The 144179-nt window shown below is 44.9% G+C and overlaps 1 protein-coding gene and 1 pseudogene across 1 annotated transcript; both read right to left on the bottom strand.

Moving 5' to 3' along the window:
- Window positions 1-65267: 65267 nt before the first annotated feature.
- On the bottom strand, window positions 65268-132235 carry ARHGAP19 (Rho GTPase activating protein 19). The gene is made up of 12 exons (XM_077455661.1): window positions 132172-132235; window positions 125212-125474; window positions 115702-115782; window positions 109478-109687; window positions 108180-108406; window positions 94620-94706; window positions 83672-83737; window positions 77937-78134; window positions 75357-75440; window positions 73524-73625; window positions 72894-72980; window positions 65268-70686 (listed from the first exon to the last, which is right to left on the bottom strand). The coding sequence occupies exons 1-12, from the start codon at window positions 132192-132194 to the stop codon at window positions 70630-70632; spliced, it is 1485 nt and encodes a 494-aa protein (XP_077311787.1). The 5' UTR covers window positions 132195-132235; the 3' UTR covers window positions 65268-70629.
- LOC143932466 (U2 spliceosomal RNA) lies at window positions 115326-115476 on the bottom strand (annotated as a pseudogene).
- Window positions 132236-144179: the final 11944 nt, after the last annotated feature.

The raw sequence follows: 144179 nt of genomic DNA, 5'->3' as shown, positions 1-144179 counted from the left end.
AGCAGCCCTGAGCACACAGTATGTAGATAAAGGACATGTCCCTGATAAGGTATCGGTTACACAGACCACAAACATCTAATATTAAGAAAATGATTGGCTGAACCACACAATTGTTGTTTTGATCTCTATTTTAGCTTTATATTGGTTTTTCAAAAATAACCAATCCCATTACGTAGAATTCGGATGAAAAATGCAGTGACATGTTTGGTAGTAAAATAGTACATTTTGTATAGGAATGAACACATCAGACCAAAAAGAGGGACCACTGTGGCTACACCAGGGACCAAGGGATTTGGTCTCAAAAGAGGGACAGTCCCTCCAAATGAGGTACAGTTGGGAGCTATGCAAGTTGGCAAGAGCTACCATCATTTTTTATATGAAGATAGCAATTTTGGTGTTCTGTTGCTTCTGTTCACCCAAAACTTCTCAAGTTATATGGATCTCTTCCAGTCGGATCACCCCCCCCCCCCCCCACTTTGTGTTCTCCAAGCAGCTATGGTCAAGTTGGCAAGAGCTATCATCAATTTTTACGTGAAGATAGACGATTTTGGTGCTCTTTTTCTTCTGTTCAACCAAACTTCTCAAGTCAAGTCTTCATCCAGTTGGATCATCCCCTCACTTTGTGTTTTTCGAACGGCTGAGGTCAAGTTGGCAAGAGCTGCCATCACTATGAAGATAGCCAATTCTGGTTCTCTATTTCTTCTGCTGCCCCAGAACAACAAGTTGAAAAGATCCTATCCAGTGGGCTCATCCCCTATGTGTTCTTCGAGCAGCCCAGGTCAAGTTTGCCTCCCAAATTTCTGAAATGATAAAGGGGGACACATTTTAGCACACTATCACGTACCTGGTGCTGGAGGCCAATGGAGATAAGTTCTCTTCCAGTGGAATAACCCCCCTCCCCTCCTTACTTTCTCCTAGCAGCCTAGGTCAAGCTGGCAAGAGCCACCATCAATTTTTATATGAAGCCGATATTGGTACTTTTTTCTTCTGTTCACCCAAACTTCTCAAATTAGGAGGTTCCCATCCAGTGAGATCATCCCCTCACTTTGTGTTCTTCGAATGGCTGAGGTTAAGTTGGCAAGAGCTACCATTAATATGAAGATAGCCAATTCTGGTTCTCGATTTCTTCTGCCGACCTAGAACATCTCAAGTTGAAAAGATCCCATCCAGTGGGTTCATCCCCTATATGTTCTTCGAGCAGCATGGGTCAAGTTTGCCTCCCAAATCTCTGAAATGATAAAGGGGGACATCTTTTTACACACTATCATGTACCTAGTGCTGGAGGCCAAAGGAGAGAGGTTCTCTTCCAGTGGAATCGCCCCCCATTTTCTCCTAGCAGCCGGAGTCAAGTTGGCAAAGGCTACCATCAAATTGTAGATGAAGTTTTTTGATCATCGAAAACATCTCAAGTTGAAAGGATCCCATCCAGTGGGGTCATCCACCACTTTGTGCTCTTCGAGCAGCCCAGGTCAAGTTTGAATTCCAACTTTGTGAAATGATATAGGGGTTCACCTTTTGTACACTACCATGTACCCGGTGCTGGAGGCCAATGAAAAGAGGTTCTCTTCCAGTGGAATAATCCCTCCCCCCCTACTTTCTCCTAGCAGCCGAGGCCAAGCTGGCAAGAACCACCATCAATTTTTTTTATACGAAGATAGCCAATTTTGGTGCACTTTTTACTTCTGTTCACCCAAACTTCTCAAGTTAGGAGGATCCCATCCAGTGGGATCATCCCCTCACTTTGTGTTTTTCGAACAGCTGAGGTCTATTTGGCAAGAGCTACTATCACTATGAAGATAGCCAATTCTGGTTCTCTATTTCTTCTGCTCACCCAGAACATCTCAAGTTGGAAGGATCCCATCATATGTTCTTCGAGCAGCCCAGGTCAAGTTTGCCTCCCAACTTTCTGAAATGATAAACGGGGACACCTTTTAGCACACTATCATGTACCTGGTGTTGGAGGCCAAAGGAGAGACATTCTCTTCCAGTGGAATCATCCCCCCCATTTTCTCCTAGCAGCCGAGGTCAAGCTGGCAAAAGCTACCATCAAATTGTAGATGAAGTTTTTTGTTCACCCAAAACATCCCAAATTTAAAGGATCCCATCCAGTGGGTTCATCCCCTATGTGTTCTTCGAGCAGCCCAGGTCAAGTTTGCCTCCCAACTTTCTGAAATGATAAACGGGGACACCTTTTAGCACACTATCATTTACCTGGTGCTGGAGGCCAAAGGAGAGACATTCGCTTCCAGTGGCATCATCCCCCTCATTTTCTCCTAGCAGCCAATGTCAAGCTGGCAAAAGCTACCATCAAATTGTAGATGAAATTTTTTGTTCACCCAAAACATCTCAAATTGAAAGGATCCCATCCAGTGGGGTCATCCACCACTTTGTGCTCTTCGAGCAGTCCAGGTCAAGTTTGAATTCCAACTTTGTGAAATGATATAGGGGTTCACCTTTTGTACACTACCATGTACCCGGTGCTGGAGGCCAATGAAAAGAGGTTCTCTTCCAGTGGAATAATCCCTCCCCCCCTACTTTCTCCTAGCAGCCGAGGCCAAGCTGGCAAGAACCACCATCAATTTTTTTTATACGAAGATAGCCAAATTTGGTGCTCTTTTTACTTCTGTTCACCCAAACTTCTTAAGTTAGGAGGATCCCATCCAGTGGGATCATCCCCTCACTTTGTGTTCTTGGAACAGCTGAGGTCTATTTGGCAAGAGCTACTATCACTATGAAGATAGCCAATTCTGGTTCTCTATTTCTTCTGCTCACCCAGAACATCTCAAGTTGGAAGGATCCCATCATATGTTCTTCGAGCAGCCCAGGTCAAGTTTGCCTCCCAACTTTCTGAAATGATAAACGGGGACACCTTTTAGCACACTATCATGTACCTGGTGCTGGAGGCCAAAGGAGAGACATTCTCTTCCAGTGGAATCATCCCCCCCATTTTCTCCTAGCAGCCGAGGTCAAGCTGGCAAAAGCTACCATCAAATTGTAGATGAAGTTTTTTGTTCACCCAAAACATCCCAAATTTAAAGGATCCCATCCAGTGGGTTCATCCCCTATGTGTTCTTCGAGCAGCCCAGGTCAAGTTTGCCTCCCAACTTTCTGAAATGATAAACGGGGACACCTTTTAGCACACTATCATTTACCTGGTGCTGGAGGCCAAAGGAGAGACATTCGCTTCCAGTGGCATCACCCCCCTCATTTTCTCCTAGCAGCCAATGTCAAGCTGGCAAAAGCTACCATCAAATTGTAGATGAAATTTTTTGTTCACCCAAAACATATCAAATTGAAAGGATCCCATCCAGTGGGGTCATCCACCACTTTGTGCTCTTCGAGCAGCCCAGGTCAAGTTTGAATTCCAACTTTGTGAAATGATATAGGGGTTCACCTTTTGTACACTACCATGTACCCGGTGCTGGAGGCCAATGAAAAGAGGTTCTCTTCCAGTGGAATAATCCCTCCCCCCCTACTTTCTCCTAGCAGCCGAGGCCAAGCTGGCAAGAACCACCATCAATTTTTTTTATATGAAGATAGCCAATTTTGGTGCTCTTTTTACTTCTGTTCACCCAAACTTCTTAAGTTAGGAGGATCCCATCCAGTGGGATCATCCCCTCACTTTGTGTTCTTGGAACAGCTGAGGTCAAGTTGGCAAGAGCTACTATCAATATAAAGATAGCCATTTCTGGTTCTCTATTTCTTCTGCTCACCCAGAACATCTCAAGTTGGAAGGATCCCATCATATGTTCTTCAAGCAGTCCAGGTCAAGTTTGCCTCCCAACTTTCTGAAATGATAAAGGGGGACACATTTTAGCACACTATCATGTACCTGGTGCTGGAGGCCAATGGAAAGAAGTTCTCTCCCAGTGGAATCATCACCCCCCCCCCCCCACTACCATCATCTCCACACTTTCTCCTAGCAGCCAAGGCCAAGTTGGCAAGAGCTACCATCAAATGTTATATGAAGACCGACAATTTTGAGTTTTGTCTTATTTCTGAAATAGTGACCTGACTCCGGAATTCTGTATTCATTGGTTCCTCCATGCTAACTGTACCAAATGAGTTCACTGCTCCAGTTAAAAGAAAAGATTTCCTTTTTATCTGTGCTGTAAAACCCAGACAAATATTTTATTCATCCCTCCAGGAGCACTAACGCATTTTGGCAAATATTAAACCGGTGGTGCCGCTGCCGTTTACATAGCGGTAAATAATGCATCTCTAAGAGCTCTCTTCTTTCTACTTTTCCCAAACCCTTAAACAGATGATAATGAATACAAATGAGGAGAAACAGCAGCTAGGTATTTGCATGAAAGGTTAAAACCTTCGCAGCCTCCAATTCCCTTTTCAATCATGATTGTCATTCTTCAAACTGTGTAGTCAGTGTTTCCTGTGTCACATCTGGAGACCGCATTTGAAAGCAAAGAGCTAATATTTAGGTATTCTTGGGGAAAGAAAATGCCGTCATTATGACAACGTGGTGAATGGTGTGTGCTTAAAAAAAATGGGGGGATTTTTTATTTTTTTTGTTTAATAAATAATCTTAAAAAAAGCTACTCAAATACAAGCTGTTCACTGTTGGATTGCCTCCTGCGGTCTCAGCTGCCATGGAAATGATTTCCGAGGATAGAAAGGAGACCTAGAAGGACATCTAGTGGAGATTTTGTTAAAGTAATTTCTTTCCTAAACAAAAGAATCATGAATTAAAGAAAAGTTTTGTTTAATTCAGCCGTTCTCAACCCTTTTTTACTCTGGAGGAACCCTTGAAACAATTTCATGATTGGTGAGAAGAATGTTTTTTACATTGGTGATCAGTGGGAAGAATGTTCCTTACATTGGTGATCAGTGAGAAGAATGTTCCTTACATTGGTGATCAGTGGGAAGAATGTTCCTTACATTGGTGATCAGTGAGAAGAATGTTCCTTACATTGGTGATCAGTGAGAAGAATGTTCCTTACATTAGTGATCAGTGAGAAGAATGTTCCTTACATTGGTGATCAGTGAGAAGAATGTTCCTTACATTGGTGATCAGTGAGAAGAATGTTCCTTACATTGGTGATCAGTGAGAAGAATGTTCCTTACATTGGTGATCAGTGAGAAGAATGTTCCTTACATTGGTGATCAGTGAGAAGAATGTTCCTTACATTGGTCATCAGTGGGAAGAATGTTCCTTACATTGGTGATCAGTGAGAAGAATGTTCCTTACATTGGTGATCAGTGAGAAGAATGTTCCTTACATTGGTGATCAGTGGGAAGAATGTTCCTTACATTGGTGATCAGTGAGAAGAATGTTCCTTACATTGGTGATCAGTGAGAAGAATGTTCCTTACATTGGTGATCAGTGAGAAGAATGTCCCTTACATTGGTGATCAGTGGGAAGAATGTTCCTTACATTGGTGATCAGTGGGAAGAATGCTCCTTACATTGCTGATCAGTGAGAAGAATGTTCCTTACATTGGTGATCAGTGGGAAGAATGTTCCTTACATTGGTGATCAGTGGGAAGAATGTTCCTTACATTGGTGATCAGTGAGAAGAATGTTCCTTACATTGGTGATCAGTGAGAAGAATGTTCCTTACATTGGTGGTCAGTGAGAAGAATGTTCCTTACATTGGTGGTCAGTGAGAAGAATGTCCCTTACATTGGTGATCAGTGAGAAGAATGTCCCTTACATTGGTGATCAGTGAGAAGAATGTTCCTTACATTGGTGGTCAGTGAGAAGAATGTCCCTTACATTGGTGATCAGTGAGAAGAATGTTCCTTACATTGCTGATCAGTGAGAAGAATGTTCCTTACATTGGTGATCAGTGGGAAGAATGTTCCTTACATTGCTGATCAGTGAGAAGAATGTTCCTTACATTGGTGATCAGTGAGAAGAATGTTCCTTACATTGGTGGTCAGTGAGAAGAATGTTCCTTACATTGCTGATCAGTGAGAAGAATGTTCCTTACATTGGTGATCAGTGGGAAGAATGTTCCTTACATTGCTGGTCAGTGAGACGAATGTTCCTTACATTGGTGATCAGTGAGAAGAATGTTCCTTACATTGGTGATCAGTGAGAAGAATGCTCCTTACATTGCTGATCAGTGAGAAGAATGTTCCTTACATTGGTGATCAGTGGGAAGAATGTTCCTTACATTGCTGATCAGTGAGAAGAATGTTCCTTACATTGGTGATCAGTGAGAAGAATGTTCCTTACATTGGTGGTCAGTGAGAAGAATGTTCCTTACATTGCTGATCAGTGAGAAGTATGTTCCTTACATTGGTGATCAGTGGGAAGAATGTTCCTTACATTGCTGATCAGTGAGAAGAATGTTCCTTACATTGGTGATCAGTGGGAAGAATGTTCCTTACATTGGTGATCAGTGAGAAGAATGTTCCTTACATTGGTGATCAGTGAGAAGAATGTTCCTTACATTGGTGATCAGTGAGAAGAATGTTCCTTACATTGGTGATCAGTGAGAAGAATGTTCCTTACATTGGTGATCAGTGAGAAGAATGTTCCTTACATTGGTGATCAGTGAGAAGAATGTTCCTTACATTGGTGATCAGTGAGAAGAATGTTCCTTACATTGGTGATCAGTGAGAAGAATGTTCCTTACATTGGTGATCAGTGGGAAGAATGTTCCTTACATTGCTGATCAGTGAGAAGAATGTTCCTTACATTGGTGATCAGTGGGAAGAATGTTCCTTACATTGGTGATCAGTGAGAAGAATGTTCCTTACATTGGTGATCAGTGAGAAGAATGTTCCTTACATTGGTGATCAGTGAGAAGAATGTCCCTTACATTGGTGATCAGTGGGAAGAATGTTCCTTACATTGGTGATCAGTGGGAAGAATGCTCCTTACATTGCTGATCAGTGAGAAGAATGTTCCTTACATTGGTGATCAGTGGGAAGAATGTTCCTTACATTGCTGATCAGTGAGAAGAATGTTCCTTACATTGGTGATCAGTGAGAAGAATGTTCCTTACATTGGTGGTCAGTGAGAAGAATGTTCCTTACATTGCTGATCAGTGAGAAGAATGTTCCTTACATTGGTGATCAGTGGGAAGAATGTTCCTTACATTGCTGATCAGTGAGAAGAATGTTCCTTACATTGGTGATCAGTGAGAAGAATGTTCCTTACATTGGTGGTCAGTGAGAAGAATGTTCCTTACATTGCTGATCAGTGAGAAGAATGTTCCTTACATTGGTGATCAATGAGAAGAATGCTCCTTACATTGCTGATCAGTGAGAAGAATGTTCCTTACATTGGTGATCAGTGGGAAGAATGTTCCTTACATTGCTGATCAGTGAGAAGAATGTTCCTTACATTGGTGATCAGTGAGAAGAATGTTCCTTACATTGGTGGTCAGTGAGAAGAATGTTCCTTACATTGCTGATCAGTGAGAAGAATGTTCCTTACATTGGTGATCAGTGGGAAGAATGTTCCTTACATTGCTGATCAGTGAGAAGAATGTTCCTTACATTGGTGATCAGTGGGAAGAATGTTCCTTACATTGGTGATCAGTGAGAAGAATGTTCCTTACATTGCTGATCAGTGAGAAGAATGTTCCTTACATTGGTGGTCAGTGGGAAGAATGTCCCTTACATTGGTGATCAGTGAGAAGAATGTTCCTTACATTGGTGATCAGTGGGAAGAATGTTCCTTACATTGCTGATCAGTGAGAAGAATGTTCCTTACATTGGTGATCAGTGGGAAGAATGTTCCTTACATTGGTGATCAGTGAGAAGAATGTTCCTCACATTGGTGATCAGTGAGAAGAATGTTCCTTACATTGGTGATCAGTGAGAAGAATGTTCCTTACATTGGTGATCAGTGGGAAGAATGTTCCTTACATTGCTGATCAGTGAGAAGAATGTTCCTTACATTGGTGATCAGTGGGAAGAATGTTCCTTACATTGGTGATCAGTGAGAAGAATGTTCCTTACATTGCTGATCAGTGAGAAGAATGTTCCTTACATTGGTGATCAGTGGGAAGAATGTTCCTTACATTGGTGATCAGTGAGAAGAATGTTCCTTACATTGGTGATCAGTGAGAAGAATGTTCCTTACATTGGTGATCAGTGGGAAGAATGTTCCTTACATTGGTGATCAGTGAGAAGAATGTTCCTTACATTGGTGATCAGTGAGAAGAATGTTCCTTACATTGGTGATCAGTGGGAAGAATGTTCCTTACATTGGTGATCAGTGGGAAGAATGTTCCTTACATTGGTGATCAGTGGGAAGAATGTTCCTTACATTGGTGATCAGTGAGAAGAATGTTCCTTACATTGGTGATCAGTGAGAAGAATGTTCCTTACATTGGTGATCAGTGAGAAGAATGTTCCTTACATTGGTGGTCAGTGAGAAGAATGTTCCTTACATTGCTGATCAGTGAGAAGAATGTTCCTTACATTGGTGATCAGTGGGAAGAATGTTCCTTACATTGCTGATCAGTGAGAAGAATGTTCCTTACATTGGTGATCAGTGGGAAGAATGTTCCTTACATTGGTGATCAGTGAGAAGAATGTTCCTTACATTGCTGATCAGTGAGAAGAATGTTCCTTACATTGGTGGTCAGTGGGAAGAATGTCCCTTACATTGGTGATCAGTGAGAAGAATGTTCCTTACATTGGTGATCAGTGAGAAGAATGTTCCTTACATTGGTGATCAGTGGGAAGAATGTTCCTTACATTGGTGATCAGTGAGAAGAATGTTCCTTACATTGGTGATCAGTGAGAAGAATGTTCCTTACATTGGTGATCAGTGAGAAGAATGTTCCTTACATTGGTGATCAGTGAGAAGAATGTTCCTTACATTGGTGATCAGTGGGAAGAATGTTCCTTACATTGGTGATCAGTGAGAAGAATGTTCCTTACATTGGTGATCAGTGAGAAGAATGTTCCTTACATTGGTGATCAGTGGGAAGAATGTTCCTTACATTGGTGATCAGTGAGAAGAATGTTCCTTACATTGGTGATCAGTGAGAAGAATGTTCCTTACATTGGTGATCAGTGAGAAGAATGTCCCTTACATTGGTGATCAGTGGGAAGAATGTTCCTTACATTGGTGATCAGTGGGAAGAATGCTCCTTACATTGCTGATCAGTGAGAAGAATGTTCCTTACATTGGTGATCAGTGGGAAGAATGTTCCTTACATTGGTGATCAGTGAGAAGAATGTTCCTTACATTGCTGATCAGTGAGAAGAATGTTCCTTACATTGCTGATCAGTGAGAAGAATGTTCCTTACATTGGTGGTCAGTGAGAAGAATGTTCCTTACATTGCTGATCAGTGAGAAGAATGTTCCTTACATTGGTGATCAGTGGGAAGAATGTTCCTTACATTGCTGGTCAGTGAGAAGAATGTTCCTTACATTGGTGATCAGTGAGAAGAATGTTCCTTACATTGGTGGTCAGTGAGAAGAATGTTCCTTACATTGCTGATCAGTGAGAAGAATGTTCCTTACATTGGTGATCAGTGAGAAGAATGCTCCTTACATTGCTGATCAGTGAGAAGAATGTTCCTTACATTGGTGATCAGTGGGAAGAATGTTCCTTACATTGCTGATCAGTGAGAAGAATGTTCCTTACATTGGTGATCAGTGAGAAGAATGTTCCTTACATTGGTGGTCAGTGAGAAGAATGTTCCTTACATTGCTGATCAGTGAGAAGAATGTTCCTTACATTGGTGATCAGTGGGAAGAATGTTCCTTACATTGCTGATCAGTGAGAAGAATGTTCCTTACATTGGTGATCAGTGGGAAGAATGTTCCTTACATTGGTGATCAGTGAGAAGAATGTTCCTTACATTGGTGATCAGTGAGAAGAATGTTCCTTACATTGGTGATCAGTGAGAAGAATGTTCCTTACATTGGTGATCAGTGAGAAGAATGTTCCTTACATTGGTGATCAGTGAGAAGAATGTTCCTTACATTGGTGATCAGTGAGAAGAATGTTCCTTACATTGGTGATCAGTGAGAAGAATGTTCCTTACATTGGTGATCAGTGAGAAGAATGTTCCTTACATTGGTGATCAGTGAGAAGAATGTTCCTTACATTGGTGATCAGTGGGAAGAATGTTCCTTACATTGCTGATCAGTGAGAAGAATGTTCCTTACATTGGTGATCAGTGGGAAGAATGTTCCTTACATTGGTGATCAGTGAGAAGAATGTTCCTTACATTGGTGATCAGTGAGAAGAATGTTCCTTACATTGGTGATCAGTGAGAAGAATGTCCCTTACATTGGTGATCAGTGGGAAGAATGTTCCTTACATTGGTGATCAGTGGGAAGAATGCTCCTTACATTGCTGATCAGTGAGAAGAATGTTCCTTACATTGGTGATCAGTGGGAAGAATGTTCCTTACATTGCTGATCAGTGAGAAGAATGTTCCTTACATTGGTGATCAGTGAGAAGAATGTTCCTTACATTGGTGGTCAGTGAGAAGAATGTTCCTTACATTGCTGATCAGTGAGAAGAATGTTCCTTACATTGGTGATCAGTGGGAAGAATGTTCCTTACATTGCTGATCAGTGAGAAGAATGTTCCTTACATTGGTGATCAGTGAGAAGAATGTTCCTTACATTGGTGGTCAGTGAGAAGAATGTTCCTTACATTGCTGATCAGTGAGAAGAATGTTCCTTACATTGGTGATCAATGAGAAGAATGCTCCTTACATTGCTGATCAGTGAGAAGAATGTTCCTTACATTGGTGATCAGTGGGAAGAATGTTCCTAACATTGCTGATCAGTGAGAAGAATGTTCCTTACATTGGTGATCAGTGAGAAGAATGTTCCTTACATTGGTGGTCAGTGAGAAGAATGTTCCTTACATTGCTGATCAGTGAGAAGAATGTTCCTTACATTGGTGATCAGTGGGAAGAATGTTCCTTACATTGCTGATCAGTGAGAAGAATGTTCCTTACATTGGTGGTCAGTGGGAAGAATGTTCCTTACATTGGTGATCAGTGGGAAGAATATTCCTTACATTGGTGATCAGTGAGAAGAATGTTCCTTACATTGGTGATCAGTGAGAAGAATGTTCCTTACATTGGTGATCAGTGGGAAGAATGTTCCTTACATTGGTGATCAGTGAGAAGAATGTTCCTTACATTGGTGATCAGTGAGAAGAATGTTCCTTACATTGGTGATCAGTGAGAAGAATGTTCCTTACATTGGTGGTCTGTGAGAAGAATGTTCCTTACATTGCTGATCAGTGAGAAGAATGTTCCTTACATTGGTGATCAGTGGGAAGAATGTTCCTTACATTGCTGATCAGTGAGAAGAATGTTCCTTACATTGGTGATCAGTGGGAAGAATGTTCCTTACATTGGTGATCAGTGAGAAGAATGTTCCTTACATTGCTGATCAGTGAGAAGAATGTTCCTTACATTGGTGGTCAGTGGGAAGAATGTCCCTTACATTGGTGATCAGTGAGAAGAATGTTCCTTACATTGGTGATCAGTGAGAAGAATGTTCCTTACATTGGTGATCAGTGGGAAGAATGTTCCTTACATTGGTGATCAGTGAGAAGAATGTTCCTTACATTGGTGATCAGTGAGAAGAATGTTCCTTACGTTGGTGATCAGTGAGAAGAATTTTCCTTACATTGGTGATCAGTGAGAAGAATGTCCCTTACGTTGGTGATCAGTGAGAAGAATGTCCCTTACGTTGGTGATCGGTGAGAAGAATGTTCCTTACATTGGTGATCAGTGAGAAGAATGTTCCTTACATTGGTGATCAGTGAGAAGAATGTCCCTTACATTGGTGATCAGTGAGAAGAATGTCCCTTACATTGGTGATCAGTGGGAAGAATGTTCCTTACATTGGTGATCAGTGGGAAGAATGTTCCTTACATTGGTGATCAGTGAGAAGAATGTCCCTTACATTGGTGATCGGTGAGAAGAATGTTCCTTACATTGGTGGTCAGTGGGAAGAATGTTCCTCACATTGGTGATCAGTGAGAAGAATGTTCCTTACATTGGTGGTCAGTGAGAAGAATGTTCCTTACATTGGTGGTCAGTGGGAAGAATGTTCCTTACATTGGTGGTCAGTGGGAAGAATGTTCCTTACATTGGTGATCGGTGAGAAGAATGTTCCTTACATTGGTGATCAGTGAGAAGAATGTTCCTTACATTGGTGGTCAGTGGGAAGAATGTTCCTTACATTGGTGATCAGTGAGAAGAATGTTCCTTACATTGGTGATCAGTGGGAAGAATGTTCCTTACATTGGTGATCAGTGGGAAGAATGTCCCTTACATTGGTGATCAGTGGGAAGAATGTTCTCCCTCCAGTGTCCCCCCATATGTGCGTTCTCCCTCCAGTGTCCCCCTGTGTGTGTGTGTGTGTGCTCTCCCTCCAGTATCCCCCTGTGTGTGTGCTCTCCCTTCAGTGTCCCCGTGTGTGTGCTCTCCCTTCAGTGTCCCCGTGTGTGTGTGCTCTCCCTCCAGTGTCCCCCTGTGTGTGCTCTCCCTCCAGTGTCCCCCTGTGTGTGTGCTCTTCCTCCAGTGTCCCCCTGTGTGTGCATTTTCCCTCCAGTGTCCCCCGTGTGTGTGCTCTCCCTCCACTGTCCCCTGTGTGTGCTCTCCCTCCAGTGTCCCCCTGTGTGTGTGTGCGTTCTCCCTCCAGTGTCCCCCTGTGTATGTGTGTGCTCTCCCTCCAGTGTCCCTGTGTGTGTGTGTGCTCTCCCTCCAGTGTCCTCCTGTGTGTGCATTTTCCCTCCAGTGTCCCCCTGTGTGTGTGCGTTCTCCCTCCAGTGTCCCCTTGTGTGTGTGTGCGTTCTCCCTCCAGTGTCCCCCTCTGTGTGTGCCTCCAGTGTCCCCCCTGTGTGTGTGCGTTCTCCCTCCAGTGTCCCCTGTGTGTGTGCGTTCTCCCTACAGTGTCCCTCTGTGTGTGTGTGCGTTCTCCCTCCAGTGTCCCCCTGTGTGTGTGCGTTCTCCCTCCAGTGTCCCCATGTGTGTGTGTGTTCTCCCTCCAGTGTCCCCCTGTGTGTGTGTGTGTGTGCGTTCTCCCTCCAGTGTCCCCCTGTGTGTGCGTTCTCCCTCCAGTGCCCCCCTGTGTGTGTGTGTGTATGTGCGTTCTCCCTCCAGTGTCCCCCTGTGTGTTAGCATCCTCCCTCCAGTGTCCCCCCCTGTGTGTGTGTGTGCATTCTCCCTCTAGTGTCCCCCTGTGTGTGCGTTCTCCCTCCAGTGTCCCCCTGTGTGTGTGCGTTCTCCCTCCAGTGTCCCCATGTGTGTGTGTGTGTTCTCCCTCCAGTGTCCCCCTGTGTGTGTGTGTGTGTGCATTCTCCCTCCAGTGTCCCCCCCCTGTGTGTGTGCGTGCATTCTCCCTCCAGTGCCTCCCCCTGTGTGTGTTCTCCCTCCAGTGTCCCCCCTGTGTGTGTGTGTGTGTGTGTGTGTGTGTGTGTGTGTGTGTGTGTGTGCGTTCTCCCTCCAGTGTCCCCCCCCTGTGTGTGTGTGTGCGCGTTCTCCCTCCAGTGTCCCCCTGTGTGTGTGCGCGCGTTCTCCCTCTAGTGACCCCCCTGTGTGTGTGTGTGCGCGTTCTCCCTCCAGTGTCCCCGTGTGTGTGTGCGTTCTCCCTCCAGTGTCCCCCTGTGTGTGTGCGCGCGTTCTCCCTCTAGTGACCCCCCTGTGTGTGTGTGTGTGCGTTCTCCCTCCAGTGTCCCTGTGTGTGTGTGTGTGTGTGTGCGTTCTCCCTCTAGTGTCCCCCTGTGTGTATGTTCTCTCTCCAGTGTCTCCCTGTGCAGGTTTGGCTTGAGTGTGGAGACCAAGGGGGCCCCATGATCTTCTATTGCCCGGGGGCCCCATGAGTTGTCAGTCCGCCCCTGTCCCTTACATTGGCGATCGATGAGAATGTCCCTTACATTGGTGATCAGTGGGAAGAATGTTCCTTACATTGGTGATCAGTGAGAAGAATGTTCCTTACATTGGTGATCAGTGGGAAGAATGTTCCTTACATTGGTGATCAGTGAGAAGAATGTTCCTTACATTGGTGATCAGTGAGAAGAACGTTCCTTACATTGGTGATCAGTGGGAAGAATGTTCCTTACATTGGTGATCGGTGAGAAGAATGTTCCTTACATTGGTGATCAGTGAGAAGAATGTCCCTTACATTGGTGATCAGTGAGAAGAATGTTCCTTACATTGGTGATCAGTGAGAAGAATGTTCCTTACATTGGTAATCAGTGGGAAGAATGTTCCTTACATTGGTGATCAGTGGGAAGAATGTTCCTTACATTGGTGATCGATGAGAAGAATGTTCCTTACATTGGTGATCAGTGAGAAGAATGTTCCTTACATTGGTGATCAGTGAGAAGAATGTTCCTTACATTGGTGATCAGTGAGAAGAATGTTCCTTACATTGGTGATCAGTGGGAAGAATGTTCCTTACATTGGTGATCAGTGGGAAGAATGTTCCTTACATTGGTGATCAGTGAGAAGAATGTTCCTTACATTGGTGATCAGTGAGAAGAATGTTCCTTACATTGGTGATCAGTGGGAAGAATGTTCCTTACATTGGTGATCAGTGAGAAGAATGTTCCTTACATTGGTGATCAGTGGGAAGAATGTTCCTTACATTGGTGATCAGTGGGAAGAATGTTCCTTACATTGGTGATCAGTGAGAAGAATGTTCCTTACATTGGTGATCAGTGAGAAGAATGTTCCTTACATTGGTGATCAGTGAGAAGAATGTTCCTTACATTGGTGATCAGTGAGAAGAATGTTCCTTACATTGGTGATCAGTGGGAAGAATGTTCCTTACATTGGTGATCAGTGAGAAGAATGTTCCTTACATTGGTGATCAGTGAGAAGAATGTTCCTTACATTGGTGATCAGTGAGAAGAATGTCCCTTACATTGGTGATCAGTGGGAAGAATGTTCCTTACATTGGTGATCAGTGGGAAGAATGCTCCTTACATTGCTGATCAGTGAGAAGAATGTTCCTTACATTGGTGATCAGTGGGAAGAATGTTCCTTACATTGCTGATCAGTGAGAAGAATGTTCCTTACATTGGTGATCAGTGAGAAGAATGTTCCTTACATTGGTGGTCAGTGAGAAGAATGTTCCTTACATTGCTGATCAGTGAGAAGAATGTTCCTTACATTGGTGATCAGTGGGAAGAATGTTCCTTACATTGCTGATCAGTGAGAAGAATGTTCCTTACATTGGTGATCAGTGAGAAGAATGTTCCTTACATTGGTGGTCAGTGAGAAGAATGTTCCTTACATTGCTGATCAGTGAGAAGAATGTTCCTTACATTGGTGATCAATGAGAAGAATGCTCCTTACATTGCTGATCAGTGAGAAGAATGTTCCTTACATTGGTGATCAGTGGGAAGAATGTTCCTAACATTGCTGATCAGTGAGAAGAATGTTCCTTACATTGGTGATCAGTGAGAAGAATGTTCCTTACATTGGTGGTCAGTGAGAAGAATGTTCCTTACATTGCTGATCAGTGAGAAGAATGTTCCTTACATTGGTGATCAGTGGGAAGAATGTTCCTTACATTGCTGATCAGTGAGAAGAATGTTCCTTACATTGGTGATCAGTGGGAAGAATGTTCCTTACATTGGTGATCAGTGAGAAGAATGTTCCTTACATTGCTGATCAGTGAGAAGAATGTTCCTTACATTGGTGGTCAGTGGGAAGAATGTTCCTTACATTGGTGATCAGTGGGAAGAATATTCCTTACATTGGTGATCAGTGAGAAGAATGTTCCTTACATTGGTGATCAGTGAGAAGAATGTTCCTTACATTGGTGATCAGTGGGAAGAATGTTCCTTACATTGGTGATCAGTGAGAAGAATGTTCCTTACATTGGTGATCAGTGAGAAGAATGTTCCTTACATTGGTGATCAGTGAGAAGAATGTTCCTTACATTGGTGGTCTGTGAGAAGAATGTTCCTTACATTGCTGATCAGTGAGAAGAATGTTCCTTACATTGGTGATCAGTGGGAAGAATGTTCCTTACATTGCTGATCAGTGAGAAGAATGTTCCTTACATTGGTGGTCAGTGGGAAGAATGTTCCTTACATTGGTGATCAGTGGGAAGAATATTCCTTACATTGGTGATCAGTGAGAAGAATGTTCCTTACATTGGTGATCAGTGAGAAGAATGTTCCTTACATTGGTGATCAGTGGGAAGAATGTTCCTTACATTGGTGATCAGTGAGAAGAATGTTCCTTACATTGGTGATCAGTGAGAAGAATGTTCCTTACATTGGTGATCAGTGAGAAGAATGTTCCTTACATTGGTGGTCTGTGAGAAGAATGTTCCTTACATTGCTGATCAGTGAGAAGAATGTTCCTTACATTGGTGATCAGTGGGAAGAATGTTCCTTACATTGCTGATCAGTGAGAAGAATGTTCCTTACATTGGTGATCAGTGGGAAGAATGTTCCTTACATTGGTGATCAGTGAGAAGAATGTTCCTTACATTGCTGATCAGTGAGAAGAATGTTCCTTACATTGGTGGTCAGTGGGAAGAATGTCCCTTACATTGGTGATCAGTGAGAAGAATGTTCCTTACATTGGTGATCAGTGAGAAGAATGTTCCTTACATTGGTGATCAGTGGGAAGAATGTTCCTTACATTGGTGATCAGTGAGAAGAATGTTCCTTACATTGGTGATCAGTGAGAAGAATGTTCCTTACGTTGGTGATCAGTGAGAAGAATTTTCCTTACATTGGTGATCAGTGAGAAGAATGTCCCTTACGTTGGTGATCAGTGAGAAGAATGTCCCTTACGTTGGTGATCGGTGAGAAGAATGTTCCTTACATTGGTGATCAGTGAGAAGAATGTTCCTTACATTGGTGATCAGTGGGAAGAATGTTCCTTACATTGGTGATCAGTGAGAAGAATGTCCCTTACATTGGTGATCGGTGAGAAGAATGTTCCTTACATTGGTGGTCAGTGGGAAGAATGTTCCTCACATTGGTGATCAGTGAGAAGAATGTTCCTTACATTGGTGGTCAGTGAGAAGAATGTTCCTTACATTGGTGGTCAGTGGGAAGAATGTTCCTTACATTGGTGGTCAGTGGGAAGAATGTTCCTTACATTGGTGATCGGTGAGAAGAATGTTCCTTACATTGGTGATCAGTGAGAAGAATGTTCCTTACATTGGTGGTCAGTGGGAAGAATGTTCCTTACATTGGTGATCAGTGAGAAGAATGTTCCTTACATTGGTGATCAGTGGGAAGAATGTTCCTTACATTGGTGATCAGTGGGAAGAATGTCCCTTACATTGGTGATCAGTGGGAAGAATGTTCTCCCTCCAGTGTCCCCCCATATGTGCGTTCTCCCTCCAGTGTCCCCCTGTGTGTGTGTGTGTGTGCTCTCCCTCCAGTATCCCCCTGTGTGTGTGCTCTCCCTTCAGTGTCCCCGTGTGTGTGCTCTCCCTTCAGTGTCCCCGTGTGTGTGTGCTCTCCCTCCAGTGTCCCCCTGTGTGTGCTCTCCCTCCAGTGTCCCCCTGTGTGTGTGCTCTTCCTCCAGTGTCCCCCTGTGTGTGCATTTTCCCTCCAGTGTCCCCCGTGTGTGTGCTCTCCCTCCACTGTCCCCTGTGTGTGCTCTCCCTCCAGTGTCCCCCTGTGTGTGTGTGCGTTCTCCCTCCAGTGTCCCCCTGTGTATGTGTGTGCTCTCCCTCCAGTGTCCCTGTGTGTGTGTGTGCTCTCCCTCCAGTGTCCTCCTGTGTGTGCATTTTCCCTCCAGTGTCCCCCTGTGTGTGTGCGTTCTCCCTCCAGTGTCCCCTTGTGTGTGTGTGCGTTCTCCCTCCAGTGTCCCCCTCTGTGTGTGCCTCCAGTGTCCCCCCTGTGTGTGTGCGTTCTCCCTCCAGTGTCCCCTGTGTGTGTGCGTTCTCCCTACAGTGTCCCTCTGTGTGTGTGTGCGTTCTCCCTCCAGTGTCCCCCTGTGTGTGTGCGTTCTCCCTCCAGTGTCCCCATGTGTGTGTGTGTTCTCCCTCCAGTGTCCCCCTGTGTGTGTGTGTGTGTGCGTTCTCCCTCCAGTGTCCCCCTGTGTGTGCGTTCTCCCTCCAGTGCCCCCCTGTGTGTGTGTGTGTATGTGCGTTCTCCCTCCAGTGTCCCCCTGTGTGTTAGCATCCTCCCTCCAGTGTCCCCCCCTGTGTGTGTGTGTGCATTCTCCCTCTAGTGTCCCCCTGTGTGTGCGTTCTCCCTCCAGTGTCCCCCTGTGTGTGTGCGTTCTCCCTCCAGTGTCCCCATGTGTGTGTGTGTGTTCTCCCTCCAGTGTCCCCCTGTGTGTGTGTGTGTGTGCATTCTCCCTCCAGTGTCCCCCCCCTGTGTGTGTGCGTGCATTCTCCCTCCAGTGCCTCCCCCTGTGTGTGTTCTCCCTCCAGTGTCCCCCCTGTGTGTGTGTGTGTGTGTGTGTGTGTGTGTGTGTGTGTGTGTGTGTGTGTGCGTTCTCCCTCCAGTGTCCCCCCCCTGTGTGTGTGTGTGCGCGTTCTCCCTCCAGTGTCCCCCTGTGTGTGTGCGCGCGTTCTCCCTCTAGTGACCCCCCTGTGTGTGTGTGTGCGCGTTCTCCCTCCAGTGTCCCCGTGTGTGTGTGCGTTCTCCCTCCAGTGTCCCCCTGTGTGTGTGCGCGCGTTCTCCCTCTAGTGACCCCCCTGTGTGTGTGTGTGTGCGTTCTCCCTCCAGTGTCCCTGTGTGTGTGTGTGTGTGTGTGCGTTCTCCCTCTAGTGTCCCCCTGTGTGTATGTTCTCTCTCCAGTGTCTCCCTGTGCAGGTTTGGCTTGAGTGTGGAGACCAAGGGGGCCCCATGATCTTCTATTGCCCGGGGGCCCCATGAGTTGTCAGTCCGCCCCTGTCCCTTACATTGGCGATCGATGAGAATGTCCCTTACATTGGTGATCAGTGGGAAGAATGTTCCTTACATTGGTGATCAGTGAGAAGAATGTTCCTTACATTGGTGATCAGTGGGAAGAATGTTCCTTACATTGGTGATCAGTGAGAAGAATGTTCCTTACATTGGTGATCAGTGAGAAGAACGTTCCTTACATTGGTGATCAGTGGGAAGAATGTTCCTTACATTGGTGATCGGTGAGAAGAATGTTCCTTACATTGGTGATCAGTGAGAAGAATGTCCCTTACATTGGTGATCAGTGAGAAGAATGTTCCTTACATTGGTGATCAGTGAGAAGAATGTTCCTTACATTGGTAATCAGTGGGAAGAATGTTCCTTACATTGGTGATCAGTGGGAAGAATGTTCCTTACATTGGTGATCGATGAGAAGAATGTTCCTTACATTGGTGATCAGTGAGAAGAATGTTCCTTACATTGGTGATCAGTGAGAAGAATGTTCCTTACATTGGTGATCAGTGAGAAGAATGTTCCTTACATTGGTGATCAGTGGGAAGAATGTTCCTTACATTGGTGATCAGTGGGAAGAATGTTCCTTACATTGGTGATCAGTGAGAAGAATGTTCCTTACATTGGTGATCAGTGAGAAGAATGTTCCTTACATTGGTGATCAGTGGGAAGAATGTTCCTTACATTGGTGATCAGTGAGAAGAATGTTCCTTACATTGGTGATCAGTGGGAAGAATGTTCCTTACATTGGTGATCAGTGGGAAGAATGTTCCTTACATTGGTGATCAGTGAGAAGAATGTTCCTTACATTGGTGATCAGTGAGAAGAATGTTCCTTACATTGGTGATCAGTGAGAAGAATGTTCCTTACATTGGTGATCAGTGAGAAGAATGTTCCTTACATTGGTGATCAGTGGGAAGAATGTTCCTTACATTGGTGATCAGTGAGAAGAATGTTCCTTACATGTATTTATGGATATTGTAAACAGTCAACGTAACTGAGAATTTCCTTTGAATTTTGCAGTGACCTCAGTGAGAACTTCATCCAGGCCATTCCAAGGAAAACCTTCAGAGGAGCCACGGAACTCAAAAACCTGTGAGTACGCCTTTCGTTCTGGATGGGAAGGGTAGTATTGGTGCCCTGACGTCTATGTCCTCTATAATCCACTTCATATTTTTACATCTCGATTATGTGACGTAACAAATAATAAGGAAAGAAAAGTAAAAGCGCCACACACCAATCAATCCCAAGTGCTAGACTAATGAAAGCAGCTTCACCCCGACTCCATCCAGGCCAGACTCCCGACGCATTTCTGTAAAGCAGAGTTCAATGGTCTGTAGCTCTTAGCAGAACTCGCCCCTTACCTTAAAAATCCCCAAATCTCCCCTCCTAGCACAACCCTCCCAATCCCCCCCCCCCAGCACCCCCATCCCTCCATTCTAGAACAACAGCCCCCCCACACTCCTAAATCCCCCCTGCCAGCAAAAATCCCCAAATCTCCCCTCCTAGCACAACCCTCCCAATCCCCCCCCCCCAGCACCCCCATCCCTCCCTTCTAGAACAACAGCCCCCCCCACACTCCTAAATCCCCCCTGCCAGCAAAAATCCCCAAATCTCCCCTCCTAGCACAACCCTCCCAATCCCCCCTCAGCACCCCCATCCCTCCCTTCTAGAACAACAGCCCCCCCCCACTCCTAAATCCCCCCTGCCAGCAAAAATCCCCAAATCTCCCCTCCTAGCACAACCCTCCCAATCCCCCCCCCAGCACCCCCATCCCTCCCTTCTAGAACAACAGCCCCCCCCCCCCACTCCTAAATCCCTCCTGCCAGCAAAAATCCCCAAATCTCCCCTCCTAGCACAACCCTCCCAATCCCCCCCCAGCACCCCCATCCCTCCCTTCTAGAACAACAGCCCCCCACACTCCTAAATCCCCCCTGCCAGCAAAAATCCCCAAATCTCCCCTCCTAGCACAACCCTCCCAATACGCCCTCAGCACCCCCATCCCTCCCTTCTAGAACAACAGCCCCCCCCACTCCTAAATCCCCCCTGCCAGCAAAAATCCCCAAATCTCCCCTCCTAGCACAACCCTCCCAATCCCCCCTCAGCACCCCCATCCCTCCCTTCTAGAACAACAGCCCCCCCCACTCCTAAATCCCCCCTGCCAGCAAAAATCCCCAAATCTCCCCTCCTAGCACAACCCTCCCAATCCCCCCCCCAGCACCCCCATCCCTCCCTTCTAGAACAACAGCCCCCCCCCCCCACTCCTAAATCCCTCCTGCCAGCAAAAATCCCCAAATCTCCCCTCCTAGCACAACCCTCCCAATCCCCCCCCAGCACCCCCATCCCTCCCTTCTAGAACAACAGCCCCCCCCCCACTCCTAAATCCCCCCTGCCAGCAAAAATCCCCAAATCTCCCCTCCTAGCACAACCCTCCCAATCCCCCCCCAGCACCCCCATCCCTCCCTTCTAGAACAACAGCCCCCCCCCCACTCCTAAATCCCTCCTGCCAGCAAAAATCCCCAAATCTCCCCTCCTAGCACAACCCTCCCAATCCCCCCCCAGCACCCCCATCCCTCCCTTCTAGAACAACAGCCCCCCACACTCCTAAATCCCCCCTGCCAGCAAAAATCCCCAAATCTCCCCCCCCTAGCACAACCCTCCCAATCCCCCCCCAGCACCCCCATCCCTCCCTTCTAGAACAACAGCCCCCCCACACTCTGGTGATCAGTGAGAAGAATGTTCCTTACATTGGTGATCAGTGGGAAGAATTTTCCTTACATTGGTGATCAGTGGGAAGAATGTTCCTTACATTGGTGATCAGTGGGAAGAATGTTCCTTACATTGGTGATCAGTGAGAAGAATGTTCCTTACATTGGTGATCAGTGAGAAGAATGTTCCTTACATTGGTGATCAGTGAGAAGAATGTTCCTTACATTGGTGATCAGTGGGAAGAATGTTCCTTACATTGGTGATCAGTGAGAAGAATGTTCCTTACATTGGTGATCAGTGAGAAGAATGTTCCTTACATTGGTGATCAGTGAGAAGAATGTTCCTTACATTGGTAATCAGTGAGAAGAATGTCCCTTACATTGGTGATCAGTGGGAAGAATGTTCCTTACATTGGTGATCAGTGAGAAGAATGTTCCTTACATTGGTGATCAGTGAGAAGAATGTTCCTTACATTGGTGATCAGTGGGAAGAATGTTCCTTACATTGGTGATCAGTGAGAAGAATGTTCCTTACATTGGTGATCAGTGAGAAGAATGTTCCTTACATTGGTGATCAGTGAGAAGAATGTTCCTTACATTGGTGGTCAGTGAGAAGAATGTTCCTTACATTGGTGATCAGTGAGAAGAATGTTCCTTACATTGGTGATCAGTGGGAAGAATGTTCCTTACATTGGTGATCAGTGGGAAGAATGTTCCTTACATTGGTGATCAGTGAGAAGAATGTTCCTTACATTGGTGGTCAGTGAGAAGAATGCTCCTTACATTGGTGATCAGTGGGAAGAATGTTCCTTACATTGGTGATCAGTGAGAAGAATGTTCCTTACATTGGTGATCAGTGAGAAGAATGTTCCTTACATTGGTGGTCAGTGAGAAGAATGCTCCTTACATTGGTGATCAGTGGGAAGAATGTTCCTTACATTGGTGATCAGTGGGAAGAATGTTCCTTACATTGGTGATCAGTGGGAAGAATGTTCCTTACATTGGTGATCAGTGAGAAGAATGTTCCTTACATTGGTGATCAGTGGGAAGAATGTTCCTTACATTGGTGATCAGTGAGAAGAATGTTCCTTACATTGGTGATCAGTGAGAAGAATGTTCCTTACATTGGTAATCAGTGAGAAGAATGTCCCTTACATTGGTGATCAGTGGGAAGAATGTTCCTTACATTGGTGATCAGTGAGAAGAATGTTCCTTACATTGGTGGTCAGTGAGAAGAATGCTCCTTACATTGGTGATCAGTGGGAAGAATGTTCCTTACATTGGTGATCAGTGGGAAGAATGTTCCTTACATTGGTGATCAGTGGGAAGAATGTTCCTTACATTGGTGATCAGTGAGAAGAATGCTCCTTACATTGGTGATCAGTGGGAAGAATGTTCCTTACATTGGTGATCAGTGAGAAGAATGTTCCTTACATTGGTGATCAGTGAGAAGAATGTTCCTTACATTGGTGATCAGTGAGAAGAATGTTCCTTACATTGGTGATCAGTGGGAAGAATGTTCCTTACATTGGTGATCAGTGAGAAGAATGTTCCTTACATTGGTGATCAGTGAGAAGAATGTTCCTTACATTGGTGATCAGTGAGAAGAATGTTCCTTACATTGGTAATCAGTGAGAAGAATGTCCCTTACATTGGTGATCAGTGGGAAGAATGTTCCTTACATTGGTGATCAGTGAGAAGAATGTTCCTTACATTGGTGATCAGTGAGAAGAATGTTCCTTACATTGGTGATCAGTGGGAAGAATGTTCCTTACATTGGTGATCAGTGAGAAGAATGTTCCTTACATTGGTGATCAGTGAGAAGAATGTTCCTTACATTGGTGATCAGTGAGAAGAATGTTCCTTACATTGGTGGTCAGTGAGAAGAATGTTCCTTACATTGGTGATCAGTGAGAAGAATGTTCCTTACATTGGTGATCAGTGGGAAGAATGTTCCTTACATTGGTGATCAGTGGGAAGAATGTTCCTTACATTGGTGATCAGTGAGAAGAATGTTCCTTACATTGGTGGTCAGTGAGAAGAATGCTCCTTACATTGGTGATCAGTGGGAAGAATGTTCCTTACATTGGTGATCAGTGAGAAGAATGTTCCTTACATTGGTGATCAGTGAGAAGAATGTTCCTTACATTGGTGGTCAGTGAGAAGAATGCTCCTTACATTGGTGATCAGTGGGAAGAATGTTCCTTACATTGGTGATCAGTGGGAAGAATGTTCCTTACATTGGTGATCAGTGGGAAGAATGTTCCTTACATTGGTGATCAGTGAGAAGAATGTTCCTTACATTGGTGATCAGTGGGAAGAATGTTCCTTACATTGGTGATCAGTGAGAAGAATGTTCCTTACATTGGTGATCAGTGAGAAGAATGTTCCTTACATTGGTAATCAGTGAGAAGAATGTCCCTTACATTGGTGATCAGTGGGAAGAATGTTCCTTACATTGGTGATCAGTGAGAAGAATGTTCCTTACATTGGTGGTCAGTGAGAAGAATGCTCCTTACATTGGTGATCAGTGGGAAGAATGTTCCTTACATTGGTGATCAGTGGGAAGAATGTTCCTAACATTGGTGATCAGTGGGAAGAATGTTCCTTACATTGGTGATCAGTGAGAAGAATGCTCCTTACATTGGTGATCAGTGGGAAGAATGTTCCTTACATTGGTGATCAGTGAGAAGAATGTTCCTTACATTGGTGATCAGTGGGAAGAATGTTCCTTACATTGGTGATCAGTGAGAAGAATGTTCCTTACATGTATTTATGGATATTGTAAACAGTCAACGTAACTGAGAATTTCCTTTGAATTTTGCAGTGACCTCAGTGAGAACTTCATCCAGGCCATTCCAAGGAAAACCTTCAGAGGAGCCACGGAACTCAAAAACCTGTGAGTACGCCTTTCGTTCTGGATGGGAAGGGTAGTATTGGTGCCCTGACGTCTATGTCCTCTATAATCCACTTCATATTTTTACATCTCGATTATGTGACGTAACAAATAATAAGGAAAGAAAAGTAAAAGCGCCACACACCAATCAATCCCAAGTGCTAGACTAATGAAAGCAGCTTCACCCCGACTCCATCCAGGCCAGACTCCCGACGCATTTCTGTAAAGCAGAGTTCAATGGTCTGTAGCTCTTAGCAGAACTCGCCCCTTACCTTAAAAATCCCCAAATCTCCCCTCCTAGCACAACCCTCCCAATCCCCCCCCCCAGCACCCCCATCCCTCCATTCTAGAACAACAGCCCCCCCACACTCCTAAATCCCCCCTGCCAGCAAAAATCCCCAAATCTCCCCTCCTAGCACAACCCTCCCAATCCCCCCCCCCCCAGCACCCCCATCCCTCCCTTCTAGAACAACAGCCCCCCCCACACTCCTAAATCCCCCCTGCCAGCAAAAATCCCCAAATCTCCCCTCCTAGCACAACCCTCCCAATCCCCCCTCAGCACCCCCATCCCTCCCTTCTAGAACAACAGCCCCCCCCCACTCCTAAATCCCCCCGCCAGCAAAAATCCCCAAATCTCCCCTCCTAGCACAACCCTCCCAATCCCCCCCCCAGCACCCCCATCCCTCCCTTCTAGAACAACAGCCCCCCCCCCCCCACTCCTAAATCCCTCCTGCCAGCAAAAATCCCCAAATCTCCCCTCCTAGCACAACCCTCCCAATCCCCCCCCAGCACCCCCATCCCTCCCTTCTAGAACAACAGCCCCCCACACTCCTAAATCCCCCCTGCCAGCAAAAATCCCCAAATCTCCCCTCCTAGCACAACCCTCCCAATACGCCCTCAGCACCCCCATCCCTCCCTTCTAGAACAACAGCCCCCCCCACTCCTAAATCCCCCCTGCCAGCAAAAATCCCCAAATCTCCCCTCCTAGCACAACCCTCCCAATCCCCCCTCAGCACCCCCATCCCTCCCTTCTAGAACAACAGCCCCCCCCACTCCTAAATCCCCCCTGCCAGCAAAAATCCCCAAATCTCCCCTCCTAGCACAACCCTCCCAATCCCCCCCCCAGCACCCCCATCCCTCCCTTCTAGAACAACAGCCCCCCCCCCCCACTCCTAAATCCCTCCTGCCAGCAAAAATCCCCAAATCTCCCCTCCTAGCACAACCCTCCCAATCCCCCCCCAGCACCCCCATCCCTCCCTTCTAGAACAACAGCCCCCCCCCCACTCCTAAATCCCCCCTGCCAGCAAAAATCCCCAAATCTCCCCTCCTAGCACAACCCTCCCAATCCCCCCCAGCACCCCCATCCCTCCCTTCTAGAACAACAGCCCCCCCCCACTCCTAAATCCCTCCTGCCAGCAAAAATCCCCAAATCTCCCCTCCTAGCACAACCCTCCCAATCCCCCCCCAGCACCCCCATCCCTCCCTTCTAGAACAACAGCCCCCCACACTCCTAAATCCCCCCTGCCAGCAAAAATCCCCAAATCTCCCCCCCCTAGCACAACCCTCCCAATCCCCCCCCAGCACCCCCATCCCTCCCTTCTAGAACAACAGCCCCCCACACTCTGGTGATCAGTGAGAAGAATGTTCCTTACATTGGTGATCAGTGGGAAGAATTTTCCTTACATTGGTGATCAGTGGGAAGAATGTTCCTTACATTGGTGATCAGTGGGAAGAATGTTCCTTACATTGGTGATCAGTGAGAAGAATGTTCCTTACATTGGTGATCAGTGAGAAGAATGTTCCTTACATTGGTGATCAGTGAGAAGAATGTTCCTTACATTGGTGATCAGTGGGAAGAATGTTCCTTACATTGGTGATCAGTGAGAAGAATGTTCCTTACATTGGTGATCAGTGAGAAGAATGTTCCTTACATTGGTGATCAGTGAGAAGAATGTTCCTTACATTGGTAATCAGTGAGAAGAATGTCCCTTACATTGGTGATCAGTGGGAAGAATGTTCCTTACATTGGTGATCAGTGAGAAGAATGTTCCTTACATTGGTGATCAGTGAGAAGAATGTTCCTTACATTGGTGATCTGTGGGAAGAATGTTCCTTACATTGGTGATCAGTGAGAAGAATGTTCCTTACATTGGTGATCAGTGAGAAGAATGTTCCTTACATTGGTGATCAGTGAGAAGAATGTTCCTTACATTGGTGATCAGTGAGAAGAATGTTCCTTACATTGGTGGTCAGTGAGAAGAATGTTCCTTACATTGGTGATCAGTGAGAAGAATGTTCCTTACATTGGTGATCAGTGGGAAGAATGTTCCTTACATTGGTGATCAGTGGGAAGAATGTTCCTTACATTTGGTGATCAGTGAGAAGAATGTTCCTTACATTGGTGGTCAGTGAGAAGAATGCTCCTTACATGGTGATCAGTGGGAAGAATGTTCCTTACATTGGTGATCAGTGGAGAAGAATGTTCTTACATTGGTGATCAGTGAGAAGAATGTTCCTTACATTGGTGGTCAGTGAGAAGAATGCTCCTTACATTGGTGATCAGTGGGAAGAATGTTCCTTACATTGGTGATCAGTGGGAAGAATGTTCCTTACATTGGTGATCAGTGAGAAGAATGTTCCTTACATTGGTGGTCAGTGAGAAGAATGCTCCTTACATTGGTGATCAGTGGGAAGAATGTTCCTTACATGGTGGTCAGTGAGAAGAATGTTCCTTACATTGGTGATCAGTGGGAAGAATGTTCCTTACATTGGTGATCAGTGAGAAGAATGTTCCTTACATTGGTGATCAGTGGGAAGAATGTTCCTTACATTGGTGATCAGTGAGAAGAATGTTCCTTACATTGGTGATCAGTGAGAAGAATGTTCCTTACATTGGTGATCAGTGAGAAGAATGTTCCTTACATTGGTGATCAGTGGGAAGAATGTTCCTTACATTGGTGATCAGTGAGAAGAATGTTCCTTACATTGGTGATCAGTGAGAAGAATGTTCCTTATATTGGTGATCAGTGAGAAGAATGTTCCTTACATTGGTGATCAGTGGGAAGAATGTTCCTTACATTGGTGATCAGTGAGAAGAATGTTCCTTACATTGGTGATCAGTGAGAAGAATGTTCCTTACATTGGTGATCAGTGAGAAGAATGTTCCTTACATTGGTGATCAGTGAGAAGAATGTTCCTTACATTGGTGATCAGTGGGAAGAATGTTCCTTACATTGGTGATCAGTGGGAAGAATATTCCTTACATTGGTGATCAGTGGGAAGAATGTTCCTTACATTGGTGATCAGTGAGAAGAATGTTCCTTACATTGGTGATCAGTGGGAAGAATGTTCCTTACATTGGTGATCAGTGGGAAGAATGTTCCTTACATTGGTGATCAGTGAGAAGAATGTTCCTTACATTGGTGATCAGTGAGAAGAATGTTTCTTATATTGAACAGTAGGAAGAATAATCTTTGGTCCTACTTAAGGCATGGGGACTAAGCAACAGTTGGTCTTCACCAGAGCTCCTGATGGCGCAGATGGTGGAGCTCCTGATGATGGAGATATGCCAGAGACCCTAGCGGTCCTTGGATTTTTCATACGATTATCACCGGTGGTTATAGCCGCTAGCAATAATCATAGTTCCTCCAGCAGGGACTTTTACCCCCCTTGCTTACCCCCCCGACATACCACCTCACCGTTCGACTCATTATCCTAGTTGAAACCGGAAAAGTAACAGGGGCAGCAACACTGTCAGGATCAACAGAAATGTTGCACAGGAAAGAAGAAAGATGGCTAGTACTTTACTCAGTAAAGCTGAAGTGCCTTCTACTTTATATACTGACGTTTTTGTTTTTTCCCTATGCATATACTTTAATCACTTTAACTGCACTGGAAGGAAATATAATTTATGCATTTTACAAGAAATACATCTACAAAATTATAATTTTTTTCAGTATTTCCTGTTTGCGATCATAATGACCCTTGACCTCTCAGGTCCTATAGTAATGGTTTGTGATCATGTTGACTAGGTTTGTACCGATACCGGTATCGGTGCCGATACTAAGCATTTGCACAAGTATCAGTATCAGTACTTATGCAAATTCACCAATACCTGAAACCGATACTTTCAGGCTCGGTTCTTTCAGCTGTCAGCGTGATTCCCCCACTGACAGCTGAAATGTAAAGAGAAAAAAAGTCAATTATTGGTTGTAAAGGAGCGGGACCGCCGCATCCTTAACAACCGATTACTTATTCAGCTGTCAGTGGGGTTCTCCAGTTGACACCTGAAGTGTAATCAAACTCCGGCAATTGGAGCTGTCAAAAAAAAAAACGTCGGGCAATGTTTATCAACAACATTGCTCATCTGATGAAACAGAGAGATAAACAGAAACATTGTTTCTGTATGTATCTTTCTGTTTCCTCATCTACAAATCATAAGGATAAACTTCAATGTGCAAATGACGTCAGTTTAAAGCAATCTGTCAAGTAAAAAAGAAAAAAAACATATTTTTTGTGTTTTTTATTAAATGTTCCTCTGTTTAACCCCTTATTAACCCTTGATTTACTCTAATCAGCCTTAATTAACTCTTTATTCTCCTCCATTCGGTTATTATTTTCCTGCTATTTTTTTATTTTATTTCCACTTCTAGTTTATAAACTATTAATAAATAAAATTTTGGTAATATTTTTACACCCGATGGTGGGACCAGAGGGTTCAAGGGTCATCATGATCACAAACCTTTACTATAAGACTAGAAAGGTCAATGGTCATCATGATCACAAACCATTACTGTAGGACCAGAGAGGTCAAGGGTCATCATGATGACCTTAGACCTCTCTGGTCCTATAGCAATGGTCTGTGAGCATGATGACCCTTGACTTGCCACTGACACCAACGATGGGGCATTCTTCGTCCCACTGATAGCAACGATGGGGCACTATTTCTTCTACTGATTTCAATGATGGGGCACTGCTCCTCCTGCTGACACCAATGGGGCACTGTCCCACCAACTGACACCAACAATGGGGCACTATTCCTATCACTGACATCAATGGGACACTATTCCTTACACCGACACCAAAGGTGGGGCACTATCACCCCCCCCCCCCCCCCCCCACCAACACCAGTGATAGGGCACTGATCCTCCCACTGACACCAACAATGTGGCACTATTCCTTCAACTCACAGCAATGATGAGGCCCTGATATCTCCAACTGACACCAATGATGGGACACTATTCCTTCCACTGATACCAATGATGGGGCACTATCCCTCCCACTGAAACCAACAATGGGGCACTATTCCTCCCACTGACATCAATGATGGGGAGCTATTCTTCCCACTGACACCAACAATGGGGCTCTATTCCTCACACTGATACCAACATTGGGGTATTATTCCTCCCACTGATACCAACAATGGGGCATTATTCCTTCCAATGACACCAACAATGGGGCACTATTTGTCTTCCTGACACCAACAATTGGGTACTATTCCTACCACTGATACCAACAATGGGGCATTATTCCGTCCACTGACACCAACAATGGGGCACTATTTGTCTTACTGATGCCAATGATGGGGCACTATTCTTCCCACTTACACCAACACCCATGAGCCCTATGAGAGGCCTGCACAATCTGGCTATTGGTTTTATAAAAATGAAAAGAGAAATACTTTATCATTGCAATGTTTTCTGAATATCATTTGCAGACAACTAATTTTCTTCACTCGTTGCTTGATTCTTCTCTCTAATAAAGCTGTTTTTAATAAAAAAAAAAAAAAAAAAAAAAGTGACACAGCAGTTTGGCCCATTAACTGGCAGATGCAAAAGGAAATTTTGCCGCTCAGCGTGTAACCTCAAGTGAAAGAGCAATCAGGCGGATTCAATCAGGCCAAATTCATGGGACGCCTTATCTGAAATGCCATCACTGGGGAAAATTCTTAGCAAAACAGCGGGCTCCGCGAAAATCCACTTGGTACTTCGCAGACACTGGGCACCTAACAACAGGCTGTGTTGCAGGCCGTCTCAACATCCTTTTGATGTAATGGAACAGTAATCATGGGACAAATTGAGCTCCGGTCAAAGGAAGAGTTGAATGCGGAGAGCCGCGGGTTGCGGTCAAACTTTGACGACTTCATTATGCCGCAAAATAAAAAATAAAAAAGCCCGGAGAAGGGGAACTTCAAGTAACTAGATTAGGCCACTTATAAAGTCACCGAGCAATGGTTCCTACTTACAAAAATTCAGAGAAAGTAAATGGAGGTTGCCTATAGTAACCCGGTGGCAGCTGTAACAGTCATTATGGACTGCTTGACAACTTGAGTTGGTCTTCACTAGAAAAGGCAGATAGGAAATTGTAATTCTTAGCGGACCTTCTCAACATCCCTTCCCATTCTCCTTTCATCCCCTCCTACCATATGCTCCTTGGATTCTTACCTAAGAATGAAAAGTCATTATGGGTAGACATTTCGATTCGAAATTCGGACAAATTTTCATTATTCGGACATTCGGATGCATCCGAATTACCGAATTACAATGCTAACGAATTCAACAGAATTCGGCCGAAATTCGACTCAATACCGGATTCTAAATGATTTCAACATGATTCTAAATTATTTCAACCGCATTCGAAATGATTTGAACATGATTCGAAATTATTTCAACCGCATTCGAAATGATTTCAACATGATTCGAAATTATTTCAACCGCATTCTAAATGATTTCAACATGATTCAAAATTATTTCAACCGCATTCGAAATGATTTCAACATGATTCGAAATTATTTCAACCGCATTCTAAATGATTTCAACATGATTCGAAATTATTTCAACCGCATTCTAAATGATTTCAACATGATTCAAAATTATTTCAACCGCATTCGAAATGATTTCAACATGATTCGAAATTATTTCAACCGCATTCTAAATGATTTCAACATGATTCGAAATTATTTCAACCGCATTCGAAATGATTTGAACATGATTCGAAATTATTTCAACCGCATTCGAAATGATTTCAACATGATTCGAAATTATTTCAACCGCATTCGAAATGATTTCAACATGATTCGAAATTATTTCAACCGCATTCGAAATGATTTGAACATGATTCGAAATTATTTCAACCGCATTCTAAATGATTTCAACATGATTTGAAATTATTTCAACCGCATTCTAAATGATTTGAACATGATTCGAAATTATTTCAACCGCATTCGAAATGATTTGAACATGATTCGACATTATTTCAACCGCATTCAAAAATATTTTGTGACCCGACTTTAGGGCCATGTATCGCGGGGTCACTTGGTACTAGAAACTCCAAATTTGGATATGTTGTAGTGCTAGTATTGTGTTTGCATACCAAATTTGGGGTTTCTAGCTATAAGTGACCCCGAGATACGTGGCCCCAAATTTGGGTCACAAAATGTCAAGCACTTTTCTGCAGCAGAGAATGACATTTTGCGACCCGATTTTGGGGCCACATATCATTTGGTTGAAATATTTTCGAATGTGGCCGATTTTTCAAATTCGGTAGAAAACTAAACGAAATCTGAAAACAAATTTAAGGAAGTTAACGAATATAACTAAACGAAATTAATGAATTAACGAATTAAAACGAAACAAAACAAATGTTTTCCTTTTGTACATGTCTAATTATGGGCTGCTTGACAACTTGCGTTGGTCTTCATTAGGAAGGTCAGGCAAGAAATTGTATATTTCTTAAGTGCTTAAAGCGGACCTTCTCAACACTCTTCCCATTCACCTTTCATCCCCTCCTATCACAGAATTGGAAATTTTTATTTTTGGAGGATACCTTTCAAAATGTCCCCACCCTATGCTCCCTGGATTCTTGCCTAAGAATTAAAAGAGAAGTATGGGGTTACGTTTTTTTTTTTTTTTTAAATCATACTTACCTAGGTGGATGCTGCATCGCTCCCCCGGTAGGGTTGCCACCTCATCCCTTTAAAACCGAACACATATTGATTACACAGGTTCTGTGGCTGGTGGTAATGTATCTCACTTGGTGCCTTATCTGCATTACTGCATTAAATTAGCCTCAGAACCTGTGTAATTCATGTGTGTTTGGGTTCAAAGGGAAGAGGTGGCAACCCTATCCCCCAATGCCTCTAAGACTGAAAACCAAGAGATCTAACAAGGCCTCTCACTCTGTTCTGAGAGCTCCCTCACCTTAGAGCTGGTGTCACGAGAGCCACGTAACTGATGTGAGATCGAAGTAGTGGGGAGGCACCGTGCACCGCGGGTCCTTGAAGCCTCTGGCGATGGAGACAGAGACTTGGTGGACACCGAGCGGCACGGGTGTCAGGAGTGCAGAGCACCGTGCAAGCCTTAGTCCGAGATCCGAGCCGAGGTCAAGTCCAGTTGGGCAACAAAGTATAAAAGGGTTAATCAGAAGAAGAATGGTCAAGATCCAAGCCAGGGTCAGTTCTAATCTGGCAGCAAAAGGGGCAAAGAAGTAGAATGGTTAGGGTACAAATCTGAGGTCATTGGCAAGCAGCAATCAAGAGTAGACAAATAGGTTTCCAGGTCACAACAGGTTTAGACAGATGACACACTAGCACAGGAACAAGGGGGGACTGAAGATAATCCAGCAATTTGGCCGTGTCTGGGCTGGATTTATATAGGAAGTTTGAGGTCACTTCCTGTGCGCCTCCTGGGCATTTTCCCGCCTTTTTCCATCAGGTCGATGTTACTTCCTGTGCGCCTCCTGGGAATTCTCCCGCCTTTCTCCATCTGGTTGAAGTCACTTCCTGTGCGCGTTCTGGGCATTTTCCTGCCTTTTTCCATCAAGTCTTCTGCGCAGGTGTGGGTTAGCGCAATGAGGCGTCTTTGGCGCATGCTCAGTTGGCAAGGATTTCTTCTTGCAGGGACGGACCATTGATGCATGCATAGTAAGCCTTGGACTCTTGCAGCTGTGACTGTCAGTCTCTAGCTCTCTGTTCTGCCCCCCCCCCCCCACCACCTCCAGCTCACTGTATCGCTGGGCTGTGGAGGCAGCGGGAGCACCCTTCTCAGGCAGGTGGGATGGTTGTGCGGGATGGATCAGGCCAGGGGAGACCAATGAAGGGCCTTTTTCGTGGAGGAGGAAGAAGAGGAGGAGGTCAGGGTGGAAAAGCCCCCCACTCCGCCACCGGAGCCTCTGGTGGAGATCTCCTCCTGCCTGCCCGGGACACAGCTACCCTTCCTTGCACCAGATCCTCTCCACTGACACCATCTGGAGGAGCCGCAGCAGGACTGGTGAGATCTGGGGCGATTGGTCATTCCCAAGGTAAGTTTGATCAGAGTGACATTGCCTCCCTCCTGTGACACAGTCCCCCTCCTGTCCCACTGCCCCCCCTCCTGTGCAACTTCCCCCCTCCTGACCCTCTGCCCCCCTCCCGACCCTCTGCCCCCCTCCTGTGCAGCTGCCCTCTCCTGATCCTCTGCCCCCTCCTCCCCTCCTGTCCCTCTGCTCCTTTCCTGTCCCACTGCCCTCCTCCTGTCCTGCTGCTCCCTCCTGTCCCTCTGCCCCCTTCCTGTCCCACTGTTTCTTTCCTGTTCCACTGCCCCCCCCCCCCCCATCTTGTCCTAGCAAAATGCAAATCCTTGCACCGGCCCTGCATACAGTTAACTTGGTGTTGAGTTATTCACTTTATGGTCATCATAGAGGACAAGGGGGGCGCTCATTATGTCTGGAGGAAAAGAGATTTAACTGGTGGCATCTGGTGGTATACCTGCCGCCACAGGCATACAACCCCCTGGTCGTTCGGATGCTCCCCACACTTACCCCATCTAGGTCTCGGGCAGCGCTTCCGCCGGGCGGCGTGTCTCCTGCTCCTGGTGCTTTACGGCGGCGTCCCCTGCATCTCCTCCTTGGCAGCCAATAGGATCACTTCTCCTCTCGGCCAATGGGGTGATGGGCCTCAGGACCCGCTTCCTGATTGGCCGGGAGGAGAATAAGGAAGACATTAGCGAATATTATATCGCTGTTGTCACAAATTTTTTAAGCCCATTAGAGCCTCTGGCTCTAATCGAGTGCTTCAAAAAAAAACATTGGAATCCATAGATGGGGCGGGGGGGCGGCCTTACCCGCGTGCCCCATATGGATAGGCTGCCACTGGATTTAACCTCCACATAAGGAAAGGCTTCTTCACAGTAAGAGCTGTGAAAATGTGGAATAGACTCCCTTAAGAGGTGGTCCTGGCCAACTCAGTAGATTGTTAATATAATTGGATATTAACCACTTAAGGACCGTAAGATTTTCCCTCTTAAGGACCAGGCCATTTTTTGCGATACGGCGCTGTGTCGCTTTAACTGACATTTGCTCGGTTGTGTAACGTTGCACCCAAACAAAATTGATGTCCTTTTTTCCCCACAAATAAAGCTTTCTTTTGGTGGTATTTGATCACCTCTGCGGTTTTTATTTTTTGTGCTTTAAACAAAAAAAAGATCGACAATTAAAAAAAAAAAATATATATATATATATATATATATATATTTTTTTTTTTTTTTTACTTTTTGCTATAATGAATATCCCCAAAAAATAAAAAATAAAAAAAATTCTTCATCAGTTTAGGCCAATATGAGTTCTACATATTTTTTGTAATAAAAATCGCAATAAGCGTATATTGATTGGTTTGCGCAAAAAGTTATAGCATCTACAAAATAGGGAATAGATTTATGGCATTTTTATTATCTTTTTTTTTTACTAGTAGTGGCAGTGCTCAGCGATTTTTAGAGGGACTGCGACATTGCGGCGGACAGATCGGACACTTTTAACACTTTTTTGGGATCACTGACGTTTATACAGCGATCAGTGCTATAAAAATGCACTGATTACTGTGTAAATGTCACTGGCAGGGAGGGGGTTAACACTAATGGTGATCAAGGGGTTAAATGTGTTCCTTGAGAGGTGCTTCTAATTGTGGGGGGAGGGGACTGACAGGGAGTAGAGAGATATTGCTGTTCCTAATCACTAAGAACAGACGATCACTTTCTACTCCCCCTGACAGAACAGGGATCTGTCTGTTTACAATGACAGATTTCTGTTCTGCCCCTTCTCTATGGAGCGATCGCGGGCAGCCGGTGGACATCGCGGCCACGTGCATCCGCTCCCCCGCTGTGCAGTGGGTGCACGAGCACGTCTGCTATAGCTGTTTAAAAGGACCGATGTACAGCTACACCGATTTGTGGGAACGATCCGGCCTGCAGCAGTATAATGACGGCAGTTGGTCGGCAAGTGGTTAACATGTATGGGTAATAACACCAGAGGTAGTTGATCCAGGGGATGTCCAAATACCTCTTGGGGGATCCGGAAGGAATTGTTTCCCCCTGTTGGAGTAAATAGGATCATACCTTATTTGGTTTTTTTTTTTTGCCTTCTTCTGGATTAACTATGGGTAAAGGATTGTGCAGACTGAGGTTTCATTCTACTGGATTGTGTAGATGAAGGTTTACTTCTTCTGGATTGTGTAGATAGAGGTTTCCTTCTTCTGGATTGTGCAGACTGAGGTTTCATTCTTCTGGATTGTGTAGATGAAGGTTTACTTCTTCTGGATTGTGTAGATGGAGGTTTCATTCTTCTGGATTGTGTAGATGGAGGTTTCGTTCTTCTGGATTGTGTAGATAGAGGTTTCCTTCCTCTGGATTGTGTAGATAGAGGTTTCCTTCTTCTGGATTGTGTAGATAGAGGTTTCCTTCCTCTGGATTGTGTAGATAGAGGTTTCCTTCCTCTGGATTGTGTAGATAGAGGTTTCCTTCTTCTGGATTGTGTAGATAGAGGTTTCCTTCCTCTGGATTGTGTAGATAGAGGTTTCCTTCTTCTGGATTGTGTAGATAGAGGTTTCCTTCTTCTGGATTGTGTAGATGGAGGTTTCCTTCCTCTGGATTGTGTAGATAGAGGTTTCCTTCTTCTGGATTGTGTAGATAAAGGTTTCCTTCCTCTGGATTGTGTAGATAGAGGTTTCCTTCTTCTGGATTGTGTAGATAGAGGTTTCCTTCCTCTGGATTGTGTAGATGGAGGTTTCCTTCTTCTGGATTGTGTAGATGGAGGTTTCCTTCTTCTGGATTGTGTAGATGGAGGTTTCCTTCTTCTGGATTGTGTAGATGGAGGTTTCATTCTTCTGATTTGTGTAGATGGAGGTTTCATTCTACTGGATTGTGTAGATTGAGGTTTTCTTCTTCTGGATTGCGTAGATGGAGGTTTCCTTCTGGATTGCGTAGATGGAGGTTTCCTTCCTCTGGATTGTGTAGATAGAGGTTTCCTTCCTCTGTATTGCGTAGATAGAGGTTTCCTTCCTCTGGATTGTGTAGATGGAGGTTTCCTTCCTCTGGATTGTGTAGATGGAGGTTTCCTTCTTCTGGATTGTGTAGATAAAGGTTTCCTTCCTCTGGATTGTGTAGATAGAGGTTTCCTTCTTCTGGATTGTGTAGATAGAGGTTTCCTTCCTCTGGATTGTGTAGATGGAGGTTTCCTTCTTCTGGATTGTGTAGATGGAGGTTTCCTTCTTCTGGATTGTGTAGATGGAGGTTTCCTTCTTCTGGATTGTGTAGATGGAGGTTTCATTCTTCTGATTTGTGTAGATGGAGGTTTCATTCTACTGGATTGTGTAGATTGAGGTTTTCTTCTTCTGGATTGCGTAGATGGAGGTTTCCTTCTGGATTGCGTAGATGGAGGTTTCCTTCCTCTGGATTGTGTAGATAGAGGTTTCCTTCCTCTGTATTGCGTAGATAGAGGTTTCCTTCCTCTGGATTGTGTAGATGGAGGTTTCCTTCCTCTGGATTGTGTAGATGGAGGTTTCCTTCTTCTGGATTGTGTAGATGGAGGTCTCCTTCCTCTGGATTGTGTAGATGGAGGTTTCCTTCTTCTGGATTGTGTAGATGGAGGTTTCCTTCCTCTGGATTGTGTAGATGGAGGTTTCATTACTCTGGATTGTGTAGATGGAGGTCTCCTTCCTCTGGATTGTGTAGATGGAGGTTTCGTTCTTCTGGATTGTATAGATGGAGGTTTCCTTCCTCTGGATTGTGTAGATGGAGGTTTCGTTCTTCTGGATTGTGTAGATGGAGGTTTCCTTCATCTGGATTGTGTAGATGGAGGTTTCCTTCCTCTGTATTGCGTAGATAGAGGTTTTCTTCTTCTGGATTGTGTAGATAGAGGTTTCCTTCCTCTGGATTGTGTAGATGGAGGTTTCATTCTTCTGGATTGTGTAGATGGAGGTTTCCTTCATCTGGATTGTGTAGATGGAGGTTTCCTTCCTCTGTATTGCGTAGATAGAGGTTTTCTTCTTCTGGATTGTGTAGATAGAGGTTTCCTTCCTCTGGATTGTGTAGATAGAGGTTTCCTTCTTCTGGATTGTGTAGATAGAGGTTTCCTTCTTCTGGATTGTGTAGATAGAGGTTTCCTTCTTCTGGATTGTGTAGATAGAGGTTTCCTTCTTCTGGATTGTGTAGATAGAGGTTTCCTTCTTCTGGATTGTGTAGATGGAGGTTTCGTTCTTCTGGATTGTGTAGATGGTGGTTTCGTTCCTCTGGATTGTGTAGATGAAGGTTTCATTCTTCTGGATTGTGTAGATGGAGGTTTCCTTCCTCTGGATTGTGTAGATGGAGGTTTCCTTCCTCTGGATTGTGTAGATAGAGGTTTCCTTCCTCTGGATTGTGTAGATGGAGGTTTCCTTCCTCTGGATTGTGTAGATGGAGGTTTCCTTCCTCTGGATTGTGTAGATGGAGGTTTCCTTCTCTGGATTGTGTAGATGGAGGTTTCCTTCTTCTGGATTGTGTAGATGGAGGTTTCATTCTTTTGGATTGTGTAGATGGAGGTTTCCTTCTTCTGGATTGTGTAGATGAAGGTTTCGTTCCTCTGGATTGTGTAGATGGAGGTTTCCTTCTTCTGGATTGTGTAGATGGAGGTTTCCTTCCTCTGGATTGTGTAGATGGAGGTTTCCTTCTCTGATTTGTGTAGATGGAGGTTTCCTTCTCTGGATTGTGTAGATAGAGGTTTCCTTCTTCTGGATTGTGCAGACTGAGGTTTCATTCTTCTGGATTGTGTAGATGAAGGTTTACTTCTTCTGGATTGTGTAGATGGAGGTTTCATTCTTCTGGATTGTGTAGATGGAGGTTTCGTTCTTCTGGATTGTGTAGATAGAGGTTTCCTTCCTCTGGATTGTGTAGATAGAGGTTTCCTTCTTCTGGATTGTGTAGATAGAGGTTTCCTTCCTCTGGATTGTGTAGATAGAGGTTTCCTTCCTCTGGATTGTGTAGATAGAGGTTTCCTTCTTCTGGATTGTGTAGATAGAGGTTTCCTTCCTCTGGATTGTGTAGATAGAGGTTTCCTTCTTCTGGATTGTGTAGATAGAGGTTTCCTTCTTCTGGATTGTGTAGATGGAGGTTTCCTTCCTCTGGATTGTGTAGATAGAGGTTTCCTTCTTCTGGATTGTGTAGATAAAGGTTTCCTTCCTCTGGATTGTGTAGATAGAGGTTTCCTTCTTCTGGATTGTGTAGATAGAGGTTTCCTTCCTCTGGATTGTGTAGATGGAGGTTTCCTTCTTCTGGATTGTGTAGATGGAGGTTTCCTTCTTCTGGATTGTGTAGATGGAGGTTTCCTTCTTCTGGATTGTGTAGATGGAGGTTTCATTCTTCTGATTTGTGTAGATGGAGGTTTCATTCTACTGGATTGTGTAGATTGAGGTTTTCTTCTTCTGGATTATGTAGATGGAGGTTTCATTCTTCTGGATTGCGTAGATGGAGGTTTCCTTCTGGATTGCGTAGATGGAGGTTTCCTTCTGGATTGCATAGATGGATTCTGGATTGTGTAGATGGAGGTTTCCTTCTTCTGGATTGTGTAGATGGAGGTTTCCTTCCTCTGGATTGTGTAGATGGAGGTTTCATTCTTCTGATTTGTGTAGATGGAGGTTTCCTTCTTCTGGATTGTGTAGATGGAGGTTTCCTTCTTCTGGATTGTGTAGATGGAGGTTTCCTTCTGGATTGTGTAGATGGAGGTTTCCTCCTTCTGGATTATGTAGATGGAGGTTTCATTCTTCTGATTTGTGTAGATGGAGGTTTCATTCTACTGGATTGTGTAGATTGAGGTTTTCTTCTTCTGGATTATGTAGATGGAGGTTTCATTCTTCTGATTTGTGTAGATGGAGGTTTCATTCTACTGGATTGTGTAGATTGAGGTTTTCTTCTTCTGGATTGCGTAGATGGAGGTTTCCTTCTGGATTGCGTAGATGGAGGTTTCCTTCCTCTGGATTGTGTAGATAGAGGTTTCCTTCCTCTGTATTGCGTAGATAGAGGTTTCCTTCCTCTGGATTGTGTAGATGGAGGTTTCCTTCTTCTGGATTGTGTAGATGGAGGTCTCCTTCCTCTGGATTGTGTAGATGGAGGTTTCCTTCTTCTGGATTGTGTAGATGGAGGTTTCCTTCCTCTGGATTGTGTAGATGGAGGTTTCATTATTCTGGATTGTGTAGATGGAGGTCTCCTTCCTCTGGATTGTGTAGATGGAGGTTTCGTTCTTCTGGATTGTATAGATGGAGGTTTCCTTCCTCTGGATTGTGTAGATGGAGGTTTCGTTCTTCTGGATTGTGTAGATGGAGGTTTCCTTCATCTGGATTGTGTAGATGGAGGTTTCCTTCCTCTGTATTGCGTAGATAGAGGTTTTCTTCTTCTGGATTGTGTAGATAGAGGTTTCCTTCCTCTGGATTGTGTAGATGGAGGTTTCCTTCCTCTGGATTGTGTAGATGGAGGTTTCCTTCATCTGGATTGTGTAGATGGAGGTTTCCTTCCTCTGTATTGCGTAGATAGAGGTTTTCTTCTTCTGGATTGTGTAGATAGAGGTTTCCTTCCTCTGGATTGTGTAGATAGAGGTTTCCTTCTTCTGGATTGTGTAGATAGAGGTTTCCTTCTTCTGGATTGTGTAGATAGAGGTTTCCTTCTTCTGGATTGTGTAGATAGAGGTTTCCTTCTTCTGGATTGTGTAGATAGAGGTTTCCTTCTTCTGGATTGTGTAGATGGAGGTTTCGTTCTTCTGGATTGTGTAGATGGTGGTTTCGTTCCTCTGGATTGTGTAGATGAAGGTTTCATTCTTCTGGATTGTGTAGATGGAGGTTTCCTTCCTCTGGATTGTGTAGATGGAGGTTTCCTTCCTCTGGATTGTGTAGATAGAGGTTTCCTTCCTCTGGATTGTGTAGATGGAGGTTTCCTTCCTCTGGATTGTGTAGATGGAGGTTTCCTTCCTCTGGATTGTGTAGATGGAGGTTTCCTTCTCTGGATTGTGTAGATGGAGGTTTCCTTCTTCTGGATTGTGTAGATGGAGGTTTCATTCTTTTGGATTGTGTAGATGGAGGTTTCGTTCCTCTGGATTGTGTAGATGGAGGTTTCCTTCTCTGGATTGTGTAGATGGAGGTTTCCTTCTTCTGGATTGTGTAGATGGAGGTTTCATTCTTCTGGATTGTGTAGATGGAGGTTTCCTTCCTCTGGATTGTGTAGATGGAGGTTTCCTTCTCTGATTTGTGTAGATGGAGGTTTCCTTCTTCTGGATTGTGTAGATAGAGGTTTCCTTCTTCTGGATTGTGTAGATAGAGGTTTCCTTCTTCTGGATTGTGTAGATGGAGGTTTCCTTCTTCTGGATTGTGTAGATGGTGGTTTCGTTCCTCTGGATTGTGTAGATGAAGGTTTCATTCTTCTGGATTGTGTAGATGGAGGTTTCCTTCCTCTGGATTGTGTAGATGGAGGTTTCCTTCCTCTGGATTGTGTAGATAGAGGTTTCCTTCCTCTGGATTGTGTAGATGGAGGTTTCCTTCCTCTGGATTGTGTAGATGGAGGTTTCCTTCCTCTGGATTGTGTAGATGGAGGTTTCCTTCTCTGGATTGTGTAGATGGAGGTTTCCTTCTTCTGGATTGTGTAGATGGAGGTTTCATTCTTTTGGATTGTGTAGATGGAGGTTTCGTTCCTCTGGATTGTGTAGATGGAGGTTTCCTTCTCTGGATTGTGTAGATGGAGGTTTCCTTCTTCTGGATTGTGTAGATGGAGGTTTCATTCTTCTGGATTGTGTAGATGGAGGTTTCCTTCCTCTGGATTGTGTAGATGGAGGTTTCCTTCTCTGATTTGTGTAGATGGAGGTTTCCTTCTCTGGATTGTGTAGATAGAGGTTTCCTTCTTCTGGATTGTGTAGATGGAGGTTTCCTTCTCTGGATTGTGTAGATGGAGGTTTCATTCTTCTGGATTGTGTAGATGGAGGTTTCCTTCTCTGGATTGTGTAGATGGAGGTTTCATTCTTCTGGATTGTGTAGATGGAGGTTTTCTTCTTCTGGATTGTGTAGATGGAGGTTTCGTTCCTCTGGATTGTGTAGATGGAGGTTTCCTTCTCTGGATTGTGTAGATAGAGGTTTCCTTCTTCTGGATTGTGTAGATGGAGGTTTCCTTCTTCTGGATTGTGTAGATGGAGGTTTCCTTCTCTGGATTGTGTAGATGGAGGTTTCATTCTTCTGGATTGTGTAGAGATGGAGGTTTCCTTCTCTGGATTGTGTAGATGGAGGTTTCATTCTTCTGGATTGTGTAGATGGAGGTTTCCTTCTCTGATTTGTGTAGATGGAGGTTTCGTTCCTCTGGATTGTGTAGATGGAGGTTTCCTTCTTCTGGATTGTGTAGATGGAGGTTTCCTTCTCTGATTTGTGTAGATGGAGGTTTCGTTCCTCTGGATTGTGTAGATGGAGGTTTCCTTCTCTGATTTGTGTAGATGGAGGTTTCGTTCCTCTGGATTGTGTAGATGGAGGTTTCCTTCTCTGGATTGTGTAGATGGAGGTTTCCTTCTTCTGGATTGTGTAGATGGAGGTTTCCTTCTCTGATTTGTGTAGATGGAGGTTTCGTTCCTCTGGATTGTGTAGATGGAGGTTTCCTTCTCTGGATTGTGTAGATGGAGGTTTTCTTTTATTCTTATTTTTTCTATTGGATAAAATAGACAGACTTGTGTCTTTTTTTTCAACCTGACTAACTATCTAACTTCTGGGAATGGACATTTCATAGGACGGCCCTGCCGGCTCTCCTTTCTTTTTTTTTTGTACTCATTTAGTGAATGAGCTGAAAGGGTATTGAAGATAATTATATAATGAGATTATCAAGTCTGCAGCCAAAACCTTAATTGTGCCGAATGATACAAAAGCTTTCCCTCCATTGCGTCCCTCCGTCCAATGTCCTTCACTACCATCCCACGGCCAAAAATGACAGCTCATCGGCAAAAGATTTATCACCGGTGCAGTAAACCAATACAACCGATCCGTCATCAATCTTGATTGGTATAGTGCAGACTGACAGCGAGTGTAAATTCCTGGGCTGGTTGCTGGGAGTGACTTGATATTTGCATGTTGTTGGTAAATATGAGGGTGAAGAGACGGTGTGCCCCTCCTAGGTGGTCTCCGAAATCTCTCATTACACACCCGGGAGGCGCCCGGACTTTATCACTGACAGAAAAGGTGACATTTACAGAATAGTCATCTTATACAGAGATTAACCACTTCAACCCCCCCCCAGGTCCGTTTTTGCAATACTTGATCGGTATTTGATCACGTCGGCGTTTTTTTTTTTTGCGCTAGAAACAAAAAAAGACCGACAATTTTGAAAAAACAAAAAAAACCTATATTTTTTACTTTCTGTTATAAAACATACCTAATAAAAAAACAAAAAAACAATTTCTTCCTCAATCTAGGCAAATATGTATTCTGCTTGGTAAAAAAATAAATAAAAAAAAAATCCCAATAAGCGTCTATTGATTGGTTTATTGTCTACAAACTATGGGATAGATTTATGGATATTTTTTTTACTAGTAACGGCGGTGATCAGCGATTTTTAGTAGGACTGCGATATTGCGGCGGACATATTGAACACCTAACTGACACTTTTTGGGAACCAGTGACACCAAATAGAGTTGATCAGTGCTAAAAAAAAAAAAAAAAAAATGCACTGTCACTGTACTAATGACACTGGTAGGGAAGAGGTTAACATCATTGGTTGATCAAAGAGTTAACTATGCTCCTGGGGGGTGCTTACTAACTTTGGGGGGGAATGCTGTGACTGGAGGAAGACAGAGATCCATGATTCTGCTTAGCAGAAACACAAGATCTCCATTTTCCTCCATTAATGAACGCCACTCTGCTTCTCCTGTGAAGGATCGGTGGGTTACGGCCGCTGAAACCCGCTACCTGTACATGATTTCACGCAGGAGGGCCGCCCTGCAGCCAGTATATATGTATGAGGTGGTCCTTAACCACTTCCCACCCGGCCAATGCATATATACGGCCGGGTGGGAGCCGTCTACTCCTGATAGGACGTTCAGGAACGTCCTTCAGGAGTAGCGGGATCGCGCACGCGCGTGCCCGCGCAGCGGCGCGATCCCGATGTGCTCGTGTCACCCGGACACGGCACATCTCAGATCGGCAGGAGGGCTCTGTGATTGGCCCTCCTGATCACATGACGGCCGTGTCCAATCACGGCCGTCATGTGATGTAAACAAACAGACGGTTGCTAGGCAATCGGCTCTCCTCTCCTCACACGGAAGTCACCGCTGAGGAGAGGAGAGCAGAACGTTGCAGCCGGCTGATGATCAGTGAGTATGGGCTGCTTTTTACAGCTTTTTACTCACTGATCACCAGTGTAGTGTAAACACACAACACACCACACAGTACAAACACAGTCCCCACATATGTCCCCAAAACACACATGTCCCCAAAACATACATGTCCCCAAATAATAAATACACATGTCCCTAATAATAAAAACATGTCCCCCACATATGTCCCACTAAAATCACATGTCCCAATGATTATCTGCACACATATGTACGTGATCACCTGCACACATATGTACATGATCATTTGCGTACATATGTCCCTGATCACACAAACCAATTATTATACACTTAACGGAATTTTTTTTACCAAAAACATGTAGCAGAATACATTTTGGCTTAAATTTATGACAAAATTTGATTTTATTGGATTCCTTTTAAATAGAAAAAAGAAAATATTGTTTTTTTCCAAATTTCCGCTTTTTTTGCGCTTATATCGCAAAAAAAAAAAAACGGAGTCGTGAATAAATACCACCAAAATAAAGCTCTATTTGTGCGAACAAAATGATAACAATTTCATTTGGGTACAGTGTAGCATGACCGCGCAATTGTCATTGAAAGCGCTAGAGTGCTGAAAGCTGAAAATTGGGCTGGGAAGGAAGGGGGTGAAAGTGCCCTGTATTGTAGTGGTTAAACACTTCCTGCCCACGGCCGTCATATGATGTCCTGGACTTTCAGTGGGAACATCTGAATGATGCCAGCAGCCACAGGCATCATTCAGATATCCTTGTTTTCAGCCGGTGATTCTGTGCACCATAAGAACGATCACAGCGGCGGTTCCACCGCTTGATCATTTTTACAGGCGACGGGAGGGGACATCCCCCCCCCCCCCTCCCGCCGCCATCCGGTGCTTCTCCGGGCTCTCCTGGATGAAGCACCGGATGATGATGATAGAGATTTCCGGTGACCAGATGGTCACCAGTCATCTGTATGACCGTCGGAGGCCCGGGCACGACGTTCTGACATCACGCCCGGGTTCCTGGAAGTAAACAAAGCCGCGATCGTGGCTGTCGGCATGGGATCGGTGACATTTTTTTCACGATCTCATGCTTTCCAGCCTGGAGGAGACATGTGGGGTCTTATTGACCCCACATCTCTCCATAAAGAGGACCTGTCATGAATGATTCCTATTACAAGGGATGTTTACATTCCTTGTAATAGGAATAAAAGTGATCAAAAAATAAAATAAAAAGTTGTAAAAATAAAGTAAAAATAAAAAAAAATAAAGTAAAATAAAAAATAAAATAAAAAAAGTCGTTTTTTTAAAACGCCCCTGTCCCCGGTAGCTCGCGCTCAGAAGCGAACGCACATGTTAGTCCCGCCCACATATGTAAACGCCAACTACACATGTGAGGTATCGCCACGTGCGTTCATGCTACACTGTACCCAAATGACATTTTTATCATTTTTTTTCCCATAAATAGAGTTTTCTTTTGGTGGTATTTGATCACCTCTACGATTTTTATTTTTTGCGCTACAAATAAAAAAATACCGAAAATTTTGAAAAAAAAAATGTTTCAAAACTTTGTAAATAAGTACGTTTTCTCCTTCACTGATGGGCACTGATAAGGCGGCACTGATGGGCACCAATGAAGTGGCACTGATAGGCGGCACTGATGGGCGGCACTAATGGGCGACACGGATGGGCGACACGGACGGACACTGATAGGTGGCACAAATTGGCACTGATAGCTGGCACTGATAGCTGGCACAGATGGTCGACACGGATGGTCGGCACGGATGGGTGGCACAGATGGGCATGGATAGGCGGCACAGATGGGCATGGATAGGCGGCACAGATGGGCATGGATAGGCGGCACAGGTGGGCAGTGATAGGCGGCACAGGTGGGCACTCATAGGCGGCACAGGTGGGCACTCATAGGCGGCACAGGTGGGCACTCATAGGCAGCACAGGTGGGCACTCATAGGCGGCATTGGTGTTATACTATAGTAATGGGTGCCAATCAGTGCCAAACAATAATGCATGCCAATCAGTGATGCCCATTGTGGGCACTGATTGGCATCCATTATGGGCACTGATTGGCACCCATTGTGCTGACTGGCATCCCTGGTGGTCTAGGGAGGATTACCTTTTCCCTGGTGGTCTGGTGGCGTCCCTGGTGGTCCAGTGTGGGCATCCTCGGGGGGGGGGGGGCTGTGCTGATAATCGATCAGCACAGACCCCCCCCTGTCAGAGGAGCAGCCGATCGGCTCTCCTCTACTCGTGTCTGACAGACGCGAGTGAGGGAAAGCCGATCACCGGCTCTTCCCATTTACACTGTGATCAGCCGTGATTGGACACGGCTGATCACGTGGTAAAGAGTCTCCGTCGGAGACTCTTTACCGAGATCGTAGTTGCCGGGTGTCAGACTGATACCCCGCAACAACGATCGCCGCGATGCGCGCCCCCGGGGGCTCATAATCCTGATCACGTCATATGACGTCCGATCAGGATTATGCAACCACTTTGCCACCGTCAATTGCCTATAGGGCGGGCGGCAAGTGGTTAATGTTATCATTTATTAATATTTTTTATCTCACTGTTTTATTTCACTGTTTGGCACCTAATTAATCAATTAGTGGATGCGTGTTTTTTTTTTTTTTGTATCATATGCTTTTGAGCTTTTAGTATTTAGGCTAAACACAAGCAGCGGCAACTTTTTTTTAGAATTATTTGGTTAGCGCAAATTTTTCCTATCTAGATATATATTATGTATGTAGATGTATATGTATTCATAGTGTATTGGATTGAATATTAGTGCTTTATATTGTATTATTTTAATGTATTGCAATATTATTGTATTGTACTGTATATTCGTATACTGTGTTATTAGGGTATTGTATTATTATTGTATTGTGTTATTAGTGTTATGTTAGTGTACTATGTTGTATTGTATTTTGTATAGGTATATAGTATTGTATGTTATTGTATTGTATTATTAGTGTACTTTATTATTGGTGTAGTATGTTGTATTTGTATTGTATTTTATTATTGGTGTTGTATTTGTATTGTATTTTATTATTGGTGTAGTATGTTGTATTTGTATTGTATTTTATTATTGGTGTAGTATGTTGTATTTGTATTGTATTTTATTATTGGTGTTGTATTTGTATTGTATTTCATTATTGGTGTAGTATGTTGTATTGTATTTTATTATTGATTTATTGTTAAATAATGTAGTGTATCATTATTGTATTGTATTGGTAGTGTTTTGTATTGTGTATTGTATTCTATTATTGGTGTATTTTATTAATAGAGTTGTTAAGGAAATGTGTCAATTTTGTATATTATCGTATTCTATTTTGTATGTATTGTCAACTCATTGTGCACACGGCACTAATAATGTTTTCATCACACGTTCGCATTCTTTCGAGTCCCGATTCGAATTTAGCCTGCAGTCACGTTGGAACAGGAAGGGGCCGTCCCCAAAATGTTCCCAGAAAGTTGGGAGCATCAAATTGTCCAAAATGTCTTGGTATGCTGACGCCTTAAGATTTCCCTTCACTGGAACTAAGGGGCCAACCCCTGAAAAACAACCCCCCACACCATAATCCCCCCGCCCCCCCCCCCCTCCACCAAATGATTGGGACCAGTTCACAAAGCAAGGTCCATAAAGACATGGATGAGCGAGTTTAGGGTGGAGGAACTTGACTGGCCTGCACAGAGTCCTGACCTCAACCTGATGGAACACCTTTGGGATGAATTAGAGCGGAGACTGCGAGCCAGGCCTTCTCATCCAACATCAGTGCCTGACCTCACAAATGCGTTTCTCGAATAATGGTCAAACATTCCCCATAGACACATCTCCTAAACCTTGTGGACGGCCTTCGCAGAAGAGTTGAAGCTGTTATAGCTGCAAAGGGTGGAGCCAACTCAATATTGAACCCTACGGACTAAGACTGGGATGTCATTAAAGTTCATGTGTGTGTAAAGGCAGGCGTCCCAATACTTTTGGTAATATGGTGCATCATAAAAACACATGATGGACTCTTGGAAGGAGGACGGATTGACACGCATCAGTTTGACAACAGTTCTACCAGACAGGAAGTGAGGGACATTGTGTATTGGGGACACAGAGAGAAATAAAAATCTAAGAGGGGTGCTGCCAAAGAGAAAAGCAAAACTCTTATCTGGCTTCTGTAACAAAAATTTTTTTTTAAAGTAAAAACTTTTTAAATTGTTTACCTCCAATGAACAAGGTTTTTCCTCTTCTTCCTCTAGCTATAGCCGCCAACAACACAACACAACACAACACAACACAACGCCTTCATTCTTTGTTGTTCTGCAATGTTCATCTATACAAATATAAAGGTTGGGCAATGTGTGTGATGTAGGAACGGCTCCCTCTGGTGGAAGCGATGAGTATCGTCTGATTCTAGGAGAAGGAACTCTACAATGCTTCTTGTAGGCTGTAGAAACCTGACATTTTTTTCCCTTGCAGTTTGTCCGATAAGAATAAAATACATTTACCGGCCACTTTATTAGGTACACCCGTTCCATTGCTTGCTAATCAGCCAATCACACAGCAGCAACTCAATGCATCTGGACATCTAGACGCAGTGAAGACGACTTGCTGAAGTTCAAACCGAGCATCAGAATGGGGGGGAAGAAAGGGGATTTCTTGGTGGGTTGTTGGTGGCAGACGGGCTGGTCTGAGTATTTCTGGTATTTTCACACACAGCCATCTCTCGTGGTTTACAGAGAATGGTGAGAAAAGGAGAAAATATCCAGTGAGCGGCAGTTGTGTGGAGGAAAATGCCTCGTTGAGGTCAGAGGAGAATGGGCAGACTGGTTCCAGATGATAGAAAAGCGACAGTAACTCCAATAACCTCTCGTTACACCCAAGGTATGCAGAATACCATCTCTGAAAACAAAGGACATCCAACCTTGAAGCAGATGGGCTACAGCAGGGGAGCCCACACCGGGTGCCACTCCTGTCACCTAAGAACAGGAAACTGAGGCTACAATTGGCACAGGATCAACAAAATTGGAGAATAGAAGATTGGAGAAACGTTGCCTGGTCTGATGAGTCTGGATTTCAGCTCCGACATTCAGATGGTGGGGTCAGAATTTGGCGCATGGATCCATCCTGCCTTCTATCAACGTTTCAGGCTGGTGGTGGGGGGTGTAATGGTGTGGGGGATGGGGTATCACCGGTTCAGGCTGGTGGTGGAGGTGTAATGGTGTGGGGGATGGGGTATCACCGGTTCAGGCTGGTGGTGGGGGGTGTAATGGTGTGGGGGATGGGGTATCACCGGTTCAGGCTGGTGGTGGGGGGTGTAATGGTGTGGGGGATGGGGTATCACCGGTTCAGGCTGGTGGTGGGGGGTGTAATGGTGTGGGGGATGGGGTATCACTGGTTCAGGCTGGTGGTGGGGTGTAATGGTGTGGGGGATGGGGTATCACTGGTTCAGGCTGGTGGTGGGGGGTGTAATGGTGTGGGGGATGGGGTATCACCGGTTCAGGCTGGTGGTGGGGGTGTAATGGTGTGGGGGATGGGATATCACCGGTTCAGGCTGGTGGTGGGGGTGTAATGGTGTGGGGGATGGGATATCACTGGTTCAGGCTGGTGATGGGGGTGCAATGGTGGGGGGGGTGGGATATCACTGGTTCAGGCTGGTGGTGGGGGTGTAATGGTGTGGGGGATGGGGTATCACTGGTTCAGGCTGGTTGTGGGGGTGTAATGGTGTGGGGGATGGGGTATCACCGGTTCAGGCTGGTGGTGGGGGTGTAATGGTGTGGGGGATGGGATATCACTGGTTCAGGCTGGTGGTGGGGGTGTAATGGTGTGGGGGATGGGGTATCACCGGTTCAGGCTGGTGGTGGGGGGTGTAATGGTGGGGGGGATGGGGTATCACTGGTTCAGGCTGGTGGTGTGGGGTGTAATGGTGTGGGGGATGGGGTATCACTGGTTCAGGCTGGTGGTGGGGGTGTAATGGTGTGGGGGATGGGGTATCACCGGTTCAGGCTGGTGGTGGGGGTGTAATGGTGTGGGGGATGGGGTATCACCGGTTCAGGCTGGTGGTGGGGGGTGTAATGGTGGGGGGGATGGGGTATCACTGGTTCAGGCTGGTGGTGGGGGGTGTAATGGTGTGGGGGATGGGGTATCACCGGTTCAGGCTGGTGGTGGGGGGTGTAATGGTGTGGGGGGGATGGGATATCACCGGTTCAGGCTGGTGGTGGGGGTGTAATGGTGTGGGGGATGGGATATCACCGGTTCAGGCTGGTGGTGGGGGTGTAATGGTGTGGGGGATGGGGTATCACTGGTTCAGGCTGGTGATGGGGGTGTAATGGTGGGGGGGGATGGGATATCACTGGTTCAGGCTGGTGGTGGGGGTGTAATGGTGCGGGGGATGGGATATCACCGGTTCAGGCTGGTGGTGGGGGGTGTAATGGTGTGGGGGATGGGATATCACCGGTTCAGGCTGGTGGTGGGGGTGTAATGGTGTGGGGGATGGGGTATCACCGGTTCAGGCTGGTGGTGGGGGTGTAATGGTGTGGGGGATGGGGTATCACCGGTTCAGGCTGGTGGTGGGGGTGTAATGGTGTGGGGGATGGGGTATCACTGGTTCAGGCTGGTGATGGGGGTGTAATGGTGTGGGGGATGGGGTATCACCGGTTCAGGCTGGTGGTGGGGGGTGTAATGGTGGGGGGGATGGGGTATCACTGGTTCAGGCTGGTGGTGGGGGTGTAATGGTGTGGGGGATGGGGTATCATCGGTTCAGGCTGGTGGTGGGGGTGTAATGGTGTGGGGGATGGGGTATCACTGGTTCAGGCTGGTGGTGGGGGGTGTAATGGTGTGGGGGATGGGGTATCACCGGTTCAGGCTGGTGGTGGGGGTGTAATGGTGTGGGGGATGGGGTATCACCGGTTCAGGCTGGTGGTGGGGGGTGTAATGGTGGGGGGGATGGGGTATCACTGGTTCAGGCTGGTGGTGGGGGTGTAATGGTGTGGGGGATGGGGTATCACCGGTTCAGGCTGGTGGTGGGGGGTGTAATGGTGGGGGGGATGGGATATCACCGGTTCAGGCTGGTGGTGGGGGGCGTAATGGTGGGGGGGATATTTTCTTGGCACACTTTGGGCCCCTTAGTACCAATTGATCATGGTTTAATCACCCCGTCCTACCTGAGTATTGTTGCTGACCATGTCCATCCCTTTATGACTACAGTGTCCCCATCTTCTGATGGCTCCTTCCAGCACATCCCACAGATGATGGAGATCTAGAGAATTTGAAGGCCAAGCCAACACCTTAAACTTGTGTTCCTCAAACCATTCTTGACCCATTTTTGCAGTGTGGCCGGGGGGGGCATTATGGTACTGAAGGAGGCCGCTGCCATCGGGGAGGACCGTTTCCATGAATGGGGTGCACTCCGTACCTTGTTTAGGTAGGTGGCTCAAATCAAGTAACATCCATGAATGGCAGGAGCCGAGGTTTCCCAGCAGAACGTGACCCAAAGCACCACATCGCCTCCGCCGGCTTGTCTTCTTGCCATACTGCACCCTGGTGCCATCTCTTCCCCGGGTAAGTGACGCCCACCCACCTGATGGAAAAGAAAACGCGATTCATCAGACCAGACCACCTTCTTCCATTGCTCCTGTTCTGAGGCTCAGCTGCCCATTGTAGGTGCTTTGGCTGTGGACACGGGTCAGCATGGGGCACCCCGACCGATGTATGTTTGATATTATTTCTATGGTCAGTAAGGATCTAAATCATTGTCCTCCAAACTGCGGCCCGGGGGCCAGATGCAGCCCATTACTTGCTTTCATCTGGCCCTTGAGGCACCATTTCATCCACTGAGAGCAACAATGGAGTATAATTCCCCCCTACTGGCCAAAATGAAGGGGCACAATTCCTCCCAATTACACAAACAAGTGGGCCCAATGACACCAATGATGGGGCACGATTCTTCCCACTCATACCAACAATGGAGGACAACTGACACCAATGATGGGGCACTATTCCTCCTACTGACACCAATGATGGGGCACTATTCCTCCCATTGACACCAATGATGGGACACTTTTCCTCCCACTGACACCAATGATGGGGCACTATTCCTCCCACTGATACCAATGATGGGGCACTATTCCTCCCACTGACACCAATGATGGGACTTTTCCTCCCACTGACACCAATGATGGGACACTATTCCCCCCCACTGACACCAATGATGGAGCACTATTCCTCCCACTGACACCAATGATGGGGCACTATTCCTCCCACTGACACCAATGATGGGACACTATTCCCCCCCACTGACACCAATGATGGAGCACTATTCCTCCCACTGACACCAATGATGGGGCACTATTCCTCCCACTGACACCAATGATGGGACTTTTCCTCCCACTGACACCAATGATGGGACACTATTCCTCCCCACTGACACCAATGATGGAGCACTATTCCTCCCACTGACACCAATGATGGGGCACTATTCCTCCCACTGACACCAATGATGGGACTTTTCCTCCCACTGACACCAATGATGGGACACTATTCCTCCCACTGACACCAATGATGGGGCACTATTCCTCCCACTGACACCAATGATGGGACACTATTCCTCCCCACTGACACCAATGATGGAGCACTATTCCTCCCACTGACACCAATGATGGGGCACTATTCCTCCCACTGACACCAATGATGGGACTTTTCCTCCCACTGACACCAATGATGGGACACTATTCCTCCCACTGACACCAATGATGGGGCACTATTCCTCCCACTGATACCAATGATGGGACACTATTCCTCCCACTGACACCAATGATGGGGCACTATTCCTCCCACTGACACCAATGATGGGGCACTATTCCTCCCACTGACACCAATGATGGGGCACTATTCCTCCCACTGACACCAATGATGGGGCACTATTCCTCCCACTGACACCAATGATGGGGCACTATTCCTCCCACTGACACCAATGGTGGGACACTATTCCTCCCACTGACACCAATGGTGGGACACTATTCCTCCCACTGATACCAATGATGGGGCACTATTCCTCCCACTGACACCAATGGTGGGACACTATTCCTCCCACTGACACCAATGATGGGGCACTATTCCTCCCACTGATACCAATGATGGGACACTATTCCTCCCACTGACACCAATGATGGGGCACTATTCCTCCCACTGACACCAATGGTGGGACACTATTCCTCCCACTGACACCAATGATGGGGCACTATTCCTCCCACTGATACAAATGATGGGGCACTATTCCTCCCACTGACACCAATGATGGGACACTATTCCTCCCCACTGACACCAATGATGGAGCACTATTCCTCCCACTGACACCAATGATGGGGCACTATTCCTCCCACTGACACCAATGATGGGACTTTTCCTCCCACTGACACCAATGATGGGACACTATTCCTCCCACTGACACCAATGATGGGGCACTATTCCTCCCACTGATACCAATGATGGGACACTATTCCTCCCACTGACACCAATGATGGGGCACTATTCCTCCCACTGACACCAATGATGGGGCACTATTCCTCCCACTGACACCAATGATGGGGCACTATTCCTCCCACTGACACCAATGATGGGGCACTATTCCTCCCACTGACACCAATGATGGGGCACTATTCCTCCCACTGACACCAATGGTGGGACACTATTCCTCCCACTGACACCAATGGTGGGACACTATTCCTCCCACTGATACCAATGATGGGGCACTATTCCTCCCACTGACACCAATGGTGGGACACTATTCCTCCCACTGACACCAATGATGGGGCACTATTCCTCCCACTGATACCAATGATGGGACACTATTCCTCCCACTGACACCAATGATGGGGCACTATTCCTCCCACTGACACCAATGGTGGGACACTATTCCTCCCACTGACACCAATGATGGGGCACTATTCCTCCCACTGATACAAATGATGGGGCACTATTCCTCCCACTGACACCAATGATGGGACACTATTCCTCCCACTGATACCAATGATGGGACACTATTCCTCCCACTGATACCAATGATGGGACACTATTCCTCCCACTGATACAAATGATGGGGCACTATTCCTCCCACCGACACCAATGATGGGGCACTATTCCTCCCACTGATACCAATGATGGGACACTATTCCTCCCACTGACACCAATGATGGGGCACTATTCCTCCCACTGATACCAATGGTGGGACACTTTTCCTCCCACGGACACCAACGATAGGGCACTATTCCTCCCATTGATACCAATGATGGGGCATTATTCCTCCCACTGATACCAATGATGGGGCACTATTCCTCCCACAGACACCAATGATGGGACACTATTCCTCCCACTGACACCAATGATGGGGCACTATTCCTCCCACTGACACCAATGATGGGGCACCATTCCTCCCACTGATACCAATGATGGGGCATTATTCCGCCTACTGATGCCAAAGATAGGTCAATTTTTTTGTGCGTTTCCCAGAACACAACTGGGGGGGGGGGGGGGGGCATCTGCGGCTAGCTATTCCCGGAAGTGGGTGCAGATACCTGGATTATACAGGTATGTGCACCCTCCACCCCCTGAAAGGTGCCAATTGTGGCACCGGAGGGGGAGGGGGGGGGTTCCGATGAGCGGAACTCCGCTTTAATTACTGCTGGGGTTTTTATTTTTTGCTAAAAAAGAAAAAAAAAAAAAAAGAAAAAGACCAAAAAATCTGAAAATAAAAATAAAATTTCCTTAGTTGCTGTCAGAAAATTTTGTAAATAGGTCATTTTTCTCCTTCACTGATGTGCACTGATGAGTCTGCATTGATGGGCACTGATATGTGGCATTGATAAGGCGGCATTTATGGGCACTGCTATTGGGGAATGATGGGCATAGATAGGTGGCACGGATAGGCGGCACTGAAAGGCAGCTCTGATGGACACAGATTGGCATCACTGCTGGGGCTGCACAGATAACGAGGGCACGGATTATCTGCACAGGTCTCCCCTGTAAGGAGATGCAGCTGATTGGCTCTCCTCGCCAGGTGAGAAGAGGCGATAAACGGCACTTCCGTGATTACATGTGATTGGACACAGCCGATCACATGGGTAAAGTGTCACGCCATCGGCTGGCGGTCGCCTCATATGCAGTGAAATGAATATGATGATATGAAGAGAAATTTTAACAGATACATTTCTAAGTGTTCAACAGATTTAATCACTGGCATAGCCCTAGACTTCCTAGCATGGCAACAACTGTTCACCCAGACAGGAGGTGGAGGAAAATCTTCAACAGAGTCACAGACAAATACAAAGCTGATGGGGGGGGGGACATCACGTCGGCCAATCAGGAAGCGGGTTTTGACACCTTTGACCTGATTGGCTGAAAGGACAGGCGTTCCTATTGGACACCTAAGAAAAGGAGGAGGGAGAAGCCGCCGTGATGCACAGAGGACACAGAAGCTGCTGCCCGCCATCCATAGGAGCCCGCCCGCATGCAACCAATGGGGTAAGTGCTGGGTTGGGGGGGTGCCGCCGACCGAACGACTGACCAACCGGTGGGGGGAGTGGGAGGTTGGTTGTATGCCTGCCCCCCCCCCCCCCAAACCACCAGCCGCAACTCATGAAACCAGAGCAGCACAGAAAGTGTAAGCCAGGAGGCTTACATGTTTCATGGCACAGTAAAACCCCTATGATGTCTTTACAAAATGTTTGTTTTGGATGAGGCCCCGTTCACACTGGGGCGGGAGCGGCGTCGGCGGTAAAGCTGCACCATTTTTAGCGCCGTTTTAGCAGCAGGTATGCTCCCGCAAAAGGGGGGCGGTTTTAACCCCCGCTAGCGCCCGAAAAAGGGTTAAAACCGCTATGCCGGCGGTATAGCCACGCCGTCCCATTGATTTCAATGGGTAGGAGCTCTGAATACACCGCTCCTTCATCGCTCCAAAAGATGCGGCTAGCAGGACTTTTTTCACCGTCCTGCTAGCGCACCGCTCCAGTGTGAAAGCGGCCAGATTTTTTTTTTTCAGGCGCTATTTTTAGCGCTGTAGCGCCTGAAAAACGCCCGAGTGTGAAAGGGGCCTAAAAGTGAGAAGCCTTTAAAAAGGAAGATGTTAGTGGCCGCTCCACAGAGCACCGGTGTTCCCTCTCCCTACACAGCGCAGCAGTATTTGGGGCTCTTTAGCCTCTGGGTCCTTTAAGATATGTACAATGCCTCCATCCATAAACATTAAAAAAGCTCAAGCCAGAGAAACGAAAGCACTCCTGACGATGTCGCACGGAGATGACGAAATGCGTAGGGAGAGGCTTCTGGTTACGTCACTCGCTTCCTGGAATGCCTGCTGGAACACAAGCCGGCCGTCCCAGTTTCATTCCTCTGACTTGCGCTTCTTAAAACAGAAGTAAACCCAACCATGAAACACATGCAGGAAATGTAACACTCCCATTGGTTGCGCTCTCAACCAAACGGTCAAACCATCCAATGGCCGATGTCATAACTGATCACATGTGCAGCGTCATGGCAGTTGCAGATTAAACAGAGGCCAAGATGGCAGCTTCCTTGGTTGAAAACGATAGATTGGGGGGGGGAGGGGTGTTTACTTCCTCTTTAATGTTTATGGGTGGAGGCGTCGTACAGACCTTATAGGACTCAGAAGTTGGATTCTAAAAAGGGATCAACGACCAATTGCTATATGCATTTTTATTTTTTATTTAGAGGCACGGCACGGCGGCAACGCACGTTTTTGTTAGTTGGATTGACTTTTTTTTTTTTAAGCACAAGGGCAATTTATTCACGTGGATTAATGTAATGGCATTTATGGTATTACAAGATCACTGAAGCACTGATGTTGAACGAAAAGGTCTGGCTCGCATGCTCCTCTCCAATTCATCCCGAATGTGTTCCGTCGGTTTGAGGCCAAGACTCTGCGCAGGCCAGTCAAGTTCCTCCACCCCAAACTCGCTCATCCGTGTCTTTATGATCACATTCCCTCTGTTCTCAGCTGCATAAGAGCTGGGGGGAGGAGAAGCTGCCGCACACTGAGCTTCCCAGTCAATGACTGTGCAGCCAGGCCATGTCTAATCATTGGAGGAGAGTACACTGAGTTCCCAGCACAGCTAGGGGGACCGAGCACGGTGTGTTCTCTCACTTAGTGTGGTCAGTTTTTAATAGGAAATCAGAGGGACTGGCAGGACCACCAGGGATTTCACACAAAGGAAAAAATACAAAGAGAACAGGAGACTTTCTTACAAGTACATGGTACAGCAGCCACATAGCAAGGGTGTGAAGTTTTGGGGTAACAAATGCTTAAAGTCCAGCGTGATGCATGAAACCTTCTGGACTCTAATTTATACCTGACCGCTTTATAGTATTCCTGGAAGACAGCTACCACTGTAGTTCTGGGAGAGCGACACTGATCCCTTGGAGCTCTACATCTTGAACAGAAGAGATACAGCAGCTTCTATGCCCACCCTTATCTGCCCATTCACAGAAGCCTTTGTAGTATGTGAACACATTCACAAAATACAAAGGCTTCTGTGAATGGACAGCAGAAGGGAGGGTCAGGGCATAGCTGCTCTGTGTGCTTCTCTCCTCTCAGATCACGAAGCATCTCCCCGGTAGAGCAATAAACCTGTCAAATCGAAATAATATAGATAAGCCCAGGAGAGGTCATGCAGCTCCTTGGACTTAACTCATAGCGCGCCTTCACTTTTTAGAAAGTGGCCGTCAGGAATTTAGCTTTAATGTTTTTATGCCAGTATTGCATTTCCCGAAGGCAGCAATATAACCCAACTATTTACCAATTTCAATAATGCCCGTGTCCTCCAATGGACTTTAAAAAAAAAAAAAAAAAAAAAAAAAATTATATGGCAAGTACAAACATTTTTTTTTAAAGATTTTTATCTCATCAGGTAAAAATCTGATATTTTTTAAATCTTATTTTTGGAGGACATCAGTTCTATAAACTGCATATTCATTTTCTTCCCAGGAAAGAAGGTAAACAATGTTAATGGGTTATCAATAGTTCTTAATAGCTCCTGTTTTCCATCAGAGATCTCGAGAAAAGGTCAGTAAGACGCGTTTGCGGGTTAAAAACGTAAAAGTAAAAAACACAACTTACAAAAAGAGAAAGCTGGAAATATTTATTTTAAAAAAAATTAGAACATAAAAAAAAATATATATATACACATTTTTTTAAAAACATAAAAAAAAAAAAAAAAAAAAAGACACATAGAACATAAATAAAACACACGTAGAAATACAGAAATATTAAAACGCTTTTATACAAACATTAGAGACGAGATGATATAGCCATACAGACAGGCGGCTTGTAAAGCGGAGTAGGGGTCTCTGTGAAAAGAGACTTCAGAACAGTTACGAGACGTAAATAGTGGTTTTTCGGCATTCAAGTCATTGGTTAGTGGCGTTACATGGCTGGGATCTCGGCTCCTACACTTTACTCCAATCCAGACATCCAGTTTACAGTCTCAATTCATTTTCATCTCAAGTTTTTCTTGCTGTTGTGTCAACATCTATAGAAAACGTTACTCATCAGTTCAGCAGACCCCTAGCGTTGGTGGTCAGGGGTCTGCTCCTTTCATACCCCGTTCTCCTGCTCCTCACCGATTTTTCAGTAACTGAGCCGGATGGGGCAATCTAAACTACTTATACCAAGAAGTCTTGAAGTGCATCAGATTCAGATCAACCAAATACAAAAGCATTTATCAAGCTCTGAGCAACTTTCTTGAAACCCGTAAAGAGCAACCCTTTATCTTCATCCAATGAGTGCCAAATGCAGGTCTTAAAGATGACGTTTAGTTATGGCAATTATTTTTTTTACATACTGTAGTTGCATTAGTCCAGCAAAGCAGCCACTTGGCATGGGACCCCGGAAGCTGGTGGCAATCACGGTAGTGCCTACTACACAGTGATTTTCATGGGGATCCCACAGGTATGGCGCTTACATTAGTCCAAGCTTGCCCAATGTAGGTGCCATACCTGTGGGACCCCCATGGTCTTCTCAGTAGTAGGGACAATGCCATACAGAATGGACCAATGTAAGTATGTAGGTACCACAACTGTGTGATCCCCATGGAAATGACTGTAGTAGGCACAATACAGTACATACTTACATTGATCCAAGCTTGACTAATGTAGGTGCCATACATGTGGGATCCCCATGGTTTTCTCAGTAGTAGGGACAATGCCATACAGAATGGACCAATGTAAGTATGCAGGTGCCACAACTGTGGGATCCCCATGTAAATGACTGTAGTAGGCACAATACAGTACATACTTACATTGATCCAAGCTTGACTAATGTAGGTGCCATACATGTGGGATCCCCATGGTTTTCTCAGTAGTGGGCACAACGCCATACAGCATGGACCAATGTAAGTATGAAAACACTGGTCAAGCTTGGCTCAATGTAAGTATGTAGGTGTCGAGCCTACTACAATGTAAGTATGTAGGCGCCACACCTTTGGGATACCCATAGAAATGACTGTAGTAGGCACAACACAATACAGTACATATTTGCATTGATCCAAGTTTGACTAATGTAGGTGCCACACATGTGGGATCCCCATGGAATTTACAGTAGTAGGCAGGACACCATACATTCTTACATCGGTCCATAATGGATGTCCGATGTAAGTATGTAGGTTCCATACCCTTGGGATACCCATTTAAGTCACAGTAGTAGGCACAACACCGTACGGTACTATAGTGATTGGCACCAGCCTGCGTGTCCCATGTTGGACTAATGTAACTAGGTCAATATTTACATATCTAAACTTTAGCTTTTAGCTTCTTGATACTTTTATATAGATATCCTCCTGAAGAAGCGGGCCTTTTCCCGCGAAACTAGTCGAGGAAATTTATTGTGCACTCTCTACGGTTGAATGTTCCCTATGGAGAACCCGTCAGGAATACCTCAACTGTGATGTGCATATTATTGTACTCCTTCAAGTGATATTTCAGTGTTGTTTTGTTTTATATCTTTATTAAACATTATATTGATTTTAAATTTTATTAGTGTTTTTCCATTACCAAGTACCGGTATAGTCCAATTTATTATATGGCCGAATGGAACTACATATGGGGTTGGTGTGAGCGACTACCCGGTATTTCCATTTAAGCCCTCTTTCCTTTAAACTTTAGCTTTGAACCGTCATACAATATGAGAAATGTACAAACAGTATGAATGTTTCACATTCACCAGTTGCAACCAAACAGATGGCAAGAACTGCAGTAACAGTTATATAGCGAATGGATCCCATTAGCAGGGAGATCAGATTACGCAGACTAAAGAGACATCCTCTCTCTTTTCCTATCAGGAAGATTTATAAGTAAACACGCGCCATGGATGCAAACTGTGTGAACGATTGAATGTATGAGATTATATATATATATATATATATATATATATTCTCTACTATACCATTTATAAAAGATGTATCCATGACAAGTAGTTTGCTTGTTGTGCGTATTGGGGAAAAAAAAATAAAAATAAAAAAATAATAATAATAAATTCCCAATACACGCAAACTTTGCAAACCACTTGTCATGGAGAATATATATATATATATATATATATATATATATATATATATATATATATATATATATATATATATATACATATATACATATACACACACACACACATATATACACACACATATATATACACACACACAATATTGCTAAAAGTATTGGGACGCCTGCCTTTACACGCACATGAACTTTAATGGCATCCCAGTCTTCGTCCATAGGGTTCAATATTGAGTTGGCCCACCCTTTGTAGCTATAACAGCTTCAACTCTTCTGGGAAGGCCGTCCACAAGGTTTAGGAGGGTGTCTGTGGGAATGTTTGACCATTCTTCCAGAAGAGCATTTGTGAGGTCAGGCACTTATTTTGGACGAGAAGGCCTGGAAGAATGGTCAAACATTCCCATAGACACACTCCTAAATCTTGTGGACGGCCTTCCCAGAAGAGTTGAAGCTGTTATAGCGGCAAAGGGCGGAGCCAACTCAATATTGAACCCTACGGAACTAAGACTGGGATGTCATTAAAATTCATGTGCCTGTAAAGGCAAGCTTCCTAATATAGTGTGTGTATATATATATATATATATATATATATATATATACATACATACATACACACACATACATACACATACACACACACACAGTAGTACAGGATACACCCATGAGATATACATAACGCATATACACACTTATATACGGGAATGGCATTTGGCACTGCCAGACAGAAGCTGAAGGAAGCTTTAAGGGCTTCAAGACCACTGCAGAATCTGATGTTTTTCATAGTAATCTTTACAAGCCAAAATGGAACACTGGCGATTATAGGAAAGCCATCATCTTGGCAGGTTTGAAATATCCAGTAACAGGTTTCACAAATATTACAATTTCTACACTTTGCAGGAGGTGAAAATAAAAAATAAAAGGAAGCAAACCTTAGCTTTGACATAGGTGGGTCATGAAATGGAGCTTCTACCTTGTGACAGTAGAAATGGCTTTCCATATATTTGCCACATCACTTCATATTTTACCCAACATAAAATCTAAAACTCGCTTCGCTTTTCTTCACATTTGTTTGAAAAATTTCACATTTTTAAAAACGGTATATTGGTACTTTCTTGTAGAATTTTTGAATTTCTTGCAGGTTTTAGGAAGATTTTAGAGATTTATACAGGATTTTCAGCAACAGAAAACAGGCATGAATAGACAGTAGCGGTCCATAAACCAGCACTGCGGCGCACCACAACGTACTTTGCGAGCGTTAAAATAGGTTTATGTCCAATATTTAGTGGGATAAAGTGCAGAGAAAGCTTATTGAAAAATGAACGGGTTGCCTTGATGCAGAAGACATGGTAACACTTTGCAATGCATAATGTGAAGGGGGGAACTCAATACTTCCCAATTCAGTGGAGAAACCAGTGCAGTTTGTTAAAGATGGCAACTGGAACATTTTCAGGTTAGTACTGATTTATAATATTCAGGTTCTTTTGGTTTGTTGGGACCTTGGCAGGCTTGGGCTTTTGTCAATGGCATCAGTTAGAAACACCTCTGAAAATTAAAGTCAGTTGGTTTCAACACAACCCCGATGTTGTTGGCACAAGCCCTTGACCAAGTGACTTTCATTTTCAGAAGTGTCTCCAACTGATGCCATCAACACAACCCCAATGCTGTTGGTACAAGCCCTTGGCCATCAATTGGAGACCCTTCTGAAAATTAAAGTCACTTGGTCGAAGGTCTGTGCCAACAGCATTGGGGTTGTGTTGATGGCATCAGTTGGAGACACGTTTGAAAATTAAAGTCTCTTGGCCAAGGACTTGTGCCAACGGCGTTCTGGTTAAATTGATGGCATCAGTTGGCCAATTGACTTTAATTATCTGAAGTGTCTCCAACGGGTGCAATCAATTTAACCAGAACGCCATTGGCACAAGCCCTTGGCCAAGAGACTTTAATTTGTAGAAGTGTCTCCAACTGATGCCATCAACACAACCCCAATGCTGTTGGCATAGACCTTTGACCAAGTGACTTTAATTTTCAGAAGTGGTTCCAACTGATGGCATCAGCACAAGCCCAATGCTGTTGGCACAGATTCTTGGTCTATTGCCTTTAATTTTCAGAAGTGTCTCCAAGGATCTGTGCCAACTGCATTGGGCTTATGGTGATGTCATCAGTTGGAGCCACTTTTAAGGACAATACCACCCATTGACTGGCGTATCTGACCTGCAAGTGACCACCTGCTTTAAGTGGGGGTTTGCCTTCCCACAGACCTGCATGCAGGCCCAAAATTCACAGTCCAGGGTTGTATGAAAAAGAAATGTATAAAACTGTCCATTCATGCCACTGTAGACCAATGGAACATATATCATCACCATATACAGTACATCACAATTCCTCTGCTGCTACCATGCTCAACTGACTGTTAAAAGAAAGCACATTGCTAGCGTGATACAATATTTAAAGAATATGACTATACAAGAGCAGAATTAGCTGATTACAAATGTCTGGAGCATGCATCTTTAAAGAGAAGTATTGTTTAAATGTGGTCAGATGTGAAAAATCTGGTTGACTCCTCAGATTCCATAGAAGAATAGCCATTTGGTGACCACGTATCTTTTTATCCCGTATTGATTGGAAAAGTCTTTCAGACCATACTTAAAAGAGCTTATTGGCAAATTACTACAAAGGCACAGATATTTTAGATATTTTGTTGGTTCAAAATGTCTTCTAAAAAAACGTAACAAACCCCATCATGGCTACAAGCCTAGCAAACAATAATAGAGAGACCTCTCATAGCTCTACATGCACAAAGCCATGGATATACGTTTTTTGGGGGGGGTTTCAGTGCTTGACAAAGAAAAAGTCACAGTTTAAAAGTAACACTCGAGCTTCATGCATGATTTTAGGCCCCATGTACACTACAGCTCCTAAACTTGAGTTTGCCAATTTTTTGCCAAAGCTCCTAAACTGTGTCAATGTACACATAGGCTTTTACCTATGTTTAGGAGCTGCTGCGGTTAGGGGAGCTTCAACATCCCTTTTTCCTGAAGGTGGAAGAATCACATTCGGGGTAGGAAGATTTTGACCGCCGGCCACAAAATGCAGCAAAACTGCAGTGCGATTTTGCAGCGTTTAGCAATCAAAGTAGGCCATATGTACATGAAGCCTTAGTAATTTACTGCCCCGTGTATGAAGAGAGATATAGAAGCACCAAATTCTTATTGCCCATAATAAGCAATGAGGATCCTTGGTTGATTTCTACAGTCAAGGTTTAGAGGAGCCTTTCCCAATCTTCTTATCCCAAATTCACTTTAAAAAAAAAAAAAAAATATTATAAAAAAATAAAATATTGAGGTCTTGGGAAACCCCTGCAAAAATCAATTCATCAGGGGGGGTCAATGGAAAGAATGACCCTTACATTGATGGTAAATAAGAGGAATACCCCCATTATATTAGTGGTCAGAATGCCCGTTGCTGACATACCACTGGCTTCGCCAAGTGACGTTGCTCCAGCAACTACATAGACACCATCAGATGGAAGGGTTTTTGTTGGATGGAAGCTTAGTTTAACGTGTACAATAAATTCTATAACTCTGATGTGGTAGTGCCTCCAAAGTCCCACCCATAGGGGGTTCCTCTCTTTCAGATGGAAGGGTCAGCTCAAAAAAACCCTGTAGATCTCTAGATGAATCTTAGTTGAGAATGATTGGTTTAGGGCAATGGTCTACCAAACTGTGGCCCCTTGCTTGCCTTTATCCGGTCCTTGGGGTATCTACTGACACCAGTGATAGGGCACCATTCCTCCCACAGACTCCAATGATGGGGCACGATTCCTTTCACCAACACATATAATAGGGCATTTTCCTTCCACCAAAACCAATGATGGGGCACGGTTTGCTCTCATTGACACCATGGCATTTTTCGAATCTCAAAAATGCCAGAGGGGCCACTGTCTGGTCCCTCTAAAGCAGGGGTAGGGAACCTTGGCTCTCCAGCTGTTTTGATACTACAAATCCCATTATGCCTCTGCCTCTAGGAGTCATATCTGTGATTGTTAGGGTCTTGCAATGTCTCATGGGACTTGTAGTTTCAAAACAGCTGGAGAGCCGAGGTTCCCTACCCCTGCTCTAAATCCTCAAGGCCAGTAAACTATCCCATGGGTTCAGAAAGCTTGAAGACCTCTGGTCTAGTGCAACCTTTCAACCCACAGGTAACCCGGCAATTTTCAGGTCTTGGGGAGCCCTTACTAAAACCAGCTCATCAAGGGTGCAATGGTGGCAAAAATTGACCTTTACATTGGTAGTAAGTAGGAAGAACGCAACCCTTGAAATTATGCTTCAAATGACACCCTTAGCTAAAAAGATAATTGGGCCATGCGGTTGGTTTTTCCAAGTGGCGCCATAAATTTGTTCTAATAGCTACCGTGCAGCTGGCCTATTTTATTACAATCAAGTCCTAATTAATCACAAACAAGTTTTATTTTGTCACTGAGGGCATAGCTTAATCAGACCACGTGCAATTTAGATTTTTTTATTTATTTTTTATGTATTTTTTTAGTACTACAATTGCTTTCAATTCTTATTCTATCACATTAAAATAAGAAGATGAGAACCCAACTGAATTCCACCACTCAAAGCTGGAGATTAGAATTCTCATCTATTCCCTATTTTGCCCAGTGGGCCATTAGAAAATCCCTTGGGAAGAACAAACGTTAAAAGAAAGGTCTCCAGAAAGGCAAACAGCTCTTTTTATTTACAAGCCGGCTCAGGAGGACAAAGAGCCCAGTATTGTATTTGTCAAGACTTTGTTTGGTTTCGTCGCTGAACTTAAATAGCAGCCGAAAAAGAAGGTCTGGTATTGTTTGGTCGGGTCAGTGACAAAAGAAAACAGCTGGAAAGGAGGATCGCACATTAATTCTGTCCAGGAGATGGACTGACGGGCCGAATGAAAACGGACCTGAGAACATACAATTTACTTCCACTCCTTTGTAAGGATCCTAATTCTTGTGTCTAGGCATTACATTCACCATCCAGAAACCAATTATAAAAAGTTATAAATCCTAGAAGAAAATGGCAAATAATCACTTTCTTTGTAGATAACATTTTCTCTAATTTTCCAATGATGTATTCCTATTCGCTGATACAAATGATGGGGCACGATTCCTCCAACTGATACCAATGATGGGATACTATTACTCCCCAGATTTCCTGTAAGACACTTTTTCAATACATTTTAGACCAGCCCTTCTCTACCCTTAAAGGTAGCTATAAATGACTTAATCAGGGGTCATTGGGAAGAACGCCCCTTACCTTGGTGGCCAGTGGGAAGAATGCCCCCTACTTTGGTGGCCAGTGGGAAGAATGCCCCTTACGTTGGTGGCCAGTGGGAAAAATGCCCCTTACCTTGGTGGCCAGTGGGAAAAATGCCCCTTACCTTGGTGGCCAGTGGGAAAAATGCCCCTTACCTTGGTGGCCAGTGGGAAGAATGCCCCTTACCTTGGTGGCCAGTGGGAAGAATGCCCCTTACGTTGGTGGCCAGTGGGAAGAATGCCCCTTACGTTGGTGGCCAGTGGGAAGAATGCCCCTTACCTTGGTGGCCAGTGGGGAATAATAGCCCTTACCTTGGTGGCCAGTGGGGAAGAATAGCCCTTACCGTGGTGGCCAGTGGGGAAGAATAGCCCTTACCGTGGTGGCCAGTGGGGAAGAATAGCCCTTACCTTGGTGGCCAGTGGGAAGAGTGCCCCTTACCCTGGTGGCCAGTGGGAAGAATGCTCCTGACATTGGCGATCAGTGAGAAGAATGCCACCCTTACAGACAGATAAAAAGATCATTGTGTTGATGGCTAATGGAACTGGGCCTGAAACCAAAAACAGGAAATCAGTCCATCACAGCTCAGGGAACCCCTGGTAACCTTGGCAGGAGCCCTATGGTTCTACAAAACCCTAGTTGAGAATGGCCGATTTAGATGCAATGGAAAATGTTGCGAATATTATGGCTTGTCTGAAGTCAGTGCCTTTTAACACATAAGTGTGTGTTGATAAATGCATGAATTTGCATTTTGGCACCATGAATATTCTTTTTTTTTCCTCAATACAAACATCTGCATAGTGAAAAACAAACCTGACCATTAAAGGTTCATTCTTTAGTGCATGGATGATTGTTGGGGCACATTACAAATGACTAGGAGAAACAATGCACAGTGCAGGTGTCCAAAGTTCATACCAGGTGTGCGTCAGGAGGGGCAAAGGTTTCCACGATAAAGCACACCTCTGTGGCATCACAATTTGGTGCCTGCCTCAGAACTACCACTGGTTTTGGGAGTTGGGCCACAGCACTAGACTGACATCTCAATAGTGCAAGTCAGTGGTCTCCAAACTGTGGTCTGTGGGGCAGTTGCAATCCTTTGGTTGCCTTTATTCAGCCCTTGGAGCACTATTCCTCAAACTGACACCAACGATGAGGCACCACGTCTTCCACCGACACCGACAGTGGGGCACAATTCCTCCCACGGACACTAATGATGAGGCACTATTTCTCCCACGAACACCAATGATGAGGCACTATTCCTCCCACGGACACCAATGATGAGGCACTATTCCTCCCACGAACAGCAATGATGAGGCACTATTCCTCCCACGAACAGCAATGATGAGGCACTATTCCTCCCACGAACAGCAATGATGAGGCACTATTCCTCCCACGAACACCAATAATGGGGCACAATTCCTACTGACCACAGGTGCCATGTATTTGTTTTTTTTAATTCCCAACAATGGTGCGGTCATTTTTAGACCATCACATTCATAGATGAAATGTGGACAGTGTAACTAGGGAAAGCAGCAGCTGCAGACTTGGATTCGCATGGCATCAGTATATAAAAAAATATATATATATTTTAAACAGACATATTGCTGCTTTATATGCATTACCAAGCAGCAAAATGCACATTATAAAACATTTGTGAAAAACACAGAATATTCGACTTGACTTTTGCTGGCTGCAGGATGGTTATGAAATGTAAAAGTTCACACCAACCATCCCTATTATCCATTTAAAAACACATACAGGTTTCCATGTAACCTCAACAGTTACTATCATTCTAAAAAAACAAGTTAGTCACTTGGTCAAATCAGCTCACATGCTCCATATAAAAGAACTTACTTACATAACTCCCCCATACACAATCATATTCACATACATAGCTTGTTTTCTTTTACATAAAAGTGCTAATCTACGCAAAACTAGTAATTGTGGGTTGACTTGGTACAGATTTTTTTAAAAGGCTCCAGAACAGACCAGCCACACTTCCCTCCTTCCCCCCAACCACTTCAAAATTCCTGATCCGGGCATCTTGCCGCAATGGTCTCAAACCAGCAATTCTCAATCTGGGTTCCTCTAGGAGGTTTACAGGGATTTCTGATTGAGTGTCCTCCCATTTACCAGTGGTTTACCTTCTATTTGATGGTACCTGCATGGTTCTGGGGCCATCCATTTTCAGCCAGGGTTCTGTGGAACCCTAGGGTTCCTCTAGATCAGCGGTTCCCAGCTCCTGTCCTCAGGACCCACTAACAGGCCAGATTTAAAGTATTACCTTGAGGAGATGCAGATTGGAATATACTGCAATCACTGATCAACAAATGATATCACCTGTGATGTTAGTTATCTTGCAAACCTGGCCTGTTAGTTGGTCCTGAGGACAGGAGTTGAGAGCCACTGCTCTACAGGTTTCAACCTCCTATTAAACCCTGATGCAATGTCACTTGGCATAGCCAGTTGCAGAACACAAGTTATCTTTTTAACTTTCCATAAGAGAGGGCTTTCTTTCCATAGTTCTGGAGCCAACCACTCTCAGCTAGGGTCTGTGGAACCCTCAGGTTCCTCCAAAGGTTGCTAGTTTTATTTTTTTTGAGCTGATTGAATGGCCTTCCATTTAACAGTGATCTACCATCCATTTTATGGTGCCTGCGTGGTTCTGGGGCCAACCATTCTCAACCAGGGTTCTGTGGAGCACTGGGATTCCTCTAGAGGTTTCTAGGGTTTCCTTGTGCTGATTGATTCACTGACCATTTACCAATGGTTTACCTTCCATTAGATGGTACCTGCATCGTTTTTTGGGCCAACCAACCATTCTTAATCAGGGCCTATAGAACCCTCAGATTCCTCCAAAAGATTTCTAGGAGTTGCTTGAGCCGATTAATTGCCCTCATTTAATGGCGATCAACCTTCCATTTGAGGGTGCCTCATGGGGCCAACCATTCTCCACCAAGATTCTGTGAAACCGTAGGGTTCCTCCAGAGGTTTCTAGGGGTTCCTTAGGCGGATTGATTCACTGCTCATATAAAAAGGTGATTTACCTTACATTTGCTGGGGCCAACCATTCTCAACTAGGGTTCTGTATAACTATAGGTTTAATCCAGTGGATTCACCGATCTACCACTAAACCCCGATTGACCTTTCATGCGATGGTGCCTGCAACGCCACTTGGCATAGCCAGTTGCAGAACACCAATTATCTTTTTAGCTGCCAGAAAGGGTGGTTATTCTGGCCACCACTATAAGAGAGCTTTCTTAACCATAGTTTAGGGGACAACCAGTCTCAGGGTTTGTGGAACCCTCAAGTTCCGCCAAAGATTGCTAGGAGCTTAGCTGAGCCGATTGAGTGCCCTTCCATTTAACAGTGATCATCCTTCCATTTGAATGTGCCTGCATAGTTCTGGGGCCAATCATTCTGAACCATGGTTATGTGGGACCCTAGGCTTTCTCCACAGGTTTCAAGGGGTTCCTTGAGCCAATTGATTCACTGCGCATTTAATGGTCCCAGAACTATGCAGGCACAAACACATGGAGGGTAAATAACCATTAAATGAGCAGTGAATCAATCAGCTCGGTTGGCCCAGAACCATGTGGACACCATCGATCAATCAGCTCCTAGCAACCTTTAGGAGGAGCCTGAGAGTGCCATAGATCCTGGTTGAGAAAGGTTGGACCCAGAATTATGCAGGCACCATTAAATACAATGTAGTTTACTGGTTAATGGAAGGGCAATTAATCGGCTATCTCCTAGCAACTTTTGGAGGAGCCTGAGGGTCCCACAGACCTTGCTTGAGAATGGCTGGTCCCAGAAATCTGCAGCCACCAACAAATGGAAGATAAATCAACATTCTCAACAAGGTTTCTTGCAGAAGTTTCTAGGGGTTCCTTCAGCTGGTTGATTGACACCCCATTAAACTATGATTTACCTTTCATGTGATAGTGCCTGCAACGATACTTGGCAGAGTTAGCTGAAGAATATAAATTATCTTTTTTTAGCCGTCAGTAAGTGTGGTCCCCAATTAAATTGGTTTTACCAGGAGTTCCCCAAGACCTAAACATTAATTTTAAGGGTCCCTATAGTCTAGGGTAAAAAAAAAAAAAAAAAAATGTTAAGAAAGGCTGCATTTTGTCATGCCCATTAGGGCTTAGTCATAGAGGTACCAAAACCTAAAATTAAATCTGAGTTTATCAACCTTTTAAAAGTTCTAATGTATGTTCGCCACCAAACCTGCATACGTTACAAGTCACATTGCAGGGTAATTGGAATTGCCTCCATGTGAAACCGTGGCTGGACAAATTCCAGGTACCAAGAAAATTCGAAATTCATGGTTTCTCTATTGTACATGGACTTCCCCATCATTGACTATTACATAGATTCCTGAAGAACTGGAACCCCACAGAACTTGCACAACATCACATTCAAATTCTGTAACAAATTCTAACTGTATTAAAACTTTTAGGAACATGCATGCACGTGTTTGTATTCTTTAGTATCCAGGCAATAGCTTACTGATTAAATAATGTTTTTTGGTGTTAAAAATAATAAAATGTAATAAAATTTAACAAAAGACCCATAAAACCAAAATGCTACAAAACAACCCAGAGTCGGGTAAAAGTCTAAACAGGATTAGTTATGTCACAGCTTCTTTGTAACAGTTGTCCACAGGATAAAAACAAATTGCATATTTACAAGTAAACATATAAAAAAAAAAAAAAATAAAAAAAAATAAACTGAACCCCCCCCCCCCCGAGATCTCCTGGAAGTTGCAGAGAAAGACCTTTTATATTGAAGTTTCTTGTGTAGATAACGGTTGAGCTCTTTTCAACTTTCCGGATCCCTATTAAACAAGGAGAAAGGAGAGATAGATTATTTAACCACTACAATAACTGGCACTTTCGCCCCCTTCCTTCCCAGCCCAATTTTCAGCTTTCATCACTCTCGCGCTTTCAGTGACAATTGCGCGGTCATGCTACACTGTACCCAAATGAAATTTTTATCATTTTGTTCGCACAAATAGAGCTTTATTTTGGTGGTATTTATTCACGACTCCGTTTTTTATTTTTTGCGATATAAGTGCAAAAAAAGCGGAAATTTGGAAAAAAAACAATAGTTTATTTTTTCTATTTTAAAAGAAATCCAATAAAATCAAATTTTGTCATAAATTTAAGCCAAAATGTATTCTGCTACATGTTTTTGGTAAAAAAAAAATTCCGTTAAGTGTATAATAATTGGTTTGTGTGATCACGGACATATGTACGCAAATGATCATGTACATATGTGTGCAGGTGATCACATACATATGTGTGCAGATAATCATTGGGACATGTGATTTTAGTGGGACATATGTGGGGGACATGTTTTTATTATTAGGGACATGTGTATTTATTATTTGGGGACATGTATGTTTTGGGGACATGTGTGGGGACATTGTGTTTATACTGTGTGGTGTGTTTATACTGTGTGGTGATTTGCATTTACACTAGACTGGTGATCAGTGAGTAAAAAGCTGTAAAAAACAGCTCATACTCACTGATCATCAGCCGGCTGCAGCGATCTGCTCTCCTCTCCTCAGCGATGACTTCTGTGTGAGGAGAGGAGGAGCCGATTGCCTAGCAACCGGCTGTTTGTTTACATCACATGAAGGCCGTGATTGGACACGGCCGTCATGTGATCAGGAGGGCCAATCACAGAGCCCTCCTGCCGATCTGAGATGTGCCGTGTCCGGGTGACACGGGCGCATCCGGATCACGCCCCTGCGCGGGCACGATCCTGCTCCTTCTGATGGACGTTCCTGAACGTCCTATCAGAAGTAGACGGCTCCCACCCGGCCGTATATGTGCATTGGCCAGGTGGGAAGTGGTTAAAGACAATAAATTTAATGATTGCTGCTTGTTCATACTAAAATTTGCTATAGGCAACACTACGCATGATTTTAGTATTTTATATTAGGCACACCAATAAGACCCATGATGGCAAACATATGAATGCAATCTATAGACTGGGGGGAGAACCTCTGGGGGAAGCTAGGATTGAAAAGGACCTGGGGGTCCTAGTAGATGCTAGTAGCAGCTTGGCATTGCATGCCATTGCCAAATGCATTATTTTACATTGAACCTCGTTTGCCATGTAGTTGCCCCACCCCAGTAATTTGTTCAGCTCTTCTTGCAAGGTTTCCACATCCTGTGGAGAAGTTATTGCCCTGCTTAGCTTAGTATCGTCCGCAAATACAGAGATTGGACTGTTTACCCCATCCTCCAGGTCGTTTATGAACAAATTAAATAGGATTGGTCCCAGCACAGAACCCTGGGGGACCCCACTACCGACCCCTGACCATTCCGAGTACTCCCCATTTATCACCACCCTCTGAACTCGCCCTTGTAGCCAGTTTTCAATCCATGTACTCACCCTATGGTCCATGCCAATGCAACCTTGTGCAGTACAGGAAACAAGGGGTTAAAGCAGGCTGCGTTGTGCTGCTTTTCCCCCTTGGACCCCGCAGAAGCATGGAGTTGCGGGTCGCTTGCAGAGTGGCCCCATTTACTTGTAAAGGTCATGATTGGTAGGCGGTGGCTCTAACCAAAAGCAAAAGGGGGGGGGGGGGGGGCTTAATTCCTGCAGCAGCATTTCTACACCTTTGGTTGCTGCCTCAGCAGCTACAGTAAAGGGAGTAGAGAATTGTGGGGTGGGGGGGGACACAACCGCAGGGTTTTATCATCCCCCAACTTTAAATGTGAATGAGCTCTAAGGGTGCCGCAAACTAAGGGCTCAATCACAAGTGCAAGAGGCAAAAAAAGTGTTAAAGGGCAAATTCCAGACCTCCCTTTATGCCAGCCTATCATTGGCCCTCATTCCACCCACTTCTTTTGAGTCCAAGGTAGGCAAAGATGGCCCCCCAACTGGCAACATTAAGCACCTCTGGGCTCACAGAAAGGCTTATTATAATATAAAAAGTAGTGAGATTGTAGGGGGGGGTGTCGAGGGATGGGGGGGGGGGGGGGGGGAAACATGCAAGTACAAAGAAGGGAATGACTATCATCAGCCAACCTCTTTCCTGAGTCGTCTCTCCTGGAGGTCAGCGGAGAGTTTCACCTTCGCCCGGGAGAAGTACAGTGCTGGGGAATCCTGGGGGGACTGTAGATAGAAAATAACCGTCACAGAGCCGCATATCATTATAATTGACCACAAATCTATGACTGCCATCAAAGTCACTAAGATTATCCTATGGATCGGATATAAAAGCAGGCTCTAGGTGAGCGCCTCATACCCCAGGCATGCGCAGACAGCCCCTTCCATATACCTCAATGCAATGCAGAGGAATGTACACCCAGGAATGGGGGGAGATGATATGTTAATTATTTCCATGTGTACTTGTGAGGAGGATCACAAGAAAAAAAAAAAAAAAAAAAAAAAAAAAAAAACTGATGCCCAGTTTTGCCAATGCCCCATCGTCAGTGGACAGAATAGTGCCCCATCGTTGGAGTCAGTGGGAGGACTAGTGCCCCATCATTGGTGTCAGTTGGAGAAATCAAGGGCTGGATAAAAGCAAGCAAAGGGCCACATCCGCCCCCCCCCCCCCCTGCAGTTTGGAGACCACATCTCTATATCTATACACACTTTTATTGTCTTCCGGGTTTGTCTTATTTATATAAAAACTGACGTTTTACAACTACTTACATATTTCAGGTTTTCTTTAACTTGAGATCCATGTGAGGAGATCGGAGGGGATATCGTTCGGCTCTTCCTTTCAGATGCCACCTGTCCACCTAATACTTTGCGCTAATCAAAACAGATAAAAAAATAAATAAAAAATACATATACATACATATATATATATATATATCACCAAATTTAACACACCTGCTCCCCATTTACACCTGAGACCTTGGTAACACTAACGAGTCACATGACACCGGGAGGGAAAATTAATAATTGGGCCCAATTTGGACATTTTCACTTAGGGGTGTACTTACTTTTGTGAGATACTGTAGATATAAATAAAAAAAGGAGTTTTACTTCCATGAGAATGAGCTATGATGACATCATGTGAGACAAATCGTAGGCCACAGTCACATCTGAGCGTTTTGTAGCTTGAAGTCTGAAGCTACAAAACGCTGGAGGGGAAATATATATATATTATTCTCTATGGAGATTGTTCACATCTCCACTCCGAACGCCTGAAGCTTTTTTTTTTTTTAAAGGCAGATTTGGGCGTTTTCCCGCTTTTTACATTGGTGACCTTTTGACCTGCACAAAATCGTGGAAAAACGCAGTGAAAAACTCTGCAAAATTGCGCAACTTTCTGCCTGAAAACACTTCGCTCAGCTGTGATTGGGGCCTTAGAGGTAGAAGGGAGGGGCTCTCTAATCCAACGAAGAACATTCTCCATCCACAACCGAGAGGCCAGTGAATAGCAGAGATCCCGAGAGACACGCTTCCATAGGAGAACCACCAATGGAAAATAACTCCGCCCCCTCCAAGGATCTTTAACAAGCATTAGACAAAGTGGGGGGAGCAGAGCCAAGTGGACGGGAATCTGAACTTCGGTGGCTTTTAGAGACAGAACTTCCATATTTATAGCATTAGTCCTCAGCCTCAGGATGTAGATCCATCATTCCCGTGTCCTGTAATATGACAGTAGACCCACCGGTGACCAACCTGTGCCCAGAGGACAGCATGCGGCCCTTTGGTATATGATATGCGGCCCTCAGCAGTCTGTAGTGGGAACAGTGATTGGGGGAATATCACTGATCTCTACCAGCCTCACCTAACATCTTCCTATTGTCTTCTGCAGCTTCTCCCCCACCAACAATGTATCCTGTCCTCCCTCTCTGACCCTCATCTCCTCTATTAGCGCTGCAGTCTGACACTCCTCTCCAGCATATATATTAGAGAACATAAATAAAAAATAAAAAAAATGTATATATATACACATACACACACACACAATCTAGAGATAGATGCACACTATCTAGAGATAGAGAGATAGAGATATATCTCCATCTATCTGTGTGTGTATATATCTATATCTCTAGAGTGTATGTGTGTAAGTGTAATATATATATATATATATATATATATATATATATATATATATATATATATATATATATATATACACACACACACACTATCTAGAGATATAGATACACACACACACTATATAGCGATCGAGATATACACACACACACACACACACACTATATATATATATATATATCGATGAGAGAGAGAGAGAGAGAGAGAGAGAGAATCAATAGGTGTGGCCCCTTGGTGAGGGGGGCCGCATCTCTTTAGCTTATAAATTGATAACCACTCAAACAGAACAAATCACATTAATGATAGAGGTCTTTATGTAGAAAAAACGTACTATGCCATTTATCAATTGTCCACTAGAGGGAGGAAGAGCCCAAAATGGAAATACATTTGGTTTGCAAAATAAAACAAAAAAACAAAAACAAACCCACAACAAATAAGCGGTTGGTTGCACTTACAACAGCAGAACTTTACCTTAATCATTCCACTAAAAGAACGTGAGCGAGTGTGTCTATTTCCAGCAGTGACATCTGGTGTTCCTGGGTTATTTTTATTGAACTAATAAAAAAAAAAAAATAATAATAATAAAGTTGTATCAAGTATTTTTGGTCATAAAATGGCTTTGCTATGCAGAACACAAAGATGCATGTAAACCTGCCAATAATATATATATATATATATATATATTTATTATATACACACACACACACGTGTCAATTACACACAATACAGTGAGAGAAAAACAGTATTTGATCGGCTGCTGATTTTTGCCCACTGACAAACGATCGTCTATAATTTTATTGGTCGGTTTATTATAACAGTGAGTGACAGAACAAGAAAAATATCCAGAAAAACAAATTTCAAAAAAGTTATAAATTGATTTGCATTTTAATGAGTGAAATAAGTATTTGACCCGTTCACAAAACATGGCTTAGTAGTTGGTCGCAAAACGCTTGTTGGCGATCGCAGAGGTCAGACGTTTCTTGTAGTCGCCAGCTCTGCACACATCTCAGGAGGGATTTTGTCCTCTTTGCAGATCCTCTCCAAGTCATTGAGGTTTCCAGGCTGACGTTTGGTGACTCGAACCTTCACCTCCCTCCCCATATTTTCTATGGGATTAAGGTCTGGACACTGGCTAGGCCACTCCAGGACTTTAATGTGCTTCTTCTTGAGTCACTCCTCTGTTGACTTGGCCCTGTGTTTTGGGTCATTGTCATGCTGGAATACCCATCCACCACCCATTTTCAATGTCCTGGCTGAGGGAAGGAGGTTCTCACCCAAGATTTGATGGTACATGGTCCCGTCCATCATCCCTTTGATGCAGTGAAGTAGCAGAAAAAAACCCCAAAGCATCATGTTTCCACCTCCATGTGGGACATGGGGGGGGGGGGGGTGGTGTTGTTCTTGGGGTCATAGGCAGCATTCCTCCTCCTCCAAACACGGTGAGTTGATGCCAAAGAACTCAATTTTGGTCTCATCTGAACACAACACTTCCTCTCAGTCCTCCTCTGAACCATTCATTAGAAAACTGATGGTCCTGTACATGTGATTTCTTGAGCAGGGGGACCTTGCGGGTGCTGCAGGATTTCAGTTCTCCATGCCGTAGTGTGTTACCAAATGTTTTTTTGGTGACTATGGTCCCAGCTGAGATCATTGACCAGATCCTCCCGTGTAGTTCTGGGCTGATTCCTCACCGTTATCATTGAAACTCCACCAGGTGAGATCTGGCATGGAGCCCCAAACTGAGGGAGATTGACTGTTATTTTACATTTCATCCATTTGCCAATAATCGCACCAACCGTTGTCACCCCTCTCACTGCTTGGCGATGGTCTTATAGCTCATTCCAGCCTTGTGTAGGTCTACAATCTTGTCCCTGACATCCTTGGACAGCTCTTTGGTCTTGGCCATGGTGGAGAGATTGGAATTCGATTGGTTGTTTCTGTGGACAGGTGTTTTTTATACAGGTAACAAGCTGAGATTAGGAGCACTCCCTTTAAGAGAGAGAGAGAGAGAGAGAGAGTGCTCCTAATCTCAGCTCATTACCTGTAAAGAAGACACCGGGGAGCCAGAAATCTTGCTGATCGATAGGAGATCAAATACTTTTTTCACACATTAAAATGCAAATCAATTTATAACTTTTGTGAAATGCATTTTTCTGTATATTTTAGTTGTTACTCTGTCTCTCACTGTTATAATAAACCGACCAATAAAATTATAGACTGATCAGACATACAAAATCAGCAGGAGAGCAAATATTTTTTTCCCCTAAATATAAATCTATATATTTTATTCTCCATCTATCTATACGCAAAATAAATATATATTTAGCGTATTATTTATAGATGGAGAATAAAATGGATATACAGAATATATATATATATAAAAATTACACACAGGTTAAAGAGCCTCTTACATTAAGAAGCTTGGCCAGTAGAGGGCAGTACAAGTACATACTAATCATAGTATAAACCGACTGCAACATGGTTAGAACTCCCAGATGTTCATTGATGGCAAATGATTAAAATTCAAATTATTTTATCAATCCCAAGAGAAATTAGAATAATTATTCAAGGTTCCTACATGGTTCAATTTCTTAGCGTATTTAAATCTTCTAGTCCAACACTCACCGCCCCCCACCCCCGACCGACAATGGTGCGGTCTACTGTGCCTGCTGTTTTCCTCAATCCAGAGGGGGGGGGGGGGGGGGGGTGTATACTCTAATATAAGAGGTGTGTTATTGGCCAGATCACCAGGTGAAAAAACAGAGGGGAGAATAATAAAACTAAAAATAATAAAACAAATGCAGCCGCCACATCCAATGATTGGTAAGCTGCAATAGATTACATTTTGTGGTTTAATACAGCTTCAACAGAGAACATTTCTGTTCTGGGTGATCTCATTATTCTGTAAATCGGGGGGGGGGGGCAGGGTGTCTCCTTATACGCAAGATCGGGGGGCGGTCTCCTTATGCGGCAGATGGGGGGGGTCTCCTTATGCAGCAGATCGGGGGGGGGCGGGGTCTCATTCGGTAGATCGGGGGGGTCTCCACCTACCTGACGAAGGAGCTTCTTCTTCTTGGCGGAGTCCGGCATGCTGTGGACGTGCTGGAAGAGATCCCGCAGCGCCTGCTCCGTCCGCTGCTGCGTCAGCTCCTGCTGAGAGGCGGAAGAGCCAGGCGACGAGGCCAACCGGCTTCTCTTTGGATTTCCCTTCACGAACGAAGACCGCGAGGACGGCAAATCCAGGTCATCCTGTACAGACGGGGAGGAGAATATTCTAAACAATCTATACATATAAAAAGATCACCCGGGCCTTCCACAATTGTGAAATAGATATAAACACACACAGACAAATCTGAACAATAAATGTTTGGTGTAAATTAAAAAAAAAAAAAAAAAAAAACACAACTTTACGTAAAAATAAAAAGTGCATAGTAATTCAGCCAGAAAATCTGCATATACGTTCGTTCTGTGAGAATTGGGCAAAAATTAAACAAAAAAAAAAAAAAAAAAAAGTTTAGCCACTTGCTGACCCGGCCTTTTCTGCCACTTTTTGTTTACAAGTTTAAATCCGTATTTTTTGCTATAAATTATTTAGAACCCTCAAACATTTTTTTTTTCAGCAGAAACCCTACAGAATAAAATTGGTGCGGTAATATAAATAAGGGATCACGGGTACTCTTTATGGAGAGATCGGGAGTCAAAAAGACCCCAAATCTTTCCGTTAATCTTTTTTTTTTCCCAAGCAATAGTTTACTTCCACCCTACACAGGAAGTGACATCATGACGTCGCTCCTGTCCTCCAAGGCCATAGAGGCAATCCGAGACAATTTGGTCTCTTTTCGCCTCTTTTCAAATGGACACCGAGAGGACCTGTATGCATGCAATGTCATTATGTGTTGCGCCTCTGGGCCTGCTGCAAACCTTCTTGTTCTACTGTCCCCGATAGGGCAAAAGCCGCTGCCTGCCTTCAAGCCCTCCTTCGCCTCGGCAAACAGTGCCCATAAAGGGCGGAGGAGGAGAGGACACACCAGCCAGCCACAGCAGGGCCAGGGTGCGAGCCAACCACCCACGATGACCCACCCACAGCAGGGCCAGGGTGCCAGCCAGCCAGCCACCCATGATGACCCACCCACAGCAGGGCCAGCCAACCACCCACAGTAGGGCCAGGGTGCCAGCCAACCACCCACGATGACCCACCCACATTAGAGCCAGGGTGCCAGCCAACCACTCAAGGTAACCCACCAGCAGCAGGGCCAGGGTGCCAGCCAACCACCCACAGTAGGGCCAGGGTGCCAGCCAACCACCCATGATGACCCACGCACAGTAGGGCCTGGGTGTCAGCCAACCACCCAAGGTGACCCACCCACAGCAGGGCCAGGGTGCCAGCCAACCACCCAAGGTGACCCACCCACAGCAGGGCCAGCCAGCCACAGAGTATGCGGGAGCCAGCCACAGCTACAGTACCCATAGTTAAGGTAAGAGGAGCACTAGAGTGTGTCAATTTTATTTCTACTTTGTGAGAGGTTGGGGCAGGGGGGAAAGTCGTGTCACAAGGAGGGGGTCCCATGAGGACCAGAGTGAATGAAGGTGTTCACTGTACACCATGTTAGAAAGAGCCCCCCCCCCCCCTTCAGGTCCCATTATATCCCTTTGTAGTCACTAATGGGACCTGCGGGGGACACTTTGCAGACTGTCTGTCTAATGGACACTGTTAGAGAGGGACACCCCCCCCCCCCAGGTCCCATTAAATAAAAACGCAGAAGTTGTACTTTGTGCATAATATAGGGGAGGGAGTCAGGGGCGGACCATGGGTGGGGTCAGACAGGGGGCCCTTGCTTTATTTGGTCCGGGGGGCCCTGAGTGCTGCCAGTCTGCCCCTGTATGTATACACATGTATTGCGGGCGGCAAGTGGTTAGGCTATTGCCTCCTTTGAATGAATGTTCTTCTATTGCAGGGCAGTAGTAAAATACCTCATTATGACCACTAGATGGAGCTCCAGACCATAGGACATACTGTACATCTTTATAACAAGAGAGATCGTACAAAGAACACAAATCACATCTGAAAAGTCTCAGAAAATGCAGATTACACCTCAGAACATTATTTCTAATTGGTTGACAATTACGGGGGGGGGTCGGGGAAATTAGTATTTCAAATTTAAAAATGACATTTTTACAAATTTACACTGCACAATTCTGGCCAAAATGAGAATCACATTTTTTTTCACTTAGCGTAAAAAGATCACGATTCTCTTGTGACGTAAAATCTTTCACATTATACAAAAAAATAAATTAATAATAATAATAATAATGGCTAACGTTACTGGTTAGTTTTTTTTCTTTTTTAATTTTCCAAAAAAATAAAAAATTTGCGTTTGAAAGACCACTGCGCAAATACAGTGTGACCTAAAATTTTGCAACCACCATTTTATTCTTTAGGGCGTCTACTAAAAATGGGAAAAAAATAATAATAATAATATTATATATATATATATATATATATATATATATATATATATATATATATATATATATATATATATATATATTATTTTTTTTTTATATGTTCGGGGGTTCTAAGTAATTTTCTAGCAAAAAAAAAAAAGATTTTTAACTCGAAACCAACAAATGTCAGAAAAGGGTTTAGTGTTTAAGCGGTTAAACTTTTTTCACTTACACATGAACTCTATTCCATTGACAAATTGTTACAAATTTTCTACTTAAGTTCAACTGATGCATGTTGTGATTCTTGGCAGACTGCCCAGTCTATCTCTTTCTTTTGAGGGCTGTGGCTTCAGAAGAGCAGAGAGAATTCTTTGCATAGTAAGAATCAGGAAACACTTTAGTCAAGATCGCAACAGGAAAAAAAAAAAAAAAATTGCGATGACGATTAATCGTGCAGCTCTACAAAACAGGTAATTTTTTCCCCTTCACTGATGGGCACTGAGGCGGCAGTGCTGATATTCCCTGCCTCGATTATCAGTGTAGATGTCCCTTTAACACAAGCCGGTTATCGTCTCTCTTCTCCCCTCCTCTCGCTGTCAGTGTGAGGAAAAGAATGCAGATAACTGGCTTGTGTTTAGCTGTGATTGGGCATGTGGGTAAAGGGCCGCTATGATTGGCCCTTTACCCCCATCAGCTAAGTCCAAAGGACTCCGCAATCACAGAGCATGTTGCAGGAGGGCACACAGGCAGTGTGATCATGGGAGGATGTCCATGGATACCCCTCTCGGCAAAGCAAGTCCATGCTGTAGCCATTTTTTTCGGGCATTTTTCATGTAAAGAAATAAATTTTTTACCCTATATTTTAGGTTTTCACTTTCTTTACTTGCAAAACCAATAAACATATAATGAAATACAATAAGATAAAAAAAAAAAAAAAATACAAAATAATAATAATAAAAAAAAAGAAAAAAAAATATTTTTTTGCTAGAAAATTACTTAGAACCTCCAAACATGATACATTTTCCGAAAGCAGCTACCCTAGAGCCGGGGTAAGCAAACTGGGGCCCTCCAGCTGTTGTGGAACTACATTTCCCATGAGGCATTGCAAGGCTGGCAGTTACAATCACTCCCAGAGGCATGATGCGACTTGTAGCTGGAGCTAGAGGGCCCCGAGTTGCCACCCCTGCCCTTGAGAATAAAATGGTGGCTGTTTTTTCTTTTATGTCACATGCAATTTGTGTAGCAGTTTATCAAAATGCATAAAAATACACGTCAATGAATTTTGATGCACACAACACACAATTTTTTTTTTTTGTCAAATATAAAAATAGTAAATAGATAGCAAATGTGAAGATTTATACCCTTTTCACAATGAGGCAGTTTTCAGGCATTTTAGCTCTAGCACCTGAAAACTGCCTCCCATGCCACCTGAATGCGAAAGCCCGATCTTTCACCCTAGAAAAACTTGTGCACGCAGCATCTTTGGGGGTGGTTGCAATGAATGGGCAGCACCTGAAAAGCGATTTGGAAGCGCTGCAACACGGGCGTTTTTAAAAACCTTCTTAAAACAGCAGTAAAGAGCTGCTAAAACTAGCGGTGCTTTACCGCTAAACGCACGGGTGGCCAAAGGGTGAAAGGGGTCTTAAAATTGTGCGCGTCTGTGAAATGGTGATCAACTGCAGTACCTAAAATGGTCTACAGGAGACGTTTTAAAAGCCTTTGATGGTTACAAGCTTAGACTTAAACATCCCCTCCCCCGTGGAGCGAGCTTGTGCACGTGCCAGACCTACCTACCCAAGTCGGGGGGCTTCAAATTTAATTTTTCTTTTAACCTTATTTCTTTCACAAGAGGTGAACACTACACCCCTTGTAATAGATTTGGGCAGATGCAGGTACTTTCTATGGAGAGATTAGGGGCCTATTAGACCCCTTGATGTCTCCCATGACCTTCAAGGCAGCTGATCAAGCACAGATTGTGTTTAATTAACTGCTTCTCTGGATGTAGCACGCGGGGGAATAACCACTCTGAAAGTGGAAGTGATTAAATCCTTGTCACTTCCAGCTTCATTCATCAGAGAGGAACTGGGGGAACTGAGGCTCCTCCATCTTCTATGTAGGCAGTCGTCCTGACCTCATAGTGGTCCGGGCTCCCCGGGTGGGACAGAGGAGCACAAGAACAGCTTGTAGGTGGGCTACACAGTACTAGAAAAGTGAATGGGTTACTGGAGAGCCCCCCAGGATTACAATACAGAACCCGAACAATACCAGGATCGTGGCTGCAGCTATATCCATGATCCTGGTACAACCACTTGCTGTCCAGGTTAGAGAAATTTATTTTATCTATATATCAAAAGTATTGGGACATCTGGTCTTTACACAGGTATGTGTACTTTAATGGCCTCCCAGTCTTAGTCTTTAGGGTTCAATATTGAGTCAGCCTGCCCTTTGCAGCTTTAACAGCTTCAACTCTTCTGGGAAGGCTGTCAAGGTTTAGGAGATGCGTCTATGGGAATGTTTGACGAGAAGTCCTGGCTCGCCGTCTTCGCTCTAATTCATTCCAAAGGTGTTCTATCAGGTTGAGGTCAAGACTCTGTGCAGGTCAAACTCGCTCCTCCATGTCTTTATGGACCTTGCTTTGTGAACTGGTCCAAATCATTAGGTGGAGGGGGATTATGGTGTGGGGGGTTGTTTTTCAGGGGTGGGGCTTGGCCCCTTAGATCCAGCGAAGGGAACTCTTAAGGCGTCAGCATACCAAGACATTTTGGACAATTTCATGCTCCCAACTTTGTGAAAACAGTTTGGGGACGTCCCCTTCTGGTTCCAACATGACTGCGCACCAGTGCACAAAGCAAGGTCCATAAAGACATGGATGAGCAAGTTTGGGGTGGAGGAACTTGACCTCCACCTCCTTCTCGGCGTATGGAGGACCCCCGGGTCCTTCTCGGGGGTAAGGAGGATCCCCCGCCTCCTTCTCAGGGGGAAGGAGGATCCCCCGCCTCCTTCTCAGGGGGAAGGAGGATCCCCCGCCTCCTTCTCAGGGGGAAGGAGGATCCCCCGCCTCCTTCTCAGGGGGAAGGAGGATCCCCCGCCTCCTTCTCAGGGGGAAGGAGGATCCCCCGCCTCCTTCTCAGGGGGAAGGAGGATCCCCCGCCTCCTTCTCAGGGGGAAGGAGGATCCCCCGCCTCCTTCTCAGGGGGAAGGAGGATCCCCCGCCTCCTTCTCAGGGGGAAGGAGGATCCCCCGCCTCCTTCTCGGGGTAAGGAGGATCCCCCGCCTTCTTCACGGCGTACAGAAGGACCTCCAACATGGCCTGAAAGATACTCAGTCTTGTTCATTGTTACCTTTGAGGACAGAGTCTTGCTCCCGCCGATGTACACTCGAGCATATTCCCGTATGTATGAAGGAGCCTGAAAAACAAAACAACACAAAAATCAGAGAACGTTATTTCTGAAGCCTCAATGCAGACTGCAAAACATCCCTCACTTCATCCATTTTCATGTGTGCAGATATACAATTAACTCGCATTAAAGCAATTCCATTTGCAATTGTAAAGCGTGGGCAGACAGCTGGGACGCCATTACTGAAACAAAGCTAGAATTCCCTTGAAATCGTCTTTATTGTCCCCGAAATCTGGTGTAATAATTTAGTTGCAGACAAGATGCAATAATAACAATTGAATAGAACACAAGTAGACAAAAGCGTCAAAAATTTGTACTGGGGCTTCATTTCTCTTTTTCAGCCAGTAGGCGCACGTGTTCTCCGACACCCTAGAACTGGATGCATTCAACATATACTAATTTGAATATGTACTCTCCTCCTTGTGGCTCGGTTTGCAACATTGATCCTTTCCCCCATAATTGCGCTACCAGGGGGGTCTCAAACTGGCGGCCCTCCAGCTGTTCCAAAACTTCAAGTCCCATGAGGCATTGCAAGGCTATGGCCAAGGCTTAACTAAGCAGGACTCCCTCAAGCAATGTTCTTTGGGAATTCGAAAACTTTCAAACATTCAAAATCGATTCAAATACAAAATTCCAAAAGTGAATTAAATGGATTAAACAAAAATTAACTAAACTAATTTATGTAAATAACGGATCAAATTTTTTCATTCTGCGCATGTCTAATGTCCAAAGTCGCACAAGTGTGAAAGGGGCCTAAAACAACCCATTTCTTCAGGCGCTTCAAATGTACAAATCTATATCTCCTGGTTTGTAGACGCCATAACTTTCACACTAACCAATCAACATGCACTTTTTTTTTTTTTTTTAATACCAAAGACATTTTGACCCATTTATGAAAAAAAAAAAAAAAGTTTTATTTTTATTGGATGTTTTATAAACAAAAAGAAGAAAAATGTAGTCTATTTTGTTTCAATATTTTTGGTCTTTTTTTAAAATTATTATTATATAAAAAGTCAGCGGTGATCAAATACCAACAAAAGAAATCTTATTCGTAAAAAAAAAAAAAAAAAAAAAAATTATTATATATACATACACACACACACACACACACGAATTTAATTTGGGTACAGTGTTGCATGGCTGCGCAATTACACGTTAAAAGTAGCGCAGTGCTAAATAGCAAAAATTGTCCTGGTTATGAAGGGGGGATAAAACCTTCCTAGAATTTCACATTCCAAACGGAGTTGGTTACAAAAATCTCCTTAAAAAATTGAAAAAGAACCAACGTTTTCCTTTAAATGCCGATTGTATTGCCTGTATACAGGCTTAGACAAAAATAAGATGAAAAAAAATAAAAAAAAAATCATAAAAAGGTTACATCAATAATAATAATCTCTAATCTATTGCTCAATACACAAGATGCCACCTTCAGAAATCCCTCGTTTCTTAGTAGTCCAGTCCTTTGATCGTTGGAGGAGCTCCATAACCAAGGTTAATGGAGGAAGATTGAGGTCTATGATGTGGTCTGTGATGGCCCCAGGGCTCATCCTATTCAAGATAAGTGAACTTAATAAAAACGCCCTTTCCCGTCTCAGCTCCTAGTTCAGAATCCACGAGCAACCATCCCAGGAGTGTCCATTAACTCCAGTGTCAGATCTTCCCATTACTGGCTCGTCCTCGTCACTCAATTTTTCTTAGAAATCCGGCAATTACAGAAAACTCGAAAGCACGCACAGACACAGCGGGCTGACCTACGCATCTGAAGACCCTTTAGCGTGGCCTTTTCCATAGAAAACATTAATGTGAAGAACACCCGGTTTATTAGGAGTCATCTACAGCTACATGGTCTATAGGCGTCAGTAAAATGGCACACGTTGGCATGGCAACCTGAGGAGACATTCAACGTAGAGCAGAGACGAGCCTCCATAACACACTATATTGTCAAAAGTATTGTGACACCTGCCTTTACACGCACGTGAACTTTAATGACATCCCAGTCTTAGTCCGTAGGGTTCAATATTGAGTTGGCCCGCCCTTTGCAGCTATAACGGCTTCAACTCTTCTGGGAAGGCCGTCCACAAGGTTTAGGAGTGTGTCTATGGGAACGTTTGACCAATTCTTCCAGAAGAGCATTTGTGAGGACAGGCACTTGGAAGGCCCGGCTCGCAGTCTCTGCTCTAATCCCAAAGATGCTCTTTATGGACCTTTGCGCAATGGTCCAAACCATTTGGTGGTGGGGGGGGAGGGGGGATTATGGTGTGGGGTTGTTTTTCAGGGTTTGTCCCCTTAGTTCCAATGAAGGGAACTCTTAGGCCCCGGTCATGCAGGCTTGTCTGATCAGATCTGCCTATCCGTTTTCCAGGCAGACCTGATGGGACCATCCATGCACCTCCTTGGAGTGGCGAATGTCAGCGGTGAAACACCCACTGAAATCCACAAAATAGTCCTCTAGTTTTGTTTTTTAGTTTTCCCAAAAGTAAGAACAAAACATTACATTTATTCTGGGTCTAGAGTTGAATCCAACCATCCATAAAAAGGATGCATCTCGAGTTTGATGGCCATACACCTGGGGAATAATTCTTTGGCGCACCTTGATCTTCTGATGATCAGGCCATTTGGATTGCATAAAATGCTGTTTGGGCCAAGGATCAGGGTGTGCCGATGCATTTTGTAAACCTTTGCCGTAAAAAAAAAAAAAAAAAAACCCCACTAGGACTATTTTGAAAAATCAGTTTTGGGGCCATCATCTTTATGTCCCTTGGATGTTCCCTTCTGGAATTGCGAATTTCTCCACCTCTGCAAACTGTAAGGAGACTTAATTTTATATTAAAACGGTTTTCTTACTAAACTGAGTAAGAAAATCCGGTATCCTTGGCACCATACCTTGTGTATAACAATATACAGTGCATTGCAAAAGTATTCACCCCCTTGGCTTTTTACCTATTTTGTTACATTACAGACTTTAGTTCAATGTTTTTTTTTAATCTAAATTATATGTGATGGATCAGAACACAATAGTCTAAGTGGGAGAAGTAAAATTAGAAAACTATATACATAAAATTATTTTTCAGAAATAAAAAAAACTGATAATTGGCATGTGCGTATGTATTCACTCCCCTTTGTTATGAAGCCCATAAAAAGCTCTGGTGCAACCAATTACCTTCAGAAGTCACATAATTAGTGAAATGATGTCCACCTTTGTGCAATCTAAGTGTCACATGACCTGTCATTACACATACACAACTTTTTGAAAGGCCCCAGAGGCTGCAACACCTAAGTAAGAGGCATCACTAACCAAACCCTGCCATGAAGACCAAGGAACTCTCCAAACAAGTAAGGGACAATGTTGTTGAGAAGTACAAGTCAGGGTTGGGTTATAAAAAAAAAAAAAAAATATCCAAATCTTTGATGACCCCTAGGAGCCCCATCAAATCTATCATAACCAAATGGAAAGAACATGGCACAACAGCAAACCTGCCAAGAGACGGCCGCACACCAAAATTCACGGACTGGGCAAGGAGGGCATGAATCAGAGAGGAGCACAGAGACCTAAGGTACCGTATATACTCGAGTATAAGCCGAGATTTTCAGTCTCTTTGAGGCTGAAAGTGCCCCCCTCGGCTTATACTCGAGTCATCGCCGTCTGCCTGCCCGATCAGCGTGTCGTGCAGACAGACGGCGGACATTCTACTATTCAAAAGCCGCGCCTCCGTCTGTGATAGGCGGAACACTCAATTTCCCAGCAGTCAGTGTTCCGCCTATCACGGACATCCGCTCATCCTCATACTACGGACGAGGATGAGAGGATGTCCGTGATAGGCGGAACACAGACTGCTGGGAAATTGAGTGTTCCGCCTATCACAGACGGAGGCGCGGCTTTTGAACAGAGGAATGGGCGCCGACGAAGAGCGGCGATCCTGGCATGGCGGGACGACGGAGGCACGGGACGACGGAGGCATGGGACACAGGTAGGCTGGACACACAAGGCTGCACGGACACACACACAGGGATGGATGGACACACACACACACAGGGATGGACGGACGGACACACACACAGGGATGGACGGATGGATGGACGGACACACACACACACACACACACACACACAGGCATGGATGGACACACACACAGGGATGGACGGACGGACACACACACACAGGGATGGACGGATGGACACACACACACACAGGCATGGACGGACACACACACAGGACACACACACACAGGACACACACACACAGGGATGGACGGACGGACACACACACACACAGGCATGGACGGACACACACACAGGACACACACACACAGGCATGGACGGACACACACACACAGGACACACACACACAGGCATGGACGGACACACACACAGGACACACACACACAGGCATGGACGGACACACACACAGGACACACACACACAGGCATGGACGGACACACACACAGGCATGGACGGACACACACACAGGCATGGACGGACACACACACAGGCATGGACGGACACACACACAGGCATGGACGGACACACACACAGGCATGGACGGACACACACACAGGCATGGACGGACACACACACAGGACACACACACACACAGGGATGGACGGACACACACACACAGGGATGGACGGACACACACACAGGGATGGACGGACACACACACAGGGATGGACGGACACACACACAGGGATGGACGGACACACACAGGGATGGATGGACACACACAGGGATGGATGGACACACACACAGGGATATACGGACACACAGGGATGGACAGGCATGTCTCACCCTCGGCTTATACACGAGTCAATAAGTTTCCCAGTTTTTTTGGGGTAAATTGGGGGCCTCGGCTTATATTCGGGTCGGCCTATACTTGAGTATATACGGTAACCCTGGAGGAGCTGCAGAGTTCCACAGCAGAGACTGGAGTATCTGTACATAGGACGACAATAAGTCGTACGCTCCATAGAGTTGGGCTTTACGGCAGAGTGGCCAGAAGAAGTTAGACATTACTTTCAGCAAAAAACAAAATGGCGCGTTTTGAGTTTGCGAAAAGGCATGTGGGAGACTCCCAAGATGTATGGAGGAAGGTGCTCTGGTCTGATGAGACTAAAATAGAAATGTTTGGCCAAAGAAAAACGCTATGTCTGGCGCAAACTCAACACATCACCCAAAGAACACCATCCCCACTGTGAAACATGGTGGTGGCAGCATCATGCTGTGGGGATGTTTTTCAGCAGTTGGGACTGGGAAACTGGTCAGAGTTGAGGGAAAAATGGACGGTGCTAAATACAGGGACATTCTTGAGCAAAACCTCTACCAGTCTGTGTGTGATTTGAGGCTAGGACGGAGGTTCACCTTCCAGCAGGACAATGACCCCAAACACACTGCTAAGGGCTAAGGGGTTTAAGTGGAAACATGTAAATGTGTTGGAATGGCCTAGTCAAAGCCCAGACTTCAATCCAATAGAAAATCTGTGGTCAGACTTAAAGATTGCTGTTCAAAAGCGCAAACCATCCAACTTGAAGGAGCTGGAGCAGTTTTACAAGGAGGAATGGGCATAAATTCCAGTGGTAAGATGTGGGAAGACTCACAGAGACTTATCCAAAGAGACTTGGAGCTGTGATAGCCGCAAAAGGCGGCTCTACAAAGTATTGACTTTAGGGGGGTGAATAGTTATGCACATTGACTTTTTCTGTTATTTTGTCCTATTTCTTGTTTGTGTCAGAAAAAAAAAAAAAAAAACATCTTCAAACTTGTGGGCGTGTCCTGCAAATGAAATGATGCAAATCCTCAAACAATCCACGTTAATTCCAGGTTGTGAGGCAACAAAACATGAAAAATGCCAAGAAGGGTGAATACTTTTGCAAGGCACTGTAACTATAGAAGACATTTTTTTTTCTTCTACAGGATTATCACCAACATGGTGAAAGGTGGAGGAGAACCTGTTGACTTATTTCGATGGAAAAATCAATCCAGCAACATTGCATACTGGCTATAGATTGGACTTTTATCTTAAGCGATATGGAATGAACGTATTTTTCCCTCCATAAGGCGCACTCCCCCCCCCCCCCCCCAAAAAATGGGGGGAAATTCTGCTGAGTCTTATGGAGCGAATATTGACCAGGCAACGCCCCCCTCCCCTGGGTTTTAGTACCGGCGGGAGAGCGGAGGACAGACATCCCAAGCCCCCACAAGCGCTGGGCGATCGCCCGGCTGGGCCTGTCACTCAGACAGAAGACAGAGCAGCCAAATGGAGTACGGACGCGCTGGCTGCTCGGTCTTCTGTCAGGTGGACGTGATGATGTCAGGTCAGGCTGCATTTATGGGACTAGTAAGGCTGCATTTATGGGACTGGTCAGGCTGCATTTATGGGACTGGTCAGGCTGCATTTATGGGACTGGTCAGGCTGCATTTATGGGACTGGTCAGGCTGCATTTATGGGACTGGTCAGGCTGCATTTATGGGACTGGTCAGGCTGCATTTATGGGACTGGTCAGGCTGCATTTATGGGACTGGTCAGGCTGCATTTATGGGACTGGTCAGGCTGCATTTATGGGACTGGTCAGGCTGCATTTATGGGACTGGTCAGGCTGCATTTATGGGACTGGTCAGGCTGCATTTATGGGACTGGTCAGGCTGCATTTATGGGACTGGTCAGGCTGCATTTATGGGACTGGTCAGGCTGCATTTCTTTGGCACTGGTCAAAATATGGTACATCAACCAGAAGTGAAAATCTGCTGTAGAGGGAATTGGGATGTTTGAAAGTTGTTCACAGTTGCCAAGTAATCATTGAGGAAAGAAAAGAAAAGAAAAGAGAAAAAAATAAACTGTCAGAAAAATATATTGAAGTTCAAAAAAGAGGAAGCCTAGCAGACGTTATTTGGAGAGCAATCCACCCAGAAAAATCGGTTACAAAAAGTAAAAGTCTGCATGTTGTAAACTGCAAAAAAAATAAAAAGCAACTACAAAAACACACACACACACACACACACAAATGTCCAGCTACAGGGCCATTGCAAAAATCAAAAATTTAAAGTATAATAAATCTAGGAAAACAGAAAATAAATATTTTTTATAAAATAAGAGTATAACCACATGCCATAGCTGAAAGACGGCTACAGCACGGTTGGCTTATTCTGGTAGGGTGTCCATGGACGTCCTCCCGGAATCTTGCTTCCATGCGTCCCCTGGGGCGCGCACCCGGGAACATCAGTGACCGCTGGGTCCGGAGGACCCGATGCATCACGGTAAACGGCTGCTGATAGCGGTAGTTTACCACGTGATCGCTCCGTCAAATGACGGAGCAAACACTTGTAAACAAACCGGTGTCATGACGTGTACCAATCGGTACAGTGAGAGGGGGAGAGATGGCAGAAGCGCTGTGGCCTGGATGTGTAGTGCCCACAGCGCTGCTCAGTGCCCATACTGTGCAACACTCTGCCCATACTGTGCAACACTCTGCCCATACTGTGCAACACTCTGCCCATACTGTGCAACACTCTGCCAATAAATTTTAAAAGAAACAAAGAATTTTATTTTTATTTATTTCTTACCAAATTTTCAGTCTTTTTTTGATTCATAGCACAAAAAATAAAAAACCCAGCTGTGATTAAATACCACCAAAAGAAAGCTCGATTTGTGTGAAAAAAAGGACAAAAATGTCATTTGAGTACAGTGTTGCATGACTGAGTAATTGTCATTCAAAGTGTGAGAGCACCGAAAGCTGGAAATTGGTCTGGTTAGGAAGGGGGTTTAAGTGCCCAGTGGGAAAGTGGTTAAAAAGGGGGGGGGGGAAAAAAATAAATAAATCAAAACATCAGTTGAAATAATAAAAATATAAAAAATTGGACCTAAAAACTAGGGATGCACTGATACATTTTTTTTTTTTTTTTTTTTTTTTTTTTACAATGAGTACCAATACTTTTTTTTTTTTTTTTGTACTCGCCGATACCAATTACCGATACCTACCGCAACCGTTTTGTTTTAAACTTCAGCTGTTATTAATATTGCAAAGTAGGGCTGAAACAACTAATCGATTATGAAATTAATCGATTACTATTTTCATAATCGATTAATCGGCCAGTAACATAATGGGGTTAAAAAAAAAAAAAAAAAAAAAAAGAGCCCTTTATATTACACAAATATAATCACTACTGTAAATATTACTCTCACTGTTCTACAGTAAAAAAATAAAAAAATGAACCCCTTCCAGTACTGATTATCTGCTTTTTTGTACTATAAAGGGCTAATTTTGGTCTTTTTAACCCCATTATGTTACTAAACATCTTAGACCTGGTTCACATCTATATGTTTATTGGTGCTTTTTGCAGAAACTCACTACAGTTCATTTACATGGTTTCCTATGGGACACATTCATATCTGTGCTTTGTTCAGCCGCTGCATCTTTGGAAAGGATCAGGGACTTTTAACGCTTTTTTGGTTCAATATACCTCAATGGAGAAGCCGCAGAAAAGAATGTAATGTGTTTTTGCAGCAATTTGTGTTTTTTAATCTGCCCAAAAAGAAAATATGCAAAAAATGCAAATTGCAGTAAAATCACGCGCGCAAAAATCAAAACGCACAGCAAAAAGGCACTGCAGAAACCGATCAAAAGCAAAAACTGCGTAGGTGTACCGAGCCTTATGCTGGCCACACGGATCAATTTTCAGGTGAGAATATTCAGATGAAAAATCTTTGTACATTCGCTGAATGAAAGAATTTTGTTTGAAATTTTCACTTCATTTCTGAACAAAAACCACATAAACTGTCTGAAAATTCCTTTGACCGATAAGTTTTCTATTCTTTCCAATTTTTCCCATCACTGTGGTGGAAAATGAACGTCAATTTGACCCACTTTTTTTTTTTAGGTCATTAACCGATTAATCAAAACAATCGGCCAACGAATCGATTATGAAAATAATCGTTAGTTGCAGCCCTAGTGCAAAGCATTGAAAAGTTATTTACAAATTAAATACATTTTTTATTTTTCTTATTTTGTGCTTTTTCAATGTTAAATGTGTAAATGTGTGTTAATATATGTGTGTAAAAATATTCACCAACAAAACAAAAAGTTTTAATTGTCGTTTATAAAATAGACATGAACAAAAAGAAAAAAAAAAATAAAGCAGGAAAAGAAAAATTTAAATGGCGGCAAATAGGGAGTTAAGGCTGATTAGAGTAAATTAAGGGTTATTAAGAGGTTAAACAGGAGAACGTTTGTTCATCCATTGATCTGCAGATGAAGAAACAGAAAGATACAAAAGGAAACAAAATGTTTCTTTTTATTTTAGAGTTTCAGGACTGAGCAATGACAGTTCCAATTACTGGACTTCTTTAAAGCGGGAGTCCGCCGGGAGTGCGAGTTTTTTTTTTTTTTTTTTTTTTTTTTTTTTTTTTTTTAAAGCCAGCAGCTACAAATACTGCAGCTGCTGACTTTTAAAATAGTGACACTTACCTGTCCAGTGCGCCCGCGATGTTGGCACCCGAAGCCGATCTCTCAATCGTCTCTCGGGTGCTGCCGCCGCCATCTTGGGTATGGGAATCAGGAAGTGGAGCCTTTCGGCTTCATTTCCCGGTTCGCTACTGCGCATGCGCGAGTCGCGCTGCGCAATGAGGATGGACCCGCTGCCTCTGGGATCTGTGTGTTTCCCAGCAGGCAGCGGGGGACTTTCGGAAAGGGGCGTAATCTACGCCCCTTTCCGCAGAGAGCTATCCAGGAAGTGGGTGCAGATACCTGTACTGTACAGGTACCTGCACCCCCCTCCCCCCTGAAACGTGCCAATTGTGGCACCGGAGGGGGGGGGGGGGGGGGGATTCCAATGAGCGGAAGGTCCACTTTAGGGAGGACCTCCGCTTTAACACCGGGGAGACCCACCGACAGCTCAAAGAACGGAGCCTGAAAGTATCGGTTTCAGGTATCGGTGCATTTGCATGAGTACAGATACTTGTGCAAATACTCGGTATCGGTACCGACACTATTATAGGTGCAACCCTACCTAAAACCATTATAGCAACATTTACATAAATACAAGAACCTTGTTTTGTACCCTTAAAAATTTGCATTAAAGCGGAGGTCCACCCTAAAGTGGACCTTCCGCTCATTGGAACCCTCCCCCACTCCGGCGCCACAATTGGCACCTTTCAGGGGGGAGGGGGGTGCAGGTCCCTGTACAGTACAGGGATCTGCACCCACTTCCGGCGTAGATTCTGCAGAAGCGGATCCCAGAGACAGCGGGGACCATCCTTATTGCGAAGCGCGATTCGCGCATGCGCAGTAGGGAACCGGGAAATGAAGCCGAAAGGCTCCACTTCCTGATTCCCATACCCAAGATGGCGGCGGCAGTACCGGAGAGACGATCGAGAGATCGGCTTCGGGTGCCGACATCGCGGGCGCGCTGGGTGGGTAAATGTCATTATTTTAAAAGTCAGCAGCTGCAGTATTTGTAGCTGCTGGCTTACAAAAAAAAAAAAAAACACGGACTCCCGCTTTAACAGTGTTGGCATGCCTCACAAACGGAAAAAAGTTATTTTAAATAGCCTCGAAACAAAGTACAATTTCATTAGATTATTGTAACTGAAAAAAAAAAAAAAAAAAAAAAATTATATATATATATATATATATATATATATATATATATATATATATATATATATATATATATATATATATATATATATATATATATATATATATATATATATATATATATATATATATATATATATATATATATATATATACACATATACATACATACATATAAATAAATAATACAGCAAAACAGAAATAGGCCCTTTAGCACCATGCAATAAAAATGTTTTTATTGTAAACTAGAGTGTAAATAAAAAAAAAAAAAAAAAAGGAAGGACAAAATACACGGCTGTGCTTACCTTAAAAAGTTTTTGAGAATGTTTTATCATAAAGGTCACTCCATTTGTCAGCTTTATTATATGTTCTTGCAAATCATTAGCTGTAACCTGTAATGCAAACAGAGGCATCAACATCAGATCCCAATGTAGAGACAGATATTAAAAAGGCATCTACATACTTTAAACACTGCTTAGAACAGTCTATCCAAGGCTCCAGGCCAGCCACAAGCAATCAGGGTTCTGTGGAATATATTCCAAAGTCAAAGACGCCATATCTGCTGCCCTTACTCTTCAAATGTGAGAAGAAGCCAACCAGGTCTACTACAGGTGGTGCGTTTCAAGGGGAATCCCAAGCTTAGCTCAAAATGAAGAGGGGATTCCCTCTTGAAACGCATCAGGCGTAGTAGACCTGGATGGCTTCTCCTCATGTTGAAGAGCATGTTCAGCAGATCTAGGGTCTTTGATTTTGGAATATGTTGATGGGTTCAATATCATGCGTTTCTAATATTTGCCTTTATTAATAAATGATATATAAAAAGGTAATGGGCTAGGCTGGCATGCCATTGTTTTGTTGTTCCAGTGCTGTGTATATCAGGGCATCCCCAGTGGGCATCAAAGTGTGGTGGCCTTACACACATCTGAATTGGAACAGTGAAAAAAAAATAAAAAATCAACTGGTTTCTGAGCACCACACTTGAGCACAGGATGTTGTACTGCTTGGTAGGGTTCTGTGGAACCCTAGGGTTCCTCCAGAGGTTTCTAGGGGTTCCTTGAGCGAATTGATTGACCTCCCATTAAACCCAATTTACCTTCCAGGTGATGGTGCCTGCAACACCACTTGGCAGAGTTAACGGGAGAACATCAATTCATTTTTTAGCGGTCAGCAAGGGTGGCATTCTGACCGCCACTATAAAAAAGGAAGGGTTTCTTTCCACTGGCCACCAATGTAAAGAGCAGTTATCCCATTGACCCCCAATAAAGTGAGTTCTCAAAGACCTAAACATTATTTCAAAGGTTCCTTTAGGGCAGTGAAGGTGAACCGTGGCACTCCAGATGTTTTCGAACTACATTTCCCATGAAGCTCAACTACACTGCAGAGTGCATGAGCATCATGGGAAATGTAGTTCCAAAACATCTGGGGTGCCAAGATTCACCTTCACTGCTTTAGGGGAAAGAAAGAAAGAAAGAAAGAAAGAAAGAAAGAAAGAAAGAAAGAAAGAAAGAAAGAAAGAAAGAAAGAAAGAAAGAAAGAAAGAAAGAAAGAAAGAAAGAAAGAAAGAAAGAAAGAAAGAAAGAAAGAAAGAAAGAAAGAAAGAAAGAAAGAAAGAAAGAAAGAAAGAAAGAAAGAAAGAAAGAAAGAAAGAAAGAAAGAAAGAAAGAAAGAAAGAAAGAAAGAAAGAAAGAAAGAAAGAAAGAAAGAAAGAAAGAAAGAAAGAAAGAAAGAAAGAAAGAAAGAAAGAAAGAAAGAAAGAAAGAAAGAAAGAAAGAAAGAAAGAAAGAAAGAAAGAAAGAAAGAAAGGCCATCCAGAGATATACCAAAACGTAAATATTAAATCTAGGTGTATTTAAAGATTCTAAAGTATGTCCGCCACCAAAACTGCATTTATACACATCACATTGCGGGGTTAATTAGAATTTCCTTCATGTGAAGCCATGATTGGACCAATTCCAGGTACCAAGAAAATTCTAAATTCATAGCTTCTTCATTGTCCATGGTTGTATATTACCTTCCATTTGATAGCGTCTGCATAGTTTTGGGGCCAACCATTCTCCACCACGGTTCTGTGGAATCCCTGAATTCCTCCAGAGGTTGCTATGGGTTTCTTGAGCCGACTGACTGACCTCCTATTAAACCCTTACATTTGAGAGTGTCCACATAGTTCTGGAGCCAACCATTCTCCACCAGGGTTAGGTGGAACCCTAGGGTTCTCCCCAGAGGGGTTCTTTAAACTGTGGCTGATCTGAACTTCCGTGTGGTGGCCGAGTAGTTTTAGGGCAGACATCACTTGGGCAAACCTGTGGCATGACACCAATTAGCTTTTTAGCGGTCTGTAGGGTGGCATTCTCACCATCATTAGAACCACAAAAATCCTCAATAGGATCACACATATGAGCTTCTCTCTCTCTTTTAAGTTTGTTGTTGGACAAATAAATAATAGATTTTACATGTTCGCATCAACTGATTTGGTCTTCCATTGATGTGGAGCTACATCTACCTGATTTGGTCTTCCATTGATGTGGAGCTACATCTACCTGATTTGGTCTTCCATTGATGTGGAGCTACATCTACCCGATTTGGTCTTCCATTGATGTGGAGCTACATCTACCAGCTTCTACAACACTGGTGTGTGGCTGTACAGACTTTTAGAACCCCCCCAGTGCTTCCACTGAGGATTTTCGTGGTTATATCAATATGTTTGGGCACCAATTTGGTGCTCATGTTTCACCTTCCAGCTGCGAGGGATCTCAGTTTTGTTCCACCATTTATGAATTGAGCAACATTGCATAGCGCCTGAATCTTAATTTGCATTCTCATCATCACTGTAGGACAGTGTTTCTCCATTAGGGTTCCTCCAGATGTTGTTGGGGGTTCCTTGAGCAATGAGCAATTTCTGCCTCTTAGATAAGTTCCCACTGACAACTCATCTTTGTAGCCATCTGCAAGGGAGTAATTCTTGCCAATGACCACAAGTGTAAGGAGCATTCTTCCCACTGACCAACACACAAACGTATCCTGAGATGTAGATATAGTAATTTTTAGCAGCAATTCCAGAGACCGGAAAGTTATTTCAAGAGTTCCTCTCGGTTGGAAAGGTTGAGAAAGGCTGGTGGGGGGAGCATTTTTCTCACGGACCCCAAAAATTTGGATTTAGCTGGGTTTCCTCGAAACTGAAAAAATAATTTCAAGTGTTCTATTGGGGTAGAAAGTTTGAACAAGACTGCAAAGGCCAGTGCCATTTTGGCTAGAATGTGGTCAGTTAAAATGCAAAAAGATGTTCCCCAACTTGATTTGATACCATAATCTGGGGTTCACTCTAGGCTAGCCATCACAATCATTTGGGGCCAAGGGAATTGATACCTAAAAAACATTGGCATACAACCATAACCCCCCTACAGCTGGAGAATGGATAGCTGTAGTAGGTCATATGAGGAGGATGGAGGAACGGATTGCCCAAATACGATAGAAACAAAATCACTTCATACCAAAATGGACTCCATGGATTCTTTATATGGTTCCCGATGATTGCAGGGCCCTGGCATGACCCTCCATCGCAAATTACAGAAAGGCATGCTCACTTGGTTTAAAAAAAAAAAATAATAATTCTTGGGAATTCGTTGATGTGATATTTCTCCCCTACTGTGATCCTACCCTACCCTATCCCACCCCTAGGGTTGCCAACTTTTGCAAACCCGAACACTTTAGCGGAGCACGCCAATTTTTTTCTATAGTATAAACTATACATATATTTTGCTATTAACCACTTTCAGACCGGACCAATTTGCTGGTCAAAGACCAGACCACTTTTTGCGATTCGGCACTGCGTCGCTTTAACTGACAATTGCGCGGTCGTGCGACGTGGCTCACAAACAAAATTAACGTCCTTTTTTTCCCACAAATAGAGCTTTCTTTTGGTGGTATTTGATCACCCCTGCGGTTTTTATTTTTTGCGCTATAAACAAAAATAGAGCGACAATTTTGAAAAAAAACGCATTATTTTTTACTTTTTGTTATAATAAATATCCCCCAAAAATATATAAAAAAACATTTTTTCCCTCAGTTTAGGCCGATACGTATTCTTCTACATATTTTTGGTAAAAAAAAAAAAAAAAAAAAAAAAAATCGCAATAAGCGATTATTGATTGGTTTGCGCAAAAGTTATAGCGTTTACAAAATAGGGATAGTTTTATAGCATTTTTATTAATAATTTTTTATTATTTTTTTTTTTACTAAAATCAGCGATTTTTATTGTGACTGCGACATTGTGGGGGACCCATCGGATATTTTTGACACATTTTTGGGACCATTGTCATTTATACAGTAATCACTGCTATATAAATGCAGTGATTCCTGTGTAAATGACACTGGCAGTGAAGGGGTTAACCAGTGGGTGGCAGTGTAGGGGTTAAGTGTTCCTAGGGGTGTGTTACTAACTGTGGGGGGGTTGGGCTTTCATTTAGTGAACACTGATCTCTGCTCCAATCACATGGAGCAGAGATCAGCGTCACTAGTTGCTAGGCAGAATGGAGAAATGCTGTTTACTCGGCATTTCCTCCATTCGGCCGCTCTGTGAGACGATCGCGGGGATGCGACCGGACTCACGGGGGTCCCGACCAGCGCAGGAGCGCACCGCCGCCGGCGCGCTCCCGATGGCAGGGTGGCATTGAATATTGGACGTACCTGTACGCCAATATGCCTGCCCGTGCCATTCTGTCGACGTACATCGTCGTGCGCTGGTCGGGAAGGGGTTATATGACATTTCTAATCATATAAAGTTAACAAGAAGAGTCCCCCTTTACATCAGAGCCCACAGAGTACCCTCTGATGTAAGGGAGAACTCTGGGCACTCTAACATAAGGGATGCTCTGGGAACCCTGATATAAGGGGGAACACTGAGAACTCTGATGTACGGAGAGGACTCTAATGTAAGGGGAAAACACTGTGGCCTCTGGTTTAAAGGGGAAATTTGATGTAAGGGGTGCTCTGAGAACCCCGATTTACTTTCGTGTACTCACTCAGAGGCAGGGGAGAGAAGGGGGGAGACTTCAGTTACAGACAGGGATGGATGGTGAGCTCACTCATCCATTGGCAGTCAGCATCTCATCCAGATGTATCTGAGGCTGCTGAATTCAAATTTTTCCAGCCCCAACTTTCCTTTTCTGAGGCACAGCGCCGGGGATTGGAGTGTAAGCAGACCCAGAGGGGTAGGGGTGGGGGGGGGAGAGGTGCTGATCGAGCCCTCTCTCCTCTCCCGTCTGTGTTTCGGGGGGAGGTTTAGTGCTGGATTTGAGCAGTGTGAAAGAGTGTAACAGACACTTTTAGCTTAGACAACTGCAGCCAGCAACCCTGCTGGGAAGCCATAGTCCAGTCTAAATAATGTGTCTGGATTTCAGGCAGTCTGAAACCCGGACACATGATTCCAAACCCGAACTGTCCGGGTGAATCCTGGACAGGTGGCAATCCTACCCACTCCTCTGTTTCTTCAGATTTGATAAACAGTTGCAGTTGACATCCTGGAACACTTTGGGGGCCTCCATGATCAGAAAAGGGAGATCTTGGATTATCGGTCTTACAGTATATTCCAAGATGTTGCCCCATGTTTTCTCAAAACCAATGAGACGCCTAGAACTATGCAAAAATCTGTTCTTCGTGGTGAACTAGGACTCAGGAAGTTTTATATCCGAATATCATATCATTGCAATATTGAGCAAACAACCACCCACCGTATATACTCGAGTATAGGCCGACCCAAATATAAGCCGAGGCCCCCAATTTACCCCCAAAAAAACTGGCAAACTTATTGACTCGTGTATAAGCCGAGGGTGAGACATGCCTGTCCATCCCTGTGTGTGTGTCCGTCCATCCCTGTGTGTCCGTCATCCCTGTGTGTCCGTCCATCCCTGTGTGTCCGTCCATCCCTGTGTGTGTGTGTGTCCATCCATCCATCCATCCCTGTGTGTGTGTGTCTCCATCCATCCAGCCATCCATCCCTGTGTGTGTGTGTCTCCATCCATCCATCCATCCATCCCTGTGTGTGTGTGTCTCCATCCATCCATCCATCCATCCCTGTGTGTGTGTGTGTCTCCATCCATCCATCCATCCCTGTGTGTGTCTCCATCCATGTGTGTGTGTGTGTGTGTGTGTGTGTGTGTGTGTGTGTGTGTGTGTGTGTGTGTGTGTGTGTGTGTGTGTGTGTGTGTGTGTGTGTGTGTGTGTGTGTCCAGCCTACCTTTGTCCCGAGCCTCCGTCCCGTGCCTTGCCTCCTTGCCTCCGTCCCGTGCCGTGCCTTGCCTCCTTGCATCCGTCCCGTGTCGTGCCTTGCCTTGCCCCCGTCCCGTCCCGTGCCGTGCCGTCCCGTGCCCTCTTCGTCGGCGGCCATTGTAAAGTTCAAAAGCTGCGCCGCCGCCTTCGCCTGTGATAGGCGGAACACTGAATTTCCCAGCAGCCTGTGTTCCGCCTATCACAGACGTCGTATCATCCTCGTCCGTAGTACGAGGATGATACGATGTCCGTGATAGGCGGAACACAGGCTGCTGGGAAATTCAGTGTTCCGCCTATCACAGGCGAAGGCGGAGCCGGAGGCGCGGCTTTTGAATAGAATGGCCGCTGTCTGTCTGCTCGACACGCTGATCGAGCGGGCAGACAGCGATGACTCGAGTATAAGCCGAGGGGGCACTTTCAGCCTCAAAAAAGAGGCTGAAAATCTCGGCTTATACTCGAGTATATACGGTAAGCTTATTTTGTAGGGGGAAAACCATTCCGGCACCTCCAGCACTGAAAATATATATAATGGCAAGGGGTGGTGGGATGTGCTGGGGGGTCTATTGTTGCTGGGGGACCCACTGTCACTGGGGAAAAAGGGGGGGGTCTATTAATGTTGGGAGGGATCTACTATTGAGGGAGGGGTCTATTGGTGCTGGCTGTTATGACATCTACAGTTATGTTGCTAGTGGGGTCTATAGTTGCTGGAGTGGATCTATAGTTTCTGGGAAAGGGGGCATTTGTATTTGGGGGAGGGGTTACTGTTTCTGGCTGCAGGGGATCGGTTTTACTGTTTTATTAACAAATTCCATACAAAATTACTTTGTAATTTATACGAGTTTCTGTATTCTCTAAAAGGGCAGTGCTGGGAGGTGGGTAGGGGGGGAACCAAGTGATGGTGCTCAGTTGGGTAGAGGTTGTAACCAAGTGATGGTGGGTAGGGGTTAGAACCAAGTGATGGTGGGTAGGGGTTAGAACCAAGTGATGGTGGGTAGGGGTTAGAACCAAGTGATGGTGGGTAGGGGGTTAGAACCAAGTGATGGTGCTCGGAGGTGGGTAGGGGTTGGAAGCAAGTGATGGTGCTCTGAGGTGGGTAGGGGTTAGAACTAGGGCTGCAACTAATGATTATTTTCATAATCGATTAGTTGGCCGATTATTGTTTTGATTAATCGAATAATCGGTTAATGTAATTTTGCTGCAATTTGCATTTTTACATATTTTTTGGCCAATTTGTTGTTGGGTAGATTAAAAAAACACAAATTGCTTCAAAAACGCATTATTACATGCTTTTATGCAGCTTCTCCATTGAAGTCTGTTGAACCAAAAAAACAAAATAGCACAGTTTTGCGTTAAAAAAAAAAAAGTCCTCGTCTTTTTCCAAATACGCAGCAGCTGAAAAAATCATGGATGTGAACGTGTCCCATAGGAAACCATGTAAATGAACTGTAGTGTTTCTGCAAAAAAGCACCAAAAACAGAGGTGTGACCCAGGCCCGATATGTTTAGTAACATAATGGGGTTAAAAAACTAAAATTAGTACAAAGAGCAAATAATCGCTACTGTAAGGGGTTAATTTTTTACTATGGGACAGTGAAAGTAATATTTACAGTAGCGATTTGCTCTTTTTGTACTATAAAGGGCTAATTTAGTTTTTTGTTAACCCCATTATGTTAGTGGCCGATTATTCGATTATGAAAATAATAATCTCATAATCGATTAATCGATTAGTTGTTTCAGCCCTAGTTAGAACCAAGTGATGGTGCTCGGAGGTGGGTAGAGGTTGGAACCAAGTGATGGTGGGTAGGGGGTGATTAGGGGGTGGAGACAAGGAGGAGTACTGGGAGGTGGGTAGGGGTTGGAGACAAGTGATGGTGCTCAGAGGTGGGTAGGGGGTGGAGACAAGTGATGGTGCTCAGAGGTGGGGGTGGAGATAAGGAGTGATTCGGAAAATGGGAGTACCTGCACCTATTCTGAAAAAAAAAAAAAAAAAAAAAAAAAAAAAAAATTATTATATATATATATAAGCCCTGTCAACAACAAACCCTGAATGTTTAGAATGAATTGGGTAGCTGCGCCCCATCTCCCTCTTTTCCTTTCTGCACCCTACTCTTTACTGAAAAAAATAAAATAAATCTTGAGTAAAAATTCCAATGGACCAGAGTACACGGCACTCTAGACCAGGGGTCTCCAAACTTTTTACACAAAAAGGACCAGTTTACGGTCCTTCCGATTAAATTGTGGTCGGGGGGGGGGGGGGGGTGAGTTGTGGCCAGTGGGGGTAGAAAATATCCCAGATTCAGTGGGAATAAACAATGCTTCAGGCTTAGTGGAGAGTAAGAATAAATAAATTACATGGAGCCTTTGATCAGTGAAAGGAATAGTGACCCATCATTGGTGTCAGTGGGAGCAATAGTGCCCCCATCATTGGTGTCAGTGGGAGCAATAGTGCCCCCATCATTGGTGTCAGTGGGAGCAATAGTGCCCCCATCATTGGTGTCAGTGGGAGCAATAGTGCCCCCATCATTGGTGTCAGTGGGAGCAATAGTGCCCCATCATTGGTGTCAGTGGGAGGAATAGAGCCCCATCATTGGTGTCAGTGGGAGGAATAGAGCCCCATCATTGGTGTCAGTGGGAGGAATAGAGCCCCATCATTGGTGTCAGTGGGAGGAATAGAGCCCCATCATTGGTGTCAGTGGGAGGAATAGAGCCCCATCATTGGTGTCAGTGGGAGGAATAGAGCCCCATCATTGGTGTCAGTGGGAGGAATAGAGCCCCATCATTGGTGTCAGTGGGAGGAATAGTGCCCCATCATTGGTGTCAGTGGGAGGAATAGTGCCCCATCACTGGTGTCAGTGGGAGCAATAGTGCCCCATCACTGGTGTCAGTGGGAGCAATAGTGCCCCATCACTGGTGTCAGTGGGAGCAATAGTGCCCCATCACTGGTGTCAGTGGGAGCAATAGTGCCCCATCACTGGTGTCAGTGGGAGCAATAGTGCCCCATCACTGGTGTCAGTGGGAGGAATAATGCCCGAAGGTCCATGTAAAGCTTAGTAAAGGGCCACATCTGGCCCACGGGCCGCAGTTTGGAGATCTCTGCTCTAGACCACAAATGCATTGCAAGTAATGGAAGTATAATTACACCGACTACAACCAGCATGTTAAAAGTGGAGTTTAATATTAAATGGCAGTGACTCAGGTGAGGCCGAATGGACAATTCAACAAAAATGTACCCAACATTCACCCCATCAGACTATTTTGCGGAGTCATTTGACAAGCCGCGGGTAATTATTTTTTTCTTTTTATAGATGCCTTAAGAGGCACTTAACCATTTATCAAAAGAAGTCTGCCTGAAACGACTGCCCGGCGTGCTGACCTCCCGCACTCCGTGTAATATGTACGGCTCACATATAAAGCCAGCATGCCGCCTCCCACACATGAGAACACCGCGTACAGAAATCAGACGACGCCGGGTCAGAAGAACGGGGAGCGATTATTATCCGTCATTTCCCATCAGAGTTCTTGTGATGTGTTTTTAACGCGTACATTAAAATTATTTCAACATTTTATTTTTTTAACACTTTTTACTACTTTTCGTCTTCATATTTACTGTATTTCAGATTTGTAGGGTTGCACCGATACAAGCCGTTTCTTTTATTATTGGCGAGTACAATTACCTATACTTTGCGATTTGCGTAAAAAAAAAAAAAAAAAAAACTGGTGCAAATTATACTGCAAAGAATTGCATGCAATTTCCCCCACTGCTCCTGTGTGTATAGAAAGGGAAAAGCACCACCTAGTGGGCCCTTTTTTAAAAATGCTAGAACTCCTATAAAAGTATAACTAAAAAGGCAAAACTTTTTTTTTTTTAAGTTTTAGAAAGACTGGAGAGGGATTAGAGCCCTGTCAATTTTAATCACGGTCTGAGGCCCCCCATTAAGGAGATTCACTCCATTTGTCCTGTTTACTATCATTGAAAGTACAAGAAAATCTCAAATTTTGAGTCGCTCCAGAAAAGTAACAGAGGGGAAATCTTCCATTGGAGACACTAGTTCTGGTAGCCTGGTGCCCCCCCCCCCCCCCTCCCCAAGGAATTCCTTTCATTTGCAGAGATTTCCTACCACTTCCTGTTTGGCTATGGGACAGGAAGTGAAGGGAAATCTTTGCAATGGGACAGAGATGATGGAAGGAAAAAAAAAAAAAGAAAAAAGAAACCCTGCCAGGGGTTATAACAAAAACCCCCACCCCCCCACTCTATTCAAAATGAAAAAAATAAAATAAAACTATGGGCAAAACCTCAAGTCCACATCTGGTCAAATGCTAAATCTTTATAGGTGTCCCGGTCCTGCCGATGATAGAAAATCAAAGGCGCTGGGAGGTGCTCACAGGGCTGGACGAGAAGTTTCCCCAATGCCCTGTGAGTATAGAGAGAAAGTGATGCCAGCTTGGGGGGGGGGGCGGCCTCTACATCTCCTCCAGTGCCCGTGATTTGCTGCCATCAGCATGACCGGGGAACCTCCAGTGCCCGTGATTTGCTGTCATCGGCAGGACCGGGGAACCTCCAGTGCCCGTGATTTGCTGCCATCAGCAGGACCGGGGAACCTCCAGTGCCCGTGATTTGCTGTCATCAGCAGGACCGGGGGAACCTCCAGTGCCCGTGATTTGCTGCCATCAGCATGACCGGGGAACCTCCAGTGCCCGTGATTTGCTGCCATCGGCAGGACCGGGGAACCTCCAGTGCCCGTGATTTGCTGTCATCAGCAGGACCGGGGGAACCTCCAGTGCCCGTGATTTGCCGTCATCAGCAGGACCGGGGGAACCTCCAGTGCCCGTGATTTGCCGTCATCAGCAGGACCAGGGGAACCTCCAGCATTTGGCTAAGATATGTATTTCAGAGTTCTTACATTTTTAATAAAAATTACCCACTAGATGGCGCCTTTTCCCTTTCTATACACAGGAGCGGGGGGGGGAGGGATAAAGAAATTGCATGCGATTCGGACAGGAATCGCACCGCATTCCAGTTCAAACAGCAAGTCATTCTTTGCAGTGCGATTTGAACCCATTAATTTTGTATGGATTTCTCCATTAAGAGGACCTGTCACAGCCCACGCAATTACAAGGGATGTTGTCCGAGTGGATTTGATTTAAATATCATAATTTTTAAAGAGCGCCTGTCATCTCTGTCCCACAGGGGCTCCTCCCCTGGCCCGCTGTTGGCTCACAGACAGTTCTATTGACTTTAAATGGGGCGGGCTGATGACGCGTCAGTGACACAAGGTGAGGGACTTAGCGGCAGCAGGCGATTGGATGCCCGCTAACAGGTGCTGCCATGATGGATCCGAAATGACAGGTACACATCCCCAGTTCCAGCACCAACCCACCGCTGCGCCCTGCCGTGCTTACCGGACTCTGCTTGCCCATTGGCGGGCCCGGCAGCTCCATGGCGGGTGCCGGTGGCTGGAGGGGAAGGAGAAGATCGGAGACACGTCCGCTCTCCTCCACTTCTTGTGACGCGGAAAGCGACATCTCTGACGTTACTTCCGGGTCAAGCGATCGGTGTCCCTGGAACGCCAACGCATGCATCCGGGCGCCTATACACATTAGATATCACTGCAGAGAGAGCAATATTTTGAACACCAGACATCCTCCATAACACTATACTGATACCTATAGGGGGCTTTTGAAGCGTCGCCTATAGAAAATATCGGGTATTGACGTTTGTCGCCATTCCATGGGCGCACACAAATTTAAGGTTTGGCATGTTGGGTATCTATCTACTCAGTGTGACCTCTTCTTTTATATTTTATCAAACAGGGCCTAGAAATTTATTTTATACATGTGTGCAAGAAAAACCAAAAACACAAAAATGGCTCTGGCAGCAAAAGGGTTAAATCAAAAATAAAAATCGATCTTTATCCACCCTGGATGTTGTTCGTCGTTGGCGTCAGTGGGGAGGAATAGTGCCCCCATCATTGGTATCAGTGGGAGGAATAGTGCCCCATCATTGGAATCAGTGGGAGGAATAGTGCCCCATCATTGGAATCAGTGGGGAGGAATAGTGCCCCATCATTGGAATCAGTGGGAGGAATAGTGCCCCATCATTGGAATCAGTGGGAGGAATAGTGCCCCATCATTGGAATCAGTGGGAGAATAGTGCCCCATCATTGGAAATCAGTGGGAGGAATAGTGCCCCATCATTGGAATCAGTGGGAGGAATAGTGCCCCATCATTGGAATCAGTGGGGAGGAATAGTGCCCCATCATTGGTATCAGTGGGGAGGAATAGTGGCCTATCATTGGAATCGGTGGGAGGAATAGTGGCCCATCATTGGAATCGGTGGGAGGAATAGTGGCCCATCATTGGAATCGGTGGGAGGAATAGTGCCCCATCATTGGAATCAGTGGGAGGAATAGTGCCCCATCATTGGAATCAGTGGGAGGAATAGTGCCCCATCATTGGAATCAGTGGGAGGAATAGTGCCCCCATCATTGGAATCAGTGGGAGGAATAGTGCCCCCATCATTGGTATCAGTGGGAGGAATAGTGCCCCATCATTGGTATCAGTGGGAGGAATAGTGCCCCATCATTGGAATCAGTGGGAGGAATAGTGCCCCCATCATTGGAATCAGTGGGAGGAATAGTGCCCCATCATTGGAATCAGTGGGAGGAATAGTGCCCCATCATTGGTATCAGTGGGAGGAATGGAGCCCCATCATTGGTATCAGTGGGAGGAATAGTGCCCCATCATTGGTATCAGTGGGAGGAATGGAGCCCCATCATTGGTATCAGTGGAGGAATGGAGCCCCATCATTGGTATCAGTGGGAGGAATGGAGCCCCATCATTGGTATCAGTGGAGGAATGGAGCCTCATGCAAAGGGCCACAGTTTGGAGACCACGGATCTAAAACGATACATGGCAACCAAAATGCATCATTCCATATATTTATGCAATAAAAAATAAAATAAAAATAACACACCCCCCATATAACAATACACCCTGTGAGGTCTGAAGGCATCACTGAACAATCTTTTCATACGGCTCCTCTAAAAAGAATCTGAATTGTATTTTTCCTCCATCGATCGATCTTGGAGGAGGATTATTGTCGGACACGCTGAGAAAATAAAAAGCTCCGCCCACTCATCTAGAATTGACAAAAGTCGTATTTTTCCAGCATTAACCCTTCAGTTGCCTCCATCATTCTATGTAATGAAGACGTTACATTGTTACAATTTTCCTCATTTTTCTTCCATCGCTCATAAATATAAATGAGATCCTCGTGTACTCCTCCCACATTGATGATACATTTTGGATCTCGGAGAACGTTTCCGGAACGCGGCGTCACGTAATCACAATATATTTTGGGAAGGGATTCACATTGGAAGACATTCACTTCATTCTCCAGCGAACGTTCTCCCCGCTGGTCATGCGTCACGCTTGGCGTCGATTTGTGCGTTCTCCGGGAAGACGCTCATTCTTGATTTGCATTTATAAAATGAGAATTTCGGCAGCCGAGGTTTGGAAGGAGAGAGATCTCACACCCGTTTCCCCCGCCAGACATTAGAGGAGCAGACAGAGGCCCCCCTCCCCCGCATGGAGGACACTTACGTTCTTCGGCCATACGATGTGCGGAGCGAACATCAGCGCCAGGTTGTGGGCGGACATCTTGTTGCGGTCTTGCTTCTTGGCCGTTTGGTAGAGGAGGTCCAGCAGCAGTTTGAGAAGGTTTCGGTTGGGGGATGGGAGGAGCAGGAAGAGGAGCTGCAGCGCCTCCATCTGGCGCTCTTTATCGGGGGTCCCGGTGCGGTTCCCCTTCTCATCCAAGAGCATCAGATCTGTGAAGAGGAGAGAGACGGCGTTACAAAACCAACATTGGCCGTCTCCAGACTTACAATCATCGGCTTCTATTTGTGGAAAATCTTTATCCCAAAAGGAAGGAAAAAAAAATATATATAATAATAATAATAATAATAATAATAATAATAATATATATATAAATCAATTATAAAGTGTGAGCTGGTGTAAAAAATTAAAAGAAAAACAATAAAAAGAAGAAAAAAAAAAAAAACAAATGCAGCCGCCACATGTAATGATTGGCAAGTTGCAATATATGAAGTTTTGGCTTTAATAACACTTTAAAGTTGAATTTCAGAGATGGTAACATTTAGATTTGATTGGTTCAGCTTGGACTCCTGTAAACATGTATGTGCTGTACCTGTGGGATCTCTGAGGAAGCTGGAGATTACTGGAGTAGCAATGTACTAGGGGTATAGTGGTAGTGTAGCGGCTGGAATAGCAGGGCCATAGCGGCGGTGTACTAGGGCCATAGCGGCGGTGTACTAGGGCCATAGCGGCGGTGTACTAGGGCCATAGCGGCGGTGTACTAGGGCCATAGCGGCGGTGTACTAGGGCCATAGCGGCGGTGTACTAGGGCCATAGCGGCGGTGTACTAGGGCCATAGCGGCGGTGTACTAGGGCCTAGCGGCGGTGTACTAGGGCCATAGCGGCGGTGTACTAGGGCCATAGCGGCGGTGTACTAGGGCCATAGCTGCGGTGTACTAGGGCCATAGCTGCGGTGTACTAGGGCCATAGCTGCGGTGTACTAGGGCCATAGCTGCGGTGTACTAGGGCCATAGCTGCGGTGTACTAGGGTATTTGTGTAGTAGGGGTATAGCTGCGGTGTACTAGGGGTATAGCTGCAATGTAGTAGTGGTATAGTTGCAGTGTATTGGAGTATAGTTGCGGTGTAGTAGGGGTGTAGTTGCAGTATCTATTCAGCGATTTCCAGCTTCCAGAAGGCTCCCAGTGGTATGGTATATACACAGAGTTGGTCTAAGTTAGAGCAACATACAGGAACAGTCACATAAAAAGGTTTTCCTGCGTCCTGACTGGACGGCTGGTCTTACCTGAGATTTTTAAATGAGCGAGATAATGGCGGTGCGTCAGCAGAGGCTCGGGCAGCTCTCCCAGGAACATCTTCAGTATGGTGGCCACATCATTGGGGTGAAACTCCCCGGAATCCACATCCAGATCCGTCCCGCTGTTCAGACAGTCTTTGAGGATTTGCTGGCGGTTGCTGTTCCCGGGGATTCGGAATAAACCTTCTGTGCGCAGATCTATGGAGTGCAATTAGAATACGGGGGGGGGGGGGGGGGAGAATGGTTGTCAATTTTGGAAATCATTCTAAGCAAGATCAATTTTGGCAGATTTACCTTAGAATACCTTATACATGGTGTGTCAAAAAAATGTTGCTCCCCCTGCCTCCCCTCTACCCTTTGCCTATAACAGAATTACAAAAAAATAATAATAATAATAAATGAGAGAGATAATATATAAAAAAAAAAATCTCGATGGACTAAGCCCACAGCTGCTATACCCACTTAATGACAGTACATACACATTTTAAATTATATATATATATATATATATATATATATATATATATATATATATATATATATATATATATATATATATATATATATATATAGTTAGCAAGTGGTTGAAGCAACATGGATTCTATCTCTGCCAGCGGGTAGAATCACAGCATGTGGGAAATGCAGACATCTGACAAGTACTGAAGACGCCCGCCGCAGATGTTCTCTGCAAAAGAGGGAAGATTAGAGAGCCGCAGATGGCAGGACCGCTACATTATTGTATTTTTAATATTCATTTCTTTTTATTTATTTATTTTTTTTTATTTATTTTAGGAACAGGCTCTAAAATTATCTTCACTTACAGTTTATTATGGAACATTGCAATTTATATAGTGAAATCTATTACTGTATATAGTTTCATAAGGAGGAAAAAAAAAAAAATAAAAAAAAAAGGGGGGGGAAAGAAAGAAAAAACTGCGTTATTACAGGATGGAAAAGGACACTTTGCTACTATATCTAATAGACATGTGCAATTCCTTTCAAAAAATGTTTCTCCCTCCCCCCCTCCCCCCCCCCCATTAAAAAAAAATAAAAATTCAGTATATTCGTTAATTCCGAAACATCCGACTTAACGAAAGACTGGTTAACAAATTTTTCCAAAATCGAATTTTCTGACAAAGCGAAAATCCAGAACAGGAAGACCGAAAAACACAAACATTCCATTATATTTAACCACTTGACCACTGGGCACTTAAACACCCTTAATAACCAGACCAATTTTCAGCTTTCGGTGCTCTCACATTTTGAATGACAATTACTCAGTCATGCAACACTGGACCTATATGAAATTTTTGTCCTTTTTTTCACACAAATAGAGCTTTCTTTGGTGGTATTTAATCACCTCTCAGTTTTTTATTTTTTGTGCTATAAAAGAAAAAAGACCGAAAATTCTGCGAAAAAATGAATTTTTCTTCGTTTCTGTTATAAAATTTAGCAGATTAGTAATTTTTTTTCTTCATAAATTTTGGCCAAAATTTATACTACTACATATCTTTGGTAAAAATAAGTACAAATTGGTGGATATTATTTGGTCTTTGTGAAAGTTATAGAGTCCACAAGCTATGGTGCCAATATCTGAAAATTGATCACACCTGAAGTACTGACGGCCTATTTCAATTCTTGCCCTAACATGTCAGAAAAGAAAAAAAAAATACAAATACCCCCCAAATGACCCCTTTTTGGAAAGAAGACATTCGCTCTAACGTTCGCGGCGATACCTCACATGTGTGGTTTGAACACCGTTTTCATATGTGGGCGGGGCTTATGTATGCGTTCGCTTCTGCATGCGAGCACATGGGGACAGGGGCGCTTAAAAAATTTTTTTTTTTTTTTTTAATTGTTCGTTTTACTTTATTTATTTTAGTTTGACATTTTTCTCCCCAAAATTAAATTTTTAATCACTTTTATTCCTATTACAAGGAATGTAAACATCCCTTGTAATAGGAATATGGGGTGACAGGTCCTCTTTACAGTGAAATCTGGGGGTCAATATGACCCCACATCTCACCTCTAGGCTGGGAAGCCTGAAATAAAAAAAAAAAAAAAAAAAAGGATTCTGGCTTTGATCGTACTGGCGAGTTGGTAGAAACACCGGAGGGCGGTGAGGGGTGGGGGGCGTCTATGGCTGGGTATTGCAGGGTATCACGAGTATGGCTGGGTATCTCCGAGTATGGCAATTTATGGCGGGGTATTGCAGAGTAATGGCGGGGTACTGCAGAGTAATGGCGGGGTACTGCAGAGTAATGGCGGGGTACTGCAGAGTAATGGCAGGGTACTGCAGAGTAATGGCAGGGTACTGCAGAGTAATGGCAGGGTACTGCAGAGTAATGGCGGGGTACTGCAGAGTAATGGCAGGGTACTGCAGAGTAATGGCAGGGTACTGCAGAGTAATGGCGGGGTACTGCAGAGTAATGGCGGGGTACTGCAGAGTAATGGCAGGGTACTGCAGAGTAATGGCAGGGTACTGCAGAGTAATGGCAGGGAATTGAGGGGTTAAATTCGGTGAGCAGCGATGTGGGCACTGCAGATGCAGCCCACATCGCTGCTGACACCGATCTCTTCCCCCTCCGCTGTACCGATCGGTACAGAGAGGGGGAGGGAGGAACCGGCGTCATAACATGACGCCGGTTTGTTTACAAGTGATCACTCCGTCATTTGACGGACCGATCACGTGGTAAACGGCCGCGATGATCTCGTGTGCTCGCCCCAGGGAGCCCGCGAGAGCAGAATTCTGGGAGGCCGTTAATTAATGGCCTCTCAGAGTTAAACCACCACCCTGAAGCCGTTAATCGGCAATGGGCGGTTGTTAAGTGGTTAAATTATTAAGTTTATTAACCGCTATTATAGTTTTTGTTGTTATTTATTAATAACAAACTAATAGTATTTATAAAATATAAAAATTATAGGCATTGGAATTCCCTTTCAGATTTGTCTGTTCGTGAACATAACTGTCTGGGAAATTTTAAGCTTCTCCTTATAAGCAAATCATTTCTTTGCACTTAAAAACACAAAAACATCTCTTATATAAATGCGGGGAAAGCGCACTTTGTATGTCTCCAAGTAACACAGACAGACGCTGGTATCACCTTGAGCAGAATCCGCCATAGAACGCTTTACTCCGTTTATTTATACTTCCAACATGAACAACAAGGGAAGGCGTGGCTTCAGAATCAGCCAGACACTTGTATTTTTTCAAAAGAACCTATCACCACACATGTATATATTCAAATAGAAATATAGTAGTGTCGTGTGCAGGGCCATGCGACAAGCATCTTGAGTGACACAAAGGACTCACAATTTGAATATTACTTACATGGCTCTGAACACGATCGTGTGCACATTCCCACTGCTACCAGTGATGCGAGCCGGACTCCATCATGGCTCAGTGGGCCTTAATTTTGTATGGTTATACTATGGTTCCCATATACGCAGATCTGCTTACTTAGGAGTTTAGATGCAATCACAATGGAGTGGCCAGTCCCTTGGTGAGACATAAACAAACATCTTTACAAGAGCAAACAGATCTGCCGTGTCCTTGGGAAGGTTTCCACAGCCATTGGTCTTCCAATGTCTGTATGTGCAGATACCCTCACATGAGGCTATTACAGCAAAACTGACACTGGGGACATCTGACAACATACATTAATAACATTTTCCGCAACATAACGATTACGAATTATCCAAATAACTAATACCGCATCTATACGACTGGAACGTAGCAAATTAAAAAATTTCCACATTTATTTGAAATAACGAATATCGATCACAAAGAACGATCCAAAAAAATAAATAATGAAAACTGAAAAAAAAAAAAAAAAAAAAAAAAAGATTTTTTTCGGCAGTGCACATGTCTAATATCTAATTACATTTTGCGCCTTTTTTTAACCACACCATTTCCTTCTACTAAACTTTCCATTAATATGCTTGGATACAGCACTCTGTGAACAGCCAGCTTCTTTGGCAATGACTTTTTTTTTTTCTGATCTTCTGATCCTGCAGACTCCCTCCAAGCTGCTGCACCATTCCCCACAGCCTCTTCTCCTCTACGTTCTGGCAGTTGGATGCCCTCTGACTTCATGAAATACCATGCACAGTCAAAAAGCCCTGCATTGGGCATAAAGGACACCAAGGGACAGTCCACTGCCAGAGTACAGGGGAGCATTGGGTGTTGGAATGTTAATGCACTGCAAGAGTTGCATGCACTTCTATGCCTAGAGGAACCCAGAAATGCCCTCTCATTACTTGATCTTCTGCTCAAGCAGGCTCCCTCCTGGTCCCCACAACTTCCTCCCCCCCCCCCTACACTCTGGAAGTGAGAAGTTCTATGGATGTCAAATACCAGAGGCAATAGCCTTGCATTGGACAGGACGATGCTAAGGGACCCAATTGCCCAAGCACTGCAAAGCTTGCATGCTCATTTATGTCTATGGGGACCAGGAAGAGCACATTTACCTACCTAATCCTCCACTCCCACAGGCCCCCTCCCAGCTGCTAGACCAGTACCTTCAGCCTCTTCTCCCCTACACTCTGGCAGTCAGATGCCCTCTGACATCAAATGCCATGCACAGCCTTCAACGTGCAGTGGACATGGCAAGATCTACTTACCTCCGTGAAAGCTGAGCGGTCAGTGCCCAGAAGGTAACCCCCAGGAGCGGTCTGCGGATTCAAAATCTCCACTCTTCTCTGTGCAGGGCTTCTGGGACAGATCAGAGCAATGCTCTGTGATGGCACTGACCAATCAAAATTTCTCTGATCCATCCTGGAGGTTCTGCAGATAGAAGAGTGGGGATTTCAAATCCCCGGACTGGCTACGGGGGCACTGAAAGCATTGCTGGAGGAAAGTACAGCGGGGATCAGTTCATTATTTCTAAAAAAAGGTGAACCAACCAATTATAGGGGACAAGGACGACTTTCTAAGTTCCTGCTATCTCTGCCCCCATCATCAGTAAGAGGAAAAAAAAAAAAGGGGGGGGGATCTCGCTAATGGAGTACCAGCTAGAACCCAACAGGGGCAATCGCCGACCACTCTACCTACCATATAAATAAATACAAATTTAATCGTATACAGTTTAACCAGGAGTGCACTTAAGGAGGCGTCTCTAGTCCATCTCCCAAAGAAATGGGAATGGGACTCCTACCCTGAAACTCTCCCCCCCACCCCCCCCCCCTCCGGGGGTGCAAATCTCCTGGACAGGGGCAAGGTTTAACATGGGTCCACCTAGCCTAAAGGCCTGCCAGACCCCTCAAGGTCAACCAAAGCAGGCCAATGAGTACTAGGAGAGGGGCTAACCAAAGGGTTCAGGGGCAGAAATAACCTGATATCCTCCCCAAGATTTTAGGGTAGGCCTGAGAACCCATACCATCCATCCAAGTGGGAAAAAAAATTATATATAACAAAAAAGAAAACAAAAAAACAAACAAACACAAAAAATGGGCAAAATGAAAAAAACATGAGATGAAATAAATAGTGCCAGTGTAGGTGCATTAGCTAGGCCATTTTGCCTGGTAGCAAAACTGGCCTACAAAAAGAGGCACTGGGCAAAAAAAAATTAATAAACCAACCCTTAGGTGACGTGGCCTTGTGCTCCTTCTCGTAGTGGATTTCCCACACCCAAGTTATAATAAAAGCACCCCTGTGGTGACCAATTACCAGGGGCACCGACACCACGGGCTCTCTGCCTTACCAACCCATGCACAGACCAGGTAGCCACCACTCAAACCAGAAGGCACGGGCCCCTCGAAACCCTCACACCAAGGGAGTACCTCCTGACCTACACCTTACGTGGCGCACACTCTCTTGGTTTCCTCGCCCATCAGGAAAGGCTCCTCAGGATCCCCATCATACCAGCAGAGGTACTGTACAGGAAGCCATCCCTACCGAAAAGCCAGAATGATGGAGTAGCACCCCAACTAGACACTGATAAGAACAGATACTACACTTTATCCTAGCCACAAGGCCGAGAAGTGTACTTTTGTGTGCGTTTTTTTCACATGCACCTTTTGGTACACTTGGTGTTTAGTTTTTGCGCACCACTGCGGGTTTAAAAAATAAAAGAAGTACATACAGTTTAACCACAAGTAAAAAAAAAAAACTTACAACTCCTCAGGTACATTTTACAACAAAGTGTATTTAATATATTCTCCCTTAGATGGGTCTCTGGGCGTTTGAATAGACGGAGATCTCATTGACTTACTCTTATGAAGGTACTCGATCAGCTGGTAGATTTGTGCAATGCCTTCTTCTGTCAATGGAGCGCCAAACACGACGCCTTTCTCTGGAAGGAGAGAAGATGAAAAGCTCGGTCATTAAATCGCACTTTCTCCGATACATTTGCGCTGTGAAGGAGGTGCAAGGTGACACTTTTCTTTGAAATGCTTTCATGTGAAAACACCTCCGCACCAACACCAACAAAAGCATGGACAGATCTGACCGACCGCCCAACGAGCCGCGCATTATTCACTACAAACACAGCAGATGGTTTAACCCCTTCAAGTCCACAACCTATTTCTTCCCAAATCTCTCATGCTACTGGGTCTTTGTTTACCTGAATCCCTGGGGACTTTTGTCCCCGAATCCTCTCAAGCCTCTGGCCTTTCCCCCCATGATTCCCTTGAGCCCATGGGCCCCTTTCTCCCGCCCCCCCGAAGCCCATGGGCCCCCTTTCTCCCGCCCCCCGAAGCCCATGGGCCCCCTTTCTCCCGCCCTCCCTGAAGCCCCATGGGCCCCCTTTCTCCCGCCCTCCCTTGAAGCCCATGGGGCCCCCTTTCTCCCGCCCTCCCTTGAAGCCCATGGGGCCCCTTTCTCCCGCCCCCCTTGAAGCCCATGGGGCCCCTTTCCTCCGCCCCCCTTGAAGCCCATGGGGCCCCTTTCCTCCCCCCTGAGCCCATGGGGCCCCTTTCCTCCCCCCTCCCCCCATGGGGCCCCTTTCCTCCCCCCTCCCCCCATGGGGCCCCTTTCCTCCCCCCTCCGCCAAAGCCCATGGGGCCCCCTTTCCTCCCCCCTGAGCCCATGGGGCCCCTTTCCTCCCCCCTGAGCCCATGGGGCCCTTTCCTCCCCCCTCCCCCCATGGGGCCCCTTTCCTCCCCCCTGAGCCCCATGGGGCCCCTTTCCTCCCCCCTGAGCCCATGGGGCCCCTTTCCTCCCCCCTGAGCCATGGGGCCCCTTTCCTCCCCCTGAGCCCATGGGGCCCCTTTCCTCCCTGAATCGCCAAAGGACCTTTTTTGGTTCAATATACTTCAATGGAGAAGCTGCAGAAAAGCATGTAGTGCGTTTTTGCCGCAATTTGTGTTTTTCAATCTGCCCAACAAATTGGCAAAAAAAAAAAAAAGCAAAACTGTAAATTGCAGCACAATCATGTGCGCAAAAAACATGCACTACATAAACTGATCAAAAGAAAACTGCATAGGTGTGTACTGAGCCTTATGCTGGCCACACCGATCATTTTTCAGACGAGAATATTCATGCAAAAAATCTCTGTACATTCGCTGAATAAAGAATGTTTGACATTTTCCCTTGTTTTTAAAGAGGAAGTAAACCCTGATGGGTTTACTTCCTCTTTTTTCCCTGCAAAGGTAAAGCATAATGGACTACTATGCATCGCATAGTAGCTCATTATGTGTCACTTACCTGACACAGGAGCCAGCGAAGTCGCCGCTGTCCCCTGTAGTCCGCCGCATCCATGTTGCATGTGGCGTCTCGCAGCTCCGACGAATCACAGCGGCGCAACCGCGATGACGTCACTCCCGCGCATGCGCACGGGAGTCGCGCCTCGCAGCTCCACCGATGTCATACGGCGAAGCCGCGATGACGTCACTCCCGCGCATGCGCACGGGAGTCGACAAATTTGGCAAATCCATTCTTGGATTTGCCGCATTTAGTGCGCCTGCGCGCCGCTGTCTACGGCGCATGCGCCGTAGACAGCGGTGCCCATTTTCGGGCAAATATCTCCTAAACCATATAGGTTTAGGAGATATTGCTTGGACCTATAGGTAAGCCTTAATCTAGGCTTACCTATAGGTCCAAGTTGTTTGGAAGGGTTTACTTCCTCTTTAACATTCTGTTTTAAAATTAATGTTATTTCTGAACGAAAACCACATACAGCGTCAAATTTTTTTCCCCCCCCAAGGAAGACATTGTTTATTTATGGCCAGCATATAATATTACAGTTCTGCTTGAAAATCTGCAAAAAACAGTCTAACTTTTTTTTTTCTTTAAATAAAAAAAATTTGAGCGGAGTCTGATTATATTTACCAGATTCACCCTCTAATAGTGTATACAGTATATCTCCTCTGTCTGTTATTCTCAGAGTGGATTAAAGATTTTACTCTCTAACCATATAGTTGGTTATTTATATATACCCCTGTGTATAGAGAGATTTAGGAATGAATTGTTTTTTTTTTAAACTTTACATATTAACTAAATTATACACCACATTTTTATTTTTTATTTTTAAGGTTAGTAACAGATTAATCGAAACAATAAATCGTCCAAATAATCGATTATGAAAATAATAGTTAGTTGCAGCCCTACGTACAAGCACTTACTTGTTATACTCAGAAACCAGCTCAGTGCCTGAGGCGTTGTTGTTTAGTCTCCCCTTATTGTCGTATAGTATACCCCCCCCCCCCTTCTATACAGTTTGTCCTCAGCACATGCACTTCATTTATTCCATGTGTAGCAAACTGTATTAGTTGAGAATTCTCAGAAAACAAAACCTTCATGGACCTAATGCAGTCCTCGTAATGCTCACTTGTACGAGGTCAGACCATTCAATGGATGATACACTTAGTTAAAAGTAGAACTAAAAGCAAAATGTTTCCTTCCATTAAAGCCCAACTTCAGGGACAAAAAAAAAAAAAAAAAAAAAAAGAAGAAGTGTAAAAAGAAAATAAAGTTACCAATAAAAAGGGAGCCCCTTCTGCTCTGAGATTTTTGCAAACAAAAAAAAAAAAATATTAATATATATTATATATATATATATATATATATATATATATATATATATATATATATATATACATACATATACATATACATATACACATATACACATACACACACACACCACACACACACACAGAAGATTTTTTTTTTTTTTTTTTTTTTTTTTTAAGTAAAACACACACTACAAAAAAAAAACAAAAAAAAAAAAAAAAAGTATTTTCTCAAAACAAACAGCCTAAAGAATAATAGAGCGGTATTTCCAATTACAGCACAATGGTCTAAATACAACAGCAACATTTCAGTAACAATTACACTAAAATTAATTCTCGGGCACACAAATTACCCAATTTTTGGGTAAAATATAAAAGATGATGTTGTTCCACATTAATAGATACAATTTTAAAGCACGACATGTAGTGCGAGTGCCTGTGAAATGGCGCAAACGTCAGTATCCTATATCTTCCATAGGTGATGCTTTAAAAGCCCCCTACAGATTGTCAGTTTAGAGTTACCCAGGAGGTCTGGTGCTAAAATTGTTGGATTTCACTCCGCACAGCGACATTTAAAGTGGTTGTGAAGGCTGAGAGACATACATTCTTTTGCATGAAGGTAATAAAACCTTCTGTGTGCTGTAGCCCCCCCCCCCCCTCCCCCCCAATACTTACCTAAGCTCCCTCTGGAGCCGGCGATGTGCACAAGAGCATCGGCTCTCCATGGACTCCCCTTCCTCATTGGCTGAGCCATTGGCTCTCGCTTTAACGTGTGCATCGCAATAGAGGTTATTGTGCGTAGGCAAGTGCATTTGTACATGCATGCAATGGGGGGGGGGGGGGGGGGGAGTTTAGTGCTTGGGTTTAAACTTTAGTTTTTTTTTGCTCCCCCACCCCTTAAAGTGGTTGTATACCCACATTTTTAACTTTTACCTATAGGAAAGCCTATAATAAGGCTTACCTGTAGGTTAAAAAAACATCTCCTAAACCTGTACGGTTTAGGAGATATTCCCCTCGGTATGCGCCGCTGGCTGCAGTGGCGCATGCGCCCAAGGGGTTTCTCGCCATCAAAATCTGGCAGCAGCCGAGCGGCCGGACTGAAATCTCCCGTGCGCATGCGCGGGAGTGACGATATCGCGGCTCCGGCCACTCACAGCGCCGGAGCCGCGATACCCGGAAGAAACGCCGAGGGAGCATGTCGGCTCCCTCGGCGTGGATCGGGCCAGATGTCGGGGCCCCGTTCTAAGGTAAGTATTTCATAATGAGCTAGTATGCGGTGCATACTAGCTCATTATGCCTTTTGCTTTGCAGGTTTGCGGGTTTACTACCGCTTTAAGTCCCCATCATGCCAACAGTACTCAAATATGCGGCCCTAATGGACTAGGGTTTTTCCTGTGGGGCCGCATATTAGCGTACCTCCCCTTCTGCTGTGCGCGCTCCCAGCACAGAGACCGGAGGCTTACCAAGAGCCCCATGCCAACGATCGGGACCTGGAAAGCCCGGTACCGGGTCACCTGATCATTAACAGCCTCCGATTGGCTTTCACAGTGAAAAGTCTCTGAAGCCCCGCCCCTGTGTATTCTGTCCGTGAATTGACGAGAGATACATTGTATCACTTTCCGTCCGCAGCAGGGATAGAAAAAAATAAAAATAAAATAATAATAAATAATTTTATAGGTAAAGTTGACCCAGGGAATATCCAATTGCCTCTCAGGAGGATCAGGAAGGAAATTCTCCCCGCCCCGGTGGCAAATTGGATCATACTTTGCTTGGGGTTTTCCGCCTTCCTCTGGATCAACTGTGGGTATAGGATTTTTTTTTATACAGGAGTGCAAATTTATTTTTTATTTTTTATTATTGGTTGAACTTGATGGACTTTTGTCTTTTTTTTTAACGTAACTATAGAATAAATAAAAAAAAAAAAAATAAAAAAAAAAATAAAAAAACACGACAATACCTAGATTAAGGTTTGATCTAAGTCATTGCCAAGGTCAAGCGATTGGGTTAAGGTCAGGGTCAGTATTTTTTTATTTTATTTTTTATTATATATTAGTATTAGTGTGTTTTAGGTAGGATTTTAAAAATAAACAACTAACATATACATATGCGATATCGCTGCAATTCCCAAGAGCAGGAGAATATGTTGGGCTGTTCTTTGGTGGTAGGTTATGGTAATAGCAAGAAATATACCATTACATTTATAAAAAAAAAAAAAGTTTTTTTTTTTTTTTTACTATTTCGGGCCAGTTTTCCTTTGATAATAAAAACGAATAAATAAATCCGGGAGATATCCATCATCATTTACTACCAAATGAAAGCCCAATTTGTCCTGGGAAAAAAAAAAAAAAAAAAAAAAAAAAAAACCACACACCACGTTATAATCCAACTGGATGCACAAAGTAGTTGTGATGTAGTTTTACCAACACGTGTCAAAATGACAAAATTGGGCTTAGGGTAGTGATGGTGAACCTTGGCACCCCAGATGTTTTGGAACTACATTTCCCATGATTCTCGTGCACTCTGCAGTGTAGTTGAGCATCACGGGAAATGTAGTTCCAAAACATCTGGGGTGCCGAGGTTCCCCATCACTGGCCTAGGCATTTAGATTAGTTTTACTCTTGGGCATGAATGGGTTAACTTCCCCCCCCCCCCCCCCCCCCCATCACATAGGGGACAAAAAAGTCCCCTATATGAGGATTTGTTGGTGATAGGTTCTCTTTAACGAGGCACGCCACACTTTTCAGATATTTGTAAAAACGTTAAAAAAAAAAAAAAAAAAAAAAAAAAAAAAATAATTTTCCTTCCATGTCACAATGATGTACCACTTTGTGTTGGTCCATCACATAAAATCCCAATAAAATACATTGACGTTTTTGGTTGTAACATGACAACATGTGGGAGATTTCAAAGGGGTGTGAATACTTTTTCAAGGGATTGTACCAACTGCGTTAAAATAATCCCTAGTAGCTCTCCCCCACATTGTGTCTGTATGCCCCAGGTTGGCATGGTGCCCACCGTAGCATTTGCAGTGGCATAGCAGCATCGGACTGGTCAAAAGAGGGGATTACCGTGACGCAGTTGCCCCACTTAAAGTGGAGTTCCACCCATTTTTGTGTTTATTAAAAGTCGGCAGCTGCAAAAAGCGCATCTTCTGACCTGTCCCACCGATGTGGCCGCCCGAATCCTCGCACCTCCCCCCCCTCCTCTCTGTGGCGCCGGCATTGCATGCGAGGGCCCCTGGCTGCGACAGCTTGCGGCGTCACAGGAGAGTCGCGCTGTGCGTTCTGAATGGCCGGGCGATCTTTTGGGACCTGTGATGTGTCCAAGAAGATTGCCGAGGACTTCCACCCGGCGCCACTTTAAGACTGAGTAAAAGTACTGATACTTTATGTGACCCTGGCACCAATATGCAGCACTGATGATGCGTGGACTGTGTCAGTAGAAATAGAATATTAAATTATATATATATATATATATATATATATATATATATATATATATATCTCCTTGCAATGCTTTCTTTTTTTGGGGGCGGGGGGTGGGCTGGATGTGGACGTATCAGTGTGGTTTTTCATTTTATTTATTATTTTTACAATTTAAAAGTGGTTGTATACTTTTTTTTTTTTTTTTTTTACTTTTACCTACAGGAAAGCCTATAATAAGGCTTACCTGTAGGTAAAAAAAAAATATCTCCTAAACCTGTACGGTTTAGGAGATATTCCCCTCGATATGCGCCGCCGACTGCAGCAACGCATGCACACAAGGGGATTCTCGGCTGAAAGCCCGGCAGTGGCCGGACCCGGCCGGGATGAAATCTCCCGCGCATGTGCGGGAGTGACGATATCGCGGCTCCGGACACTCACAATACCCGGAAAATTATGTCTTTGCAGGTAGAAAAAAAAAAAAAAAAAAAAAACACAACATCTGCGGGTTTACTCCCACTTTAACCTTTTAAATATTTGTTACAATTCTTTTTTATTTCGTTTTTAAATCAGTCCTGTTGGGGGGGGGGGGGGGGGCTTTGTTTAAATATCAGGGATCTAAACAGATGCCTGACATCTTCCCTTTTGAGACATAGAAAGGGACTGAGGACAGAGATTCCCCAATCCCTTTCTCTGCAGCCTCAGCTGCACTGAAGATGAATGAACAGGAGACAGAGGCTCCGCCCCAGTCATAAACTGAAGTATAGTAAATACAGTTTATTCTGCTCAGTTATGAATGGACAGTCAGTGATCACTGACTGTTCATTCAGAAAAGGAAGGAGTCTGTAAAGAACAGATTTACCGTCTCCTTCCTCCACCCTGAAAAATCCAGGACAAAAGGGGGGTAGAGCAAAACACGGAGGGGGGGGGGGGAGGGAGGAATAGCTGCTGAGGTGGGGGGGGGGGTGCTTGTAACTCACCAATCTCCCCAAGTATTGGATTAAGCATCGGGGGATTTTCTCAAGTACAAGTACTTGCGTAAATGCGAGATAGAGAGAGATATATATATAATAAATTTAAAATAAGGTCGCATTTCCATGGGTTGTATTTTTTTCACACGACCACACATATATATCTGGTGACATCTGTTCCGAAAGCATTTAGAAACCAGCTAAGTGGTGGATGCGGTGTGGTGTGGTGTAGCCCCCCGTATGTAGAGTCCTCAGCACTTATTCCATTTATTTTCATTTGTATCCTTCTAGTTTATATTTCTCAGAAAGCGAAGCCTTCATGGACCTAATGCAGTCCTTTCATTACCCTCTGTATAGGAGATCAACACACACACACACACACACACACACACACACACACACACTCTCTAATAGGCATTTTTTTATTTTATTTTTTTATTACAGAGCAGTGAGGGATAGAGCCACTGTCAGGTGTTTAACCAGTTGCCCTTCAGAAGATTTATTCCCCCCCCCCCCCCTTCATGAGCAGGCAATTTTTTTGCGATACAGCACTGCGTTACTCGCACTGACAATTGCAACGCTGTCCCCAAAGAAAATGCGGCATAATAACAAATAGTGCTTTTTTTTGGTTTATAAAAAAATAAAAATAAAACACGCAGACAGTTATTTTTTTCCTCAAAACATAAAATAATATTTTTTCCTTTCTGCTATAAAACGTATTCAAAAAAATAAATAAATATTTTAAAATCAAAAATTCCTTCATCATGAATTTAGGCCAATATGTATTTTGCTACACATTTTTTTTTTTTAAATGGATACGTTTTATAGCAGAAAGCAAAAAATATTGGTTTGTGTCTGCGTTTTCTTAATTTTTTTTTTTTTTTTTTTTTAGGAAAAAAAATAAATAATATTATAATAATAATAATAATAATAAAAGAAGGTGATCAAATTCCACCAAAAATAAGCTCTATTTGTTGGGAAAAATTGCCGCATTTTCTTTGGGGACAGTGTTGCATAACCGCACAATTGTCAGTTCAAGTAACGCCAGTGCTGTGTCGCAAAAAAAAAAAGAAAAGAAAATACCAATAAGTGCATATTCATTGTTTTGCACAAAAGTTAGAGCGGCGACAAATTAGATTTTTTTTTCCTTTATGCTAGTAATGGCAGCGATTAGCAACTTATAGCGGGACTGCGATATTGCGACGGACAAATCGGACACTGACACTTTGCGGGAACCAGCAACACTAATACAGTGATCAGCGCTACAAATATTCACTGTACTAATGACATTGGCTGGGAAGGGCTTAAACGGGGCGATCAAAGGGTTAATCGTGTGCCTAGGCAGTGTCTGCGTACTGTGGGGGGAGGTGCTTTTACTAGGGGGAGGCATTGATCCATGTTCCTGCTTTGCAAACACCCAATTCCATGCATTCCTTACTGACAGAACAGCGATCTGCCAATGTCCTGAATGATCAGCGTGTGCCGGAAGACATCAAGTCCGTGGGACCGGCTGATCAGCTTCTGCTGTGTAGAAATTCTGTGACAAACACATATATTCCTCTCGGAGTCCTGGGAACATTGGTATAGGGCAGTGGTCTTCAAAATATGGCCCTGGGGCTGAATGTGGCCCTGTGCATGCCTTTATCTGGCCCTTGGGGCACCATTCCTCCTCCCAATGCCAAAGAGGGCACTATTCCTCCTATTGAAACCAATGATGGGGTATGGCTTACTCCCATTGACGGCGGGGCATTTTCTACTCTCACTGGCCCTAGTCCGGCCCCCCGTAAAGCCTGATGGACAGTAAACTGGCCCCTGGTTTTGAAAGTTTGGAGACCCTTGGTATAGGGCAGTGATGGGGAACCTTGGCACCCCAGATGTTTTGGAACTACATTTCCCATGATGCTCTTGCACTCTGCAGTGTAGTTGAGCATCATGGGAAATGTAGTTCCAAAACATCTGAGGTGCCAAGGTTCGCCATCACTGGTATAGGGTATAAGGAGAGCTTACTCCAACCAATAAACCTGCAACTGATCAGGCCATCACTTAGATTGTTCTTATTCAACCTCCAAGCTCTACCAGTCATTGGTCAATTGTCCTATTTTTCCTTTACAGGGACACCAAGTCTTCTGCAGTCCCCCAATTCCCTTCAGAACCCCCACCCTGCACAACCTTACATACATTTCCATATATATTTCATATTTCCATACTTGTGCGAGTATAAACCTTTATTATTTTTTACTCTTTGTGTAAGGAAGGTTTTGGAAGAGTTTACATGGGGTCTGGTCCCACCAAGGCTGAGAACCCTTCTCCAAACCAATTAAACAGATACCAGTATTTTAAGAACGGGACTTTGGATCAGATGCAAGAGAATACCAACCTTTGCGTCTGAGAAAACTGAGCGACTTGAAGAAGGCGGCCGTTCCGCTCTGCCCAGGAAGTTTGGGTTCCACCTCACCCATCAGCTGAGCGAACTCCGTACCGGGCAGGTCTATTAATCTGGTGATATTGCTGACCACCAGCTCGGTGAACACCTCTGGATTCTCATGCCGAAGCTTTTCCACGAAAAAGTCCGGGTTGTAAATGACGGGCTGGCTTCGCAAAGCAGCATCGTTGCAGATGATGATGTTACGCAAAGCATCGCTGGGAAGAGAGGGAAAAAAAAAAAAAAGGAATCAAGACGTTGAAGGAAATCACTTTCACGTCAGTTTTTACCAAATTTGACAGCAAAGTCCTAACAATGTCGGAAAAACATTTTCAGCATAATTTTGGTACAGATCACAACCACTTGCTTAACCCCCTTCCAGCCCAGCCTCGGTATCCCTTAGTAGAGTCCTGCCGCTGGAATTTGCGTTGCAGCAAAATGTCCATACAATTGTACCCTTATGGTTCTCAACAGCACACAAGTGCAATAACCACCACGCTCGTAGTCCACTGACACTTTCTTCAGCTCTCCTACTAACCACACATTCTTCTTGCCTATATATTTAGGCCATTGGGGGTCCATTATACACCAATCAGCTATAACATTATGACCACCCACTATAACCCCCAAAAACATAGACTCCCTCTGAAGGTATGCTGTGGGATCTGGCACCAAGCCATCAGTAGCAGTTCCTGTAAGTTGGGGAGGTGGGGCCTCCATGGATCGGACTTGCTTTTTCCAGCACATCCCACAGATGCTCAATTGGATTGAGATCTGGAGGCCAAGCAAACACCTCAAACTCATTGTTGTGTTCCTCAAACTATTCTTCTATTAATCAGACCAGGCCACCTTTTTCCATTGCTCCAGTTCTAATGCTCCCATGCCAATTGTAGACACATTGGACAGTGGACACGGGTCAGACAACCTTCTATAGGAATTAGCAGTCACTTTTTCAGCAATTTGAGCTCCAGCAGCTCTATTGGATCGGACTACACAGGCCAGCCTTCTCCCCAGGCCCCACCTCCCCATCAACGAGCCCTCCTCCAGCCCCACCTCCCCATCAACGAGCCCTCGCCCCCCCCCCCCCACCATCAACGAGCCTCGCCCCCCCCCCCACCATCAACGAGCCCTCGCCCCCCCCCCCCCACCATCAACGAGCCTCGCCCCCCCCCCCCCCCCCATCAACGAGCCCTCCTCCAGCCCCACCTCCCCATCAACGAGCCTTCCCCCCGCCTCCCCATCAACGAGCCGCCTTGCCCCCGAGGGCTCATTGATGGGGGGGGTGGCGAGGGCTCGTTGATGGGGGGGGGGGGGGTGGCGAGGGCTCGTTGATGGGGGGGGGGGGGGTGGCGAGGGCTCGTTGATGGGGGGGGGGGGTGGCGAGGGCTCGTTGATGGGGGGGGGTGGCGAGGGCTCGTTGATGGGGGGGGGTGGCGAGGGCTCGTTGATGGGGGGGGGGGGGTGGCGAGGGCTCGTTGATGGGGGGGGGGGGGTGGCGAGGGCTCGTTGATGGGGGGGGGGGGGTGGCGAGGGCTCGTTGATGGGGGGGGGGTGGCGAGGGCTCGTTGATGGGGGGGGGGTGGCGAGGGCTCGTTGATGGGGGGGGGGGGGTGGCGAGGGCTCGTCGATGGGGGGGGGGGGGGGGGTGGCGAGGGCTCGTCGATGGGGGGGGGGGTGGCGAGGGCTCGTTGATGGGGGGGGGTGGCGAGGGCTCGTTGATGGGGGGGGGGGTGGCGAGGGCTCGTTGATGGGGGGGGGTGGCGAGGGCTCGTTGATGGGGGGGGGGGGGGGGGTGGCGAGGGCTCGTTGATGGGGGGGGGGGGGGTGGCGAGGGCTCGTTGATGGGGGGGGGGGGTGGCGAGGGCTCGTTGATGGGGGGGGGGGTGGCGAGGGCTCGTCGATGGGGGGGGGTGGCGAGGGCTCGTCGATGGGGGGGGGGGGTGGCGAGGGCTCGTTGATTAGGGGGGGTGGGTGGCGAGGGCTCGTTGATGGGGGGCGAGGGTTCGTTGAGGGGGAGGCGGGGGCGCTCGTTGATTGGGGGGGGCGGGGGGAAGGCGGCTCGTTGATGGGGAGGTGGGGCTGGAGGAGGGCTCGTATTACGTCGACTCGTCGTGGCAGCTCTAATCCTGATATAGTTTCATCAGTTGACCATATAAAGACGAGATCAAGCCCTTTTTCTCCTCCCCCCCCCCCCCCCTTGCTAATGATGTTATAAGTGGGGTAGGTTTTATCACCATCTCGCATGCCGTAATTGTAAACATTTCTAGAAGTGACTAGAAGGCAGTTGAAAGAATTCTTGCAAGTCCTGAAAGAAGGGCAGAACATTATGTATAAACATCTGTTCTATATATTGGAGCCCCTTAGAGAGCCAGCTTTCGAATCCCTCCAATTTATAGAATTCTTTGTATTGCTTATTCCCCCAAAGCGAGGAGTATTTCGAAACTCCTTCAAATTTCATTATATTCCTCATTTCCTTCCAGACTCTATTCATAAGTGTCATTGTTAGACCCCTACAGGTGTTACCCAGGGCTCCGGATTCCAACTGAGCCACAAGATTATATCGAAAACTGTTATTTAACAATAAAACCTGTATGGGGTCTTCCCAATTCCTTTCTCCCCAGCCTGCAAAATGCTGAAGCTGGGAGGCTATGAAGTGGAGTCTTGGTTTTAAAGATAAGAGGGAAGGGAAAAGGGGGCTGGAGGGTAACCAACCCCTGGGACTTTTTAACGGTACCGATTATGGAGGCAGGACAGTCACATGCCAACAGTAAAATAAATACAGTTTTATTTAGATCTATTATTATCTATTAACAATATATGTCCCTGAATTGATATCTATTGAATATTAATATATATCCTGATTAAAAACTGTTATCGGTTTAGATCAACAAATTTGATTAACAGACACCAAACAGAATGCATAATTTCTGTCCTATAAAAATCCTCAACAATTTATTGGTAAATTTACTTTATTACTTTATCTTTCAGTTTTTTTAACTTTAAACGCTACAACATCCTGAAGAAGCTCAAGAGAGCGAAACATGTAGAGAAAAATGCAGCATTTCTTTGTACAAATTGGTAACATGTATGGTTATCTGTGATTATGTACCACTTTTTGTACTTTAGTATTTGATATATGTATTCACATTTCTTTCTATTAATTGGTTTTTATCATGTATTTGTATTCTAAATAAAACTGTATTTATTTTACTGTTGGCATGTGACTGTCCTGCCTCCATAATCGGTACCGTTAAAAAGTCCCGGGGGTTGGTTACCCTTCAGCCCCTTTTTCCCTTTCCTCTTATCTTTAAAACTTATACTCTGGGATGTGGTACCAATTTGTCTTTGAGCAATTCATCTATTCAATCTTTTTTTTGCATATGAAGTAGAGTCTTGGCTGTGGTACCGCTAATCCACCCCAATCCCTTGCCCACTGGAGAATTGATAACTTAAAAGGAGGGCCGGTTTTGAAAAAAAATAAATAAAAATTAAAAGTCAGCAGCTGCAAACACTGTAGCTGCTGACTTTTAATAAGCAGACTTACCTGTCCAGGGCGCCAGCGATGTCGGCCGCCCGAGGCTGACCCGTCCCTCGGTCTCGGGTCCCGGCGCCGCCATTTTGGGTAAGGGAAACAGGCAGTGGAGCCTCGCGGCTTCACTGCCCGTTTCCTACTGCGCACGCACGAGTCGCACAGCGCTTTGTGAATGGGACGCGCTGTGTTCTGGGACAGACAGTTCCCAGAACACAGCGCGACCCATTACCCAGAAGACGCCGCACGGAGGAGAGAAGAAAGAAGATCTCCGCGGAGGAGGAAGAGGTAGATTAGGATGATGTGCCTAGCAACAGGCATTTTTGGTAAGTAAAAAAAAAAATAATAATTAAAATAAAAATGTTAGGATTTTTTTTCTAATTTTTAATGTATTTTCTTTTTTCAGGGTGGCCCTCCACTTTAATTCTCAGGGTTTTTCCTTTCCATAATAGTCTACAAAATATTGATTCTGTTTTTTTGAACCATTTTAAAGTTATCCATATCAGTGAATTATGGAATAAATTTATATAATATATATATGTATATATAACACACACATTATATACATCTATATTATATATATATATATGATGTATAGATATATATATATATATATATATATATATATATATATATATACACACACACACACACACACACACACACACACATACACACACACAATTGAGGGGTCCAGATCATTTTTATGAGATTTGCACGGCCTACCACCGATAATGGCAATTTGGTTCACACCATGCTCTTAAGTTGGAATTTGTTACGAATAGGTGACAAGTTATCCATTAAAGTGGGAGTAAACCCGCAGATGTGCTCTTTTTTTTTTTTTTTTTTCTACCTGCAAAGGAAAAGGCATAATGGAGCTAGTATGCACCGCATACTAGCTCATTATGAAATACTTACCTTAGAACGAGGCCCCGACATCTGGCCCGATCCACGCCGAGGGAGCCGACATGTTCCCTCTGCGTTTCTTCCGGGTATCGCAGCTCCGGCGCTGAGTGGCCGCAGCCACGATATCGTCACCCCCGTGAGATTTCTTCCCGGCAGCGTCCGTAGTCTGCCGGGCTTTCAGCCAGGAATCCCCTGTGCCCATGCGCCGCTGCAGTCAGCGGTGCATTGCGAGGGGAATATCTTTTTTTTTTTTTTTACCTACAGGTAAGACTTATTATAGGCTTTCCTGTAGGTAAAAGTCCCAAAAAAGGATATACAACCACTTTAAATCGTTTTCTATTCTAGAGTTTATCATTATTCCCAAGTATTTAAAGCGGGACTCCGCGTTATTTTTATTTTTTTTAAAAGCCAGCAGCTACAAATACTGCAGCTGCTGACTTTTAAAATAATGACACTTACCCGCCCAGCGCACCCGCGATGTCGGCACCCGAAGCTGATCTCTCGATCGTCTCTCAGGTGCTGCCGCCGCCGTCTTGGGTATGGGAATCAGGAAGTGGAGCCTTGCGGCTTCATTTCCCGGTTCCCTACTGCGCATGCGCGAGTCGCGCTGCGCAATAAGGATGGTCCCCGCTGTCTCTGGGATCTGTGTGTTTCCCAGCAGACAGCGGGGGACCTTCGGAAAGGGGCGTAGCTTCTGCAGATACCTGTACTGTACAGGTACCCGCTGCCAATTGTGGCGCCGGAGGGGGGGGGGTTCCAATGAGCGGAAGGTCCACTTTAGGGTGGACCTCCGCTTTAAATGACACCATTTTAACTTGGGGGGGGCCTCTTAACCTGGACAGACTAGGATTGTCTAAGGGAAGTAGTACAGATTTATCCCAATTAATAATGTATCCAGAAAACGATCCAAATTTTTTTATTAGTGACATGAAGGAGCTTAAAGAACCTTCTGTATCCCCAAGAAACAGTAATGCATCATCAGCATACAAGGAGATTTTTTTTTCAATCCTCGTTCCTCTAATAAATCCGCAAATAGATTCCGCCTGTCGGACGGCCTCGGCCAGTGCGAATAGTAAAGGAGATAGGGGACACCCCTGTCTTGTTCCTCTGTATAGTGGGTAAAAACTTATTTGCATACATGCCCTCGGAGGGGCATACAGCATCCTGATCCACCTTATAAACTTGTCCCCCAGGCCTGAGAGCTGCAGTTTAGAAGTTGCTCTGACCCATCTTCTAGACATCACAGTTTGGCCCTGGTCAGAGTCCCTCAAATCCTTAACCGACTCATTCATTCTGCTTTCAATACACCAACTTCAGGGACAACATGTTCATTTGCTGCCTAAAAATATCTCACCTATTGTAACAAGATAAATCAATGTTATTCACTTTACCCATCAATAGTCAGAATGTTATGGCTGATCAGTGTAGATTTTACATTGCTGTGTGGTCTACAGACAGATACAAAATGTGCATTGTATACATTGTAATACAATAAAAATATTGTTAAAGGGGTTGTAAAGGTTTGTTTATTTTCTAAATAGGTTCCTTTAAGCTAGTGCATTGTTGTTTCATTTACCTTTTCCTTCGATATCCCTTCTAAATGTTTTTTTTTTTTCTTTGTTTTCTTTTTCTGAATTTCTCACTTCCTGTTCCTCCTCAGTAAGCTGTTCTGGCTGACTAAACACCACTCGGATGATGGTGTGAAGTTTACTGAGGAGGAACAGGAAGTGAGAAATTCAGACAAAGAAAAAAAAAAAATTTAGAAGGGAAATTGAAGGAAAAGATAAGTGAACCAACAATGCACTAGCTTAAAAGGAACCTATTTAGAAAATAAAAAAAACAAAGCTTTACAACCCCTTTAAGACAACAGCACAGAAAAACGAAGAGCATGAAAAGTAAAAACAGTGTTACAAAAACTTAAACAGTTTTTCTCTCTTTTATAGCTCAGAAATCTCTCTGAATCCATATCGTGTGTTGTGCCGGAGGTTATTCCTAAAAGCTTTAGCGGCGCACGCAGCGCACGCAGCGCTTTCTTCGATGCTACCAAAGCCATTTCCAGCCGCAGGGCAAAAAAAATAAAATAACACACAACAAAGGACGCCATTGACAAGAGTGCTTCACTAAATAGCAGCGAACTACAGAACGAAGCGCACACATCGCAAACACTTTTTAATGCTCTACTGGATGAGAAAGGCCGATAACACCGTGACACACAAAGGACAGGACGCGGGCAGCTTTGAAGTGGTCTTACAGTTAGCGGGAAAACATCTAAAATCAACAATGTGAGCTTTTCCAAATTAAACGTATTATCCCAAAATGCAACAATGTAACGTCTTCCATCAAAGTAAAAACAGATAATGTTCTCAAACCGCAGACATTCATCTACAGGAGGAATAAAAGATGGTTAAGGCATAGATTAGGGATCATCGGGGCAACAATTCCGAAGACGAGACAAGACAGAGAAAAAGAAAAAGTCTTACAGGAGAGCAGAAATCGTCGGCATTTATATGGAAGGAGACGGCTGAGGACGAAGCTGTGTACGAGGCATGGAGAGAATATACAACCCATGCACATTCCTGGCATATCACCCACCACAATAGAACATTGTATGTCCAAAAACTGCACTGAACGCCATTTCCTGGGACTTAAGGTCAATTAGTCCCATGTCAACAGGAAGCCAAGTAAGAGGTCACCATTGTTGACCACAATAGGATATTGTATGTCCGAAATCTCCACCGATCACCATTTTCCAGGGATTAAAGTCAACTAGTCCCATGTCCACAGGAAGGCAAGTATGTCATAAGGCCCGTACACACGGTCAGACTTTTTGACAACAAACATGCAAATTAGCTGTTTTGGAGCAACATCCGACTGTGTGTACGCTCCATCAGCCAAACTTTTTCTGTTTTCATCTGACTTTTGTTGGCTGTGCGAACGGACAAACTTTCTGGCAACAAAAGTCCGATGGAGCAGAGTCCGACCGTGTGTACGCAAAAGCATCGGACTTTTGTACAAGGTAAAAACACGCATGCTCAGAACCAATGCAAAAGATCAGACTACAATACAGAAGTTGACCAAAGGTGGCGCTGGAGTCATTGAACGTCCTCTTTTGAAGCGGCGTCAGTACGTTGTGACGTCATTACGTTCGTGTTTGTTGTCAAAAAGTCCGACGGTGTGTATGCAATACAAACTTGTGGACCACGCCCTTTGTACAAAAGTCCACGGAAAAGTTTGTACAAAGTCCGACCGTGTGTATGAGGCTTTACCGGCCAAAACTAGGACATTGCATGTCCAAAAACCCCATAGAGCGCCATTTCCTGGGACGGAAGGTCAACTAGTCCCATGTCCACAGGAAGCCAAGTAAGAGGTCACCATTGTTGACCACAAAAGGATATTGTATGTCCGAAATCTCCACCAAGCACCATTTCCCAGGAAATAAAGTCAACTAGTTCCATGTCCATGGGAGGCCAAGTAAGAGGTCACCATGTCTTACTGACCACAATAGGACATGGTATGCCCAAAATCTCCTCCGAGCACTGGGAATTAAAGTAAAACTAGTCCCAAGTCCACGGGAGGCCAAGAGGTCACCATGTCTTTCCGCCCGCAATAGGACACTGTATGTCCAAAAACCCTACTGAGCCCCATTTCCCAAGAGAAGACAAAAAAATAAAAAATAAAAACTGCAAAGCTGAACTTTGGGTAGTTCTATCAGGATGATATGCAATTGCAGGCATCACCCCGGTACCATTTTTTAAAGCTGGCGGTCGTCTCTCGCTTGTAAAAGAAATCAGCTAACTAGTCGCTGGATAGCTTTTACAAGCAGCAAGAATGTTCCTGATGCCCCCTGCGGCTTGCTTGGTCTTTCCCGTCACACTGGGGAGAACAAAGCGACCAGCCAATGCATCCTCCAGCTGGTCAGCAAGCCAAACAAAGCCAGGATCAGCTTTAAATGGCTCTCGGCTATCGTAACCTGGAAGTGATGACCTGACGTCGCTACTGGTTTACTTGCAGCTCAATGGCGCCATTAAAAAAAAAAAAAAAAAAAAAAAAAAAATCAAGGAGCATTTAAAAACACAGATTTTGGCGTTTGGAATGCTTTTAAGGGCAGAGGAGGGATTTGGTGTCTTCTAGAGTAAAATTGACATTGTTTCTTGCCATTCCATGGGCATTCGCAGTTTTACAGCATGACAGGTTCGGTATCTATTTATCTGGCATAACATCATCTTTTGTTTCTTACCAGAACAATTGGGTTATGCTTTTTTTGCATTTAAAGGGGTTGTAAAGTAAAATTTTTTATTTTTTTAAAATAACAAACATGTCATACTTACCTCCACTGTGCAGCTCGTTTTGCACAGAGTGGCCCCGAACCTGCTCTTCTGGGGTCCCTCGGCGGCTGTCTCTGCTTCCTCCCGCAGGTGCTTCTCACGTTAATGCGAGCTCCCTCGCATTGGTGAGAAGCACTGCGGGCGCGCTCCCGTGATACAGCCGGCGGCTATAGCCGCTCGCTGTATCACAAGGCCCCGCCCCCCGGCGCACTGCGTCATTGGATGTGATTGACAGCAGCACGAGCCAATGGCTGCGCTGCTTTCAATCCATCCACTCCAGCCAATCAGTGGCCAGGCTGAGCGGCGAAGAGGACGGCGGGGGCGAGCGCGGGATTTTCGAGGGGGTCAGGTAAGTAAAACGGGGGGACTGGGGGCGCCGGCAGTGTGAGATGTTTTTTCACCTTAATGCATAGAATGCATTAAGGTGAAAAACATTTACCTTTACAACCCCTTTAAGTTAAAAAAAAAAAAAAAAACACAAGCACACCTGTAAATTTAAGGGGTGCGCATGGTACAGAGGGCAGGGCTTAGGGGTGCGCTGTGTATAGAGCGCAACAGCTGATACAATAGGCGGGATAAGAAAAAGCTCAATAAAGCCAGAGAATCCCAGACTCCCAGGCAGTGTCCGGCCCTGTACTCCAATGGCACATCTGCCCCTATTTTCGGTCTTATGAACGAGCCAGGAGCTTCATCTGCCATCGAGTGTTCTGAAGAGTGAAGGTGAAAAGGACTGAACATATAAAAAGTCTGGTGGCTCATCCAATAAGTTGAGTGCTGGTCCTTTCTTCTGCATCGACTGTAGGAATTTCTTGGTCTGCATATTCTGTTGGGCGGCCTGTACCCCCCCCCAACCCTCCCTGGAGTTGATGGACCTCAATAAAACTTTATTGACTGCCCAAAAGTGGACTACTGCCCATCTGTCCAAAGTCTTCACTCAAGTCAAGAAGCCAACCTCTGAGGTGGAAGGGCTTCCTGTCTGACCTCTGGGGGTCTCTAATAGGCTCTAGGGCAGGTCTCCAAACTACGAGGCCAAATGTTAAATTTTACAAATATTCACAGGTCAAAAAAATAATAATTTTATAAAATCAATAAATACAATTTACTTGAATCTTTTTGGAATCGGTGCGATATGATTCAGAGCAATCGAGCAGGAACTTCAGTAAAACCCTTCTTTGCCATTACATCAGAGTTCTCCCTTACAGTAGGGTCTCAATAGGAGTCCCTGCTTACTACAGATTCCCCATTAGAGCCTCCCTTTTGACAAGGGTCCCCATTAGAGCCCACATTACCTTAGGTTTACCCCACTAGAGGACTCCTAAAATCAGTAGCTTCCCTTACATCAGGGTTTCCACCAGAGTCCCCCATTACTAAAAGGTTCTCCATCAGAGACTACTGACTACTTACTTTAGAGTCCACCTTCTTACATCAGAGTCCATCTGACATCAGGGTTCCCATCAGAGCCCCTCCCCCACCAGGATCCCCATTAGAGGTCTCACACCAGAATATGCCATAGGGGTCTCCCCTTTACCTCAGGCTCCCCAGTCAGATTTGTTATCAGTGGACGATCTTACCTTTCTTACAAAGCGTCTGTAGCTGCAGGGCAAGAACCAGAAGGTGGACCATGGATGGAGGAAGTTCTGTACTCCTGCTGGGGCAAGCATGTCATTGGTTGCTAAGACACTGGCAGTTCTAGCAACCAAATGACTTCCAAATGGACAGCACAGTGGAGTGGCCTGGCTCTGGTGGGGCAAACTAGGATTGCTGGCTGTCCTAGCATCCAACTGATGATCACAGGACAGTAGAGAAAACCCAATCCTAGCACTGGGCCAGCTGCAATCCTGTAGCGGGCCGAATATGGCACCTGGGCCGTAGTTTGGAGACCCCAGCTCTAGGGGGGGTAAGGAGATACTTCACATTTCATGAAAAGGAAAAATAAAATAAAATGCACGAGCAGACAAAGTAATACGTGAGAAGAAGCTCTGGAGATGTGGACAGCTGAAGTTCTGTGATCTCAACTTGTCCTGTAGATGTCAAGCTTGGTCCAACCTCCTCCCAAACATGCCTATTGGTCTTTCAATACAATAGAGGCCCACAGTGACCAATATGGAGGGACAGTAGTCAAGAGGAGCAGAAGCATGCTGGAATTCTACATGGAGGCCGCATTCACACACACAATATTCAGCAATAGGAATCCTATTCCTTTTCAATACAGGCCATTCACATCTCTACACCAAGTCGTTTGAAGCTCGAGAAGAGTATGAGGTTTTTTTGTTTTGTTTTTTATGTTCTGCTACACTCGTTTTTGGCCCCAGAGACTCCAAAAGCATATTTGCACCTAAACAACTATCCCCCCCCTCCCCCCGTTTTGCTTTCTGACTTTTAAGGTTCTTAGCGGTAAAGCAAGGAAGCAATAAAACCTCTGTAGTGCATTATGTGCTTTACTAAACAAAATACTGTACAAACTACCGTACTTATAATCATAGGGATACAATACAAGACCAACATACAGTACAATCGTGCCGATACGAAGAATCTGCATGGAGCATTGGTATTCGCATAAATGCTCCGATACCTGAAAACAATACTTTTAGGCTCAGCTCTTTCAGCTGTCAGTGGGAATGTCTAAGAGCTGAAATACGTAAAAAAAAAAAAAAAAAAAAAAAAAAAAACACAACTGACAATTATCGGTTGTTAAAGCGGAGGTCCACCCTAAAGTGGACCTTCCGCTCATCGGAACCCTCCCCCCCTCCGGCGCCACAATTGGCACCTTTTTAGGGGGGAGGGGGGTGCAGATACCTGTACAGTACAGGTATCTGCACCCACTTCCGGGACAGCTCTCTGCGGAAAGGGGCGTATATTACGCCCCTTTCCGCAAGTGCCCGCCCCTTTCCGCAAGTGCCCCGCTGCCTGCTGGGAAAACACACAGATCCCAGAGGCAGCGGGGACCGTCCTCATTGCGCAGCGCGGCTCGCGCATGCGCAGTAGGGAACCGGGAAATGAAGCCGAAAGGCTCCATTTCCTGATTCCCATACCCAAGATGGCGGCGGCAGCACCCGAGAGACGATCGAGAGATCGGCTTCGGGTGCCGACATCGCGGGCGCGCTGGGCGGGTAAGTGTCACTATTTTAAAAGTCAGCAGCTGCAGTATTTGTAGCTGCTGGCTTTTAAAAATAAATAAATAAATAAATTAAAAAAACGCAGAGTCCCGGCGGACTACCGCTTTAAGCAGCGGGCCGCTGCGTCCTTACAAAAACATAATTTGGCTGTCAGTGTTCCCTTGTTGACAGGTGAAGTTTAAAACAAAAAACAGTTGTGGTAGGTATCAGCGAGTTATAAAATGATATATATTTTTTCCCCCTCCCCAGTGTCATGTGACTCGTTAGTGTTACAAGGTCTCAGGTGTGAATGGGGAGCAGGTGTGTTAAATTTGGCGTTATCTCTCTCACTCTTTCATACTGGTCACTGGAAGCTCAACATGGCACCTCATGGCAAAGAACTCTCTGAGGATCTGAAAAAAGAATTGTTGCTCTACATAAAGATGGCCTAGGCTATAAGAAGATTGCCAAGACCCTGACACTGAGCTGCAGCACGGTGGCCAAGACCATACAGCGGTATAACAGGACAGGTTCCACTCAGAACAGGCCTCACCATGGTCCAAAGAAGTCGAGTGCACGTGCTCAGCGTCATATCCAGAGGTTGTCTTTGGGAAATAGACCTATGAGCATGGCTACAGAGGTTGAAGGGGTGGGGTGGGTCAGCCTGTCAGTGCTCACACCATATGCAGCACACTGCATCAAATTGGTCTGAACGTCGTTCCAGAAGGAAGCCTCTTCTAAAGATGATGCACAAGAAAGCTCGCAAACAGTTTTCGGAAGACAAGCAGACTAAAAAGGACCTGGATTACTGGAATAATGCCCAAAAAAGACCAACATAAACATATTTGGTTCAGATGGTGACAAGCGTGTGTGGCGGCAAACCAGGGGAGGAGGACAAAGACAAGTGTGTCTTGCCTACAGTCAGGCATGGTGGTGGGAGTGTCATGGTCTGGGGCTGCATGAGTGCTGCCGGCACTGGGGGGCTACAGATCATTGAGGGAACCATGAATGCCAACATGTACTGTGACATACTGAAGCAGAGCATGACCCCCTCCCTTCAGAGACTGGGCCGCAGGGCAGTATTCCAACATGATAACAAACACACCTCCAAGATGACCACTGCCTTGCAAAAAAAAAAAAAAAAAAGCTGAGGGTAAAGGTGATGGACTGGCCAAGCATGTCCCCAGACCTAAACCCTATTGATCATCCTCAAATAGAAGGTGGAGGAGCGCAAGATCTCCAACATCCACCAGCTCTGTGATGTCATCATGGAGGAGGGGAAGAGGACTCCAGTGACAACCTGTGAAGCTCTGGTGACCTCCATGCCCAAGAGGGTTAAGGCAGTGCTGGAAAATAATGGTGGCCACACAAAATATTGACACTTTGGGCCCAACTTGGACATTTTCACTTAGGGGTGTACTCACTTTTGTTGCCAGCGGTTTAGACATTAATGGCTGTGTGTTGAGTTATTTTGAGGGGACGGCAAATTTACACTGTTATACAAGCTGTACACTCACTACTTTACATTGTAGACAAGTGTCATTTCTTCATTCTACATGCACATGCTACCTAAACTTCCTAGCAGAGGAGCCTGAACAAAGGCCCATGTACAATCGGAATATGCAAAAATAACCGAGCCCAGGTGAAAAAGGGATTCGCGATCTCTGTAGGCAACCAGGAACCTAAAGCTCTATTCTACGAGTGACTGCAGAAAAGTTGGGCAATTGTGTCATCCTCAGGTGAAGTGTCCAACACAGAGCTTTCTTGTTGTGTCAGCATGGAGTCCTCCAAAACTATTCCCCTCTCTACGGCACATGGCTGAGTTCAAGTCCTTTGTTCCCTCCCCCTACTAACATCACTTCCTGTTCCATGAAGCCAAACTGGTTAATTAGCATATGAATAGGGGAAAGGCCGGCATATGAATAGGGGAAAGGCCGGCATATGAATAGGGGAAAGGCCGGCATATGAATAGGGGAAAGCCCGGCTTTTGAAAACAATATCTGGTAACTAAAATGAGATATAGATACGCAATATATGCAAACAAAAGCACCTGCATAAACATTTAACTAGGTGCAAATGCAGGAAGGGTGTGTTGGAGTATTTTTTGTGGTCACTTAGGCTTGTGCTATTTTTAAGCCTATGGAAATCTAGCTACTAGACAATAAAACGCATGAAAATGGGTGTTGCGCATTTTCCAGGCAGTAAAAATACTCGCCCCCATGTATATGCACACAGGGCCACCGTTAGAAATCATGGGGCCCTGTTGGCCTACCCGACAGGTTCAGGATCTGAGCTCAACCACCCTAGCCTGCAGGCACTGTGCATCATAGGGGAATTGGGGTGTGGCAACATTTTTCCCCAACAGTGGAAGGGACTAGTACAAATCACAGGGGTCAGGCGTATGCAACGTACAGTGTGCAGGGGTGAGGCATATGCAGCGTACAGCGTGCAGGGATTGCAAGTATTGTACAGATTGCAGGGGTCAAGAGTATGTATTGTACAGAGTGTGGGGATCACAAGTATTATACAGTGTAGGAGTCAAGAGTGTGTAATGTACAGAGTGCAGGGGTCAGGAGTATGCAATGTACACAGTTCAGATGTAAGGAGTGAGTAACGCAAAGCATGGGTCAGGGAACTACAGTGAATCACATTATCAGGAACCATGTGCAGAAGATTACTCCACCTACACCCAAAAGTCCTTAAATTGTCCCATTTTTTTTTCTCCCTCCCAACCCCTTCTAAAACAAAAAGGGGCCCGGGGATTTAAGAAAAAAAAAATTGCTGCAGAGCAAGGTGCCCAGAAGTGGGGAGCCCCCCCTCTCTGCCTTCAGGTGCCCTGCTGACTTGATGGGGCCGTGCCCTGTAGTGGAGCTCGGCACACCTATATTTGTGCAGTTTCTCCCATTCTTCTTTGCAGGACCTCTCAAGCGCCATCAGGTTGGATGGGGAGTGTCGGTGCTCAGCCATTTTCAGATCTCTCCAGAGCTGTTCAATCGGGTTCAAGTCTGGGCTCTGGCTGGGCCACTCAAAGACATTCACGGAGTTGTCCTGTAGCCACTCCTTTGTTATGTTGGCTGTGTGCTGAGGCTCGTTGTCCTGTTGGAAGATGAACCTTCGCCCCAGAGCGCTCTGGAGCAGGTTTTCATCAAGGATGTCTCTGTACATTGCTGCATTCATCTTTCCCTCCATCCTGACTAGTCTCCCAGTCCCTGCCACTGAAAAACATCCCCACAGCATGATGCTGCCACCACCATGCTTCACTGTAGGGATGGTATTGGCCAGGTGATGAGCGGTGCCTGGTTTCCTCAAGACATGACGCTTGCCATTCAGGCCAAAGAGTTCAATCGTTGTTTCATCAGACCAGAGAATTTTGTCTCTCATGGTCTGAGAGTCCTTCAGTGCCTTTTGGCAAACTCCAGGCGGGGCTGTCATGTGCCATTTACTGAGGAGTGGCTTCCGTCTGCCCACTCTACCGTACAGGCCTGTGGTGGAGTGCTGCAGAGATGATGGTTCTTCTAGAAGGTTCTCCTCTCTCCACAGAGAAATACTGGAGCTCTGTTAAAGTGACCATCAGGTTCTTGGTCACCTTCCTGACTAAAGCCCTTCTCCCCCCGATCCCTCAGTTTGGCCGGGTGGCCCGCTCAAGGAAGAGTCCTGGTGGTTTTAAACTTCTACCATTTACGGATGGAGGAGGTCACTGTGCTCATTGAGACCAGAAATGTTTCTGTACCCTTCCCCAGATCGGTGCCTCCATACAATCCTGTCTCGGAGGTCTACAGACAACTCCTTGGACTTCATGGCCTGCCTTGTGCTCTGACATGCATGTTCAAATGTGGGACCTTCTATAGACAGGTGTGTGCCTTTCCAAATCATGTCCAATCAACTGAATTTATACCAGGTGGTCTCCAATCAAGTTGTAGAAACATCTCCAGGATGATCAGTGGAAACAGGATGAACCGGAGCTCAGTTTTGAGTGTCATGGCAAAGGCTCTGATGCCCATGTACACGGGAGGAGCCCGAGATGCCCATGTACACGGGAGTTATTTTTAATAAGTTTGCAAAGATTTCAAAACAAACGTCTTCCACATTGTCATTATGGGGGTTGGTTTGTAGATTTTTGAGGAAAATAATTAATTTAATCCATTTTGGAATAAGGCTGTAACATAAAATGTGGAAAAAGTGAAGTGCTGTGAATACTTTCCAGATGCACAGTAAAGGTTGGCCTGTAGAGCCTTTAAAGCAGGCATATGCAACCTGGGGCCCACCAGCTGTTGCAGAACTACAGGTCCCATCATGCCTCTGGAAGTAATTGCAACTTCCAGCCTTGCAAAGTCTCATGGGAAATGTAGTTTCACAACAGCTGGAGGGCCTCCGGTAGCCTAACCCTGCTTTAAAAGCATTGCCTACGTAAAATGGCGTACCAAACTTTGTTGCCATCTCACAGGGGCACGTAATTTTAAGGCTTGACGCATTGGGTATCTATATTACTCATCCCAGCCCTATCTTTGATATTTTACCAAACAGCTATATTGCATTTATGTGCACTGAAATGAACCTTAGCGTAATATTTTTTTATTGAAATTTTGTGGTCGATAATCTCTGTTGCGCCAATTGGAACTGCCGCCATTTTATTCTCCAGGGTCTCTACTTTTAGGAAACGTAGAACATTTGGGGATTTTGACTAATAATCACTGTCTAAAATGTGCGAGAAAAATAAATAAAAAGCACAAAAAAACGCAAAGTTGACTGTCAGCAAAAGGGTTAAAAAGTTTGCAAAAAATAAAAATAAAGTTTGTCTTTCATAGGCGAGAACACAGAACGACAAGTGTAACGTTGCAACTGTGTCATTGTAATGTATATAATTTGTTGTGTTCCCAAAGGAAGCAAAAACATTTCCTGCGATTATCTCGCCTACTGTTCCACTATACAATCAAGTAAATGTCAAGATCTAGATTCCCCCAAACACCCCCCCCCCCTCCCCCATTGTTCTCGGTTGTATAACTGACAATTTAAATACCTGCCAAAGAGTCTTCAGCTGACCCGACAGCTCCCATCACTCAACACTGTAATAAATATTCTTGATTCTGCACGGCGTGCAGAAAGAAAAAAAAAAAACATTAGGTGCGGCTTTCATTTTGTTTATCCTGCAGGCATTGTCCTATTGACAATCATTTCTGGAGGTTACAGAAGCCAAAACGACTAAGTCCTCACACAGGTATTACGTGCTGGAGCTGGGGGTCTCCCCAAGACCTAGGAGACCCCTCCGAGGCCACCAACAACCTCCTCAGCACTCCATTTTCCATCCGACTTCCCTGCTTACATGACTTTTGCATATTTACAGGCTGGCCTAGCCACCCTGCCAGGACAATACGCATGGGGATTGGCCAGGTTCCCCTAAGTATGGAGCTCAACCCTCTGCCCACTAACTGCTAGAAGTTTCTCCAGACTTCCGTAACCCCAGGGTGGTAGCAGAGACCTGCCTTTGTGAGTCAAGCAGCATAATGCAGACTCATGCTTACCACCAGTTAAATAAATGTGCCTGTACTACACTAACCATACACTAGAGGGTGCTACACTGGTTATGTTGTTGGCCCTGCATTATGCCAAGAGTAGACACACCCCTATAGCCCTTCCCCTCTGGCTTGTTTCGTCAGCCTTGTGCTGTACCAAGTAAAGACAAGCCCTCTAGAGCCTCTCCCCTCCATTGTAGGCCCTGCACTACACGAAGTGAAGACAAGCCCCCCCGCCCCCCCCCCCCCCGGCGGCATTGTCAGCCTTGTGCTGTGCCAATTGAGGACACGCTCCTGCAGCCTCACCCCCTCAGCCTGCGTTTTTTTTGGCCCTGCATTGGACCAAGTAAAGACATTCCCTCCAGCTTGAGCTGTTGGACCTGTGCTATGCCCAGTAAACCCAGTCTCTACAGCCCCTCCAGCTTGCACTGTTGTCCCTACGCTGTGCCAAGTGAAGACAGGCCCCTACACACCCTCCCTCCAACCTGCGTTGTCAGCCCTCCATGTGGCCAAGACAAATCCCTACAGCCCCTCGTCTCCAATTTGTGTTGCTGGCCTTGCATTGGGCCAAGTGAAGACATGTCCCTATAGCCCCTCCCCTCAGACCTGAATGGTCAGTCCTCCATTGGGTCAAGTGAAGAAAAGTCCCTACCACCCCTCCCCTCCAGTTGGTTTTGTCGGCCCTCCGTGGGGCCAAGTGAAGACAAATTCCTACAGCCCATCCCCTCCCTCCATTGGGCCAAATGAAGAAACGTCCCTGCCGCCCGCCCCCTCCAGTTAGTACTGTCATCCCTTCGTTGGGCTACGTGAAGACAAGTCCCTACAGCCCCTCGCTTACAGGTTGTGTTGTCAGCCCTACAGACTGACGCTTCCACAATAGGTCACCTCCTGCCATGACATGACTCCCCAAAATTCCACACCCACCACCTGGAGAGGAAGTACAACTCTGCAGGTGGTCATTGTAATGTGCATCATTTGTGGTGTTCTCAAAAGCAGCGTTCAGACAACCCGAACGTTTCCTGGCAATAAAATAAAAAAGGTGTTGCGTTGTTAAAAAATAGTGCAATAGATGTAAAAAAATTAAATGTATTAATTATAGTACACATGAAAAGAAATATCCCACATTAATAAATGACAACAGTCTTATAAATGAATGTAAAAACACAGTGATGTGTACACTCTGCAATGGAGTGTAAATATACAGCGACTTGTCCTTAAAGAGGAAGTAAACCCTGATGAGTTTACTTCCTCTTTCATTCCCTGCAAAGGTAAAGTATAATGGACTACTATGCATCGCATCGCATCGCATAGTAGTCCATTATGTGTCACTTACCTGACACAGGAGCCAGCGAAGTCACCGCTGTCCCCTGTAGTCCGGCGCATCCATCTTCTTGGTGGGTCTCGCTGCTCCGCCGCTATCATTCGGCGAAGCCGCGATGACGTCACTCCCGTGCATGCGCACAGGAGCCAACACCCGCATCATATCGTCGTATCTGTCTTTCGGCAAATATCTCCTAAACCTACAGGAGATATTTGCCGAAAGACAGATACGATGACA

The sequence above is a fragment of the Lithobates pipiens genome, unplaced genomic scaffold, assembly GCF_037356315.1.
Source record: "Lithobates pipiens isolate NorthernLeopardFrog02 unplaced genomic scaffold, aLitPip1_a1.2 Scaffold_25, whole genome shotgun sequence".
Classification (NCBI taxonomy): domain Eukaryota; kingdom Metazoa; phylum Chordata; class Amphibia; order Anura; family Ranidae; genus Lithobates; species Lithobates pipiens.
The sequence above is the reverse complement of the archived record's forward strand: the minus strand, read 5'-3'. Positions and strand labels throughout refer to the sequence as shown.

Coding starts and splice junctions, on each gene's coding strand:
- ARHGAP19 (XM_077455661.1), bottom strand. CDS start 132,194: ATGCCGACGATTTCTGCTCTCCT. Junction 83,738..94,619: donor ATTCTCAAAAACTTTTTAAG/GTAAGCACAGCC, acceptor TTTGTTTTTCAG/GCTCCTTCATACATACGGGA. Junction 70,687..72,893: donor AGAGACGACTCAGGAAAGAG/GTTGGCTGATGA, acceptor CTTGTTTAATAG/GGATCCGGAAAGTTGAAAAG.